The sequence below is a fragment of the Phaseolus vulgaris genome, chromosome 1 (assembly GCF_051622355.1).
Source record: "Phaseolus vulgaris cultivar YP4 chromosome 1, ASM5162235v1, whole genome shotgun sequence".
Lineage (NCBI taxonomy): Eukaryota > Viridiplantae > Streptophyta > Magnoliopsida > Fabales > Fabaceae > Phaseolus > Phaseolus vulgaris.
The window spans coordinates 5,115,001-5,228,360 of NC_143498.1; the positions used below are offsets into that span (position 1 = coordinate 5,115,001).

The window sequence follows — 113,360 nt, forward strand, 5'->3', positions numbered from 1 at the left end:
GACCACGATTTGGCACGTGAACGACTTTGACACGTGCCGTTTAGAAGATGCATGGCCCCTCTAATGCTAGATAACTCCATCAAATTTAATACTTTCGGACAAATCATATTTCCCTTTCCTTTACCTTATCAAATCTAATTATCAAAAACAAGTTTTGATTCTATAAAATTATCTATAATTGATTATAGTCTATGCAAAAAAAATCTTTCATTTTTCTATTTATTAACGTGTCATATTTTTTAATATTTTATTTCTTCAATAATAAAAGTTAAAGTGGTCATTTCCTATAATATTTTTCAATATAATATTTCCAATTTCAAAAACTCTAAAATAAATATTATTTATCTACCTAAAAGAAATTTGAAAAGGATAGTGACTTTGGATTATTTTAGAAAAATATAAATTATAAAAATTAAAAAAAAAACTAAAATAAATTAATTTGGCAAATTCTTCCTGCACCATATCAATTTTAACCTCCACCATATCAATTTTTTAAATTTCCAAAACTACCCTCCTGCACCATATCAATTTTAACCTCCACCAAATCAATTTTTTAAATTTCCAAAACTACCCTTATTTCAAATTAAAAAATCCAAAATAATAATTATAATTGAGAAATAAAAAAATACATGTTGAAAAAAAAATTCTGAACACAAAACTAAAAATACATTCTGGATTAAAAAAATTCAAAATTCAAAAATATGTTCCAAAAATTGAAATCCAAAATATTTCAGATAAAAGTTTCAAAAATATGTTCCAAAAATTGAAATCCAAAATATTTCAGATAAAAGTTTCAAAAATAATTTTTCCATTTTTGTGTAAGGTTATTTTCGTCATTTAAAAGAGTTATTTTTGTCATTTTCTAGAACTGATTGAGTACATATTGAAATTGATATGGTGGAGAGAGAAATTGCCTAGAAATTTGAATTATATTTAAGCTTTAACAATATTGCAATAGTTCTTGTAATATGAGGAAATGTCAATATCGTCAGTATATGTTTTATGGTCTTTAATTATAGTATAGTTTCATATGATATATCATTGTCACCTAAAAATAATATTATATTTATGATTTGTTAATCAACGTGTGTATATTTTTAGAAAAATATCTTAAAATGAGATTATTTAAAAAAAAATTTAAATATATTTAAAGATGTAATTTACTAATCTATTATTTCTAACAATAAAGTGAGTGATATTAGATTCACATGTAACGAGAATTAGAGAAGAATGGACAGAAAATAATTTTCTTTTATCAGTAACTCTAAATAATTGTTGATAAATAAAACCAAGAAATATGATGATATAACTATTCATGGTAGTTTATAATTTCTTTAAATATTTTTTATATCTTTACAAAATGTATCACTGGAAATCCACTATGCATAAGTAAATGTGTGTTTGAAATTGAAAAAATATTTTAGAATATATTATGAGGAGTGGTGTAGTCTATTATGAGTACCTACAAACATAGTTATCATTTTCATTTGTCTAGCTAGTGTCTGGACCAAAAAAATGTGGCAGTGTTTCATTTTGCCACATGTTTAGATAGATTGAATTTCAAAGAAGCAACAAGTAGTAGTAGTCTATTCTTTCTGGTCTTTAGATTTTATAAACATAAATTCCTTAAATTGAAAAGAGTTTCTTATATATAAAAACTCTATTTAATTTTAAAAAATCGTAGAATACTATTGACAAAATAAATTCTGATAAAAATAATTATTATTGAATATAATATTTAAAATTTTCTATGAATTCAAAATTTTCCTGACAATTAATATTTTTTTATATGTAATAATAAAAACTTCGTTCTAATTTATTTATCTTCTAAGTCACATAAACTTAACAAAGAAGTCAGTTTGTGATAGATTTGCACTAAATAATATTCAATGGCCTATAAAATTGTTAATCGTTAAAGAAATTGCGTTGATAAGATAATACTCCTCTTGCATAAAAGGATTCCTTTTCATATAATTTTTTTTTCTACTATGGAGTTTAAGATTATGGAGCATTGTTTTTGCTTGAGATTATTGCTCTTATTCTTTGTTTTCATGGTAGAAAATGGAGTGAGATTCAACACCATTGTGTTTAAAATGTTGTTTGATATCAATGAAGTGATATAATTATTTCAAAATAGTAATAAAGAATTAAGAGTGATGGTAGTCCTTGGTTAAATTGATTAAGCTTGTTGTAACAACCTTTTCTATATGGATGATATGGCGTATGAGGAATTATGCTAGATTTAAGGATAAGATTGAGGTTTCTAAAGCTATTTCGGTAATTAAAGATTTAACTTGTCTAGTGGGAAACTCGTCTAAAGCTTCAATGAAGAATGATATGTTGGATTTCAATGTGATTAAGTTTTTTGGTATTAAGACTCGTAGTGGGAAAGTTCTTCGTCCTCTTCCAGTTAGATGGGAATTTCCTTCACCAGGCTGGGTTAAAATTAACATTGATGGGGCTGCTAGGGGTATCCTGGTCTTGCTACTTGTGGAGGTATTTTTCGTAGGAGTATGGGAGAATTTATTGGTGCTTTTTCAGGGTTTCTTGAAGTTCAGACTGTTTTGGTTGCTGAGTTTTATGGAGTTATACATGCTATGGAGGAAGCTCAAAAGATAGGACTTACTAATGTTTGGCTTGAATGTGATTCTGTCTTGGTTTGTGTTGTGTTTACTGCTAGGACTAATGTTCCGTGGATGCTTCGTAATCGATGTAATACTTGTCTTAATTTCTGTAGGACAATCAGGTTTAGGGTTACTCATATTTTTCGTGAGGGAAATACACGTGCTGATAAGTTGGCTAATTTAGGGTTCATTCATAGAGAATCATTTCATTGGTATAATAGACTTCCATCTAGTTTGTTCTTAGAATTATTTATGAATAAGTATAGTCTACCTATGTATCGTTTTTGTTAACATGTGGGTTTTGGTCTAGTCCCCCCATATGTGGGTTTTGGTCTAGTCCCCCCATATTTTTGTATTTTCTTTCTTTTTCCTTTTTTTTAATAATACTTTTTTCATGTGATGGCAGATGATTGTTGTTACTTGAGGTGTCAGCCTAGCTGAGATGTCAAGTTGCATAGTGATGCCTAACATGAAAACTTTCATAAAAAAAAATAAGAATTAAGTGGGGCATTCCAAAATTTGTAGTTTTAAATATATAAATTATTTGTAATTTTTTTCGTTCACTATAATATAAATATATAAATCAAAATAAAATAACATAAATATATAAATATTAAAGAATAATCATACACTTTCTTCCCCTTCAAAATTTGTAGAATCGCATATTAAAAGGTGATGATAACATTATCACAACTACAAACAAAAATTAAATAATAAACTAAGTCTTCATTTCAACATATAAACAATTTATATGAGTATTTAATCACACATTAAACTTTTCCGAAAGCTACACATTTTGTCCATACAAAACATATAATGATTAACTATTTTCAAAACATTGATATTTAGTTTGAACTCAGAAACTAACCTATAACACAATACCTTACTTGTCTATCAATCTACTTCTTATGTCAAGGTGATTCCCTAAATTTCTTATTAAGTATAACTTTTCATTTCCAACTTAATATAAAAAACTTTCAGCATATACAACATGATACATTGATCTATCTAACTTAGTATATATTAGAATTTAGATATTTCATAAAATTATTTAATTTAATATTTACACCACACATCAACATCTCATGGTACCTCTTCACTTACTACCTACACATATTCATAATAGTAATGTCATTTTGGTAATTACATACAACCTTATTCATAGATTATTCAATTTGTCAATCACACTTTGTGATTACACCATTTCATTTTCAACATCTTACATCATAAATATGAATACTAAATCAAAAAAATTCAATTTGAAGTAATAGAACATAATTAATAATTTCTTTAGTTGTATACCAACAAGACAATGTCGCTTGAGCAATGGTTACATCACTCAGAGAAAGCAGACATAGATTGAATGATAACATTCTCATTTGAGTGATGCAACATATCATCATTTGAACACCAACCCAATGCTTGAGTAATATTTGAAATGGAGGAGAGAGAATTGAGTTGGAATCTCCTTCACTTAATTATCCAAGCTCCTAGTGAGAGAGAGAGTCAACATTGACTCTCTATTGTTGAAGCGTTATTCCATCACTTAAGTGTCCTAATTTTGACATCACACTCCAAAGTTTCATAATCTCCTTACAATTCACATCTCTTTGTTGTCTGAGCACTAAAAAGTACAAAGAGATAATTTTTTTTGCATAAAGTCATAGCTCGATCAAGAAGCTTTATAACTTTAGCAAAAAGATAAACTCATAAATGATATGTTCTATACATGTAATAAATATTATTGCTCGAATAACCAACTCCATGCTCAAGCAACATATGTAAATCAACAAAAACATGCATAATTTACCAATAGCCTTTTGAAACTAAATCAATCAATTTCACCCATTCCAACTCAATCACAACCTCTTAATACAACCAAAATCACAATTTTATCAACTAATCGAAATATTGTCTCTAAACTTCCAATTATCTAAAATCAACATGGTTAAAAAAATATAAATCAATACAAAGTCAACCATTATTGATTCAATGTACAAGTTCAATTTATTCTAACTAAGTCCCAAGAATGTTTAAATATAATTTTGTTTACCTTACTTCGAAGTAACAACAACTCTATATTGAAAACTTTCAAAAAAATCAGTAGAAATTGTAAGTTACACCACCTAATCAATAAAGTAATGATAAAAAAACTAGACCACCTAGTCAATCATTATTGATTCAATGTACAAGTTCAATTTATTTTAACTAAGTCCCAATAGTGTTTAAATATAGTTTTGTTTTCCTTACTTTGAAGTAACAACAAATCTAAATTGGAAACTTTCAAAAAAAATAGTAGAAATCGTAAGTTACACCACCTAATCAACAAAATAATGATTAAGAACTAGACCGGCAAAAAAAAAATCAACTAGTTGAACTTTAAAAACCTAATGATATTAATAGATAAAATTAAACAACAAAAAAAAGTATATAGAAGATTTAGAGAACTTCAAAACCTCATCTTAAGCAAATTATGATTGGATGTTTTTTTCATCAACAATTATGATAGGATATGGTTGGTATAGTTGAAATTACCCACTAAGAGAAATATGTAAAGAAATAATAATAACTTCAAAAAAATAGAAAAATACATAAATAATATTAAAAAAATAGTTTAGAAATTATGAATTTTAAAAATAGTTACTATTATAATTTATACACTTAAATCTAACTTTTAAAATTTTAGCATTTTATATTTACACACAATTTAATTAATAGATGCACTTGTCACTAGCACTACAAGAACATCATTCAACAGAAACCAATATTAAAGACAAAAAAATTAATTACTATATTTACTAAATTAGATATTATTTTAAAATAAAAAAATATTAATATCTAAATTAGTTTCACTTCCTGAAAATAATGTTTCATGATATATGATACCTTCATTTAACTTACACTTGCATGCATATATATTTACACTAATTCAATATAATTAATATCTAATTAAGATTATTGGAAATTGACAGTCATTGCATACAATTGAACCTTATTGCATTCCAGAAAAGATAATTTGAAAGTCCCATTTTATTTTCCGTTAAATAGTTAACTTAATAATTATAATACACTTAAAAATTATAGGGTTTCCATGAAATGGTTATTTTTAAAATTATGAATGCAGTTAAAATTACGGGGGGTTACAGGAAAAAAAAGTCAAAATTAGTTTACAAATTGGGCTAAAGCCTAGAAGAATAAAATGAGGAATGTTTCTTCTTGCACCTCAATATCTTCTTCTACCATCTTCATACACAACAGGAAAATACATTTTTATTCTTTTTGTGTCACCCCCATAGAATAGTTTCCAGATTATATAATCCAGAAACTCATTTAAAAAAAAAACTTCCGGATTACATAATCTGAAAGTGTTAACTTCCGGATTATGTAATTCGAAAAGTAATTACAAATTTGAAAAATGATTTCTGGATAACGTAATCCGAAATATTATAGAAGGGTATTTTTGCAAATTCGAAAATTTATGGAGGTGATAGAAGAAAGTATGGAGGTACAGGAAGAAACAGTCTAAAAAGAGGAGCAGCAAAAGATTATTGAAACAGCAAAACATGATCGGGCTAGGCCCATTATTGTGGACTGAAAATTGGCTGTTTCTTTCTGCACCCTAACTAATGTCTTCCTACAGCTCATTATTTTTTAGAAAGACTGTTTTACCCCTTTTATAAAATGACTTCCAAATTACTCTTTCTATAATATTTCCATAACATATTTTTTGGAACACATTTTATTAATTCTGGATTTACTAATCCGAAAATTAAAAAAATATATTTCAAAAATGATATTCCGAAATGATTATTTCTCTTCCAGATTTCCTATTTCAAAAACACCTTTTGTTTATGGAACCTTTATTCCAAAAAAACACTTTTTATTTACAGAACCCATATTCCGAAATCATCCAAAACTGTAAAAGAAAAATTTCGGTATTTCAAAAAAATTGGGGTACAGGAAGAAAAATATAGGGTTCAGGAAGATAGCTCCCTGAAAATTTGATGATTAAAAACGCATGTGGGCCATAAAGCAATATTAGTTTCAGGCTTGTTAATTAAATTATGACATGAAATAAGCAATTGTTTCGTGCATCCAATCCAATGATTTTAAACGGAATCCAATCAACTTTTGTTTTTTATTTCAGAATTAAAATTTTGAAATTAAAAAATAAATTTCGGATAAAAAACTCTGAAATAGATTTGTGTTTTGGAAATGGAATTTCAGAATGATTAGAAAACCAAAATCTCATTCAGAATTAGAAAAATACATTCCAAAGAGTCAAATCCAGAAATATATTCTCAAAAAAATATTTCATAATTTAAAAAAAAATTGTTATGAAAACGCATCTAGAAATTTATTCCAAAATAATAAATTCAGAATACATTTTCATCTACACTCCACTTTTATTTAAATACTTTAAACACTATAGAAGGTATTAGTGATAGGATACAGGAATCAATTGCCCAAAAAATATCATAAGCTCAAATATCCATAAAAGATAAAAATAAAATAAAAAACTAAAATTGAGGGTAAAAATTAAGGGGATTGAAGGTGTTCAACTTTTTTGAAAACCCTAAAGCCCCTCCTTCACATAAAGGTGCTTCTTCTCTAGTTTTATCTATGCTCAATTTTATTTTTAATCCTAGTATTTTATATAATTTAGATCCAATTTGTAATTGTATAATTCTAGCTTCTGAAAATTTTAAAACGTGTAAATCCATCTTATAAATGGTGGTGATATGTTAACATTATAAACAGTGTAAAACATAAACTTCACAAATTAATAAAATAATATTTTAATTTATTTTTAATTTTAAATATTATTATATTATTATAATGTGGTGTTAAGCATATGTTTTTACTTTATGTGATATCAAAGAAATCTTTTTCATTTATCAGTGTCAATTTTTCAAATAGATTTTATGTTAAAAATATGGAGACTTAAATATTAAACACCTCATCGACGTTAAGACTAAAAATGACACCATTGTAATATTTTAATTTTGTCTCAATTTGTCATTTGTTATACTTATTTTATCTTTTGTTTCAGTCATAAAATACTATTAAATAGTTTTAGAAACAGTATTCGTAAATAAATAAATAAAAATCAAATGAAGGGATTAGTAAGAGAAACATTAATCATTAAATAACCGTTTAAAATTTAATTTTATAAAAAAATTACTTATAAAATCAAAGTTGTTTATATTTCTAAAATTGCAGTACAACTTATTTGAATTTGTTTCTTAGAAAAATTAAATTTTTTTGCAATAATATTTTGTTTTACAATTTTATTTGAATTATATTTTAAGATCAAAATTTTATTTGAGTTTATATTTTAAATAATCTTATCTAATATTTCAAAAGAATCTACCTGTATTAATGGATAGTTATGAATATAAAAAAAAACTCATTGATATTTTTTATACAGGTAATAAAAAGTAATGAGGCATATTTTTTATTTTATAGGACAGGTAGAGGAATATTATTGTCTCTTTTCGTCCCTCATTATTATTCTTATTTAAAAACCCTAAACGAGATTAAGCTAAAAAGAAAATATGGAGAAAATAATCATAATTTTAAAGAAGACGAAGGACAGTGGAATGTAGTCGGCTAGTTATTTTTTTAGTTAATAATTTTACTTATTTTGACATATTCAGGAATAGATAATTTTTTTGAAAAATTTATTTATTAGAAATTCTATGTTTTATATGATAATTATAGTAGTGATGTGTTGAAGTTATTGTTAGTGGGTGATTCTATTTTGCATTTTACATAAATGTTATAATTTTGTGAATTTTTTTTTAAGGACTTTTTGTACAAAACCTTGAAAACGGGTTAGGTTATCTTATGCAATCTTTTATTTATATATATTTTTTGCTGATTAAAAAAATATTCTTATTTTTTAAATATAATTTGAAATAATTTAATTTAATTAATAAAATTATTTTAATGATTCTTCAAATTTTAATTTCTTTTAAACATTTTAATCCAAACAACATATTTTTTCATAAAAATAAATTACATTCTTAAAATTTCTTATCCAAATAAAAAACAGTGACTTTTTTATGTCAAACTTTCAAAGTTTTATAAGTTATGTTCCTAATTTTTTTTCTCACACATTTTATCCCAATTTTACTATCTAAGCTAAAGTATATATTTAAAACATTTTTAAATGGTAAATTTATTAAAAATAGATTTGGATTTCTTCACCTCTTTTTTTTTCTTACTCTAACTTCCTAAATATATTTAAAGATGTGCATGCATTTGTATAAAATGCTATATTATAGCTATTCAATTAATCTAATAATCTCATTTGAGCGAAAATGGATCAAAAAGTATCTCAGAATTTAATTCATTTTCGCTTGAACAATATCTCATCTTGTTTGAGCAAAAATAGACCCGAGAGCACTTAATATTTTCATTCAAATTGTTATTTTATCAAATATACTAAACCAAAGTAACAAAGTTCCTGTTAGAGTTGAATAATTACTCTAAATCAAAATCAAACAACTAATACTCAACAACATTATCTTTTGAGTGACTCATCAAATTATTGAAATACATTCATTTACTTATTCAAATAAAAAATAATATAATTTTATAACATCTACCATATATAAAATTTCACATTAAAATCTCAATCAACTTTTAATATACTTAAAAAAAATCATGCAATAAAGTTTGAAACTGGTGACCACTTCACCCCCACATCCAAATCTTCTAGTTTAAGGTTCTACTGGAAATTAAGGCTAGCTTCCCTTACCTGAACTTGAGTAGATGCTCACTAAGAGGTCCAAACCTACCAAAAGTTCAAGGATAACTTAACATGCACCAAAGAGTCCTGATAAAAAATCTAATTATATCACTGGGACTCTGAGCTAATAAAGATTAACCCTGAAGCTAAAAGTGTCACATGCAAAGCCTATGCAGAGACAAACTTAACAAATTCAAAATTTGACTAAAAGAGAAGAACAAAAATGAACTTACTCTATTAAAGATTTTGATGGACAATCTTGTAGTATTCACTGTATCTGAGGGCGAACTCCAATTGTCAAACTGATGAGCGAGGATATTAGAATCTTAGAGAGAAGGCACAGGAAATGAAAAATATTTTTTAAAGAGACAATTCTGAACCTGAATAACTGAATTTCTATTTATATATTATTTTTATTTTAATAATAAAATATTCATATATCATTTTAATTGTACCACTTCTACTCTAAGACTATTTTTCTTGATCACACTTTCTGTTTAACAATATTAATGAAATTAAAATATATTAAAAGTTTTTCTTAATTAGTATGACATTAATTATATTTATTTATGAGTCTACATTAAATATACATTTAATAAATATGTCATATTAAATACGAATAAATGGTGTATCATTAAGGATGATAAAATATAACTTTAAATATCAAATACATTATAACACTATTTAATAATGAGATAATATATATTTAAATGTTATACTTAAAATATATACCTATATATAAAGGGGATTCTCCATTATAATCACTTTTTTGTGTACACAAATTTCTTTTGATTCTACCCTTATTTAATATATCTCATTTTATTTGTACAATGAAGTATTTTGTCATTTTATATGAATTACTTAAAAAATAAAACTATTTTTTAATTTAATATTAATGTACAGTTCTTATAGACAAACTGATTCCCTCACTCTTTCCTTAATTCCTTATTTTAAGGCAACAACAGGAAGAAAGAGATATCATACTTTCACACATTTCTATATCAAATCTCACATATCAAATAAAATAACTTTCATTTCCAATCTCTCTCTTCACTCCATTTCAAGCAACTATATTATTTGGAAAAACCTTATTCTTTTGTATCTACCATCAAGTCAATCTTAACTTTAAATCCATTCTAATATTTTTATTTTACATTTTTTTTTGTTTTTTTACTCATTCTAAACTCTAAATCCAAATTATTTTTATATGTATGTTAAATTTGTAACTATCATAAAAGTTGAATAAAAGAAGAAAATACACTGCCCACCAGTGTATCGCTAATACCAATAAATGTTCTAACTATTAATATTAATAACAGAGTATACATTTAAATATGAATAGATGGCAAACTAAAATATCCGATAAATTTAAATACACATTTTATTTAATTTAATTTTAATTAATTATATTATTCCTAAAACATTTTTTCATTTAATGATAAATTTATTTTATCAACTCATTCTTTTCACGATATCAGGTCCTAAGGAAAGTTATTTAAAAAAATATTTTCAAATTAAGAATAATGTAGTTGAATAATTTTAATTAGTATAGAATGAATTATTTTTGCTCATATAGAAAAAAGACATCTAAGTGTGATATTTAAGGATCAATAAATATTGGATAAGTTCAATAATTAAATTTAAATACAATACGCGTATAAATAAATATATGACATTCAAACTTAATGCATGTAAAATGAACATTACTTAATTTAATAAAAATAATGAATGCTATAAATGCCAATATTAATAATGATATAAATATATATACTGAAAAACCTAACATTTAATAAAACAATAAATACTATATAACTTCTTTTAAGATTAATTAATACTAAAATTAATTTAACCGCCTCACCCGAACCAGTTTTGTTCCAGTGCCCCACGTAAGACACACTCAAGTTTTTGTTTTTTTTTTAAAGCTGAAAAAAATGCAAAAAAAAATGGTATCAGGTGTAAGTGTGAAACGGATTCGATGGGCTTGTATCAAATCCAGTTAATTCAATCCAATTGTTTCCGATTCAAATCCGAGTTATAAAAAGCCTGTGTTGTGTTTCTCTGTTCCACTATTACTACACTACTATTTTTATGTGTGTTGTGTTGTGTTGTTTTGCACACACTCCACACAGAAACATAGAGAGAGTGAAAAGGGTCAAATAGTTTACTTGTTTTTCTTTCCCTCCATTCTTTTCAACTCTGCAACAACACTGCCTTCAAACATGGACGCAGGTTACAATCCTCGTACGGTTGAAGAGGTCTTTAGGGATTTCAAAGGTCGCAGAGCTGCGCTGATTAAAGCTCTCACCACTGGTTCCTACCTCTTATCCTTTTCCATTCCATTCCAATTCTTTCTTTTTCTTTGCTTTTAAAGAATCAAATGAAAAAAAAAAAAAAATTCTTTTTCTTTTCACTAATGTTTTGCTGTCTTTTCTACTTCTATGTGGGTATTCCAGATGTTGAAGAGTTCTACCAGCAGTGTGATCCCGGTAACGTTTTGTTCCTTAAAAAAACCGTTTTTTTTTGTTTTGTTTGGTCTGTGTTTATGGTGTTTCTTTTCCTTTCTGGACCATTGAATTGGGTTGAATTCTGAAGTTGAAAGTGGAGATTATTTTGATTTTGGGTTTTGTTGGTTTCAGTCTGAAGAGAAATTTGAATTTAGGTGGGTACGAAACTGTTTTTGGACTAAATTCTGGGAATTACTTTTGCGAATTGAAATGCACAATAACGAATTCCAGTGCAGCACACGACTAAGGGGAAAAATGTTGCTTTCGGAGTAAAAGTATTTTTGGGTTGTCCCAGCTTCAATCCTAACATGCACTGGGGATGGGATTTTCGAACTTAAATTTTGAAAAATATGGAAAAGCGTTTATATTTTCTTATCTAATGAACATGGTGCTCTATTTTGTGTTCAATGGGGTCATTAGAGGATTTCTAGTTCTGTTTCTTTCTAGTTGTTATGTAGCTTTAATGTGGTATGGACTGAAGTAGCCATATGCTACCATTAATGGGAAGAAACTCAATTGCTAAATTTTCAGTTGGTAGCTTTCAATTTTGGCGTGCATCATTATGTTTCATTGTACATGGGCCCATAAATTTTGTTTGGCTGACAGGGCTATACTTGTACCAGTTAAAATATGGTGAAATGGGTTCATTTTGACATCCTTCTTTTCATATGAATTATATTTGGTGGGTAACAGAATGAAAATAAATTTTATTTGCATTTTTTATTCTTTCCGAACCATTTGTCCTAATCCTTACCCTTTTGAGAAGTATGAATATGACATGACTTTGAATGAGTACGTTTGTGTTTGGTATTGCTTGATATATATTTTGTTTAATGTTAATGTACTTCAGTCTCACCTTTCGTAAACTATGATTTTTGGGTTAAAGGGGTGCTCTTTAATGGAGTCAAGGCATATTATGCAGATCTCTTGGGTATATTTGAGTGTTGGAAGAGTAGGTAATTGAAAACAAAATGATGAGGTATACGAGAATTTTTGGATGTTTAATACAAAATAATGGAAGACTTTGGGCTTGTGAATTATGTGAGATTGTCTTATTTCCCTCACTATAAAGGACAAATCTAAAAAATATTTCAAAATTGGAATAAATTCAGTAATTAAAACTTAAGCTATATGAAGAACTTCCCATAGGTACATTTTCATTCATGATAGCGCTTTTAGTGTTTAAGGTTACCTATTTTTCTTGGAAAGTTTCACACATCTGTTAAATTTCATTTTTCTGTCTATCCAATGTAATTAATGCCTAATATGAATATTTTCTTTTGGGGTATTTGATCTAATGCGTGATTGATATAAGCTGTTTCAACAGGCTACCATAATGCCATAACTCAATTGTTGATTATAGTGTTGTTCTAATTGCATTTAAAAGTTCTTAGTATTGTTGAAACGGAGACTTTAAATGTGAACTTATATGAGGCTGTGATACAGAGAAGGAAAATCTTTGCCTTTATGGATTTCCTAGTGAGCAGTGGGAAGTCAATCTGCCAGCTGAGGAGGTGCCTCCAGAGCTTCCAGAGCCAGCATTAGGCATTAACTTTGCCAGAGATGGGATGCAAGATAAGGATTGGCTGTCTTTGGTTGCTGTACACAGTGATGCTTGGTTACTTGCTGTGGCTTTTTATTTTGGTGCTAGGTTTGGATTTGACAAGGCTGATAGGTACGTACTTTTCTTTCTCTTCAAAATATATGGGTTTAGCCAATTTGTTTTTGATCATTGGATGTTATTTTCACATTATTCTAAATTTTGAACTCAAGGATACTTGAACCTATTCTTTATGTGATTCTTTTTCTGTTTTGTTTGCATGTAAGTTAACAAGAGTATTAAAGTAAAGAAAGAAATGATTAGACACAAAAGAGGTGCATACTTAAGCAATAGAGATAAGTGTAGTAAGAAGTATAAGATTTTCTAGTACTGAATGTCCTTAATTTCCTCTTGTAATGTTGTCTACCTCGACAGTCACTACTATTTGTCAGTATGGTGTTCTTTGGTTCATTTGAGGAAAAAAATAACTGAGTTGAAATAAAGTAGGGATGTGTCGAATTGTTAATGGATTTTGGTTGGTGTCTTTATTACTCTAGTTTGGAATCCATGTTATTCCCAAGTTATTTTTGGTTGTTATTTGTGAAACTTTGAAATATTTTGAGAAATGTTTATTACATTTTAATAGTCTCTATGGTTTTTCACCATCTGATTCTAACAAAAATCAGATGGAAGGATACTGGAGAGGGTATAAATATCATACACCCTCACCACCCACGTGGGAAGTTCAAGTTTTTTGTGTTATTTGTGCTAATAACTGCTAGATTGTAACATTTGAATATGATAGTCTAGAAAGTTGAGGGGTAGAACATGAGAGTGTTTTAAGCCCCCATTCAGTCTGTTGAATTGTTTTCTGTTTCTGAATAATTTTTTCCTTTTAGTGGAAAAACTTTTTCCCATGACCTAGATACTCATCTAATGATGCACATTTCAAATTTGAAGATGAATTAATTAGAGAATCTTTTGCTTTTAAGAAGAGCAATCTTTTCTATACCTGGCTTGAATTCTTTCGTTAGCAGTTCTAATTATATGATGTTGATGGTCGTTTGTATCACCCCTAGTTTGTCAACAGTGTTTTAGTTTGCATTCTTTTGTGGCTTGTTGATCATTTTACCTATCTAAGTAGTAATTAACTTGAGAAGTTGACATCTTTCAGTAATATTATTCTTTCATCTTCATGCAGGAAGCGACTATTTAACATGATTAATGATCTTCCAACTATATTTGAGGTTGTTACTGGGATGTCCAAGAAACAAGGAAAGGAAAAGTCATCAGTTTCAAATCATAGCAGTAACAAATCAAAATCAAACTCTAAGGTATGAGTTTGAAAATCAAGCTGCTTTTACTTGCGAAGTATCATGTACCTTTTGTACGTGTCTGATACCGATTATTACTTAGAAATACTCTTCTATCAAAATTTCTCTTGGAAAACTATAAGGGTAAATCAATTTCCCCCCTCAAAATAGGCTAATAGCCTTATTTTGGTTTTTTACTACATTTAATGTTTTAAACCTCATCTATGTTGGCAAGGGTTCTCAATTCAGGGAAAGGGGTGTGAACTATTTGAATAATTGTCCTTTAATAAGTAGTGTGGTATGTTGTCTTTTACATGCTATCATTAGAACTAGGAGTGAAAAAGTAATCTGGGAGCCAGATAAGTCTTCTACTATTTGTAATGTGATCTGGTTTCTGATTGGTATTTGACTTATATTCTTTCTCTCATCTTTTGGGTTTACAAATGCAGCGAGGTTCTGAATCAAAGAACACAAAAGCAATGCAATCAAAGGACGAGGATGATGAGGGTGTGGCTTTGGAAGCTGAAGATGAAGAGGAACATGAAGAGACTTTCTGTGGGGCATGTGGAGAGAGCTATACTGCTGATGAGTTCTGGATTTGCTGTGACATCTGTGAGAAATGGTTCCATGGCAAGTGTGTGAAGATTACCCCTGCAAGAGCTGAGCACATCAAGCAGTACAAATGTCCATCCTGCAGCAACAAGAGAGCTAGACCTTGACCATGTGGCTAGGATGGTTGACTATAATCTTGGCAATTTTATGACTACTAATTGGTTTAGTAGGTCAAGTTTATTAGTCTTTCTGTGAATTTCAGGTATATTGTTCCAGATGGTTACATTAGGTATATGAGCTGCTGTTGATTTATCTACCATTAGGATAGTTATTTCATTAGCAGACTTTATATTTTGTTAAGTACTTTATTAAATTTAATGTAGTTGTAACTGTTTTATGTCCATAGCTTGCTGAAGTTCATACTCATATTCCTTGTCATGGAAATCTCTTTTCATTTTTTTTAACATAATTTTTTTCAAATTTAAGTTCATTTATTGAATGGGTTCCTCCCATCTTTGTTAAATAGAGCATGTTAAAATTTGGAACACTTGAAGCAAGTTTTTATAAATATGCATATTTTATAGTGATTACAATGCATTGTGTTTTAATTTTCAATCTGGAGCAATAACAAAATAAACATTATATTTGGAAAACATTGGATTTACTTAACTTTGATTTTTAAATAAAATACCTTTTTTTTTCTAACAAAACCTTTATATTTTTTTTGTCACACTTCATGCATACAAGCATTAAAATAAAACTTATTCATTTCAATATCATAGATTTGACTTATGAATGTAAAATTTTAACTTAAGGTGTTTGAATTCATGTTATCCTTGTATAATTGAATGCTTTTATGAGGTGGGCACATAATCCTTAGACTAAGTTCTTAACAATAATGTCATCATTGGCTAATGCATATCTTTAGCAATTTTTAGCCTATATTGTTTAACATCATTATGAATGATGTTTGCTCCTCATCATTGTAAAAAACATTGCCATTTTCTTTGGTGAAAAAAAAGAGTATTTTTAAAGCACCCATTCATACTTATTTTCAGTTTTTTTTTTATCGATTCTCATTGATTTCGAAAACCATTGTCCACACGCATTTTCCACTTATTAGTGGACTTTTTTTTTTTACCAAAACAACATTCTATATAGGCTTAGCAAACCTCCTGAATGGAACCTATATTAACCTCTTATTCTTCACAAGATCATGAAAAAGTCTTGTTATAGCCTTTCATCATTACATTATGAAAGCTTATACTGTCGGGTGTTTGCCTCATCCTCTTTTCAAACTCATGCTAAAGTTTGAGATTTTTGTTAAAGCACTTTTGGCTATTTGATGATCTCCATGTACAGTGAGAACTTTGTTCCATGGGGAGTTTTCAAAACTGAATCTCTAATGATTTACTTTTGAAAATACTAAGATAAGAAGAATGTTCACTTACTAAAAGTTTGGCATTGATTGTCTTATTTAAAGTCATTTTCAAGGGTTGACTTGACCATTTTAGAAAAGATGTTATATTTGGTGAACACACTCATCTTGATATCATGGAGACCAAGTTGTCAATATAAAAGATTTTACCAATGTTAACTTGTAATATTAAGTGTTGAATTCGTGATAATAACTAGTAAAAAAAATACAAAAGAAAATTGAAAGAGAATACTTTTATTAACCCTGAAAGATTCTATACATATACCGTCTATGTCTATAATAATTTCTAAAAGAATAATGAGAAATCGTTTAAGAAAACAAAATATCATGAGGACACTTGTAACAAAAAAATACACTAGACGGTATAATTAGTTTTAAGACGGTCTTTAATAAACGGTCTAACTGTCATATTGAAATACTTTAATAAATGATCTATAGTAATTTTTTAGAGTAAAGAATGATTCATGTAATTATGTGATTTTCAAGTATTGGGTATTATAGAACCATGATTTTAAACTGAAAGTGTATTGGATCTTAACAAATTTCCTTTTTAAGTTTCTTACATTAATATTGTCCATTGCAACTTTGTAGATGAACTAATTCACCACCTTCATTTTTGCCTTTTTTCTTTGCTATAAACCATATAAGCTATTTAAAGGTTGCTTGAAGTAGTTTGGAATCTTAAAGGAAGTTAAAAAACCAATTTTGTACCCATATGTGCAAGCCTACACATTCTCTCTAAATTTGATGACACTCATAACCAACCTATTGTAAACATTCTCTCTACCTTTCTCACATAGAAACTTGCATGACCCACTTTGAAAAACAATGGGTCTTAAATAAATCCTCAACTCAATAAAAAGTTTGAAAATGACAAATCATAGTTATGTTAAAGGAATTGGTAGTTCCAACAACATTTTTATTTTATATCATTTTGAAATATTCTCAATAAACAAATTGAATTGGATTATTATTTTATTCGGAAATAAGTTGTATTTGTCCTTATTTTCACTCTACAATCCTTCCAATGAAGAAGTTGATGGATTTCACTAAATCCATGTTGGAGACTCATGTATTAAAATAGATTATTTTTTTAATATATCAAAATCAACGTATTTTGAAAACAGTAAAAGAATAACATAAATAACTGTCTTCTCGTGGTTTTTTTAGTTGATAGAAATTTCGTTATTTAGTATTTAAATTCTCAGTTTAAATACAATATAACTGGCTTTAAGGTCAACCTCTCTAATGTTATATATGGGTTTGACATCATTTGCCTTTTTTTTAATAAAAGATTAAACAGGTTTTATTCATATATTATAATTATTTTTTGTTTTTTTTTAAACTTTATATTAGTAAAGTGTTTGTACTATGAAAATAATTGGAATAAATTATTTAATGTGTAAAAATAATTTGAAATCAAAACAACAACGAATTTTGAAAAAAACTAACAATCTTTAAATAAAACTAACAATACTAACAATCATTTCATACAGAGAATCACTTATTTAAATCATTTTTATACTACAAATAATTAAATGATTTAAAAGTTGGACCATGAACAAAAATCAATTTCATGTTATATAAATGAACAAAAACATATTTAATCATTTAATAAATTATTTCTTAAATTTATACTAATTGGATATTTATAAACTTGATGCCACATGTTTAACCATCCTTAGGATTATGTGAGAAATGGATTCAGTGGATCAAAGTTTGTTTAGAATCTGCTACTATCTCAATTATGGTAAACGACAATCCAACAAAAGAATTCAAACCTTCTAGAGGCCTAAGACAGGGGAATCCGATTGCACAGTTCTTGTTTTTAATCATGGCTCAAGGTATATCTGGGTTGGTAACCAAGCGACCAGAAAAAACCTGTTTTCGGGAATTAAAGTAGGAAACAAGAAGATTGAGGTGAATCTACTCCAATTTGTTGATGACACCTTATTTGTTTGCGAATCAAGTATGCAAAATATTATGGCTATTAAGGCTATGCTAAGATGATTTGAATTAGATTCTAGCCTCAAAGTACACTACAAGAAAAAATCAATTTATCTACGGAAGAATTCCGTAGGTAACAACCAAAATTCATAGGTAAATCAACATTACCTACGAAACAAAATCCGTATGTAATTTACCTACGTACAGTGTGTCTGTGGGTAACGAAAACATTATTATATATGTTATAACAATTATAATTAAAGTTAAAACTAAACTCCAACAACAGGTGAGACTCAGAGCCAAGTCTCTTGAACAATGACAAAAAAAGTTTTAACCATTACATCAGTCAAGTTTTGTTAATTATTATTATACTTATTAGTATGATTATCAATATTAATATAATTAATAATATAAAAATTATTAACATTATTCATATATTTAATATCATTAATATTATTAATTTTATTTAATATTATTATTATTCAAATTAATAACATTATTAATTATTATAATAATGTTATTAATATTATTATTAATAATATTATTAATGTCATTAAATATTATTAAATATTATTAATGTCATTAAATATTATTAAATATTATTAATGTCATTAAATATTATTAAATATTATTAATGTCATTAAATATTATTAAATATTATTAATGTCATTAAATATTATTAAATATTATTAATGTCATTAAATATTATTAAATATTATTAATGTCATTAAATATTATTAAATATTATTAATGTCATTAAATATTATTAAATATTATTAATGTCATTAAATATTATTAAATATTATTAACATTATTAAATATGATTAGTATTATTAAATATTTTTAATATTATTAAATATTATTAATTTTATAATATTAATAATATGTATATTTATTAGTTATTATTATTATTTATGAATATTAGTTATAATTTTATAATTATTCATATTATAATAATATTTTTAATATTATGTATATAATTATTATGATAATAGTTGATAGGTAATAGAGATCCGTGAGTAATAATTGGTAGGTAATAAAGATTTGTGGCTAAAAGTTGGTAGGTAATGAGATCCGTGGGTAATAGTTGGTAGGTAATGCTGAATTTACCTACGAATTCAGAGGATAATATTCATAGGTAATGTTGTCTGTGAGTAATATCGTAGGTAATGCTGAATTTACATACAAATTCAGATTCGTGGGTAAAAATCCGTAGATAATACTGATTTTATTTTGTAGTGGTAAACTTTCATAAGAGTACAATATGAGCAGTTGGTGTCAACATAAACTTGGGAAAGATGTACTCTGAAATCCTTCACTACAGCCTAATGGATTTATCCTTTACCTACTTAGGCCTGCTTGTAGGTGGTAACCCTTCTAGGTGTTCTTTTTGGGAGCCAGTGCTATCGAAGATAAGAAAGAAACTTTCGGTGTGGAAAGGTAAGAACTTATCCTTAGCGGGAAGACTTTTCCTCATAAAACCGGTTATCAATGCTATACCATTAGTCTTCTTATCTTTTTTTAAAGCTCCGAGTGGTGAGTGCAAGGAAATCGTAATGATTCAGAGAAAATTCTTGTGGGGATGGGGCACAAAAGGGAGGAAAATTGCGTGGTGTAGTTGGGAGAACATATGCAAAGCAAAATAGGAAGGTGACCTTGGTATTAGACGCATTGACCTATTTAATAAGGCCTTATTGGCAAAATGGTTATGGAGAATGAGATCCCTTGAGGTTGGTTTGTGGAAGGACATCTTAGAATTGAAGTATGGATCTTGGAGGATGTTAAACTTAAACACACCGAGTCAAAATAAGTATAAATGTATATGGTGGAATGATTTATCCAAAGCAAGCTTCTCAGATCAGGGAAGTAGATGGTTCGATTCAAATGTGGTTTGGCAAGTGGGAGACGACTCAAAGTTTAAATTCTAGGAAGATGAGTGGTTAGACAATAACCAACTCAAAGAGAGATATCCTAGAATATACAAAAACTCCATGGAGGAAGATAAACCAATTATTAGTTTTGGAAGATGGTATACAGAGGCTTGGGAATGGGTTTTTAGCTGGAGAAGGGCTTGGTTCGAGTGGAAAAAAATCTATGGCAGAAGACTTCATGGCAAATATATCACATTTATGACTATGAAATGACCCCCCCCCCCCCCCCCCCCCCCTCTTATAGTTTCTTAGTAAAATGAGCATACTCAAAGCTAGCATGTCACGATTATGGGAGTATATCTGGGCCGTTTGTCCATCTCTGGAATCTAAAGGTAATGCCCTCAACCTGGTTTTATGTTTGGAGGGCCTTGTTGGACAAGATAGCAACTAAGCTGAACCTTCACAAAAGGGAAATTATTTTGGGAGATACATTATGCCCTCTATGTGGGAGGGAGGAAGAATCAACTTCACACATTCTCATTACGTGTGTTGTTTCAAGTTCTGTATGGAATATGTGCAATAGTTGGCTTGGGATTAGTACGGTGCATCACAATGTTGGTTAATCATTTTGATGAGTTTTTATGCTTGTGCTTTAATAAAGAGGGTAACAAGTTGTTGAAAAGTTTGTGAATTTCGGTGATTTGGTGTATCTGGAAGCATAAAAACAAAGTTATTTTTAATTAAGCAAAAATTGATGCTGAGAAAATATTTACCTTGACCCAAGTCCAATGGGTCAAGTCCAATCTTGGATAAGAATGAAACATAAAATAAGGAATGTAAACTTATCTCATTGGATTCTATCATTATTAATTTGCATTAACATGATAACTAAATAACATGTTTGGTTTAAAAAGCTCGTTTTACTCTATCTTGCTTTGCTCTCTACCGTTTAGTATTGGTGGTCTTCATTATATGGGTTTATTATAGTATAAAGGTGTTGTGATGTTCTTGTGTGAGATGGTTACAAGGTAAGGGAAGTATGATTATTTCTGGTGCTGACTGGATTAAACATGGAACTTCTTTGGTACGTTTAGGGTTTAGGCAGGAATGTCAAGACGACTGACACATGCAAGCTTATTTTGAGAACTGTCTCTTGCTCAATCAAGTTGTGTGTAAGTGGTAGGGGTGCATTTTGTATTGTTTGCAGGAGTTTTGACGGAGTGTCCATCGTCGTGTGTATAGGATGCTGGTTCAAGGTCTTGCAGAGTGCAGGCACGAGGGGTAAGAACAGGAAATGGATAGCTAAAGTGAAGACAATATCTTTGGGAGATTTTGGTGCAGTCTAGATGCTGATAAGTTTTGCTCTGGGAGCAGTAGAACTGTTCAGTTTCTCTATGTTTCTTTGAGGGCCTATGCAGAATTGGAGGTGCAGCTTTTGTGCTTCTACAGATAGCTCTCATTGGAATTATGCAGATAGAGGTCGACATGTGTGAATATTGACTCATCTCAACCAACTTGCATTACATAATTAGTTTAAGACAAAACTTTGAAAATAAGAAATATTAATATAATAAAAATGAGTAAAAGGTGACACTCTATCTTGGAAGATATATTTATAAAAATATTAAATTTTCTTGTAATTATAATATTTTTAAATGAATATTATATAGAGAGAAAAAATGATAGTAAATATGACATAAATTTAAAACTAAATTATTTCACTTTTTATAATCTTTTACAAAAGAAAGAAACCATCATAACATTTATTATTTAAGATTAAAATAATTAAGATTACTTTCCTATAAAAATCATTGTAAGAAATATTTAAAATATAAAATATATATATAGAAATTTCAACCAAGAAAGTTTGGTTTTTTATTTTTCTTAGAAAAACAGAAAATAAAAATAAAATTTATGATTTTTTTTCTTATTTGGTTTTATAAAAAGTAAAAAAAAGACATATAGAAAATGACACAAGTATTTTAAATAAGAAAAGGAAACGACATCAATAAAATTAAGTTTAATTAAAGAAATTAGTCTTTTATAAGATGAGAAATCAATGTTTGAATATATATTATATTTAATATATATTTTTATCGGTAATAAAAGTTAATAAATCACTACAAGAAAGTCATCAAATAGAAATCAATTTTTAAATACCAAAATAATTAGTTGCAATAACAACTAAATTAGAAACCATTTTAGAAACTAAAAAAAAAATTGGTTTATATTATTGCTAAATAGTTTCTAAATTGGTATCTAATTAACAACAAGTTTTTAACTACTAATTATTTATATTCTAAATTTGGTAGCAAAAACCTTAGTTGTTAATTAGATACCAATTTAGAAACCATTTCACAATAATAGAAACTAGTTTTGAAACCAAAAATTTATTTAGTCCCTAAAATTGTCTCTAATTTAGAACCTATAACAACTAATTATTTTTTATCTATAAAATTAATTTCTATTTCATGATTTTCTTGTAGTAAATATGGACCATTTCAAGAGTGGTCTAACACTTTTACGGTATAAATTTTTGGGATTCAATCAACCTCCCTCTTAATCAATGAGGCCAAAATAAAAAATCATCTTGTGAACATCTTTCTATAGCTTAATATGCATCCCAATATTATAACAATCTCAACCAACAACCAAAAGTCTACTAAAAATCAAGAAAACATCTATTTTCAGCCCTTGCTTTCTCAAAAACTTGGGCAACATAACAACACATATACCTACTTAACACATCTTTCATACAATTAAACTAAACAACAACCAAGCACTAGTGAAAAGCATAACAGATTTTTTTTTAACAAAATTTATCAATTCTCTCATTGATCCATCATCATCACCTTCCGGTTCATTTCGATTAAGTTAATTGCTTTTTTATATTTGTGCTCTCGAGTTTTTTTACCTAATTGGATTGTCACCATTTTTTAAAATTAGACATCATGTATTCTAAGAGTACCAACAAAACACACTTAGCAACACCCTTGTCTTTAACTAGACAAGGGATTAAGGCTCCTTGTAATATAATTAGCTCTTGTAATATCTCAAGCATGACAAATGGTTAATACATCATTATGAGTATGAGAAATCTGTTAAATGTTCCTTTACAGTCATCTATGACCATACCTTTAGTTGTGCCACCGTAAATATCTCTACATGATCCACCTCTCCATTCTTAAAAAGGAAGTTGTTCCTATATTTCCATAACTCACCGATTATTTGCTACCCACTTGCATTCCCAAACTCTATTACCAAACTCATTCAAAAAAGGTAAGTAGAATTGCATAAAATGTTCTTTTTGCATCAAAATGGTTAACCCATAATATACCAACCAAGCATTACACATTTCCCATACATGTCAAACAATTTTACAATTAAAGAATAAATGGTTGATCGTCTCGTCTTTTTCTCCACATGTAACACATAAGTTACTTTATAAAATAACACCTCTTATTATCTATTGTTGCTATATTTAATATTAATAAACATAAAAAAATACATAGAAAAAAAGAAAAAAGAGATATGATATGAATTAATGTTTTTTTCTTTGTTTATTTTAATTTTTTTTGTCTTTTAATTAACACAATGATTCTATCATATTTTTCTCTTATGAGAGATCACATTTCTTTTTACAAACCTCCAAGTATTACATGTATTAGTTCTTGACTTGTTTTCCTTCCACTTTCATCCTTTCGTTTTCAATAAAAAAAAATACAAGAAGTTAAATAAAATGGAATTAGGACTTGTTTTCCTTCCACTTTCATCCTTTCGTTTTCAATAAAAAAAAAACATACAAGAAGTTAAATAAAATGGAATTAGGTGAGGTAAAGCAAATCAAATTCCATTAGTATTAATTCAAAAAAAAATTTATCTTATCTAAATAATAAAATTGAAATAACTCAAGAAGAAATAAAAAAAATATAAATTTATATTATGTATAATTCTAAAAAGATTATTAAAATAAAAAAATCAAAAATTATATTTTCAATTGCATCTTTCTAGAATAGGATTCTATGTTCATCACACATGAACAATGCCAAATTGTCCCAAACAAACAAATGGACTTTAAGTTTAGGTGGTATTTGGGGACTGAAGAGCCTTTGAAATGTTATATGTATTATGTCCTTTGAAAACCCTAAAAGCCACGTACCCTTCCCAACTTCTTCAAGAGGTGAGTAAATTCTATTACGACTTCTTCACCACAATAACTTTAATCATTATTAGAATCATAAATCAATTATTCATCTCTTAAACTTCATTAATTATAAGTTTATTATTAACTAACAAATCACATCATTAGTTTGTTATACTATGTTAAGAAGTGTGGTTTTGGAGGAAAAGAAAAGATAAATATTGTTTGAATGGAATAATATATTTTATATCATTAATTAGAACCCAATTTGAAATTTTGAATAGTAAAACGTTAGTTATTTTTTGCTTTCTTAATTACATTTTTTAATATTTTTTTTCTTTTCCTAATGTATATTATTATTGTAACTAGTAAAAATAATTTGAAATATGATACACATACAAGATCATGTTTATCCCTCTATTTACATTATTTATTATATTTCAAATTTCGCTGTTGATTGTAAAATTTATTGTACAGCTATCATTTATCAACAAATTTATCTTTTGTCATAAAGAGAAGATGATTAAAAAAAAAAATGAAACTGAATTTTTTTTTATAACGTAATTACTTGATAAAACTTAATGACACATTATAGATACTTTATGCTATTAATTCTTTATCTCTTCTATTTTTTTTCAGAATTTCAATAGTTTTCTTAAGAGAATTTACAAAATGAATAAAATAATATTATATTATATTTAAATTATTTACACTAAATATATAATATAATTTAGAGTTTAAATTTTATACATGATGGAAAATACGTTTGCATTATTAATCAAAACAAAATTGTTTTAAATTTGACTTCAAAATATAACACCAAAAAATATAGTTTTAAATTAAATAAAACATACCAATTGTTTGTATATAAAAACTTTTATATTAAACAATGCAACTTTACCTATGATAACAATTCAAACAATAACATATGATGTTATGACATGAAAAAATATTATATATTAAAATATATATATATATATATATATAAATTATTTATATACCAACTATATAATTATTATAATCATATGTTTATATTTTATACCCATATATATACAACTAAAATAGTAATTAGATACAAACCAAATTAAATAATGAAATATATGTTTTCTAATCATTTATTTTAAAAGTTATCAAACTAGATAATAGGCCATATATTATTGAATAAATGTAACAAAAATTAATAATTAATTAACATAATCAATAAAGACTCCATACCAATACCATAATATAAAAAAATAACATACCATAAAAAATATTTTTTTTAGCCTTTCTCTCCTTTTTCTTTCAAAATATCCTACTCTTAAACATACAAAATTGTTTCTTTCATTTAACTAACCGAAGAAACGACCTATTACTTTTTTTTTTGGTTTTGATGATTTGTATTTCAGATGTAGAAAGTGACTAGGGAAGAATCCTGGAAATTTGAATTGCAAAAGTGGATGTTTTCACCATTCTAACAATGGCAATTTAACAGTGACTCAATAGATAGATAATTATAATATTATATATATAGTAGGTGAGCACTACTTTGTCTTTAAGTAAAATATTATATAATATTAAAGATAAATTTATATTATCATTGTATTGAAAAAATGAAAGATGACAAATTGATAACTTTTCACAGAATTTTTAATCAATGAAAAAAAAAAATAACGTGAGGGTCATTTTCATTTTATAAAAATGACGGTTTTGTATATCTTTCCAAAATTAATATGAATCCAGATCTATTAAAGATAAAAAATAGTATATAAAAAGGTTGTTTAGGGTTTCAAGTTATTTGTATTTTTTTTAAAAGAGTTTTTTCATATACTAATATGTCAAAAAACTGATTACTTTCTATTGTTGTTTAATCTTAAAAAATTAAAATAATATGAAATTATAATTCAATATTGGACTAACGAAATTAATTTTTTGTAAACAACTAATAACCTATAATAATTAACAATTAGATTATCTTTTAACTATCTTATCTCATATATACATTTTTAACCTCTTTTAACCCATTTTTTCTAATTCACATGAAACTACTATTATAAATAGTGATGAAGAAAAATTAAAAGTGATTTTATTAAATAGTTTTAATAATTAACAAAAAAGTACGGTATTTTATAATTATTTTTATGTATATATTTTATTACAATTTTAATGTTTTGATAATTATCCTTTTATTCTGATAGTTATATCAATTTTATTAATTATATTTATCCTTTTTTAATATCTTAAAAAATTAAAGATAAATATATGTTGTTACACTTGTGTTTCCACTGATAATACACTAATAATAGTAATAATAATCTGTTGATTCCTACTAAAAAATATAAAAAAAAATAGCTTAATATATATAATGTTTTTACCACATACATTATAAAAGTCAATAAATTTCCTATGCATCATAATTTGTAATGATTAGATAATAATATTATAGAATATACCATCTTTTACCTGTAATACCATTCACCAGTCTCTTGTTATTTCATAAAAAATCTCCAGTAATAAAAAGAAGAAAGCTTTAAGAAAAAACATCTTTTGAATGTAGCATTTGGAGTTCATTTTTCTTAGTAAATAATCATTGAGAGCATTTTCAATAGAAAATCAATATTATTAGTTCTAGCCTGAGTACAGTGTTAATCTATCAACATTCTTAGCCGACACACGTTTCAAGAACTCATAGGTAGTAATCATGGCGGCTGCAGACATTGACATGGACACGAACCTTGGTCCCAACCCTCTGTAACAGGCCAAAATCCCTCCCTCCCTCACCAAATTTCTTACCACCTCCAAAACACTCACTTCCTCTGCGTCCAACACCTGCAACCTCGTCTTTATCGTATCCATTGGCATCGTCACTATTGCACAAACCCCACTTGCCATGACTGCACTTAACCCTTGCACTCCCACCACCACCCTCGAATCGCATCCCAAGCTCAAACCCTCGTTCTTTGAACCCAACGTGGCCCAGATGAGCTTGTGCACCATCGAATACGAAGCCCACCAAACCGCGTTGGAGGGAGCGTAGGTGACGATGGAAACCCCGAACCCCCTGTAGAACCCTCTTGGACCGTCCACACCCAGAATCTTTCTGAATGCGTCAAAACCATTCCTGTAACACACTACAAAAGAAAAGTTCAAGAATCAGTAGTAGCAATGTTCAATGGCCATTTCTTAGAAGCTTATTCTTCTCCCTGGGAGCTGCTATCCAATACAAGATGACAGAATTCATTTATATGTTAACTAACAAAACATCAATCATATTTTAAAAAACTAAACTTCTTTTCCCAATGATCATTCACTAAGTTAAATATCATAAATGAAAGGAAATTTAATAAATTTGTACTGTTTTAAATTAGTGTTCTTAGCTTGTAGAGATGAAAGAGAGTGTACATAATTTATTTTTGTGATTACTTTTTTATAATGAACACTTGCAGTATTAAGGTTCGAGTAAAACTGTTATTTAGTTGTTTTTATTTTTATTTCAAGCAAGCTCTCTTATTTAGTTCTTTTAGATAATAAAAAAGTGATTTTTTTTTGTTAGAAATGGTCAAGTAAAATAAATATTATATACCAAGTGAAAAATGAAAGAAGAAAATTGTATTTTTTAATTTTCGTGCATTTAAACAAATTTTATTCTTGTAATGTTTATTAAAATAAAATCAACCCATTAACTTTTTAAAATATGTAATTTTATTACTATTTTTACAAATTTTATTAGCGAAATTTTTTAATATTAAAGTAGATAGAAATGCTTTATATTTTAAAGTTTTCTTTTTTAAAAAATACACTGAAATAAAATAAAATTTTACAAAAATAGAGTGACCATAAACACTGCATAAAAATACTTAGAATTAATGAGACGATGGATTAAATTTAAATTACTTTTTTTTACCTCCTTGTACCATGAGTCTCTGGCTAACAACATCAACTGGGGTCCATACCAACTGTGCTGCCATGGCAGAAGCCACTCCTCCGGCGGCATTAGCGATTGCAGTGGCAGAGGCATCGGAGAACCCCAACCGAACGGTGGCGGTGGCGACGTTGCTCTTGGTGACTTCGAGCGCCGACATGTAAAGCGCACGTGCGGGGATTGTTCCCATTAAGGATGTACCGAAACCTCGGTAGAAACCTCGGAGACCCTCGTACCGCATGATGGAGCGCAACATGTGGCGGCACGAGATTTCGGCGGCGGACACTTGCTGACGTGTCTTCAAAACGACGGCTGGGTAGAGGGCGGCGGAGACGGCGGAGAAGAGGGGTGTTCCTAGGCAGAAGAACTTGGACTTGTCGAGCATGTGCCAATCTATTTCTTGCGGCGCGTGGGGTTGTGAGTCGTCGTGCGTTGTTGGACTCGAACTCATGCTGTTGCAAGTTTCAATAGGAATGGTCGCGAGTCGGAGAAAATTAAGGTTGATATGGGTGATACAATAGGACACGAGAAGAACAAGATTGGGTTGGAAGATGTGAAGAAAGAAATAAAGGAAACTGGGTAGCGTATTTTGGGTTGTGTGAGGGATGGTTAAATGAGAGGAATGAGAACGAGAGAAACAAAAGACGCATGTGGACAAGAAAGCGATGTCGAAAATAGTTTTTTTTTTTTAAATTGATGATGCATAGCTAACTAGATTTTTATTATCAGAAAAAAAAAAATTGGAGCAGTATGTTTTAATTTATATATAAAAAATTTAAGATAATCTGAGAAACAATCCCCAACACTTTTTCCGGCAAGATAACACTATAAGGGGATGCACTCTTTCTAATACAACTTACATATCATATGCTACAAACTGTGTTTGATCTTTGTGCTTCAATAAGTTTCAAGTGGATTGCAATTTTGTTTGTACATAATGATTTAAAACTCACTTTAACTCACTTTGAGAGTTTTCATCTGATCCAGTTAGTAATAATTAAAATTTGATTTGGAAAGGTTATGGGTAGCTATAGTCAGGTGTATCTGGGAGCATAGAAACTAGGTTGTGTTCAAGCAAAGGGTAATAGATGCGGAAGAGGTGTTTCAAAAGGCTCAATTCAAATTGTGATTATGGATGAAGCATTAGGTGCACACTTTTAATTAGAAGCTATAACTAAGTAGGTATCAGTTAGAGTCAAGCTGCTACGGAGGAGGAATGAAGGTGTTCCAGGTGTGTCTGAAGTGAGCTGGAGTATTTAATAAGACCATTCTGGTCTACTGCTTGAATTGGTCTGTCTAGGCTGGTTTGAATCCTTTGCTAAAGTAGTACCAGAGGTTAAGCAGGACATATAACATTAGGAAGCAATGTAGTATAGAAGTGCAGAACATAGAGCACGCATGAAGGAGTACTACTGGTGAAGGTAATCACTTGATGCAGGGATTTGGACCAGTTGTGCAGGTTGCATCAAAAGGAAGCAAGGAAGTCTGAGTAGTGTGGTGTGCACTACTCGTGGTGATCACTATGCACATCACACAACGAAGTTGTTCTGGAACAGCTAAAAGCATATTCGTGGGATGCAAAGACATTGTTGGTTCAAGCCGGTTTTGCCCTGCAATACGTCAAATTATTGTACCATCTGCTAATCAAACAATACCAACACTATCTTTGAAAGCCTTAACTATCTTTGTTGTTAGTCCAATGACAATTTATTGTGTTTAGATTGTACCAACATATATACTCTATCGAGACATTATACCACAATATGTACTTAATAATCAATGTTACAATTCCTTTGAGCACTAGATTATGGTTAGACATAAGCACCTCGTACCCTTCAGAATATAAGAAAGTGACCCCATAGTGCTTGTGTTTCAGCCAGGACCATGCATTGAATTGTGTCAAAGACCTTATTTTCTCAACATCTACTTTCCTTTGTCTAAATATGATCATGTTATCTACTTTCATTTTGTTTAAATATGATCATGTTCTACTTCATCCTTCAAACTTCACTCATGACGCTCAAGCTTGAGTCTTCACCTGCAAAACGTTCTCCAACACTCAAATAAGTACTTAATATGTTGATGCAATAAATACAGTAATAATAATGTACCTTTGTCTTGGTTGTTGTGCCTATTTATATTGTCTTGATGTGTCCTTTTACTGTTAGGTCGCGATTAGTGTACGTATTATGATTAAAAGCGTATTATCTAATTTTCTGTATGGTTTATTCCGAGTTAATCGTTTACATACCTTAATGCATTTTCATATGGTGGTTGGCCGGTACCGGGTACCGAGGTATCTTGGAGCCATTCAATCCCTAGTTGAACATGTTCCTTTATTTCCAAATCCCCTACGATTGCTACCCATATTTCTTGTCATATAGAGTTTTGTTTAGTAGAAAGATCCATTATGAGGAAATGTATAAAGCTATGCTTTATTTGATTATAATGCACTGAACTCAATCCACCCAAGTATCATATTTCTCCCACGTACTTTTAACTACTTTTACAGGTTAGCAGGAGGTGAGAAATTATTTCCTCTTATTGTTCACAAAGAGCACATAGTGTGTTGGACATTTGTATGCCCCCGTAAACTAAAGTTGGTTTTGTTTGAATTTTCTCCAGCATCACTCTCCACAAAAAAAAACACAACGTACTTGTATAGATATTATATAACATACATTTTTTTAACATAGCTACGTAAATTTTTTATTAAGTGTTTGAACCAATAAGGTATGTAACTACATTCGGTAAAACAAAGATAAAATGATATGAGTATATCGTCTCTCTGATGATAATAAGAGCACATGTTGATCAACTACAAAATCTATGATAACTGAATATTGAAGATAGAATGATAAATACAATCGAAGATCATGATATGACAAGATCAAAATATATTTCTAAAGTTTAATGATAAATTTTTTCAAATTTATTGTTAACAAATTAATGTTCTATTATCTATATAACATAAAATAAAAAAAATTATGTGCTATCTTTATTAGTAATATGTTATGTTAAATTTTTTCAAGAGAGATACTTACCTGATTTTAAGTAAATTATGTGTATGCATTTAAATCAAGAAAATATAATATAGAAATAAAAAAAAAACGAAAAACGATACTAATGAGAGGTGATTTTATTAAAAGATAAATAATGATAAAAGGCTAAAACAAAGAATAAACAAAAAAAGTGCATATATATATATATATATATATATATATATATTCTAGATATACTTACATGTGTGTATATGTATGTATAATATTGTTAGATAGAAATTATCTTTTTAAAAATTATAATACTTTTAATTTATTTAGAAAAGAAAGATATTTTCGATTTGGTATAGTCTATACAGATTTAAATTTAAATCAGACTAAAAAGTTAAGAAATCATATAGAAAAGAAGTTAAGAAATCAATTGATGTCATTTGAGTTAATAAAGTTGATAATGGTTCCCAAAATATTAATCAAATAGTATAAATACTATACACTAAAAGTAATTGGTCTTTTTTTTTCCTTGGCATTAGTTTCTAGAAAGTACTTACAGAATGTGTCAAAAATGGTATTTCTTAAAGGATTTTTTTTGGATGGAATTGAAATTTTAATACTCCCCCTATTTCTAGAATGTGTTCAATTTTTAACACTTCTAGAAACTAATTTTAGAATGGATAAGATTTGTAATAATTTAAAAAATAATTTGGAAAATATGTTAAGAAATTAAATTTAGAAAATGACTTTCCACAGAGAGTTAAAATATTAACTTATATAAGTTTAACAATGTAAAAAGTATATTAATATGAGTTTGGAAAGTCAACAACAATTGTCAAGTTGAAAACATATATCCTTTTCTGTGGCAAGCCCAAATTTTGCAAGCCCAAATACTGACAGATCCAAAGAACAAAATGGGTCGGAGTTTCCGATCCATAAATTAACCATTATTTTAATATTACAATCAAGGAATAACATGTAATTTTTAACTTATAAAAAAATATTTTAATATTATAAAAATTGATTTTTCCATAACTTTGGACAAATTTTACAACCAAATAGTCTTATCCTTATTAACAAAATTGAATTTACATATTAAAAAGAGGTTGATTCTTAAAAAAACAAATTAAAGAAAGACAATAATATAATAATTGATTTAATTTAAATCACAAAATAGAAATAATTACAATGTTTCAAACCCTAAAAATTTTTAAATGCCAAAAGTTTAAAGAAAAAACAAGAGAAGATTCAGTCTTGGTTACACGACAAGGACAAAAATTCTAGAACATTGTAGACGGAGAAGAACCTCTGAAGAAGTTGTACATAACCGAAGGTACTAGAATTTAGAGAAAGATTGCACAGCACAATTTTATTTTCTTCAGAAACTTCGATCTCTTTCTCGAATAATCTCTGTCCCTTATAAATACCCATTTCCATATCCTCTCTGCACAGAAACATAAGCAGAACAAAATCTGAGAGAACAAACGAATATTTGAGAAATCTTCATATTTTCAAATTCAGAAAGTGATGGATTTCAGAGTGATGGGTTTGGAGTCTCCCTTGTTCCACACGCTGCACCGCATGATGGACACGTCGGAGGAAGGTGCAGGGGACAAGACACACAATGCTCCGACACAGACATACGTTCGAGACGCGAAAGCGATGGCTGCTACACCTGCGGATGTGAAGGAATATCCAAATTCCTACGTGTTCCAGATCGACATGCCGGGTTTGAAATCTGGTGACATAAAGGTTCAAATTGAAGATGATAACGTGCTTTTGATTAGCGGGGAGAGAAAGAGAGAAGAAGAAAAAGAAGGGGTGAATTTTCTGAGAATGGAACGAAGGGTTGGGAAGTTCATGCGGAAGTTTGTGTTACCTGAAAATGCAAACACTGATGCAATCTCTGCTGTGTGTCAAGATGGGGTGCTCAGCGTTACCGTGCAGAAATTGCCTCCTCCTGAACCTAAGAAGCCAAGGACTATTCAGGTCAAAGTTGCTTGAGATTGAAGAACTAAACAAATTGTGTCTGTTAGAGCCCAAAAGTTGTTTAAGTTTCACTTGTTTCAAGATGTTTTTGCTTGATTTGGTTACAAGTTCTTATTAATGTCATTTCTTGCTTTGTAGTTTTGTGATAATATCAGCAGTGATTTTGGTTTGATCATCTTTTCAGTTGCTGTCCAATTTCTATTTTTTTCATCCTTTTTTGACAAATCCCTCACTTGTCATGTGTTATACTCAGGGAATAGCAGAATTTAATTTAGAACAATATATATATTGATCTTTTAAATATCATGAATGTTACAAACGGATCTTTGTAATATCCCAAGTTCGGTTTCAAGAACTTAAACAATAGCCAAGTTTCATCTTAAATATTTTCTAATGATTCAAAAGCTTTTATCATGAAATTTCAGGTAGTAGAGGCTTATGAAACAGAGTCGTGAATGTTTATAATATTAACATAAAATAAAAGATAAAACACTTTAAAAAGAAGAATAAAGTTTAGGAAAATACCCTTTTGACATCACTGTTAAAAAAAATATCCACCTTACAATTATTTTTTGAAATAATATATTATATTGTAATAAAGTAATAATTTATTTAAGTATAAGGTGAATGTAATTTACATTCATAGTCATAGGTGTTACAGTATCTTTAAGATTTATGGTAAGGAATCCTACATATAAGTTTCTTTGTTAGGTCACATTCTTGTTAAAAGCTACAATTGGACCACTCCATTTCCTTCTTATATTTGTTAAAAGGTTAAAAAAAGTTTTTATATATTTTAAAATTATATGTAATATCTCTGTTTTTTAATTTATAACTATAACTCTTATAAAAACCATGTTATAATGTTTCTAAGTAAATATGATTAAACAATCAGAGAATGTTCTGTATGTTAAGAAAATAATTGTTAAAGTCTATAAAGAAAAGGAAATTGTCAGATTTTTTAACCATAAAGTTACGAGATATAACAAATTTTAATTCAGGAATTAAACAAATGAATCAATCAATCAACTTTCACACAATACTCCACCTTCCTCCGTTCCTATTTAATTATTATTTTTATTCAAATTTGCTTTTATTTATCTATCATGCATGAAGTTTAAAACTATATTGATTACATTAATTATCATTGTTTATTAATTATATTTTGCTTCACATTCTCTTATTTGGAGAAGAGAAAATTTGATATTTTATAAAAATAATTATTTTTTAGTAATTGTTTATCGAAAAAGAATATAAGTATTATTTAAAAAAATTAAGAATGTATTAGAACTTATAAAAGTGAATATTTTTATTAGTTTATTCCATTGAACTTAAACGTATTAAGGAGAAAAGGGGATAATAATAATAATCACTTCAATATTCTGGAAGTCATTGGAAGGATCGAGAAAGTCAAAGACCACTAACATAACTTAAGCGACTCTACTTTTCAGAAACTTCTATTTCCGACATACCTGCTATCTTGTTCTTCCAGAAACTTCTATTTGCAATTAGCGCTATTAGTTTTCATCAGAAACTTCCATTTCTTTCTGGAACAATGTACATTCCCCATTTAAAAAGCCACCTACCTTCTTCCCTGTCAAGAAACATTCACAGAACAAAATCTCAAACAAAAGTCTTGGCTTTCTAAGCAGTGTTTTTTCGTATCAAAGTGATGGATTTGAGGGTCATGGGTTTGGAATCTCCTCTGTTCCACACGCTGCATCACATCATGGACATGTCGGAGGAGGGTGCAGGGGACAAGGCACACAATGCTCCGACACGGTCATACGTGCGGGACGCGAAAGCTGTGGCTGCAACACCTGCGGATGTGAAGGAATATCCGAATTCCTATGTGTTCCAGATCGACATGCCGGGTTTGAAATGTGGGGACATAAAGGTTCAGGTTGAAGATGATAACATGCTTTTGATTAGCGGAGAGAGAAAGAGGGAAGAAGAGAAAGAAGGGGCAAAGTATCTCAGAATGGAAAGAAGGGTTGGAAAGTTCATGCGCAAGTTTGTGTTACCTGAAAATGCAAACACTGATGAAATCTCTGCAGTGTGTGAAGATGGTGTGCTAAGTGTCACTGTGCAGAAATTGCCTCCTCCTGAGCCTAAGAAGCCACGGACTATTGAAGTTAAGGTTGCTTGAGCTTGCTGGACTTTTTAAGAACTAGATAAATAAAGATATGAAGAGAGAAGAGAAGTGATGTTGTGTGAAGGGCAAGAGGGTTGCCTCTGTTTGAGTTTTTATCAGAGTTTTTTGGTTGGTTGTATCGTGTTCTTATTGAAGTGATCTGTGGCTTTGTGATGATTTGATGAATCAGTTAATGATGTTACCTTAATTTATCTTCTTTAGCTATCTGATTCCTTATACAACTGTAACAACTATGTTATTGGTGTTATGTTTTTACTAGATAAACTAGTAGTATTCTTGCAGAATTTATAGGTGGAAAGAAAGAACAGTGTCATTTGTAGGTCAAATGCTGTTGAATAACACAATTTGTCAGAAAAAAATACCTGAAGACATTATAAAAAAATGAGATAATTGTCCTTTTAATTTTCAGACAAATCAGATCAATTGTTTCCTCCTCTATATGAATGAAACAATTTGATGTTCTGATGCTTAACCAATTAGTTTTGTGATCATACGCAGACTATTATAACATTGAGGATAAATTTTGATATTGTGTTGTATCAGTCTAGTATCCTCCATAAAGTGCAAATAGCAAGTCACCAATATGAGCACAACATTCCAAGTAACATCAAGGTACAAGGTTACAATTTCAGCAGGCAAGATACTGAAAATCTCAACACTTCCAAAATAATCCTTTACAAAAGCACTAGAATGGTTTTTAAGCCAAGTTTTACTTGAACTGAAGAGGGTACTACTATCATCATTTATCTCTAATACATTCAAATCTAATCATTTCATTAAAATCTACCATTGACACCAGTGGTCGTGGATAAGAAAACATTCAGTGAAGAATACTTATATATTCAAGTGAATGATTGGGCTGAATCTATCTTAGTTAGAATGACTATGTAACATGTTCTTATCACAAGAAAAATGGAATATTTGTAGGTATCTTTGAAATTCCACAATGCAGTTTCAGTTGTCTGAATATGAATTTCATAACCAATAACAGAAACTGAACAATAGAAAAGGAGGATAGAACATGGAAATATCTTTAATGAACAAGAACAGCCAAATCTTTGAAAGCCCATTTACCACAAATAGTTTGGTCTATTTGTTTCTAGTCCTAAACTGAGTCTGATACTCAAATAGTTTTTGGTCTATTTGTTTCTGGTCCTAAAAGTTAAGATCAGGTAGATGGTGTTAATAAATAAATTCTTAAAACCATTTCAGGTAACTAAGTTATTTAAGAAAAACAAATAATTACTTGAGTGAATAAAAATAACTAAAAAAATACATTTTGTTTATTTGATTCAACCATTTTTTATGTTTGAAGTGAATTTAAAAGAATCAAACTAAAAAATGAATATATTATATTGACTTTTTTTTTATTCTTTTTAAAAATATTTAGCACTATAATATTAATAATTTATTAAAATATTTAAGACTATAATAATAATAATTTAATAAATTTAATCATACAATAATAAATTTAAAAATTAATTATATAATAATAAATTTTAAAAAATAATCATATACTTTACTGCTACTTATTTATTTATTTATGTATTGAAATAATATTTTCTTAATTTTTTAATTTTTATTAGATAATTTATAATTTAGTTACAATATATTTTTTTATGATATTTTTATAAAAAGTGCTTTAGTTTTTATATTTTAGAGTTTTAAATTTTCATAACTTTTTATTTAAATTCAAGTTATAATATTTTTAAATAAAACAACAAAAAGAAGAGTGTTATTTTATTAAGATACAAGGATGATGATCTCATTTATTAAAAAAAAGGAAAATAAATATTTATATGAAAACGAGAGAGTCTTTTACGAAAATTTATTAGGAATGTGAGTATTTGTTCTAAAACTAGAAAGAAATGTGAATGTTATTTAACATCCCATACGAAATGCAAGTACAATTTTACTATAAAAAATATTTATATTTCTTATTTAGAAATTATCATGAATTAATCAGATTTAATATGCATTAAAAAACAAGTACTTGAAATAAAATTTAAAATTAATTTTGTTTGAATAATATTTTGTTTGATTTATTAGTTATATCATATATCACAATTAATTTATTATTATAGACTTTAGATTACTTAAATATTTTATTTTTATGCTTTACAATTAAGATAGAAAATAATTTTTATTTAATTAAATGAATATAAAAATTGAGGTGACTATGACTATGAGAGAGGCAGTAAGAAGGTTTAGAAGAGTGAGTGGACCAAAGGAATTTCAGTATTTGAAGGAACTGTGAATTCATAATCTTAATCGTCTTCTTCCAATCATCACCATCTTTTGCGTTTCCTAGGTTACAAGTCAACGTGCATCCTCTCTCCTCATCAATTTTTGGCTTCTATAGATAAGATTAGTGTTAGATCCATTTTTTTCAACTTTTTTTTTAAAATCCACTTTTCATCCTAGTGATTTCATTAACGTATTATTTTGATAAAAAAATTAATAATATTCTGTTATTGAACTTTTCAAAAAATTAAACAAATAGCATATTATCTAATTACTAACATAATTCTAGAGTGCTATAACTAATTTGGATCTAAACCTCGTCAAGAATACAAGACTCTCACAAACAAACTCTCTCAAATTATTCAACCTTCTTATCTGTTTTTCATGGTTTTATGTTAAGAATGCTTGTAAATTGTTCACACACCAAGCTTTTGTCAAGGAAAAGGAAAGTTGTGCACTTCTTCAAAAATTTCATGGCTCTCGGAGACACTATGCCCACGTGCATGTAAAACCAAAAAAAACACAGGCAAAATGAGAAAAACAACTATGATGAGCTGATTTTCTGTGATCTTCTCTTCATTTAAGAAGAATATATATGTTATTTACTTTTCACAGGTATACTATCCTCTCCTCTTTTGCATAAATCACTCGATATAAATGAGTGATATACCCTAATCCTTGTTCATAAACAATAAATTACTAGAAACAAACATACTCTTAAACTTAATATTTAGTTCTTTTATTAATATCTTGTGTGAATAAGTGTGGATACATAAATATTTTATATTAAAAATTAAATAGCGTATTACCAATATATTATAATTGTTTATTTTTAAAAATATAATATATATAAATAAATTTTTATTAAAAGAAAAATTACATATGAAATATAAATGTTGGAGATCGCTTACGATTAGAAATAAAATCAGGTTATATATATAAATAAGTAAAAAATAAACATAATCTTAGAAACTGATGTAGTTGAATTAAATATAAATCTACATTTTTTTTATGTTGGATACGTCAAAAAAAAATAAATTATATTAGTGGAATATAAACTTTATATCACAAATTGATTTTGAATGATTGAATTAGATATAAATGTATTTATTAAGAACTGAAATAAGAATTAATTTAAGTATTATTTTAAAATATTTTCAACTTATTAAAGTTATTAAAAATTATAATTTTGGCAGGTTTATATTTGTCATAATGGACGAAGAGTAGAAGAAATGGTGAGTTTGATTGGATAAAATAACAAAAAGTATTATGAAGTGACTTGTGGTATCCATTGAAATGTACACAGAAAAGGGAGAATAGTATGCATGACGAACATTTTTGGGAAGGTTTGTAATTTTTTTAATTGCTCCAAATTGATTAGTCTGACAGTTTTTATAAATAGAGAAATTTTTTTGACACTTAATCACGATTAACAGTTATAAAATAGCTTAATTACTTTATCTAATTATAGTCTTAGCATATTATATGTTATGTAGATTCAAATATTTTATATAAAACATCAATTTAGTAATAAATTTTTTAGTTATGGAAATATAATTTAAATGGTTGAATAGGATATGCAAGTTGTCGTAAACTCTGTGTTTAATTTGTATAAAAAATAAAAAAAGTAACTTTGTTTTTAGGTCTTACAATTAATCCATATTATAAACAATGTCACTTTCTATACTCCAATAATAATTTTTTTTAAGGATCATTGTTAACTCTGAAATAATTTTCATAAATAACTACAGTAGAGATGATCTAAAGAGAATATTAGAGATATAGTTTATAAATATTTTTTTTTTCTCAATTTATCAAACACAATATAGAGTGGACCCTTCTATAAAAAATATGTGGAACCTAAAAAGAGAACTTAGACTACTTTTTTGGATTATTATAAATGTCATGTCCATGATTTAACTGATTACATAAATTGATGAATAAATTTGTTGAGTCAATCAAGTTGAACTTCAACAGTCAAGAAACTGGTTGCTCAAGACGAAAGCAATAATTATTTTTTGGGAAACTATGATTTTTTTTATTATATTAAAAAAAAAAGTCAATTTTAAAAAATAATAATTAATTATTATATTAATTGAATTATATATTATTTTAGATATTTAAAAAATTATTAATATCTAAATTATTTTTTATTATTAATAAATATTTTTTTAATTAATATTTAGTTATTAATATATTATATATTAACTATAAAATCTAAATAATTAATAGTTAAAATTTAATTAATTAATTAAATATTAATTTTAAATTATATTTTAATAATAAAAATTAATTTTTGATACTAATATTTTTTAGTTTATAAAATAATTTTTAATTTAATTAATAAAGTATAATTTTTTTTTCTGTAATTAATTTTTATTTAATAAATTTGTATAGTGTTTTTATCACTAATTTTTTTAACATATTATATTTATACAATTTTTTTTTTTTACAAATTAACCCTTTTTCTTATTAACAATATTAAGACATGAGCAACTCCTTAGTTTAAGTGTCTCCCCTATACACTTTTTCTCTTCATTGAAATGTCTTATCATTTAAATCACACTATTTTAGAGATAACAATAAAATAATTATGTATTTTCTATCATAAGTTTAAACACATAGTTTATAAGTTGTGTGTGAAATGTTTATTTGTTATAAATGTTAGTCATATTATAATTTGTGAATTTTAATTACACCGCTATTTTATATATTTAAAATTATTTATTTATTATAAATTTTATTTTTTAAAATAATTTTTTTATGTAATTTTTTTTATCTTTTCACACTATACTCTAAACTTTTAGTAATTATGATTTATTGTTTTAAAATCAATTAATTATTAAAATTTGAATTACAGGGCATTAATTTTATGTGATCAGTTGTCAACTTTTATATTCATGCAAAAATAATTTTAAGTTTTCTAAAAGTGCCAAATTGACATAAATAGAATAAAAAAAATTATTTTACTATAAACTAATTTGTTATTTGTGAAAATCTTTCCAAAAGGATGAATTAAAAATGGATTAAATGAATTTGAAAAAATAAAATAAAAATGGTTTCACTGAGTATAACTATGAGAATGAATAAGAATGATTTGGTAAATATATTTAGAATATATATTAGTTTATGTGAAGATAAAAATAATAGGATTAAGAAGTGAACTTTAAATCTAACTCAATCTTATAAAAAAAAACTTATAAGGTGAGTTTTCCACCCCACTTATATACTATTAAATGTTCTGATATCTAATTGATGTGAGATCTACAACATAACCTCTCACGTCGAGGCTACTAACTAACTCGTACGTGAGACTATATATTTATGGGTGATCCAATATCGGGTGACACGATAGGTCCATCAAACTCTCGCTAGGATAAACTCGAAATGACTTTAATACCATATTAAGAAGTGAATTTAAGCGTAACTCAACCACATAAAAATGGATTTATAAAGTAAGATTTACACCCACTTATATATTATGAAATGTTTTAATATTTAATCGATGTGAGATCTCCAACAAAATGAAAATAGTTTTTTAAGTTAGTTTTTTTATTAATTAAAATAAATGTTATGGGTAGGTGTAGGAGTAATAAATTGAGAAGGAAATTATTTTCCAAACTAAATCTCTCGTTGAGAGATTAATTGTTAAATGGATGAAGATATTACACTATAAGAAAATCATCAAATAGAAATAATTTTTAGAAACTAAAATAATTAGTTGTAATAGTAACTAAATTATAAAACATTTTAGAAACTTTTAGAAACTTGTTTGTAATTTTTATCCAAACGGTAATGCTTAGATTCTACATTCCATATATAATTATATAACCCAATTTATATAACTATATAAATTTATCAGCACAGCTTTACAGACAAAGTAATAATATATAGGATGCTTCCCAGAAATAAGGTGGGAGTGATGTTTTGATAAGATGAACTGACAATCACAGTTACTTTCTTTAGGTTCTGTTCTCACCGAGGAAAGACAAAATAAATAGGTATTTAAATTGACGATAAAAATATGACTTTTATAAGTTAATTAATTTTGTATGGATTCTTTTTTTCTATAATACTTTTAATTACTTGATTTTGGGTATATATATTAAAATAAAAAAAATAATCATTATAATTTCCTCAATTAATTTAATCCATATTTAAAAAAATATATAATTTTAGTTATTTTATAATCAATTTTTAAATAATTTAATTATGCAATTATCTAATCAGTTAATTTGTTTTAAGTAGGACAAATGACTTTTCACAATTTTATTTTAATTTTTTTACTATTTCATAATTTACTAAATATAAATTATTTTATATTAAATAATTGACTCTAAAAAGTTAAATATTTAATATCATATATATTTTCTATATATAAAGCTTTTATGTATATGTTCAACATCACGATATAATTTGACAATTTGACATTTTAGTTATGGTAACATTAACAACAAGTCATAAAAAAAATTACTATTAAAAAAATGTCACATATGATTGTATTATCACACCTGTTAAAGATTGAATTAAAAATTCACGATAAAATAAAAAATATATTTTTAAACGTAGAATAAAATCAAGCAATTAAAAACGATCAAAACTAAATTTATCATGAATCGAAATTGAACCACATAAATCACGGAAACCAAAACTACTCACAAACTATATTATTAAAGTATTACACATATATAATCAAGTCTTGTATATCAAAAAATTTCTTTAATTAAGTAAATATATTTTTGTCTTTACTTTTCCCTCATCTAAATAAACCTTTTAAGTTTTATCCTCATGTGGGTCATATGAATTAACATGTTGAATGTTGAGGCCATTGGTGACGAATAACATGATGCCAAACACTTTTATTGGCTATATTTCGAACAAAAGAAGATGGAGATCACCACTTGTTTCTTCAAACATGAAAGGTCGTGGAAGATACCTACGAACTTCCTAGAAGTGTGTTTTTAAGATTCCTATTACCACAATTTTGGTATAAATTCACCTCTCTTCCTTCTCATAAATTAATGCACATCTCTCTGTAAAGCAAACTCAAGTCAACGCAACTGATTCTATACTAACTTAGGGACACATGAATGTGAAAGCACTTGCTAGAAGATAAGCTTCCTAGAAATTAAATAAAACCTTTCTATTTTCTTAAGCTAAATGAAATCTAACGTATCAAAAGTATATTATTTCTGTAATATACTATGTGTGCTGAATGTAATAATTATAAAAAAAAACACTTGCAAGTAGTTGATCCAAATAACCTTGAATTTTGTTCTTTTAAATAAGATTTTGGATTCAAGTTTTGTGGGTGAAAATTATTGTGATGGCAAAAAAAACAGAAGCATCGTTTCCTCAGTATAAGAACTGTTTACACTGTTTTCAAAGATTTGTCTATCAAATATACAAAGGAAGGATACAAACATTATCATGTTCTTATAATTTATATAAAGATGTGAACGTTTCCTATGAAGCTGATTCAATCTTCTTCGTATCTTTTAATTTTTTTTCCATACTTGAAAAATATTCCGATACAAATCAGTCGATATATTGTTTATTTGCATGTTTAAGATCAAAAACAAACATTAACAAGTAACCTTTTATTTATATTTCTCTAAATCCTACACCCTAAACCTAATACTTCTTAATCATGTTTTAGTGTTTAATTAAATTTTATCTCTTATTCCTTACCTAATCTTAATCAAAAAGCTGAACCGTCATCATCCGATTATTCTACTTATCAGTTTGTCGATTCCTGGTAGAAGAGATCGTATTAGAAATATTGAGACAAATAAAAGTAAAACACACAAACTTATAATACAAGAGAGTGAAAATATATATCGTGTGTGTGCCTTGAGATTATTTAATTGAAAATAATACATGCACAGGCACCCACACTATCAGCAGAGCAAAGAGTTTTCGTTCAAGTAACTATTTGTCTGATAATTTGAAACTTTTATGAAAAGAAAAACTATTTTAACAGCGATTTCCTAACCTGATTTCTGTGTAAGAAAAGACTTTATATGTTACATTGAAATTAAACTCTTGTTTAATAATTTTGCTACCACGATAGAGAGAAAGAGGAATCAGACTTTCACTTTCACTCTATATTTTTCTTTGTTTTCCACTTTTTTGGAGAAAGCACTTAACCCATTAAAGTGTTGAATGGCACACTAAAGATAATCTAGAAGGTAGCTTGATTCCTCCACTTAGAGAGGTAAAACAACGTAAAATAATAATATTTCGACAACCCTATTTACTTAACAATTTTATTATAACATAAATATATATATAAGTTTTTTAATGGGTTGAGTATGCAAGTACTTCCATATTTATTTATGTATTTTCCCATAAATTTTTTATAATATTATACATATATATGTGAACGTAATATAAGAGAATAATCAATTGGTTATATAAGAAAGGAATGGTCAAAACATGAAGAACGTACGTAACACTGATGAAGTCACTTTTCTGGTGGCTCATATGAAAGTAGCGTCTTGTGGTTCGAAGAAACTTTCACTAGACCATAAGAAAACACAATCACTTTTGACTTGGACTTGTACTGTGAAGGGTTAATTGGTCTAAGTTGCTCAATCAACATTAGCATCTCTTGAAAGTCTTCCCCAAGTCATCTCTAACTGTACCCCACTCATGCTTTGTCCTCTATTGATCACCATTCTTAGATATTTCATCGACATCAATTGGTTTGTGGCATTCTTTTTTCTACTACTTCTCATTACCTTTGAAACTTCCTAAATCTTGTTGCTCATAGGAAGGTACCATGAAACAGCCTTTCAAATAGAACTATCACTGTGGCGGGTGTTTATATATTGTCTGCGCCGTGATCCTTTCTTTTCATATCATTCAGTGTTGTGGCAAAATGACAGACAACAATCCAAGACCACCACCTGATACACCTGACAGTGATGATTTCTGCAACCAGTGGCCTTTTGAGCTCTCTGAGTACTTGCAATTGGATGATTTTGAGTCTTTTTCTCCTGAGAATAATGTCTCAAACCAGGTTCATCTAAGTGGGTCTGGCGGAAGTGGAAGCTACTTTGAGGGGTCTTCTAACAGTAAGTATATATAAATATATGTTGTAGTTTCTCATTGAAAAGTCTCAGTAGTACAGAAAAACTCTTAGACAAAGATTTTAAAACTCTTAAACAACAGTGTTGTAACCACAGTCTATATCAGCACATAAAAATATAACCTATGTATGTTGTAGTTCCTCATGAGATAAAAGTGTCACTAGAGTCACATGTTTTGTTTTGTAGCTTGAGATATGTTTATTTAGCCATTTTCAATGACTAATTCAACTGATTACTAGAGCAACTGATGTGAACATTTTAAAATAATTGTATCCCTTTTGCTTATAGTTGTTGACTGATGTAAACATGTGTGTAATATTTGGAGATCCTAGTGGACGTGAGAATAGGCAAGTTGTTAGAGATAGAGTTGCATTCAAAACAATTTCAGAGATTGAAGTACTAGACGATGGATACAGATGGAGGAAGTACGGAAAGAAAATGGTGAAGAACAACCCCAATCCAAGGTATGTAGATGCTAATGATAGAATATGTTAACCTTAAAGATTTTTCAACTTGTGTTCATAATATAAATAAATGGTTAATTTTCATGCTGCTAATTAAAGATGAAATAGATTAACAAAACCAAATTACACGATGAGAGTAAAGGTAAGCACATAAAATCACATTCTTGCATCTCAGACCTAATTAGCATATGTTTGGTTATGCTTCTATACCAAGTGTGATATCCACTTCTATCTTGAGGCTACAGCTTCTGCATATCATTGTAAGATTTTGACGTGAAAATTGAGGGGTAGGTGCATCAAAAAGGCCTACCACAAACACGCACTCGCACAACCTAATGAACATAGTGCAACACTACACAAAACAATAAGAAAGATGAAGATAACATTTCTTAGGAAATATTTTGTTATATTTTTTTCTGTTTTAATGATTAAATTAAATGTAGCATACTCATCATTAAAAGTTTTTTTTATCACAGGAATTACTATAGATGTTCAGTGGATGGATGCTCTGTGAAGAAGAGAGTGGAGAGAGATAAGGATGATCCTAGGTGTGTAATAACAACCTACGAAGGCAGCCACACTCATCCAAGTTCTTCCTAGGTCGAATATGAAGAAGTTTTGGCACTGTATATAAGTTTTGTTGGCCACAGAAACTTTTAGTACTTTCTTATTAATGTGCAACTGCTCTTGCCTAGTTTTATCAGTGCATACATGTTTGATTTCACCTTATATTCTACATATGGTTATGTTAAAATATTGGTTAACATGATTTTAAATATACGCTTACATGTTTGATTTCACGTTATAGAATTAACTATGAATGGAAAATTGATTTTGACTTTAAGCCATTTTTAAGTAGCTTTTGTGTTGAATAAAAAATTTACACTTTTTTTTTTATGAAAACATCAAAACACAAATCTAGACACTTTCAAATTAATTCATTTAAAATCTAAGTTTTTCATATGATCGTTCAAAAACATTAAGTCATCAACAACAATGTTGGTAATAGCTCAATCTTATAGATTAACTGACCTTATAAGGATATGAAATACGTTTTTGTTGTTATATATACACAAATTTATCAAAAATAGCATGTTGTCTCATCAAGGTTAGTTCATAGATCAATATCTTAGAACCACAAATGCAAAACATGTCTCTATCTTAGAACCACAAGTGCAAAACATGTCTCTCGCTTGTATATTGGGATTCTCTTGAGACATTTCATTGAATGTTTTACTTTTATTTATGTTTGGAATGGTTTCAACAATATGATGCATAGAGGGTAGTGGATGGTTATTGTGTACCCAATGTAAGATTTTATATATATTTCTTATGTGAGACTTGGTTTTATGACTAATTGTAGTATTTTTTTTCTAGTTTATAAGAAGATTATGACTAGGGTCTAGATAGTTTAACTATCTTTTTGTACAAGAGATTCTTTGACGATTAGAAAAAAGATTAATTACACTATAACAAAATTTAAAAAAAAAGAATAAGATGGATCAATATCTTTAGTTAAACACTAGAAATGAACGTGAAATGATTAACAATACGAGTGTAACGAGTTTTCAACGGTAGAAAGACTCATTTGACTCAACTATTGTCCTTTATTCAGAAGTTCCTCTAACAATGTTTTTATTCCATCAATGCGCAGTAAAAATTCACGATACACTGTGGACAAATCTCTTAATTTATTGTATTTTTTGGTACCAAAATTGGCTTGTAAAGGTTACTTTTTGTTTAAGGAAATGTATAGCGATGGTTGCATTTGGATGAAGGTTGGTGTGTTGAGAAAAAGTAGGTTCATTATGTTGGTTTGAAGTCGCAAGTGAGGTTGAATGAGGGGTTTGTAGAAGAGCAAAATGATGGAGTATTGACAAACATATGTGAGGATGAGTTGTGGTAGAAAAAGACATATAAGTGTGTTGTGTGGAAATAATTTGTAGTAATGTTGTAGTTTGTAGGTAAAATTTAGATGAGTGTCCTATATATAGTAGTGGGGTGGGTTATTACAAGTACATATAAGAAGGAAACTAACATTGTGAAGTGTTATAATATGAAGTGATTGTGTTATGTTATTTTGATTTATGTTGTTATTTGTTGTTGTGTAGATGTGGTTGAAAAATTGAATAGTAGCACAAAAGGACCCAAATTGGTCAACGTTGTTTAAGTATTTAATGGCTATAAGTGAAAAGATGAAAATTAATGGTCCACGTCTATTTGAATTATGTAGTATGTGAGATGATGAACGAAAAATAAAAAAATATGGTTGTACCTTATTGAGATTACTTGTAGTAAATGAAAATGTGGTATATGAAGAAGATGATAAATGTCACACAACAAAGTTTTTTTCGTGTAAAAAAGTTGAGTTATGGGACATTGTTGATGAAGTACATGACCTTGCGATTGAAGATAATGTCAATGACTATTGTCGATTGTATATTGTAATTGGATTGACCAAAATCTATTTTCCAAATACAAACCCTAATGAGTTTCTGAGACTTTTTAAGATCTTAGACGATCTTAAGTATGTTGAGAAATATAATTAGGGATATTTATGATTTGTTGGTTGATGAACTTTTTTAGACATATAATTTTTTGTCCATGGAGAAAAATGCAACATAGATGCATATTGTTGGGTGTGCATTAGTATTTGAGGTATATATGTCATACATGCTTACATAACAATTGAAATATGAAATGATTGCATGATTAAGAACGATAATTATGTTTTAATTCTTAATGTTGTAGGTTTGGGAGTTTCAGCATGTTTTGAAGCATCCTACCAAAAATTGTGAAGTTTTGAATATGTTTCCTAGGTGTTTGAAGTGGGAAGATGTTGGTGTTGGAGAAAAACAATTTCAGCTTTATTTAAGGGTAACTTGCCAAGTGAATGAAGTTTGTAGTCTGCATTATTAAGTTCAAGTTTTTGCATTTGTTTTTATTTCCCACATGAATGAAGTTCACAATGCATGCATGCTTTAAGAACGTGGCACTACTAAGTGCATTTTATATAGTTTTTTTTATTATGAACATGTGAGGTAGATGTGAGAGATGCATTTTGTTGGATCATTATATATTTTTATACATGTGGTGGTCACTTTCTTCTTGCTTTTGAAAATTCTAATGTGGGGCATCATTTGGTGGACTGATTCTTCCTGCACCTCCATAGGTTCTTCTGCCACCCCATACACAACATGAAAATACATTTTTAACCTTCTTGTGTCACCCCTATAAAGTAGCTTTCGAATTATGTAATCTAGACACGTATTTCAAAAAAGACTTCCGGATTATGTAATCCATAAGCTAAAAAAGACTTCCGGATTACATAATCCAAAAATTAATCATGCATCTGAAAAAAGGCTTCTGGATTATGTAATCTGGAAGCTAATTACGAATTTGAAAAAAGACTTCCAGATTACATAATCCGAAATATTACAAAGAGGTATTTTTGGAAATATGAAATTTATGGAGGTGGGAGAAGAATATATGGAGGTGCAGGAAGAAACAGCCCATTTGGTGCCAATCTTAAATAAAAAGAGTGCCCCACTGTTGTTTCTTGTATAGGCTTTGTTATTTTGGGCCCCTTTTGTTTTGGACACCTCGTTTTAGTATTCCCACTCCCAGTATTTTTATTATTTGCAACACTCCTTATTTACATATGCACCTCAATGTTTTTTAAAAGCCTGGGTCCATTCGGCTGGTCCAATAGTTTTGCTACTTGCCACTACTGATTTCTATATATGCACATGTTCTTTTGAAAAGTCTGGTCCATTCAGCCTGCCCAACATTATTATTATTTAAAACTCCCTTTCTCAATTTAAGTTAAAATGTTTTGAACATCTAAAATGTGTAATACAAAATTTTAATTGTGTATTTTTTTTTATAAAACCACTATGCAACTTGACATCTTAGTCAGTCTGACACCTCAAGTAAGAACAATCGTCTGCCATCACATAAAAAAAATATTATTAAAAAAATAAAAAGGAAAGAAAATACAAAAAAAATGGGATTAGACCAAAATCCATATGTTAGCAAAAATGGTACATAGGTAGATTATACTTATTCATAAAGAATTCTAACAACATAGTAGTTGGAAGTCTATTATATCACTGAAATGGTTCTCTTCGAATAAATCCTAAATTAGTCAATTTATCGACACACACATTTCCTTCACGAAAAATATAAGTAAAGCTAAATTTGATTTTTCGACAATAATTAAGATAAGTATTCTATCAATTACGAAGCATCCACGGAACATTAGTCCTAGCAGTAAATGCAACACAAATCAAGGCAAAATCACATTTAAGTCATACATTAGTAAGCTCCATCTTTTGAGCTTCCTCCATAGCATGTATAACTTCATAAAACTCAACAACCATAGCAGTCTGAACTTCAAGAAACGCAGAAAAAACACCAATAAACCCCCAATTCTCCAATGGAAAATACCTCCACAAGTAGCAAGACCAGAATATTCCCTAACAACCCCATCAGTGTTAATTTTAACCCAACCTGATGAAGGAAACTCTCATCTAACAAAAAGAGGACAAATAACTTTTCCAGTACAAGTATAAATATAAAAAAAAACTTAATCACGTTGAAATCTAACCTATCATTCTTCATTGAAACGTTGTGCGAATTTTCTACTAAACAAGTTAAAACTTTAGAATAGTTTAAATATATTTGAATAGTAACTTAAAAATGATGTTAATTTCACTTTAAGTAAGACACTTAAGTGAAAACATTTTTATTTAAACACACTTTGAATAATCTAATAATTTCTTTAAGCGATTACACTCCAACAAACTTGAATTTACTTTATTTTTTCTTCAAACAAAGTCATTTAAGCAAACATTTTTTAACAATTAAATGAACAATGTAAGTGTTCCTAATTTTTCTTAACTAAGTCTCTTAAAGTGACCATTTAGTTATGTTAAGTGAAAATGTTTAAGAATCTATTAATTTACTTAAGTGAAGTAGTTCAAAACAACTAATTACAAACACTTAAATAATAACATTTTTTTATTGAAAAAAAAATCAGTTCCACGTATAGTGATCTAATTTGAAACATTTATGAATCTTGGTTAATTTTATTTTATACTAAATATTTTAAAAGCATTATCAAATTTAGATTATTGATTTGATATGATTTGTTTAAGCTAAATTATTATTTTTTAAATAAACTGTGTTTTATTTTAAATTATGCAAGCATAGTTCTTTTGTGTATTTTTTTATTTCATTTAAATTATATATATATATATATATATTAAGTTGTATAGAAAATTTAATTAAAATATTTTTACATTTTTGTAATATTTAATGATTAATTTGTGCAACATATTGCTAATATTAGTGAGCATGAAGTAAGAATTAGGTCTTATTGTATGAAATCTTTGAAAGGTATTAAATGTTATATATACTGGGGAGAATCTTCTATTTGATGACTTTTCTTTTAGAAATTATAAAATATGTATATGATAAATGATGAATTTTTAGATTTGTCAAAGTGATGAAATTATTGATTTAACTATAGAAAATTGATTGGAAGATGTGATTTGAAGTGTTGAATCAAAACTTGTACTTATCTAATGATACAAAAGACTCCATTGTATATTCATTCAACTAACTTCAAAATTGTTAATAAGATTGATAAATTTAAAAACAATCAACATATATCGATTGATAAAAACCTCACATGAATTATAAAATATTTCTTTATATATACACATCATATTTTTTAATTGACGTGTCTCATGAGCAATATAGGTAAATGATTTAAAACATTGTTAAAAATTATTTGAGAAAACTTGGACAGAAGAATGTATTTCTCCATTTTCAAATAAAAAATCATTTTTTATTAATTTGTTAATCAATGCGTAAGATTTTAGTTCTCATTTGTTGCTATCATAATCATTGTTTACTTTTATTTATTTTTTTCATATAAAAAGTCATCACATCCTAATTATACCAGGATTTCAAATATGAAGTTAAGTTCTACATTGACTAAGATGAATACCGTATAAATAAAAATAAATAAAAAGACTTACAAATATATGTGTCTTGCTGTTACAAATGATTACTTTTTTTTATATAAATTTATTCATAATTTATTGATATTGAATCTTGTTGATGAATTTCATGAAGTGGCCCAACAATGTATTTAGACTTAAATAAGTTTCAAGTATTATTTGATCAATTTTTTTATTTTAAACACTCAATAATTTCTTCTTCAAATTAAATGCCTAATATAATAAAACTTTTGGTAAGCGTAAGACATTAATTATCTTAGTTTTACTTCATATATGTTTATAAAATTGAAATACATGCAAAAAATAATATGTATTAAATATCGTATGATTTGAACACTGAAATCATACACAATCATTTAATAAAAAAAGTGTAGGTTAATATGAGGGAAAATAAGTTGAAAAATAAAGAAATATAAAACATTTCAATATCACTTTAAAAAAATAATGCAATATTTGGAATAAAGTAATTTTTTTTTTTTAAGAACTTGAATTTTTTTTTTTTTTAATATTCAATTTGAAAAAATTATTAAATACTTATAAAGATTTCTATATCTTAAAAATAAAAAATAATTTATTTGTTATCATTAAACTAAGTCTTCACGCAGGAGAGAACCAGTAGAATAGTCAAAGATGACACTTTATTTTAGAATTTTTAAAATATAGCCAAAAACTAAAATCATAGAAGTCAATGTAATTATCTCTACTAAAAATATTTTTTGTAGCTGGAAGTATCTTATTGGTTCCTTGATCGTGGAAGTCTTCCTCAACATTAAAATTAATTGGGGCCTTGGGCCCAATTAGCACTTTTGGTAAGTGGGTCTATGATATGAATGAAGACTTTTCGTTCGATTATAATAAATAAATAACATGTGAATTCTTTATATATATATATATTATAAAGTGGCACGTCCTTGATATTCTAATTATTTCCATGTCTACATCATTTGAATCATGTAAAAATATTATTAAAGATAAAAAATAACATTACAAACCAAAACTCATGACCATAAAAATAAAGAAAAACATATATATTTAGATAAGCCATTCCCACTTCTAGAAACTTAACCAAAGAAAATTTGGTATAAGATAACCATATGTGGCCAAACCATAAGCACTCAATTTTCTTTAAGATTAAATCACCAAAAAATCAAAATCTCAAAACAATAGATTTATTACTTTTTCTTCTAAATTATCTGCTCATCATTTTTCCCATTCAGACCTTGAACTTTTAACTAAATTAACCTTATAATACACCTAAACCTTTAAGTAAATTAATCTTATACTACACCCAACATTAAAAATACTTAGTTTACATTAAAAAATCATTAAATAATAATTAAATTTAAAAACAAAAAATAATTAATCTGACTAAATTATATATTATTTTAAAAAATAAAAAATTATTGATATCTAAAAGGATTTTTACTATAAATAAAAATTTATAAAATAATTTCTAAATTGACTATTTAGGTCTTAACTACTAATATTTTAGATTCTAAATTAATCACTATTTAGAGACTAATTTAGAATATAAAGGAATAAATAGTTAAAACTTAATGGTTAGATACCAATTTAGAAACTATTTTATAAATTTTTATTAGTAATAGAAAATAATTTAGATACCAATAATTTTTTTTAATTTATAAAATAATTTTTAATTTAGTTAAATAATAACTAATTATTTTGATCTTTAAAATTAGTTTTTATGTAATGATTTTCATGTAGTGGAAATAATGGAATTAGACTGATTTAAAAGAATAGATTTATTAGCTATATAGTTCAAAAAATTTGCAATAAAACATAAATATTAATATATTATATAACAACAAACTAATTCTAAACACCTTTATATTTGTTAAGGAATATATGTTGACAACATAATAGTGAATTACTTTAGATAGTTTAGAAGGAGAAATAATCTTGTAGTGAAATGTGGACTTTATATGAAGAGAAGGAGAAATTTTGAAAAGTTATAAAATTTCAGTTTTCAATTTAACATTTTGAATAATGATACTTTGAAAAATAACATGTTTTATACAACTACATTATAACTTTTAATATTATTACTTTAATATTTTTTTTATATCTTTATTATTTATATTTACATAAAGAATTATAACTCTAAAAATTGTCAAGGTATTTTTTTCATATTCAAAACCTTTTCACATCACAGAAAAAGATATTCTGAAGTTTCCAATGCATTCCCACATAAACTACAAACCAAAACGACAACACATACGTAGATTCTCATCAGTAGGCATACGTTGAAGCAGAACATGCCATAAAATAAATTATATAGATGGAGGGATTGAAGACCAAAACCTCTTAAACCAAACCAATGCCAAAACATTTCTTTCTACCAGGATTTTTTAGATGACTGATCTTTTCAATTAAACTAATTATCTTTTTTTAATTCTCCAACTTGTCTAAGTAGAAAAATCAGACAAATTTTATATTTAAAACAATATATTCGATGCTATTCAATTGACATTCCAAGCTAAATGACAGAAAGAAAAATTAGTAGCATTTAACGTTTAAAATGAAAAAAGAACGAGAAAGTGATTACAACATGTAATTCATATACTACATACACTGATCTCATTGAGTTTGGATATATTATTTAAGTAAGGTCGAGTTTGAATGTTATGAATGCAAAAGAATGTTGATGGAAGAGGAGAAATTATTAATCATATAGTACTTGTATCTATATATATATCTAAACATCAAGCTCCATTCATATCAATTCTAGCTCCCACTGTTCTTCCCCCTGTCTCAGGCCTTACTGAGAATGAGGTTGCTAGAGAAGGTGACAGCTTTTGTTCTTCTACTGGCTTTTCATCCTCCTTTCCTTAAAACTGTAGAATCACTAAATTTCAACATAACAAACTTCAACGACCCTGAGAGTGAAAAAACCATGGCATACGTTGGTGATGGCCAAGCCACCAACGGCACCATACAACTCAACATTGTGGACTATCTTTTCCGCGTTGGCAGAGCCTTGTACGCAAAACCTCTGCACCTGTGGGACGCATCTTCGAGTGTTCTCACAGACTTCACCACACGCTTCACTTTCACCATTGACAGAGCCACCAACGGCACCTATGCTGACGGTTTCGCCTTCTACATGGCCCCTCATGGCTACCAGATTCCTCCCAACGCAGCTGGTGGCACTTTTGCCCTTTTCAACACCACCTCCAATACCTTTATTCCACATAACCACGTCCTCGCGGTTGAGTTTGACACACTTAATGGAACCATTGACCCACCCATGCAGCACGTTGGCATAGACGATAACTCGCTCAAATCCGTGGCTTTTGCCAAGTTTGACATTGACAAAAACCTGGGAAAGAAATGTAACGTTTTGATAACCTACACTGCTTCCAACAAGACCCTCTTTGTGGCTTGGTCCTTCAACGGAACGGCAAATTCACACTCCAATTCTTCACTTTCGTACAAGATTGACCTCATGGAAATTCTACCCGAGTGGGTGGATGTTGGGTTCTCTGCTTCAACAGGCGAATTAACTGAGCACAACATTATTCACTCGTGGGAGTTTAGTTCAACGTTGAATTCCGATGCTACGGATAATTCCTCCGGTGAGGGGAACGGTGGGAACGGGAAACGAAACGTTTTGGTGATTGCTTTGGCGACTTCTTCAGCGGTCTTGCTGGTCGTGGTTGCGAGTATTGCAGTTTGGGCCATGATTAGGAGGAAAAGAAGGGATACGGTTGATAAGACTAATGATGGTGAAGGTGGAGCGAACTCAGTTAAGTTTGACTTGGATAGAGCAACTATACCAAGAAGGTTTGATTACAAAGAACTAGTTGCAGCCACCAACGGATTTGCAGATGATAGAAAGCTTGGTCGAGGAGCCTCCGGACAGGTTTACAAAGGGCTTCTGAGTGATTTAGGAAGGGTTGTTGCTGTGAAAAGGATTTTCGCCAAATTCGCAAATTCAGAGAGAGTTTTCATCAATGAGGTTAGGGTTATAAGCCGTCTAATACACAGAAACTTGGTCCAGTTCGTAGGGTGGTGCCACGAGCAAGGTGAGTTTTTGTTGCTTTTTGAGTACATGCCTAATGGAAGCCTCGACACTCATCTCTTTGGGGACAAAAAACCTTTGACCTGGGATGTTAGGTAAGTTACATACATTTTATGTTCTTGAATATATTTTATTATCTGTTTGGAACATAATATATTTCAAGAACAGACTGTTCCCCATCACTTAATAATATAGTAATTACCATGTCTTTGGCAACACATCTGACACCAGTGGACGGATTCACCCCAAGCTAAAAGAATAACTTCTCCATCTTTTGTTGCTTTGAACGTGAAAATAAGGAAATACATCATTAAAAATACATACGCAAACATGTATTGTATACATATTTACTTCCTACTTTCTTTGTAATAGAGTAATTGTCTTATTCAACTGAAACCTTTTACTAGTATATGCTTCTGAATTCTCTCGTTTCATCTCAATTCTCCCCACAGGTACAAGGTAGCATTGGGAGTGGCTGCAGCAGTTCGTTATCTTCATGAAGATGCGGAGCAGTGTGTTCTTCACAGGGATATTAAGTCAGCAAATGTGTTGTTGGACACAGATTTTAGCACAAAGCTTGGAGATTTTGGAATGGCAAAGTTTGTGGATCCAAGATTGAGGACTCAAATGACAGGAGTGGTGGGGACTTTCGGGTACCTTGCCCCAGAATACATCAACGGAGGTAGGGCTAGTAAGGAATCAGACATCTATAGTTTTGGTGTTGTGGCTCTTGAAATTGCATGTGGAAGGAGGACTTATCTTGATGGGGAGTTTCATATGCCTCTCATGAACTGGGTGTGGAAAAAATACGTGGAAGGGAATGTCATGGATGTTGTTGATGAGAAATTGAACAAGGAGTTTGATGTGGATGAAATGAGAAGCCTGATCATTGTGGGGTTGTGGTGTACTAACCCTAACGACAAGGAAAGGCCAAAGGCAGCACAAGTGATAAAGGTTCTTGAGCTAGAAGCTCCATTGCCAGAGCTTCCACTTGATATGCACGACCATCTTCCTCCTTCTCTAGTTTCATATTCACAAGAACCTAATTATCAGTCCGTGCAGACACTACCTTTCACTGACAGCTTTATATCTGTTGGACGTTAGTTTTCTAAGCCAACCTTTGAACCCATCTATTTCGGGAGGAATGAAGTTGTGGACTTTTCATACAGATTTTCATTTCGTTTTGTGATTTTTGTTACTTTTGGGATAAGTTGTTTAATGACATGTCAAATGTATGTAAATACCTGTGTAACATATAGTAAAGTTTGTTCATGTTTAATTACTTCTTAGATTTGTGTAATTGTTTTATCTCAACAAGTAATAAAATCAATTAATTAGGATATTTAAAGGACGGTAATATTCAAGGGATGTATTGAATTTTTCTCTTATTCAAACCTCTCCATTATCATATTTGGATTCTAGTATGTGTTTCCATAATCACACTCTCTCTATTCCAAGTCTCTATTTCCACTTGGCTAATAATACTATATTAAAATTCCTTATTTGTAACCCCTCCATCTTCCTTTGTTTTATAGATATTTTCTCATTTAACCCAAACAATCTTCCTACCCTAAGCTTTATAACCCCACAAAAAATATTGTTGTCCTTGTAATCTCATGGGAAATAGTTATTGGTGTTTTAAAGAAGGAGAAGTGGTATAGGGGTAAGACTGTAATAATATATTTTATTAAGCAAACTTGATCCGGTGATAAAAACCTACATTTTGACCTCGATATTTCCTCTTGATTTTGGCCACAATAGGTTGCGAGAAGGGTTTCTTCCTAGGATTTCCCTCACATGCATTCCTAAGTAGGTGAATGAGATCTTCATTAGACTACAATTTAGTATTTTTGAAAATATTTGCAATTTAACAATCTATTCCCAAACCTCCAATCTTACAGTTATGAAAATTGACTCTAAGAATACATGATACAATTTCAAAACATTTTAGTACTTTTTTTTTTTATAACCAATAATTTTTTTATAGGATAATAATATTTTAACACCTTACACTCACAACAAAATATTAATATTTGTAATAAAAAAATTTTAAAAAAAATCTCATTAAAAAAAATATAAGCAAAATGAGTGTCAAAATATTAATAATTTTTAAAACAATTAAAAAATAATTTTTAAAATTAAGAAAATTAAAAATAATGAAAATATTAATATTTATTGGGTGTATGGTGGAGCACGAGTGTCAAAAAAACATTCTCCTTTTTTATAGGATAATGATATTTTGACACCCTACTCTACCTTACACCCACAACAAAATATTAATATTTATAATAAAAAAAATAAAAATAAATAAAAATATCCTTAATAAAAATATAAGGAAAATGCAAAATGTTAAAATAATGTCACACACAAACAAAGTACCATCCACAAATTCCGCAAATTGTAATATATTTATCTCTATCTCTTTTTTTCCTACCTTCACTCCTAGTATATTATTATTTACAATTTGTCTTATTATTCCAGCTAGACTTTTCGTAATCATCAAAAATAGAAAAATGGTCAAAGGGTCCCATTGTCTCAAACCCTTAATTGGTTTCAATCCTTAGTTGGATTGTCGTTCACCAATATTGATATTGAGGATGATTCCAAGCATCCATGCATCCATGTAATCCACTTTCTAACCGTTGTGCATTACCAAACTTGTGTCATATGATGAATTGTGGTACAGTCTTGGGAAACATGAAAGATAACAATCTTTGGAGAATGAAGAATGATACATTAACAACTGCTTTAGTATACAACTTCTAATTGATGATATAAAAAATGGTATTTTTGTCATTTCATATAATAGTTGAAATTTTAGATAAAAAAAGATGATTGTATAGTAGAGCAAGGTTGTCAATGTATCCTTTTTCTTGGAGAATACCTTGTTATATGGATTGACTAAAGTGCTCCCATAAAGCCGATGGATCTTACTTTAACTAGTTTGTGTGGATGTCTTTCACGGTGGTTGTAAGTTTATGTGTGGAAAAGCTTTGATTAGGAAGGGAACTCAATTATCTTTTGTAAGTAGCTTTTATTAGACTATTTGAGTTTTTTTTCTTCTGATAACTCACTAGCCATAATCTCTTTTGTACAAAGGTTGTTGGAGTATTTCTTAAATACTTCCTTTAATTTTATTCATTTTTCGCTGACAAAAAAAGCCCTCCTTATTCCATTATGCAAGGTCCTATTTCAACCATTTGAATTTTTCTTAGTTTCTGTCATTTCCTATACCCACTATACAGTTGTTCCATGATCTTTTCACTAATTCATTAAATCGCTTTACAATCTGCCAAGCATCCACGTCCTAAAAGGTTTGGGACCTCAATTATAGATTGTCATTTTTAATACCAAAGTACAGTGATCTATATTCTTTCTAGCACATATTACTTGCATCCTCACCATTTTTCAACCATTCTGTTGCTTCCTACTTAAACCTCTCCTCGAGATATGTAACAGCATTAAAATCTTCCAAATTACACCACATTTTACATCTGCTTTTCTTATTCCAATCATGTCCTCCCAGAGTTGACATTTATCATTAATTTCATAGAAAGAGTATACATTGATCACTACACTTGAGATGTTTTTCTGTCCTGCACTTAGAATTCCCCTGTCCCACTCATTTTCTACACCCTTATGAGTCTAATCAATTGCGTTATCCCCCACATAGCAAAGCATTTGTCTTTATGTATCAATCCCAGTTTTGTTTATTGTATACATATCATTCCAACCCCTTCTTTATTAATTAGTTTTTAAGATACTTCCACTTATAACGTCTCCTATAGGACCTTGTATGTTTAGGCTTTATCTTCATTATATATTACTTTGTTGTCCCCCAAAGTCGCTATTAGTGAACGCCAAGACAAGCCATGTGCACTGAGAAATCCAATATTTAAAACAACCAACGATGAGCATGACATTTGGCATCAACTGATACGCAACTCCTGAAGGAAAATAATGTCAACTCCATATCAGTTACGCCAACAGATACACACTTCATTTTCTTTGTTTTCCTTCATCTACATTTCACTGTCAAAAACATAATGATGTATAGTTCAACATAAAAAATTCTTGAATCGTGAAGAGCTCAAAGCATCCAAGTATCCCATCTAGCCTTTTTTTTTTATCTTTACCTTATTGCTTTCTTTTTTTAACAAACTATAAATCTGTGACTGCCCTGCATATATTGTTAAGAAAAAGTTCCATGAGTAGGATATATTTTTCTTGATCAACACCTGCAGTTTTTTCTGAACTTCAAGCAACGCCAATAATTAAATTTTTAATCCATTCACATCAAGAAGATAAAAAAATGTTTGTTTAGGGGTCCATAAATCGTGCTATTATAATTTATGGTAGGAGCTTATAAACTATCCAATGTTATGTCAAGCCATTATCTCAAGATTAGACTCAGTGGCAATAAACGATGTTGGCAACCTTTGAAAATTTCCACTACTTGAAAACTTTTCTTCTTTTGTTCATCCTCTTTCTCCTTCCAATAAACTTTGTTCAACCATTTTCCTTCAGCATAACTAACTTTAACGACACTGAAAGTGCAAGCATCGTTGGATACGCAGGCGTGGCCAAGATTGAGGACGGGTCTGTAGTGCTCAACCCACTCATCGGCAACGGAGTTGGAAGAGCCATCTATGGCCAACCTCTACGCCTCAAAAACTCTTCTAACGGACATGTCTCTGATTTTTCAACTCGCTTCTCATTCACTATCGACGTACCATCAGGAGTCAAGTACGGTGATGGCTTTGCCTTCTACTTGGCCCCTATTGCTTACCAGATTCCGACCACTACTGATGATGGCTCCCTTCTCGGCCTATACGATGACACCCAAAATAACATCCTTGCTGTCGAATTTGACACTTATGTAAACGACTTAGACCCACCAATGCAACACGTAGGGATCAACAATAACTCTGTGGCATCTCTCAACTATACCAAGTTTGATATTGAGACCAACACAGGGAAGATGGGGCATGCCTTGATAACTTATAATGCTTCTGCCAAACTCCTCGCTGTTTCGTGGTTATTTGATGGAACTAGTTCTGCTTCTTCTCCCAGCAATTATCTTTCGTACAACATTGACCTGTGGGCAATTTTACCGGAGTGGGTCAATGTTGGGTTTTCGGGCTCAACTGGGTCGTCCACTGAGAAAAATGTGATCCATTCCTGGGAGTTCAGTTCAAGCCTAGATATAAATTCTACGCATGCAGAGGAAAACAGAGAAAATGGCATCGCAACCAAATGCAAGGTTCAGGTCAAAGTAGTAGTTCTTACAGTGGTTTGTTCTATTGTTTTTGTGATCGTGGTTATTTGTATTTCTTGGGTGACCATCAAAAGGAGAAGAACGGAAGATGGTGTTGGTTTCGACAGAGAAGTTATGCCTAGAAGGTTTGGTTATGGCGAAATAGTTTCAGCCACCAACGGGTTTGCAGATGATAGAAGGCTGGGAGAAGGAGGGTCTGGAGAAGTTTACAAAGGGTTTCTGAATGATGGAGGGCGCGTGGTTGCGGTGAAAAGGATATTTTCTGATGTGGAAGATTCTGAGAGAATATTTAGAAACGAGGTGAAGATTATAAGTCGTCTTATACATAGAAACCTTGTGCAGTTCATGGGGTGGTGCCAGGAGGATGGGGAGCTGTTACTGGTTTTTGAGTACATGAGTAATGGAAGCCTTGACAATCATCTTTTTGGGAACAGAAGAAGGTTGACATGGAATGTGAGATACAAGATAGCATTAGGTGTGGCTAGAGCACTTCGTTATCTTCATGAAGACGCAGAGCAGTGTGTTGTTCATAGGGATATAAAGTCAGGTAATGTTTTGTTAGACACAGATTTCAATACAAAGATTAGTGACTTTGGGATAGCAAAGTTGGTGGATCCAAGATTGAGGACTCAGAAGACAAAGGTGGTGGGAACATATGGGTACCTAGCTCCAGAATATATAAACGAAGGGAGGGTTAGCAAAGAATCAGACATGTACGGTTTTGGGGTTTTGGCTTTGGAGATAGCATGTGGAAGGAGGACTCACCAGGATGGGGAAAGTAATCACTTGCCTTTGAGGAAATGGGTATGGAAAAATTATGTGGATGGGGAGATTTTGAATGCTGCTGATGAGGAATTGAAGATGGATTTTGATGTAAATGAAATGAGATGTTTACTGAGTGTGGGAATATGGTGTACCCATCAAGACCACAAGGAAAGGCCAACCTCAGAACAGGTTATAAATGTTCTAAAACAAGAAGTGCCATTGCCAATGTTTTCTGCAAAACTCACTGATAATGGACAACCAGATTCCCTTGGATCGTCATCCAGAAAAGCATAAATCCTCCCATTTCAAATCTTAGGTTATTTCAATAAAGAGGATGTCACCAATAAGAGGTAGTTCAGAGGAGCAAGTTTCTTGAATTTCTGCAAAATAAATTGTCACTTTGTTGATAGAGTCAATATATTATCGAGATGTCTAGTAGTATGTCAAACGAAATTCAATTTGTTTTATTCTATTATATTCAATTTGTTTCCTTCTATTATTTCTATCTCTGTATATATATGATTAAATAATTGGTCTGGATAGAAATATCTTTAGATTTTTTTAATCATTTGTACATCAAACATTTAATATTTAATATTTGGTTATGTTAATTGTGTTTATTTTAAACTTATTTGTTGGACATTTAACATATTATTTCATTTTATATTTATCATTGATTATTAATTAGTTGTAATAAATATTTTTAAACCACTGTCATTATTAAATATAACTTAATTTTAGAGAAAAAAAATAATAATTAGTCACTTGATTAACTAAATTAAAAAATATATATATTTTAAAGTTGATACTTAAAATTTTGATAATTAAAAATTATTTATTAATAATAGAAATTATTTTATATATTAATATTTTTTTTATTTTCTAAAATAATATTTAATTTAATTAATATTGTAATTAATTATTTTTTGTCTTTAAAATAATTTTTATTTAGTAAGTTTCTTATAATAAACTAATAAACTAAATTATCATATAATAATTAACTTATAAATTAATTGTTTTAAATATATTATATATTAATGCTCAACCTCTTGCGATATTATCTATTTGTCACAAGTTTTTATTATACAGAAATTTATAAAAGATTTTTATAGGAAAATTAATGTGATGCTAAATGATTAGATTCTATTCTTATATATTCTTTTTTCAACTATGGAACCAATTTAGCCTTTTAAGAATATGAAAATCATGGACACTTGTGAATGGACGGCTACTACAGACAAACACAAAAACTTCAACCCAGGTTAGAAAGATGATTCACAGCAAGACAAGTTTAATTAATTAATTTTATTCTAATATATATATATATATATATATATATATATATATATGATCATTCACACGTTATTCATTATTACTTATAAAAAGACCATACCTTTTTTATTTATTAATTTAACCAAGTCTTCACAATAAAGAGGCAATAGAATAAGTCAAGGAAGAGAGATTATTACTTCACTGCATTCAGGAGTATGCAGCAAACATATGCTTGATCAGCCACTTTTTATTTTAAAAGTTTAGGAAGCACAATTCCAAAAAGAAAATGATAAAATTAAATGAAATCTACTTTTTATATTAATTGAAAGATAAAACTCTTCAGATTTATTTTCTTGAATTTTGTTTGGATTAAGGATAGAGTGAAAAAGGAAAAAAATAAATAAAAGAAGTGAATGAAAATTGCAATTATTTAAATTCAGGAAAAATAAATGAAGTGTGAAGAAAGTTTGTAATTGCTTTTAGAAACTTGCTGAGTTGATCTAACTAATATCGGGAGTTACTTCACGTATTGTTTGAAGTAAGTAAAACAGATAATGGAATTGTTTCTGTTTTTTTGTATTGCTCAATGTAATAGAATAAATTTGGTCCTATATTAATATATTTAAAAATAATTTAATGTAAAATAATTTTTAAAAATTAAAATGAAATTAAAATTAAAATAAAAAATCATTATAAAATTTTAATAAATAAAATAAATTATAGTTCATAATAAAAATATATTAAAACAAATTAGAAGTTACATTTTCTTAATTGCAAACAGTTTTAGCAGTTCAATAGTTCAACCAAAACAGCCAAACTTTGTACAGTGTTTAAATTTGAGTATACATCACCAAGGGTGACTGGAAGAAGAAAGGGTCCCAAGAAGGCCACAAATTTTAACATATTTTAAAAAATTTGTGCATGTTGACTCGTATAACTTCCTTGACAATGTACTGTAGTAACTATCTACATTGAGAAATTTAAAAAATAGACTTAAAAAATTGCACGTAGGGAAAAAATGATCTGACAGTTCAACTTGGGAAGATGATATCAGGGTTCCGAATGTGTACATTTTCAACAGGACGCAATTTACTGTTAGTCCCCATGATACTATTAACACAAGAAATGCTCCAGAGTGTGTCCTCATTAAGCAACTTCTTCGTAAACAGTGGAGATGACAAAACAATTGCCTTTGATGTTGAAGTTGAATGTTTGACAGTACTAGTCATGCCACTGGCAAGCAACCACCGGATCCCAGATTGTTGCTGAGTTGCAGTACCCCAATGTTGCCTCCTTCCGGATTTGGTAAGCACACCTGAAAGATGAATCTCTCTGATTTTAAATCCAAATCCAGGTGATTCATTTTCGGTATTCATGTCTTCCAAAAACTCGCCACTTGTTTCATTTAGTAAGGTCTCCTTTCCCTTTTCCTTTTTATCCTGAAAATTTCTGTCATCTTGCTGCATTACATGCATGTGAACTCTTTCCACCTGAGTCAAAACCAGCATTGGAGCACCAACTTGTTCATAATTTCGTAGAGGATTCCTAAGCTGGATCATAAAAGCCACCGTAAGTTGGTTCCCCAAGAGTCCATGCTTTCTGCCAAATGTTTTTACCTGGTCCTCCATGGCATTTTTCAACCCTCCATCATGTAGCTCTGTGATTTTAGAATGGTGTACTTGTAAGATCTTCAAAACTTGCTCTGAATTCTGATCTCCTTCAATAATGCCAGAATCCAATCTCAACCACTGATCTAATGTTATTGACAGCCCCATCAATCCATGATCATCATGGCCAATTTCTCCACCATCTTCTAGTTGCACTTTAGCAACTCTTTCTGATTTGGGAAACCAGTTCCAGTTGGCTCTTCTGCTACCAACGGAAGGCATCTTTGCATGTTGGAGACGGATATAAGATGGTGCCTCCTCGTACAACATGCCAGACTGTACTCTCAACCCTTCTATCAGAAGTGATTCAATCTTATTAACAGCCATAGGACCTATTGCTTCTAGAGATACAGTGTCCAAGCTCATGCCTTCATCTGTCAAATAGTTACAATTAAATTCATCAAACGAATCATGCTGCCATGCCCTCTGCCTGAAACAGAATTAAGAAAGGAGATCTTTAAAAAAATTCAAATAATTCAAATTAAAGAGTTTTTCACAAGTAATGCCACAAACACAGTTGCTTACCTTCCAGGAGTCCATTTGTTGGTTGTGGCTTCCAACGCAATATGCTCAATGGATTTTCCAGTGATATCTTGCAAAGGCAATAATTTGTAGATATGATCACACAGCTCTTCAACTCCATCAGATGCCACATGCTGCAGTATATCCAGTATATCATTACCCATTTCTGCAGGTAGAACAACAGGATTAGAAGCCTGAGTGATGAGGTTACCACAATTCTTAGCATTTCTGAAAAGGGAAGGACTCATGGACCTTAAAAAGCCTCCACCCATAATTTGAACAAATGAACCAAGTCCTTGTCCAATTGAAGGTAATATGCATGTTTCTTCACTGGGTAGTTCAATTGGACTTCCAAACCCACCAGAAAAAGTTCCCGGAGAATTTTCAAAGTCCCTCTCATTTAAACCCCACAGTTGCATCAATGAATCAGTCTCCAGGTCTTCAAGAATTTTGGCCTTTCTTCTCTGCATTAACAACTGATTCTCCCTAGCATGCTCCTCTTCAGCAGCTTGAATAAATAAAGACAAATCAGAATCCACAGTAGAATCCCCATCGCTATGTCCAAGCGTCTCTGTCTCCAATTCCTCTTCATTTGCTTTGAAACCAAAAGTGAAGTTACCTGAAGCTTGAGCCTCTTTTTCAAACTGTCTTAAAAGCTTCTCTCTGGGAGAATGTGGATCCCCATCACAACTTGAGCCAAATGAACCACTCTCTGTGGCCAGCATGTTTAAGAAATCATTTGCAATAGATTCAGTGATAAAATCCAAGCTACTTGATTTTTTTACCATTCTATGTGATTTATAATTTGATTTAACATTAGGGTAGTGTTCTTGGTCAAGAAACTCTGATGTCTCAGGAAGTATATCTACATCCTTTATAAAAGTTAAACTGACACATGAACTACTGCATTTATGTTTGCTGTCACCTGCCATAGTCCCATTTACACAACTACTGCATGTGTCATCCATTGAATCAAAACTTATGTTCTTGTCAACAAATATGTCATCATCCTTAATAATATCATCCACATTAATGATTTCAACTGTTGACAAATCTACTGTTTGATTTCCTGCCTGATCAATTTTCAAGGGGTCCCCTTCCAATGTTTCTATTTGTTCTATAATGGAAAATTCAGTGTCATCAGCTTCATGATTTGATGTGACATGAGATTTAAGTGGTTCAAAATGTTCCGAGTCTGCCTGTGCTGGATTATGGATGTTCCCCTCATCAAGTTTTTGATATAGCAAACTGATTGATTTGGAAAGACTTGAACCAGAATTCATCAATGCTTCCCCGGATAAAATCCGATCATCAGAATGAAAAGGGACAGGACCAAAATCCATAACACTGCTTGTGCTGCTTGGCCTGCCTGGCTTCAGATTAATAAGGTTGAGAACATTCAAATTATCACCACCAAATTGCATTAACTCATCCTTCATTATTTGATAGCTGAAACTAACATTTAGGCTAGCTCCTACAGCTTTCCCTGTCAAACTAAAACTTGTGCTCCATTTCCCTGAACTTCTATCACCCCCTAACTCTGCTAAAGTCGGAGGTAAAAGTCTTGTGAGATCCACCTGATGGCTCCCTATGTCATGTTCAGGTGCCCCCACAATAAAGGCATAAATCAGGAACCGCTTAGACTCATACTTGACAGAGTGACCAGACATAGCGCGGCTAACATAAACAGAACATCCATGACTCAAAGTTTCATTGAACTCCGCAACACCCTGGATAACCCTTGAAGGGCGCGTCTGCAAAATGTTGCTTTTCCTCTTCCAAAGCACACACAGCCTAATGCCATCAAAACTCAAAGGCAGACCCTCAATTGAGTGAACATGAAGGTTAAAGCAACATTTGATCTTTTGATCACCTATATGGGTCAAAGCTTTCAAGGGTTTCTTCCAATTCCATGCCGAAGACATCTTCTTGTCCTTAGGCAACAGATCATCCTTTAGAAATCCGGGTGTTAAGGCAACTTGAGATTTCGACAACCGGGCTTTTCCCGCAGATTTGGATCGATTATGAACAGTGGAAAAGGAAGGCCTAGAAGGAGCATAAAGAGCTTTGCTTATTTCTTGAATGTCTTGCAGTAGGAGCTGACCACTATTCCAATTAGTTTCTCCATCATCAACATTAGCATCTTGGTTTCCACACTCAAACATAGATTTCATCATCATGTTGGCACTAAAATTGAACAGTGGTAAAATCAAGCAATTCTGAACACTTCAGCATATCTCTAATCTCCAACAAAGCAGATAAAATAAAAAACATAAGCTCATTATCCAAAAAGGAAAGAAAACAACATCAAAGATAAAAAGGGGAAACAGAAAACATCATCCTATTCATCTTCGTCTAGCTCCTTCAAAAACTTAAGCTTTTTCTACAAGTAGATCAAAATACAGAAAGCAAGAATTTTGAAGAAACCCCAATTGTTATTCCGTAAAAAAACTTACAAAAATCACATGATTGGAAGATGGGGCGTCCAAGCAAAGAAGAAAAACACATGAAAAAAAGCACTTGGAAAAGAAAAGACTCACTTGGAGGAGTTGCAGTGAAGAAGGTTGTGTTTATTCGAATGCGGGCTTTGTCTGTGATTAGAGGAAAAGGAAGGAGAAAATATAGTTAATGAAAGGAGAAGTATGATTTGACTTGTCGTTAGTTTAGTTTCATATAATACCAGCTCAGGCGGTGGGGTAGGTAATACTTTCATCCTCTGTTCTAAAATAACTGCTATATTTTAAAAAAACAATATTTTAGAATAGAGATAATAAAAAGGAAATTTTATTGATTTTTACAAAAATTAAATATGTTTTTAATTAGTTGATTGTGTACAATTATTTTACTTTATAAAACTATTTTTCAATTAATAGTCATTAAATTCCAATTGTTTTTGTATTGAATTATTTGTCCTTACCTTTTTTAACATGTTCTTCATCTGTCTCATTTATCACGTTATTGACTTTTTATCACCAGGTCTTGCATATTTTATTGTTCATATTCTTTTACAAAGTGTTCATTTGGCTTTTTATATATCTATTTTTATCTTTCAATAATTTGATATGAGGTTATGAAAAAATAGTAAATAATTTAAACATCAGTTTAAAGATTAAATAATGTAATACAATATGTACAACACAGAGTACTTTTTTTTTTGTTAATAGACTTTTTGCTATACATTTTATAGATTTATAAATATTTTATAATTATCTGTATCTTAAAAACAAAGAAAAAATTATTTGCAGTCAACTTGTCAAATTTTTAAAAGTTAATTTTATATTTAATAATTATATACTATAAAATTAAGTATGTTATATAAGAATTTTGAATAATAAGTAAATTAAATAAGCATTAATAATATACTTTAGTGGTTGATGTGTTCTCCACCTTTCTTTTTGAATTAAAACAACGCAAATCAAAATAAATTTTATTGTGAGAATTTAGTTAATTCTTTAAAAATAAAAGTGGTATAACTTATATGAAATATAAATCACTAATGGAAATAATGTATATTATACCGGTTTTAAGAGATATATTATATCGGTAGATCTCAACGATGTAAAATGTCAATCTCATATTACACCGATTATAAGGTCCAACTGATATAGTATGTGTCTTATCTTTTGTCTTGTTAGCATTGGTCTTCTCTTCCTCTAGGTCTGTGAAAGCTACCCAATGGGGGAGCTAAGATTTACAGAAGCAACACCTCCTCCGCAACCACCACCACCAATCTCCCTCTCCCAAAAGAAGCACCTAAAACCCCAAGTCATCTGCGTCTTCCGCTTTGTCTTCTGCTCCCTACCAATCATAACCTCGTCCTGCAAGTTCCCCTCCTCCCCCGTCAAGTGCGAGAAGCATTCCTCATTTTAGGGAAGTGGGAAAAACCCGACATAAGATCGCATCATCAGTGGTATACAAAGTCTGTGAGTGGTATACGCATCCATGTGCTCATCTGGATCGGTCGTTCCATTGTAGCGATCCCTGTTGAACCCTTTCCACTTGTCCGGCAGTGGAGTTTCCATGACAAAGTCAGTGAAAGGGTGGCGACAACCGGTGGTTGCGGTTCCGGTCGTGTTCAACGACTTGTTGGGAAAAACCCGACATAAGATCGCATCATCAGTGGTATACAAAGTCTGTGAGTGGTATACGCATCCATGTGCTCATCTGGATCGGTCGTCCCATTGTAGCGATCCCTGTTGAACCCTTTCCACTTGTCCGGCAGTGGAGTTTCCATGACAAAGTCAGTGAAAGGGTGGCGACAACCGATGGTTGTGGTTCCGGTCGTGTTCAACGACTTGTTGGGGTGAGACTCACCATCCATTTCCAAGGTAAGGATCTTGTTCCTCAGTTCTCCATTGGTTTTGGGGCCGGTAGCGGTGGCGAAAGACCTTTCGACCTAGTTGGTCGGATCAACAGACGATCCTCCCTCCACAAGCTTCTTCATCTCCTGATTTTCCCTCATGAGGTTCCTCATCTCGTCCTCGTTCTTTTTGGTGGTTTCCTCGTGCGTCGTCTTCATTTCAGCCAACTCCTTATGCAAAGTCATCAACATTGTCGTCTGGTCTGCCTTTGGCATCTTCTCGCTTGTCATGCTTTGGGTTGATACCATCTACTAACGTTTCTTCACACCAGTTCTCTCGGTCCCACGGTGGGTGCCAATTGTTCTCGAACGGGTGTTGGGTCCCAGAGAACGATTGTCGGCTCCTCCTCTCGATCGATCGTTTCCACACTCAGCTTCCTACTCCTCAAGTTCCTTCCTCCTCCTCTCGGTCGGTTGTTTCCACACTCAGCTTCCTACTCCTTAAGTTCCTTCCTCTTCCTCTCGGTCGTCCGGTGACACAAGCTCAGATGGTACTTGCAGAAGGCATTCCGACAATCAAATCAAAAAGGTGTCAGCACTTGGTTGTTAGAGTACTGTAGATAATGACGCGTACCTGATTCTTGGAATCTGTGCTATTTATATTACCTTAATGGGCCTTCGTTGATGGGCTGGATTAGGAGATTGATTCGTGTTTAGGGTTGTGCTAAATAACCTTTAATTATGGATTACCCTACTGACTTAGTCAACCCATGATTCATCGTCATGAGTTGGTCAACCACGTGTTATCACACGACATTTTTTATCGTGGGGTGAACGTTCAAATGGTTTAGGGTTTCTGACCGACTCACGGTGTCGTCTAGCTATACTAGTACAGTTACTATAATAATTATTTTATATTTTTAAAATTAATTTTTATTTAATAATTTTCTAATACTAAGATACATATAATAAAGAAATTCACAATATATTTATCCACACAAATTATTGAGCTTATTCATTTTATTGATTACGTTTTTTTGTCTCTTTAAAATAATTTTCTGTCATAAAAACATGTGTGTCACTTGATTTGTTATATGATATTTATAAGACCAATTTGTATAACAAAAGTGCACAGAAACAAAATTATCTTTTATTTTAGTTAATTTATTGTTTTCCTTTCTCACTCTAGTTACATTTCATGATTGGCCCCTTCTTCATTTTCTAATTTCGTATCCGTTAACCCTGGACGCACCATTCACGCGCCAAGCTACACTCACGCTACCAAGCAACGCTTCAGCCTCTGCAGACGGCGCCACGAGTCTCCGACGACGCTGCGGTACCAGTCTCCAAAGGTGTTGCGCTGCAACTCTCTAGAACACTCACGCGCCACTACAGCGTTCGTGAATACTTTATTTATTTAGTGATTGATTGTATCTTCCTTGTTTTTGTCTCGCCGGTTCTGAAGCTGTCTGGGCATTTTGATGAGCTAGCGGAAGACTGCACCTGTTGCGTGGGTGTCTCCGGTGACACGTTTGGTGCACGTGTTTATCCGCTGGTTGTTCGTCTTCAAGCTCGAGCTCGAGTTTGGAGTTGTTTGCGCTGTTATAACCATCAACTTCTGGTGGTGCGTGCTCATGTTGGGGCTTTTCCGGTACATTCTTAACTTGTGGGATGTTTGAACTTTGGTATGGTTGTTATGATTAACTTATGCATGCCTTAATCTTTTGTGTGTTTATGGTAAGGTATTTGTTCTGAATCCTTGATTATAGATTTTATCTAGTAAGAATAGGTTTATTGTTGATTAGGTCACACAAGTGTGACATTACTACCAATATCAGTTTCCTCATATGTTGATTAGATTTAATTTGTGATTCGCACGGAGGGGTTTACCCTTCACTTCCTATCATAAGCTTGCGTTCTTGCAATTCATTTTTGTCTTTTAGGCTTTTTTTAATCATTAGTTTTTATTATTGGAACCAGTGTTCTTTCTCTAGTCTATGAATTGGTGTATTTATACTGTATTGAAAATGGATCACTAAGTTTCAAGCTGATGGAAAGTTATGTAGAGAAGAAAAACGAGTAAAGTTTGCAAAACAATACGTTAAATTATGAAAAACAAGTAAAGATTTTTTCTCAGACTTTCCATCCTCAAAGGTAAAGAAACTTTGATCTATTACATTTAAATAAAATGTAACTATTTTTTTATTTTAAAGTAATAAATAATTAAGTTTATAATAAAATAAAAATATTAAAATAATTAATAAAATAAAAATAAATTTAATATTTTTTTAATATATAATTTATGTTAAATAAATAAAATAAAATAAATTTTGATGATTTATTTTAATATATTTTTATTTTAAAATATTTTTTTTATAAAAGTTTTCATGTTAGACATCACTATGAAACTTGACATCTCAATTAGGCTCAATTAGGCTGAAACCTTAAGTAATTGCGCAACTACAATCTTCTACCATCACATGAAAAAAATATTATTAAAAAAGAAAGAAAGAAAAGAAATAAGGAAATTCAAGCAGGATTAGACCAAGACCTATATATAAAAAATCTGACAAAAACGATACTTAGGTAATTTATACCTATTAACAAAGAAGTCTAAGAAAAGACTAGATGAAAACCTATTATACCAATGAAATTATTCTCTATGAATAAACCCTACTTTAGCAAGCTTGTCAACACATGCATTCTTTTCACGACAGATGTGAAAAATCCTAAACCTGACAGTAAGTAAGACAAATGTTCCACCTATTATGAAGAATTCAAGAAACGTTAGTTCTAGTATTAAATGCAGCACAAACCAAGACAAAATCACATTTAAACCATAAACTAGTAAGACTCATCTTTTGAGCTTATTTAATGACATGTATAACTCCATAAATTCAGCAACCAAAACAGTCTGAATATCAAGGAAAGCAGAGAAACCACCAATAAACTCCCCCGTATTCTCATGGAAAATACCACCACAAGCCGCAAGATCAGGAGAACCCCTTGCAACACCATCAGTGTTAATTTTAACTCAACCTGGTGAAGGGAACTCCCATCTAACAAAATATTATTTATTTATTAAGGTTTTACCATAAAGATTATAGTAAGATGTGATTTTGCTAGTTTTATTAGTCCTCTGCTTTCTTCTTGCATTCAGGTATGGAGGTTGTATACTTTGTCATGGAATGTGTATTTGTATTTATATGCATGTCTTAGGAAATTCTACACTGTTAGGATCAGTATCATAGGTGGAATTAAGTGCTGCGCTTGGTCGTACTTAATTTATGCACTAACTTAGGTGCTGTATCTATTCCTTTCTAACTTTCCTTTTGCACATTGAAATTACATACACTGCGAACAGAGTGTGTTCAAAAGTGTGTAAAAGAGCACGTTCCCAGCACTCTAGTTATTGTTTAGGTAATAACTATATCTGTTATAGCATATTGAGTTATCTTTAGATAAACTCCAACATTAAACATGACCAGTTAGAATCTTGGTTCTATTACTTCTGTGATGTGAACACTTTTGCTTTGTTTGTACACAGACTTCATATGTAGGATCAAATTAACGCACATGTTACTCTAGACTTTCTTTCCCATAGAGAGATTACTAAGATGTCATGTGAAGCAACACTGTCTTGTTTTTTATATTATTATAACCTGTTCTGAGGTGGGCCTTTCCTCTTGTACTCCCAACTCCTTTATTTTAGTTTTAAGGAAGTTGATTAAGTCCTAAGACTAGTTAGAAGCATCTTAGAATGTTTTTCAAGACTAGAACACTTTGCATGCTAGATTCTGAAATAAATAGGGTACCATTTGCAAACCGCAGCATATAAACTATTTCCTCCTCCCTTTCTTCATCCCTCAAACATTTCTTTCTTAGTAGCCTTAATATTTCAGACAATCTTTCTCCTAGTACTAAAAACAGAAACAAAAGCAGAGGATCTCTTTCTCTTTAAGTTTTATGGTTTAAACTATTGAGTTAGGCTTCCATTTAGCAATACTAAAATTGAGGATGATTTCAAAGTTTTCCTTCTAACTAAATCATATCCACCTTTAACATTATACAACTCTTTTTTTTCCTTTTTAACCTCGTCTACTACCTCATTGGGGACTACCACACTAATATTAAGTCCCTTTGATGAGATAGATTATTTATGGTGACTCGCAAGAATATTAAATTTGTCACTTTAAAGGTATGAGAAAAAGAAGAAGAGATAATTCTAATTGAGTTAATCATGGTTAGTGTAAGACTTAAGTATGTGAAACAAACTTGATTCAAAATGAAATTATCTTCCGCCCAATTACACAGATAACAGGTCATTAAACATGAACAAACTTTATTCTAAGGAAATTATCTTCCACAGCCATTTACACAGCAGGTCATTAAACAACTTCTCACAAAAGTAACAGAAATCACAAACCGAAATGAAAATCTACATGAAAAGTACACAACTTCATTCCTCCCGAAATAGATGAATTCAAAGGCTGGGATAGCAAACTAACGTCCAACAGTTGTAAAGCTGTCAGTGAAAGGTAGCGTCTGCATGCACTGAGAATTAATTTGTGGTGAATATTTAACTAGAGGAAGATGATCATGCATATCAAGTGGAAGCTCTGGCAATGGCGCTTCTAGCTCAAGAACTTTTATTACTTGTGCAGCCTTTGGCCTTTCCTTGTCATTAGGGTTAGTACACCACAACCCCACAATGATCAAGCTTCTCATTTCATCCACATCAAACTCCTTGTTCAATCTCTCATCAACAACATCCATCACATTCCCTTCCACATACTGTTGCCACACCCAGTTCGTGAGAGGCACATGAAACTCTCCATCTTTGTAAGTCCTCCTTCCACATGCAATCTCAAGAGCCACAACCCCAAAACTATAAATGTCTGATTCCTTACTAGGCCTACCTCCGTTGAGATATTCTGGGGCAAGGTACCCGTAAGTCCCCACCACCCCTGTCATTTGAGTCCTCAACCTTGGATCCACAAACTTTGCCATTCCAAAATCTCCAAGCTTTGTGCTAAAATCTGTGTCCAACAACACATTTGCTGACTTAATATCCCTGTGAAGAACACACTGCTCCGCATCTTCATGAAGATAACGAACTGCTGCAGCCACTCCTAATGCTACCTTGTACCTGTGTGGAGAATTGAGATGAAACGAGAGAATTCAGAAGCATATACTAGTAAAAGGTTTCAGTTGAATAAGACAATTACTCTATTACAAGAAAGTAGGAAGTAAATATGTGTACAACGCAAGAAATTAAATGCATGTTTGCGTATATGTTTTAATGATGTATTTTCTTATTTTCACGTTCAAAGCAACCAAAGATGGAGAAGTTATTCTTTTAGCATGGGGTGGATTCGTCCACTGGTGTCAGATGAGTTGCCAAACACATGGTAATTACTATATTATTAAGTGAAGGAGAACAGTCTGTCCTTGAAATATATTATGTTCCAAACAGATAATAAAACATATTCAAGAACATAAAATGTATGTAACTTACCTAACATCCCAGGTCAAAGGTTTTTTGTCCCCAAAGAGATGAGTGTCGAGGCTTCCATTAGGCATGTACTCAAAAAGCAACAAAAACTCACCTTCCTCGTGGCACCACCCTACGAACTGCACCAAGTTTCTGTGTATAAGACGGCTTATAACCCTCACCTCATTGATGAAAACTCTCTCTGAATTTCCGAAGTTGGCGAAAATCCTTTTCACAGCAACAACCCTTCCTAAATCACTCAGAAGCCCTTTGTAAACCTGTCCCGAGCCTCCTCGTCCAAGCTTTCTATCATCTGCAAATTCGTTGGTGGCTGCGACTAGTTCTTTGTAATCAAACCTTCTTGGTATAGTTGCCCTATCCAAGTCAAACTTAACCGAGTTGGCTCCACCTTCACCATCATTACTCTCATCAACCGTATCCCTTCTTTTCCTCCTGATCATGGCCCAAACTGCAATACTCGCAACCACGACCACCAAGACCGTTGAAGTAGTCGCCACAGCAATCACCAAAACGTTTCGTTTTCCGTTCCCACCGTTCCCCTCACCGGAGGAATTATCCGTAGCATCGGAATTCAACGTTGAACTAAACTGCCACGAGTGAATAATGTTGTGCTCAGTTAATTCGCCTGTTGAAGCAGAGAACCCAACATCCACCCACTCGGGTAGAATTTCCATGAGGTCAATCTTGTAAGAAAGTGAAGAATTGGAGTGTGAATTTGCTGTTCCGTTGAAGGACCAAGCCACAAAGAGGGTCTTGTTGGAAGCAGTGTAGGTTATCAAAACGTTACATTTCTTTCCCAGGTTTTTGTCAATGTCTAACTTGGCAAAAGCCACGGATTTGAGCGAGTTATCGTCTATGCCAACGTGCTGCATGGGAGGGTCAATGGTGCCATTAAGTGTGTCAAACTCAACGGCGAGGACGTGGTTATGGGGAATAAAGGTATTAGAGGTGGTGTTGAAAAGGGCAAAAGTGCCACCAGCTGCGTTGGGAGGAATCTGGTAGCCATGAGGGGCCATGTAGAAGGCGAAACCGTCAGCATAGGTGCCGTTGGTGGCTCTGTCAATGGTGAAAGTGAAGCGTGTGGTGAAGTCTGTGAGAACACTCGAAGAGGCGTCCCACAGGTGCAGAGGTTTTGCGTACAAGGCTCTTCCAACGCGGAAAAGATAGTCCACAATGTTGAGTTGTATGGTGCCGTTGGTGGCTTGGCCATCACCCACGTATGCCATGGTTTTTTCACTCTCAGGGTCGTTGAAGTTTGTTATGTTGAAATTTAATGATTCTACAGTTTTAAGGAAAGGAGGATGAAGAGCGAGTAGAAGAACAAAAGTTGTAACCTTCTCTAGCAACCTCATTCTCAGTGGCTACTTTTTTTCTTCCCTTGTTGTTTAGATATATATATATAGATACAAGTACTGTATGATTAATAATTTCTCCCCTTCCATAACTTTCTTTTGCATTCGTAACATTCAAACTCACCTTACTTAAAAAATATTCCAAACTCAATCCTGTGTCAGAGCAGTGTAGTATATGGATCAGTTGTGCTACTATTTTTTTTTTCTGTGATTTAGCTTGAAATGTCAATTGAATAGTATTAAAATATTATCAAATATATTGTTTTAAATATAATATTTGTGTAATTTTTGTACTTAGATAAGTTAGGCAATGAAAAACAGCTAATTAGTTTAACTATCTGGTGTAGAAAACAGCAATGAAAGATTGTATCAGTCATCTAAACAACTCTGGTGTAGAAAGAAATATTTTGGAATTGGTTTCGTAGGTATTAGTATTTCTTTTTCTAGAAGTGGGATCTAAATATAGGTTTTTCTTTATTTTTATGGTCATGAGTTTTGTATAATGTTCTTATGTTATTTTTTTTATCTTTAATAATATTTTTAACATGATGCAAATGATGTAGACATGAAAATATCTTAACTTAGAATATCATAATCCATAATGACGTGTCAATTATAAAAAATATATAAATAGTTCACAGGTTACTTATTTATTATAGAATAAAGTTGGTTTGACATTTTCATTTTACAACTCTATTCAATAATAAAATATTATGTTTACTTAATAAAATAAAAATAAATTAAATTTTAAAATACAATAATAACATTTCTAAGTGGAAAAAAATGTCATGCTATTATTATTATGAATCAAAAGTCTTCATAAACATCACATCATAGACCCACTAAATAATACCAAAAGTGATATTCCGGATAGAAAAGTATTTGTAGTGGAGGTAATTACGTTGACTTATAAGACTGCAAATTCTCCCTTCAAATCTAATTTTTTCCTCTACACCTCCATATACTTTTTAAATATTAAATATACCTTTTTTTTCTTTGAATGAATATTGGGTTTTTCTTTTCTTAAAATGATGTAATTTTCTTTTGATTTTTTCAAAATAAACATTTTTTTCGAAAATAGATAAATCACCAACAAAAGGCACAACTTTACCATAAAAAAATCGCAATTATTGGAGATTTAAAAATAAAATAAAATCGTATATACGTATACGATTTCAATTAAAAATATTAAAATATATAATTATATGAAACTAAAATATATAATTATATAAAACTAAAATAAATAAAACCTAAATTCGTTTATAATATTTAACATATAATAATTTTAATATACGTTTTTTTAATATATGAAATTAAAAAAAAATAAAACCTAAATTCGTTTATAATATTTAACATATAATATTTTTAATATACGTTTTTTTAATATATAAAATTAAAAAAATAAGAGAAGAAATTAAATAAATTTATTTTATTATTTATAACCTTTTTATATATAATTAAAAAAAAATTATAAAATATTTTTTAACTAAGTAAGTTTTTATAAAATATTCTTTTAATATATATAATTAAAAAATGGTTGAATTTTAATAATAATTTTTTATTATATACAATTAAAAATTAAATACATTAAAATTATTTTTTAATTCTTAATAAAATGAATGATGTAATACTTGAATAATGTAAAATAATATAAATTAATTATTTTAAAAAATAATTAAAGTAAATTTAATCCATAATAAAACATTAAGTTGATAAAATCCTAAACTCAAATTGTTAAAAATAAATCAAAAACTTTAATCAGAAAGCTAAAATGAAGAATGTTAATCGGAAACTTTAATTATAATAGAAAACAAAAAATATAGTATAAGAGTCTACATTCTACTATTGTCGATCAATAATTTTGATTTTGAACTGAATGAAATTGAACTTCGTAAGCCTTCTAAATATAGAGAGCTGGAAACTCCCCACCATCACACCACCAATCATTAAGTCTTACCATGTATACATAGGTAGAAGTTGTAGTTGAACAGTGGGTAACTCTTGAATATCAAACTCTGAATTTTGTCTATTGTACCTTTGAACATGACACACATAACAAATTATTGTTCATTTGTCTGTATCTTCTAGATATTGATAAATTACTTTAATTTTTTTCTAAAATAATTAACATATTATTTTATATTATTAAAGTATTACATCATTAATTTTTTTTTTGGTAGAATATGTTTTATTATTATTAAATACGAGTTTAGAACTCAATTCTCATGTGTTATTTTTGTAAATAAAAAATAACATGTTTTGTGGACAATCTTTGTTTACATATGTAAAAGTTGGAAAAAAAAAATAATTCTAGATAAGATAACACCCTCCAAGCTTTTCTCACTTTTAAGACCCCATTGTGAGCACCCAATACAGAAGATGCTAAATGGAAACACTATAGCTAATGGGGCACATTCCAAAAAATACAAAACCACATTATCATGATTGTGCAATATCATGTAACTTATGTATTCATGGGTTTCAGGAATGGTAAGAAAAAGGAAAAAGAATTTCATGATAATTTTAATCACATAATTTCAAATTTTATTTAAAATGTAAGAATTTAAATTCTTTTATATTTTAAGTTTATATTTCTTTTTCATAAGCAAAATTTTGGTTGGAGTGTCAAAATAACTTGATTAGGAGGACCATATTTTTATCCAAATAACATGACTGCTTTTGTCTAAAATTTTAGATGATAAAACTCAGTAATACTTCAAAAGATAAAATACTTAATAACTAAAATATTTTAATAAATAAATCTTTTAGTACACGAAATTGTTATTTTTTAAATATTTATTTTATCTATCATAATTAAGGTTTTTTTATTTTTCAGGTTGAGTATGAGTGATTAGGAGTGAGTTTGATTGATCTTATTGTCCCTAGGTCACATTTTGAACATTTCAAAATTTTGGATGTGTATAGTTCAGTTAATCTTATTATGGATAATGTTTGGATAAAGTTGGTTAGTGAGATTTGGAAACACAGGAATAATTGTTTATTTAAAGGTGAAGTGGTTGATCATACTAAAGTTTTTTCTCTGGCATATGTTAAAGTTTGGTCTTGGATCTCTTCAAAGATACTATCAGTGAGTTTCTTGTTCTTTGACTAGTGCCTAAAACCCTTGGTATATACGTATTCGATTTAATGTCACTATAAGGGTTGAACCTGTTGAACCTTGATCTTTTTGTTTTTTCTTTAGTTGGTAGTGTTGGGGTAGACAATAAGAGGTTTCATTTTGATTTTTGTTGTATACGTAGAAAGATACTATTTGACCTCTTTTACTCTATATGAGGATTGGACCAAACATTATTTAATTGCTGATAAAAAAAATATTATTTTGATATATTTAAATAAAATGTAAATAATCATATATCAAGAATTTTATTAAATGTGAATCAATTTGGATATTTTTGACACAATAAATGAGATAGATAGAGAACTTATAAAAGAAATGAGAAGAATCACAAAACACTCACTATATACTAAGGATTTTTAATAGACTTTTTGTAATATACTAAAAAATCAAAGGATTTTTAATAGACTTTTTGTAACTTGGTAGTTGAGGATGTAACTTGAACCTAACTTTTCTTTCAAAATATCAATAAGTAGAAAATGGTGATCATGAAATAGAAAATGGTGATCATGAAAATGATTTTTATTCCAAGTGGAATATGAGACCATAATGCTATAAACTACCTTAATTATGTAGTCTACATAAAGGCCCATATGGACCCTCTCCCATTCTTGATATGATACTATGGTGTTCTCCTCACATAACATAGACCATGCATGAAGTGAATTTGATGAAGATATATTTATCTTACAAATTTGAAAATATGTAACAAATTTAATGGTTTAAAATAACCAATATGAAGCATTTTACAGGAGAAATGAAACATTTTTTAAGATACAAATGTATTTATATAATTTTTGTTATCACATCCATCAAATTTAGTAATATCTCATCCCGAATAACATCATCGTATAGTGTCACTTATTCTCTGTCCACTCGTGAATCCAATGATGGCGTAAAAGAAAAGGTTTACACGGAAGTGGTAAGAAGACGAGCTTAGAGAAAATGATAATGGTGATGTATGCAGTCTCACTCAATCTAGAAACCTTGGTAAACGAAAAGAAAGACCAAGACTTTGCTGAGAAGAACCCTCCAAAGAATATCCTCCACTACCTAGAATCCACATGTGCTTACACTTACTATGCTACTAAGAGACTTTATCTATATATCAACCAATTGCATTCATCAACCATACTAATAATTCTGCATAAGAAAAAGACATTTTGCATAGGGGTACCAATGTGGATCCACTTACTTTTCAGCCATGAGAAATAAGTATCCAACCGAATATCATAAAAAAAAATAAAAAAAATATGATGTTTTCTTTCAACAATGTTAGGATTTAGGGTTTAGAGTTTAGGGTTTAGGATTTAGGGTTGTTTTTATGCATGTATGATGCCTTTAGAAGAAAAATAGTTTTTTATTTGAAATTTATTTTCATTATTAGTTTATATGACTTTTACATGAAGTTAAAATTGACTTTTAATTTGATTAATGAAATCAATTATAATTTTTTTGAGTTTTTGATTTTTTGTTTATCGAAAAAACCCATGTGTAACGTGTGTGATAATCAACGATAGTGGGAAAAAATTTGTGATCATGCATGGAAGTGATAGAGCAGGGTCCTCGAATATCAATGTGAAGTAAATCAAATGTGTTAAATGCATGTGAGTTACTAAGAAGAAAAGATAATTTTCTCTATTTGGCTTGATTACAAGTATGGAAAACAAAAATTTTATGAGTGTTAACACATGGATAATATGTATGCATAACATGAAGTCTTTCAAATAGAAGGATGTCCCATTTGAATGTAGCACGAGTCAATGTGCTTTGTATTACAATTAGGTTCAATAATAACAAAATTAATAAAAGTACTAGCAACATTATTTTTATTGAGAACATAAAGTCCAACAAACACGTTAATTGTACCAATTCTCTCTTTGATTTTTGATGACTTTTTATGGCAAGTGCACCGCGTTTGTCAAAAGTAATAATTGTCCCTAAGGACGGATATCGAGTCCACAAGGAGAGTTTTGAATTAATTGTGTTGGCACTGATCAATAAGAAAACAAACAACAAAGAATTAGTTGTTTCAATTGGAAAAATAAGGATTAGTTTCATCTCTCTCACTCTCAAGTATTTTGATTAGCATGTCAATATTAAGTTCTTTGATTGAAATTGATGCCCGTATAAAAATCATTTATATCGATTCCTCGCATATAAAATCCTTAAGAATGTCCTCTAACTATCGATTCCTCGCATAATTATAAGAACAACTTAGAACGAAGCTCAGACGTTTAATAGCAATTAACATTTCAAGTCTATTCCTATTAAGTATTGTTGTTTAGGTCCGAACCCTAAAAATACCTCTCGGTCAGGTTTAAGATTCTCAATTTGTCACGGAAAATTAAAAGTAAAACAACAATACCAATAATCAATCAAGAACTGAATATTAATATTTAAAATATCACCCTCCATACTTCTATCACCCTCCATTCTCCCAATTGGTTACAACTCACTCTATGGTGTTTTCCTCTGAATCTGGCACACTAAGGTTGAGCCTCTAGCCCTCTATTTATCCTAGTTTTCTAGGGTTAGGTTGTTTATTGTGTCGCGCTAATGGGCTAAATGATAAAACATAAAAAAAGGCCTAATCTTCCTTTACATCTTTTTACATTCTGGGACCTTCTATCTTTATCTTTTTAGCTCAAATCATTCATCTTTAATCCAAATCTACAATCTTCCTTAGAAATCTGCAATTAACACCAAATTTGGGAATAAAATACTCTTATTCAAATAAAGATCATAAAAAATGTAAAAAGGTATAAATTCATAAATTAGGGATTATTTTATATGTAAATTAGCAATAAATCCTCATAAGTGCCTATATTTTAATATGAAATATTAGTGAAATTAGACACTTATCAATTTTCTAATCCGGTATGACACAACAATAACCAGAGAAAATTAACTCACATTCTAGAGATGATGTTATCAAGAATACAAAAATAACATTGAATGAAAAAATAGGAATATATAGAACATTATGATGATAAAGTTTGTCATTAAATTTTACAATTATAGAATGTGTGGTAGAAACAAGTTGTCCGGTAAGGAGTTTGACCAGGATTGCTGTAATAGCATGATATGTGATAAATTATTTATAAAAACACAAACATGATCATTTGCACTAGAATCAATAATCCAATCATGTTTATGAGAGTTAATATTGATATTACCTTGTTGTATAAAGTGGATGGATCCAATTTGATTAATATGAGGGTTGGTATGCATTATTCTTGTTATCGGTCTATTGGAGAAGATCCATAAAGTGATAGATATTGTTTCATTGTTAAGCACATGTAGTTTCTATTTTCTCCATTTTCTTATTCTTTGCTTTGTGACTTGTTGTCCAACATTGTGAATATGGACGTTCTTGTTATAGAATTTGTGGCTAGGAGGATAACTATGTTTGTTATAGTAAACATCGACGGTATGACCAATTTTTCCACAAAGTTTCTTATTAGAATTATATCCGTTCTTGTTTGGAATATTTTGTGAGAATCCATGTTTATGGTAATTAACATATAAAATTAATGTGACCATTGTGGCCACAAAACGAATAACTTTTGGTACCTTAACCAATTTGTGTTGTATTTGTGTGACCAAGGCACTACAAAAAAAATCATTGAATAGAAACATATTTTTAGAGACAAAAATAATTATTTGCTACATTAATTAAATTAGAGACCGTTTTAGATATTAAAAAAATTGTTGGTTTCTAAATTAGTTTATATTATTGATAAATAGTTTCTAAATTGGTATTTAATTAGCTACTAGAGTTTTAACTACCGATTTTTTAGATTCTAAATTTGGTAGCAAAAACCTTGATAACTAATTAGATACCAATTTAGAAACTATTTATTAATAATAAAAACTAATTTAGAAACCAATAATTTTTTAGTCTCTAAAATGGTATCTAATTTTATCAATACAATAACTAATTACTTTTGGTTTTTAAAATTAATTTTTATTTAATGATTTTGTTGTAACGAAAGTGTTAACAAACGTTAGGTATTGACACCTTGATGTTGGCAGTGAAAGAATTATTGGAAAATTGTTTTTCTTGATAAAAAAAAAAAAGAGAAAGAAAGAGATTTGTTTATAGGAGATATATGATCTATAAGGAGAGCGTGACATTTGATGTTGTTGTATTTATCATTGAGGCCGCCAAGAAATTGCATCGCTCAATCCTCATCCTCGTGCATGAGGTAAAATAGTAAAACAAAATTAATTTCTTAATGTTTTAATTTTGCATTTAGATTTTTGTACACTTTTTAATTTTACAACAAAAACAATATAATATGACCATTTGAATAAATTAGTAGGCCTACTCTCAAAATTAACAAATCAATATTGTTAATAACACAACCACATCAATTTACAACATTTTTATTAAATGTTGGATATGAAAAGTTTAAAAAAAAAATCTAAAGATATAAATTTCTATACAAGCCAATTATTTAATTATATATATAGAATTTATAGAAGCAAACAAATTGAATTTCGTTTAACATTTCTTGTTTATGTATACTAGACATCTCGATAACATAATCATCTTATAACTAAGTAAAAATTTAGTATATTACGAATTTAACTTTAAGTTTAATTCAATCCATAAATCAGTTTATAAAAATTTAGTATATTACAAAATAAATTTTAAGTTTAACTCAACCAAAAATAATCCACTTATATACCATAAACATCTCCAACATAACATAGTAAGAAGAAATTCATGTGAACTACCTCTTATTGGTACATCCTCTTTAGGTGGAGTGATTCTTTAAATAACAAAAGATTTGAAATGGGAGGATTTATGCTTTTGTGGATGACGATTCAAGCGAATCAGGTTGCCCATTATCAGAGAGTTTTGCAGAAAACATTGGCAATGGCACTTCTTGTTTTAGAACATTTATAACCTGTTCTGAGTTTGGCCTTTCCTTGTGGTCTTGAAGGGTACACCATATTCCCACACTCAGCAAGCATCTCATTTCATTTACATTAAAATCCATCTTCAATTCCTTATCCGCAGCATTCAAAATCTCTCCATCCACATGATTTTTCCATACCCATTTCGCCAAAGGCACATGATTACTTTCCCCATCCTGGTGAGTCCTCCTTCCACATGCTATCTCCAAAGCCAAAACCCCAAAACCGTACATGTCTGATTCTTTGCTAACCCTTCCTTCGTTTATATATTCTGGAGCTAGGTACCCATATGTCCCCACCACCCTTGTCTTCTGAGTCCTCAATCTTGGATCCACCAACTTTGCTATCCCAAAGTCACTAATCTTAGTATTGAAATCTGTGTCTAACAAAACATTACCTGACTTTATATCCCTATGAACAACACACTGTTCTGCGTCTTCATGAAGATAACGAAGTGCTCTAGCCACACCTAATGCTATCTTGTATCTAACATCCCATGTCAACCTTCTTCTGTTGCCAAAAAGATGATTGTCAAGGCTTCCATTACTCATGTACTCAAAAACCAGTAACAGCTCCCCTTGTTCCTGGCACCACCCCATGAATTGCACAAGGTTTCTATGTATAAGACGACTTATAATCTTCACCTCGTTTCTAAATATTCTCTCAGAATCTTCCACATCAGAAAATATCCTTTTCACAGCAACCACGCGCCCTCCGTCATTCAGAAACCCTTTGTAAACTTCTCCAGACCCTCCTTCTCCCAGCCTTCTATCATCTGCAAACCCGTTGGTGGCTGAAACTATTTCGCCATAACCAAACCTTCTAGGCATAACTTCTCTATCGAAACCAACACCATCCTCCGTTCTTCTCCTTTTGATGGTCACCCAAGAAATACTAATAACCACGATCACGAAAACAATAGAACAAACCACTGTAACAACTACTACTTTGACCTGAACCTTGCATTTGGTTGCGATGCCATTTTCTCTGTTTTCCTCTGCATGCGTAGAATTTATATCTAGGCTTGAACTGAACTCCCAGGAATGGATCACATTTTTCTCAGTGGACGACCCAGTTGAACCCGAAAACCCAACATTGACCCACTCCGGTAAAATTGCCCACAGGTCAATATTGTACGAAAGATAATCGCTGGGAGAAGAAGCAGAACTAGTTCCATCAAATAACCACGAAACAGCGAGGAGTTTGGCAGAAGCGTTATAAGTGATCAACGCATGCCCCATCTTCCCTGTGTTGCTCTCAATATCAAACTTGGTAGAGTTGAGAGATGCCACAGAGTTATTGTTGATCCCTACGTGTTGCATTGGTGGGTCTAAGTCGTTTACATAAGTGTCAAATTCGACAGCAAGGATGTTATTTTGGGTGTCATCGTATAGGCCGAGAAGGGAGCCATCATCAGTAGTGGTCGGAATCTGGTAAGCAATAGGGGCCAAGTAGAAGGCAAAGCCATCACCGTACTTGACTCCTGAAGGTACGTCGATAGTGAATGAGAAGCGAGTTGAAAAATCAGAGACATGTCCGTTAGAAGAGTTTTTGAGGCGTAGAGGTTGGCCATAGATGGCTCTTCCAACTCCGTTGCCGATGAGTGGGTTGAGGACTACAGATCCGTTCTCAATCTTGGCCACGCCTGCGTATCCAACGATGCTTGCACTTTCAGTGTCGTTAAAGTTAGTTATGCTGAAGGAAAATGGTTGAACTAAGTTTATTGGAAGGATAAAGAGGATGAACAAAAGAAGAAAAGTTTTCAAGTAGTGGAAATTTTCAAAGGTTGCCAACATCGTTTATTGCCACTGAGTCCAATCTTAACGAATTAATTAATTAAGGATGGAGTTGGAATAATATATACAATGAACAAAACTCAGATTGATACATAGAGACAAATAGTTTGCTATATTGGGGATTTGATGAATTAGTGAAAAGATGATGGAAGAAATATATAGTGAGTGAGAAGGGAATGATGAAACTAAGACAAATTCACATGGCTGAAACAGGACCTTAAATTGTGGAATAAGGAAGTATTTGGGCATGCTGCTAACATAACTAGGAAAAATATTATTAGAAGAATAAGTGAACTTGAAAGATGGATGATGAAAGCACTTTAGATTATGAGGAAAAAAAGAGAGAGAAAAGACCTGTTTAGTGAGCTTAGGATGATCAATTTGAAGAGGAATCAGAAACAGAAATTTAGGATGAAATTAAAGATGTGGAAGTCCAAGAGGCTTTTTCCCCAAGTGGAACGATTTTGGGATTTAATTTCCTGATAATACCAATTTGAGATTTAATTATCTAGATAACATCATTTATTTATTTTTTATTCTTGTAAAAAAAATTCCTAGAATTTGGCTTTTGAAAGTTGAATTCTAGGGTATTTTTTTTTATAACGAACAAGAGTGGAAAAATGTCATTTGGTGGGTCATTGAAATCATATGATTTCTGAAAAATATAATTTTTACTTTCAGTTTTCAACTTTGACAACTTCGATGTATGATTTTTAGAACATGAAAATGGTTCTGGAAATTGGTTCCTGATGGATCGGAGGTGATTTTCAATTTGTATTTCTTATTTCTAGTGTTGAAGTGTAAGAGATGTTTCATTGTTGGGTAACTAGTAGGAACTTTATTTGTTTTGTTTTCAGCATTGGAGTAGTGTGGGTGTGTTCTAGTAAGTAATCGTAATTTGAGTTTATTCTCCACAATTCAAATTTATTATAAAAATATATTTATTAAAATTTATTCTCCACAATTTAATTTTATTATAAAAATACAAAAAATATTTATTTACTTTTCCCATAATACCTATAAAATATTTTATTTCATTATCTTTGTATTAATATTATCTTTATAAATTTTAATATTTGTAATTTTCAAATTTTATATTTCCTTCTATTTTAATTTTATAAATATTTAAATTCACTACTAAACAAAATTTAATAATTTAATGTTACATAATTTAATAATTTTCTTCCCTTACTTAAAATTTATACTCTTCATTTTTAATTAAAATTTTCAAACATTTCTTACTTACAAAATTATTTTAAAATGATTTTATTTTATTTTTTCTTAGATTTATTTAATTTTATTTTGTATTTTGTATCTTCTTTCCCATTTACTCCTGAAAAGCAAAAATAAAATTTTAAAACATCACCCTAAAATTCAGTTACTTACATTAATTTTGAATAAACATTCATATACTAAAATTGAAAACCAAAAGTCAAAATTATATTTTTCACAAATTTTGATGACTGACCTTTTTCCGTTTTTATTCATTATCGAAAACAAAATACTCTCAAAATTCGATTTCTTAAAAACCAAATTCTGAGAAGTTTTATTACGAGAATAAGAAACAAATGTGAGAACCTGAAAACCAAATTCTTACCGTTAACATAAATGATATTATGGAGAGAATTAAATCTTAAATAATATTACCCAAAAAATTAATTCCTACAAGCGTTTCATTTGAGAAAAAGTTCATGAAGAGTTGTGTGAGGAACTAATAAAGGTTAAAGGTGTTGAGAATGAGTTTTTTTTAAAGAAAATTAAATGAATCACTATGTTTGTTAAACTTGGAAATATCGAATTCCCATCTAAATAACTTTATATTTTGGTTTCATTAAAAATTCGGAGAGGTAATAAAAGAGGAAGCAATACAATTTATTAATCAATTTCAAAAGATTATATAGATAATCAGAAATTACTTACATATTACTAACGATCATTGTTAATTATTATTATTGTTATTAATATTATCATTAAATTTATCATAAATCTCGTTCCATATTTGTTTGTCCAACATAAATCACTGTGGAGTGTGACTTCTCTCATTTCCAATGGTGACGTAAAAGAAATACATCAAGATGACATATGCAATTACCTCTGTGGAACCTTCAAAGTCATATGGTCAAAGAAAGATTAGTGGTTTTTTTTTTTTTAAATTAGGAAGAGAATCTGAGAGAGTAAATTTAAATTTATTTAAAAATAAAGTATAAAGAAAATAAGGTTATTTAAATTTATTAAAATTTGTGAAGGTTGTGGTATTATTTTGGAAGAATTTTTTATTTTTTCAAAAAGTATATAATGTAGGTTAACAAATTTATCTTTATATTTAAAAGTATTTGAATAATAAAGAAATTAATTATTTATATATTATTTTTTATAATTAATAATGTTATTATCATATAAATTTATTTCTTAATATAAATAATATTTTTTTTATTAATTATTTTTTTTATTAATAATATTAATGGTATTTTATCATGAATTGGATTAGCTTAAAGACTACAAAATTTAAAATTTACAAGTTATTTTGATATTTCTGTGAATATTCAAAAGTAACAAACATCAATATAAAATATAAAGATAATCCATTTTGTATGTGAAACAATATATTATTTCATTTAAATTTGTATCAAAATCGATTATACATTTCTTTAACTTCAATTCTTCAGAGAATCAATTCTCCTTCATGAATGAATATTCTGATTAAAAAACAATTTCGTAAAAGTGTTGACCATGTGCAAATGTGCAAAGACTTGACCATGCTACAACACATTTTTTCTATACATTAACCAATTGCATTCATCAACCATACTAATCAATTTCGCATAAAAAACGACATTTTCCAACAACTTTCACCTTCATTTCTGCCAAAAAAATTTCCCATCATCACCTTCAATTCCTTGTTGCTATGAAATATTGCATTAACTACACTTCCCTATTTATCTTTATTCTTTATATTTTCTTCCATAACTATGAAATAAACACAATTATCACTATCAAACAACACTAAAATATCAGAAAGAGAGAGATAGAACAAATAAAAAAGAAAATAAAACATCTTTTATTAAGTTATAATCAAAACATAATAAGAATTATCTCTTTAAACATATGTATTTCACCTAAATTTGAAAGAATAATACTTGTAATTTTTAAGTTTTGGAAATAATAAGAGTAAATAGGTTTTTTTTTTTTTTCAATAGTGAATATGTACGATTTAGTCCAACTAAAATCATCGAATTTGCTAATTAGATACCAATTTAGATTTTACCAATTGGTTTCTAAATTGATGTCTAATTAGCAATCAAGGTTGGTGTCCAAATTTAGAATCTAAATAATTGATAGCAAAAACCTTGGTGGTTAATTAGACATCAATTTAGAAACCATCTAATAATAATACAAACTAATTTAGAAACCAACATTATTTTAGTCTCTAATTTAGTAACTATAGCAACTAATTATTTTTTGTCTCTAAAAATTGGTTTCTATTTCATGATTTTCTTGTACTGAAAATAACAAAATTAAAATACTTTATTGCTGCTCATTAAAAAGGAAAATGATACTTTGACAATCCTTGAATTGTATACAACTCTTGATGTGATGAATTTAAAAATAAATATATATAATAAAAGATAAATTTAGAATTAAATGATATGAAAAATATTAAAATAATAATATTGAAAGTTGTAATGTAATTGTATAAAATTTGTAAGTTATCGATGTATCATTACCCAATAAAAAAAATTATTCCCATTAAAAAATTGTGTTCATACTTACTGCGGTTTGAAAAACCTCTTCTATGTGTCTCACTCTCTAGTAGACTAGATTAATAAATCCCTTCTAAAATTATAGTGTCACTTTTTTGCTTATTTATATACTCAAGTGTGGTTCTCATGCATTTTTTTAATTGGTAAACATTAGTTTAATAAAAATATCTTTTAAATTATGAGAGAGTACCTTATTACAGTAAATGAAGATGAATATTCCTTGTCTAATGTGATACTTTAATGTAGCGTACGTAATCACACGTAATCGTAATGAAGAAAGAGAGGTTTTGATGAACCCTAATTGTAGAGAAAAATAAATATAAAAGAAACTTGTATTCACTTGTATATTAGAGAGTAAAATACATGGTGTATATATAAGAAAAAGATTAAGACCTAGCTGAAACAGAAAAGAAAAGTTGGGCCAAACAAACAAAGCCCAATAATTTAAAATAGAAAATTAAATATATTAACACCCCCTCAAGCTGGGGAGTAGATATTTATCAGGCCCAACTTGGATTTGAGAGTAGAGAATTGTGCGGAAGTAAGGGCTTGGTGAATATGTCAGCAACTTGCATTGCAGAAGTAATGGGCAGTAGTTTGAGGAGACCAAAGTTAAGTTTTTCACGAACTAGGTGGCAATCAATGTCTATGTGTTTGGTTCGTTCATGAAAAACTTGATTGGAAGCTATTTGTAGGGCATATTTGTTGTCACAATACAGGGTTGCAGGTTGGAGAGAGGAAGATGTAAATCCTGAAGGAGGTAAGACAACTATTGTAACTCACATGTGGTGGTGGCAAGGGCTCTATACTCGGCTTCAGAGGAGCTGCAGGAGATAGTTGACTGCTTCTTTGATTTCCATGATATTAGGGAGTCTCCTAAGTAGATGGAATATCCAGTGACAGATTTGCGTGTGGTAGGACATGTTGCCCAGTCAGAGTCACTAAAACCACAGAGGTGAAGTGAACTAGTGTGAGAAAAATATAGTCCTTTACCAGGGGTGCCCTTGAGGTAATGCAAAAGACGTGAGACAGCTTGCTGATGATGAGTTGTGGGTGCAGATATGAATTGGCTTAAATTGTGGACAGCGAAGGCTATGTCTGGTCGCGTGTTGGTTAAGTAAATTAGACGTCCAAGGAGTCTTCTGTATTGGGAAGTGGCATCAGCATCGAGAGGTGAGCCTTGGTCGGGAGAGAGACGGGAGGTGTGAGTCATAGGAGTGGCCACAGGTGCAGAGTCAAGCATGCCAGTTTCTTGAAGGAGATCAAAAGTATACTTGCATTGACTTAAATGAAGACCAGTACTGTTGCGAGCAATTTCCAGTCCCAAAAAGTAAGTGAGATTACCTAAATTTTTTATCTTGAAGTGATGGTGAAGGGATGCACTAATTGTATTGATTTCCTCCGTGTCATCACCAGTTAAGACCAAGTCATCAACATAAACAAGAATAACAGTGAGTTTATCATTATTATATTTAAGAAAAAGAGAGTGATCAGCAACAGAAATAGAGTAATTATTTGATAAAAGAAAAGTAGAAAGTTTGGTGTACCATTGGCGACCAGCTTGACGAAGGCCATACAAAGACCGTTGAAGCTTGCAAACATGCTGGGGAGAAGGAAGAGAGAGGCCAGGTGGGGGGGTCATGTATACCTCTTCATGGAGATCACCATGAAGAAATGCATTATTGACATCAAGTTGTTTTAAATCCAATTTTTGGTAGTGGCAATAGCAAGGAGAAGGCGGAGGGTAGTGAGTTTAGCAACAGGTGCAAAAGTGTCTAAGAAATCAAGTCCTTCAAGTTGGGTAAACCCTTTGGCAACAACTCTAGCTTTGTGGCGCTCAATAGTGCCATCAGAATGGTATTTGATTTTATATACCCATTTACAACCAATAGTTTTCTTTTCTAGAGGGAGAGGGGTAAGTTGCCAAGTATTGTTAGCAGTAAGAGCTTGAAGCTCATCTTGCATGGCAGATTGCCAAGAAGCATGTTTGGAGGCTTCGTTATATGTCCGAGGTTCAGGATTAGAATTGATAGAGGAAATAACATTTCTAAAATTGGAAGATAAGGAATTGTAAGACAAGTAATTATGAATAGGATATCTACTACTTACAGTGTTGGTTGCAGTGTGGAAATCTGCAAGATAGGCAGGTTGTCGGTGAGGACGAGCTGATCTTCTTGGAAATTGGGGTGAGATGCTTCCTGGAGATGCAGGCGGTGATAATTCTGATGGAGGTGCAATGTTGGATGCAGAAGCAGAGGCACTATTTGTTGGAAGATCATAGGATAATGAGGCTGGTGGAGGGACAGTATTGGGTGCAGAAGTAGAGGCACATGGCTCGACAGGAGGTGCAGTATAAGAAAAAAAATTAAAAGCATAATTATATGCATTAGAAATAGGGAGAGATAAAGTGTTAGGGTCCTTAGGCAAGCCACTGTCCACTTTATATGGAAAGTGGTTTTCATGAAAGATTACATGTCTTGATATCTCTATGCTATGAAACTTTAAATTTAAGATAATATAACTTTTTGTATTTTGCGGGAAGCCAAGAAAAATACCTTTGATAGATCTATCATCTAGTTTTTTCCTATGTGCAGTAATGGTACTAACATAACATAGACAACCAAACACTTTTAGAAAGGAAATGTCATATGTTTTCCAAACAACTTTTCATGAGGAGTGATGTTATTAAGTAATGGAGTAGGAATAGCCTTTATTAAGAAAACAACATGATTTACAGCAAATTCCCAAAAAATAGGAGGAAGATTTGCTTGAAAAAGTAAAGCCCGAGTTACATTTAGTATGTGTTGATGTTTACGTTCTACAATGCCATTTTGTTGTGGTGTTTCAACACAAGATTTTTGATGTATAATTCCCTTTGAAACATAAAAATTTGACATAGCAAATTCAACACCATTGTCAGTACGAATCGTTTTGATATTAGTTTTGAAATGATTTTGAACGAAAACAGTGAAGTTAATGATGTGTTGACGCACTTCAGATTTGTTATGCAGCAGAATAACCCAAGTATAACGTGAGTAATCATCAACAATAGTCAAGAAATAACGAAAACCTTGCATAGAAATTATGGAACATGGTCCCCAAATATCAAAGTGTACAAGATCAAAAATAGCAGAGGTAACAGTATTACTTAAAGTGAAAGGAAGTTTTCTTTGTTTTGCACGACTACAAGTGTCACATACATGATGAGTATCAACATTAATAAAAGAGTATTGTTTGCTTAAGACATGTAATCTTTCATGTGAAGGGTGTCCTAGTCTATAATGACATAGTGTTTTGTCTGTGATATTACAATTAATAAAAGGAGCAAAACAATGCGGTTTAGAACAACTAGAAGCAGGCAAGGTAGTGACAAGGTACAAGCCAGCGGTGGCTTTAACTGTACCAATCCTCTCTTGGGTGAGATTGTCTTGTATAATGCAGTGGGTTGAAGTGAAAGTTAAAGTGCATTTAAGTTGGTGTGTGAGTTTAGAAACAGATATTATGTTTAATTGAAAATGAGGCACGTATAACACATCAGACAAATAAAACTTATCAGAAAAACGTACTAAACCAAAATATGTGGCATAAACAGTTTAGCCATTTGGAAGACTAATTAAGACAGATTTAATTTTAGTATAAGTACTAAAAACGTTCAAATTGTGACAAACATGATCAGTGGCACCAGAATCAATAATCCAAGATTCTTTTATAGAAGATAGTGAAGAGAGAAACTTACTTGTTGAAGAATGATCAGTATTGGAGATTTTAAATCCGTAGAGATAGTGCCGACTTGATTAATTTGAGTGTGAGGGGCAAGATCCCCAAGGTTTTGCTGACGCAAAATGTTGGTAAGGAATTGGCACTGTTGTGATGTAAGTTGAATCCCCTTTACATCCTGTTCTTTAGGAAAAAGCTCAGAAAAAGTGTCAGTAGTAATCATATTATTGGCTTGGAATGTCCAATTGGTGAATTTGTAGCCAGGAGGAAACCCATGCTTTTTATAACAGGTGTCGACAGTGTAGCCAAGACGACTACAAAAAGTGCAGACTTTTCTAGTAAAAGAAAACTTTGAGGTTTTAACATTACCAGAAGGAAAACCCACTTTGCGAAAACAAACAGCCTCAGTATGACCATATTTGCCACAAAAATTGCATGTAATAGTATGACTACTATTAAGACTATGAAGACTAGGGTTTTCATTAAACATTGCCTAAAATATTTTTAAAACCAATAAAGATTTTGAAAGAGAACAGAAAAAAAAAAACCAAGAACAGCAAAGAGGGAAATAAAAATCAGAGAGAAGCGCAGCAGAACTCTTCTTTCGAAGAGCTCTGATACCATATTACAGTAAATGAAGATGAATATTCCTTGTCTGATGTGATACTTTAATGTAGCGTACGTAATCACACGTAATCGTAATGAAGAAAAAGAGGTTTTTGATGAACCCTAATTGTAGAGAAAAATAAATATAAAAAAAACTTTTATTCACTTGTATATTAGAGAGTAAAATACATGGTGTATATATAAGAAAAAGATTAAGATCTAGTTGAAACAGAAAATGAAAGTTGGTATGAGAAACAAAAAGAGATAATTCTAATTGAGTTAATCATGGTTAGTTTAGACTTAAGCATGTGAACAAACTTTATTCATAGGAAATTATCTTCCACAGCCATTTACACTTTGATACAGGGCATTAAACAACTTCTCACAAAAGTAACAGAAATCACAAAACGAAAATGAAAATCTAGATGAAAATTACACAATTCATTCCTCCCGAAATAGATGAATTCAAAGGCTGGGTAGCAAACTAACGTCCAACAGTTATAAAGCTGTGAGTGAAAGGTAGCGACTGCATGGACTGAGAATTAATTTGTTGTGAATCTGTAACTAGAGGAAGATGGTCATGCATATCAAGTGGAAGCTCTGGCAATGGCGCTTCTAGCTCAAGAACTTTTATTACTTGTGCAGCCTTTGGCCTTTCCTTGTCATTAGGGTTAGTACACCACAACCCCACAATGATCAAGCTTCTCATTTCATCCACATCAAACTCCTTGTTCAATCTCTCATCAACAACATCCATCACATTCCCTTCCACATAATGCTGCCACACCCAGTTCGTGAGAGGCACATGAAACTCTCCATCTTTGTAAGTCCTCCTTCCACATGCAATCTCAAGAGCCACTACCCCAAAACTATAAATGTCTGATTGCTTACTAGCCCTACCTCCGTTCATATATTCCGGGGCAAGGTAACCGTATGTCCCCACCACTCCTGTCATTTGAGTCCTCAACCTTGGATCCACAAACTTTGCCATTCCAAAATCTCCAAGCTTTGTGCTAAAATCAGTGTCCAACAACACATTTGCTGACTTAATATCCCTGTGAAGAACACACTGCTCCGCATCTTCATGAAGATAACGAACTGCTGCAGCCACTCCTAATGCTACCTTGTACCTGTGGAGAGAATTGTGATGAAACGAGAGAATTCAGAAGAGTAAAAGGTTTCAGTTGAATAAGACAATTACTCTATTACAAGAAAGTAGGATGTAATTAATATGTATATGATGCAAGAAAATTAAATGCACGCTTGCTTATGTGTTTTTATGATGTATTTTCTTATTTTCACGTTCAAAGCAACAAAAGATGGAGAAGTTATTCTTTTAGCTTGGGGTGGATAGTCCACTGGTTTCAGATGTGTTGTCAAACACATGATAATTACTATATTATTAAGTGATGGGGAACAGTCTGTTCTTGAAATATATTATGTTTCCAACAGATAATAAAATATATTCAAGAACATGAATTGTATGTAACTTACCTAACATCCCAGGTCAAAGGTTTTTTGTCCCCAAAGAGATGAGTGTCGAGGCTTCCATTAGGCATGTACTCAAAAAGCAACAAAAACTCACCTTCCTCGTGGCACCACCCTACGAACTGGACCAAGTTTCTGTGTATAAGACGGCTTATAACCCTAACCTCATTGATGAAAACTCTCTCTGAATTTCCGAAGTTAGCAAAAATCCTTTTCACAGCAACAAGCCTTCCTAAATAACTCAGAAGCCCTTTGTAAACCTGTCCCGAGGCTCCTCGTCCAAGCTTTCTGTCATCTGCGAATTCGTTGGTGGCTGCAACTAGTTCTTTGTAATCAAACCTTCGTGGTATAGTTGCCCTATCCAAGTCAAACTTAACCGAGTTGGCTCCACCTTCACCCTCATTACTCGTATCAACCTTATCCCTTCTTTTCCTCCTGATCATGATCCAAACTGCAATACTCGCAACCACGACCACCAAGACCGTTGAAGAAGTCGCCACAGCAACTACCAAAACGTTTTGTTTTCGGTTCCCCTCACCGGAGGAATTGTCCATAGCATCGGAATTCAACGTTGAACTAAACTCCCACGAGTAAATAACGTTGTGCTCAGTTAAGTCGCCTGTTGAAGCAGAGAACCCAACATCCACCCACTCGGGTAGAATTTCCATGAGGTCAATCTTGTAAGAAAGTGAAGAATTGGAGTGTGAATTTGCCGTTCCGTTGAAGGACCAAGCCACAAAGAGGGTCTTGTCGGAAGCAGTGTAGGTTATCAAAACGTTACATTTCTTTCCCAGGTTTTTGTCAATGTCTAACTTGGCAAAAGCCACGGATTTGAGCGAGTTATCGTCTATGCCAACGTGCTGCATGGGTGGGTCAATGGTGCCATTAAGTGTGTCAAACTCAACCGCGAGGACGTGGTTATGGGGAATAAAGGTGTTGGAGGTGGTGTTGAATAGGGCAAAAGTGCCACCAGCTGCGTTGGGAGGAATCTGGTAGCCATGAGGGGCCATGTAGAAGGCGAAACCGTCAGCATAGGTACCGTTGGTGGCTCTGTCAATGGTGAAAGTGAAGCGTGTGGTGAAGTCTGTGAGAACACTCGAAGATGCGTCCCACAGGTGCAGAGGTTTTGCGTACAAAGCTCTTCCAACGCGGTAAAGATAGTCCACAATGTTGAGTTGTATGGTGCCGTTGGTGGCTTGGCCATCACCCACGTATGCCATGGTTTTTTCACTCTCAGGGTCGTTGAAGTTTGTTATGTTGAAATTTAGTGATTCTACAGTTTTAAGGAAAGGAGGATGAAAAGCCAGTAGAAGAACAAAAGCTGTAACCTTCTCTAGCAACCTCATTCTGAGTAAGGCTTGAGACAAGGGGAAGAACAGTTGTAGCTAGAATTGATATGAATGGAGCTTGATGTTTAGATATATATATACCTCGACCTTTACTTAAATACTATATCAAAACTCAATCAAAGGAGTGTAGTATATGAATTACATGTTGTAATCACTTTCTCGTTCTTTTTTCATTTTAAACGTTAAATACTACTATTTTTTCTCTGTCATTTAGCTTGGAATGTCAATTGAATAGTATCGAATATATTGATTTGTCTCATTTTTCTACTTTGACAAGTTAGACAACGAAAAAAAGCTAATTAGTTTAATTAAAAAGATTGTATAAATCATGTAAACATTTCTGGTAGAAAGAAATGTTTTGGAATTGGTTCGTTTAAAGAGGTTTCTGTCTCATTGTATCCCTTCTTCTATATTGGCATGTTCTGCATCAACGTATACCTACTGCTATATGTATGTGTTGTTTTGGTTTGTGGTTTATTTGGGAATGCATTGTAAACTTCATAATATCTTCTTTTACGTTGTGAGAAGGTTTTGAATATTTGGAGTTGTTTATAATGTTATATAAATTGGATGGAAAGTGACAGTTGATATCCGTTTCATTTTGGCAATTGTGAAGGTGTTCAGAATTATCTTATTCTTACGTGATATTAGTATTTATGCTTTAGTGCATATTTTTTTGGCTATATGGCTATCCGTAATAGTTTAATATGGTGTAATAAGAAATCTATTCTTTGGAATCAGCTTAATGCCATTAGTAAATAGAGTATTTCAATCTTTGGGTACTATAAGGTTAATTTAGTTAAGGGTTTAGGTGTAGTATAAGGTTAATTTAGTTAAAAATTCAAGTTGTAAATTGGAAATGAGAAGATAAATAAGAAGAAAAGGTGATAAATTTATTGTTGTGAGATTTTGAATTTTTAGTGATTTCTTAAAGAAAAACATCTTTGCTCATGGTTTGGCCAATTAGACTTTTATATGGTTTGGTGTTAACTTATGGCAAAATTTCTTTGGTTAAGTATTTCTAAAAGGGAAAATACAAGTTTGACATATTTAGTTTATAAAAATAAACATAAATACAATTTTAAAGTAGAATAATAATATTAGAGGTTATTAAGTGGAAGTGTGAAAAAACTAGTGCAAAAGTATCATTGTCCTTCTAAAAGAATGGTTTATTCAAGTATAGGCATTTCTTGATTTCTATGATTGAGTTTTGGTTTAATGTTCTTATGCAATGATATTCTTTTACCTTTAATATTTATTTACAAAAATAATACTTTTAACAATCCTAAAAAAAATACAACCATCTTGCAACCAACTTTAATAATATAACAATATATATTAAATTTTAAATTAAAAATAAAATAAATATAAGTAAAATATTATTATTTTAAATTTTCAAATGAGTATTTTTTATTTGATGGATATTAAAATATCATTATTTATTTATTTATTTATTTATTATAATTGAACTAAAAGTCTTCATTCACATCTTAGATCCACTAAACAAATTCCCATGACAAAAAGTGATAATTGGGCCCGCGGCGGCAACATTTAACTAGTCCGAGATATCTGCATACCCACGAGCCATTATTTTTTTTTTATCTGTTTGGAGTTTTTTTATTAGATTACAAATCTTATTTTGATTTATCATTAAAATTTAATACTAAAAAAATGTGTAATAATAAAATTTGATGTAGGAAGAAAATTGTAATTTGCATAAAAAAGATTTTATATTAAAGTTATTATAGTTACATAATCATAAAATGATATTTATTTACATGTAAAATTAGTACTTTTCACATTTTTAAATATGAGTATAAAATATTTTTAGATTTAAATTGCAAGTATGTTTATTATATTAATAGATTATATATTTAATTTTAGTAGTTTAAATCCATTATATAAAATTTTAAAGGTATAATACTTAAATAATAAATTTGGTAATGCGTAAGAAATAGTTATATAAATGATGTTATATAAATTAGTCAAAATAGTAATTAATTATTTTTATTTTTAAAATTAATTTTTATTTAATATTTTTTTAGTAGTAAACTTGTATATTTAAAATATGTAATTATAGTTAAACTTACTAAAAGTAAAAATTATATATGATTTGATGTTATTATCTTATAAAAAAATTTCTTTGGTTAATTTTTTCTAGAAGTGGGATCTAAATATAGGTTTTTCTTTATTCTTATGTTATGAGTTTTGGTTTATGTAATGTTATTTATTTATCTTTAATAATATTTTTAACAGGATGCAAATGATGTACACATGGAAATATCTTAAATTAGAATATCATAATCCATAATGACGTGACACTTTATATAAATAATTCACATGTTATTTTTTTATTATAATGAAATCAAAAGTCTTCACTCACATCATATGAACTACTAAATAAATTCCCTTGAGCTAAAGTGTTAATTGGGCCCACGGCGGCAATTAATTTTAATGTTTAAAAAGATACTTCCAGATAGAAAAATATTTGTAGTAGAGATAATTACATTGACTTCTATAATTTTATTTTTAAGCTATATTTTTTTAAGTTGTGAAATAAAGTATGTCATTCGTTGACTATTCTACTGGGTTTCTCTTAAGTAAAGACTTAGTTTAATGATAATAAAAAAAAAGATTTAAATTTTTAAGAACAATAAACTTTTATATGTACTTATTAATTTTTAAAATTAAATATTTAATAAACTATAAAATTTTGGTTTTCAAGTTCTTAAAAAAAACTTTATTTTTATTTTATTCCAAATATTATATTATTTTTTTAAAGTGATGTTGAAATATTTTATTTTTCAATTACTTTTATGTCATATCAACCCATAATTTTTTTATTAAATGATTATGTATCATTTTAGTATTTAAATCATAAGATATTTAATACACATAACACTTCAAATTGTGTGACTTTGTGTTTAAATTTTATAAATATATAGGAAGTAAAACTAAGATAATTAATGTAATATATTTATCAGAAATTTTAATATATTAGGTACTTAATTTGAAGAAAAAATTATTGACTATTTAAAATAAAAATAGATCATATTTTATATATTTTTGAAACTTATTTAAGTATAAATAAATTCTTTTGTTTGAGGGGATTCTTCAAATAGATTAAACCATGAACTATAAGAAGACTTATATAAAAGATTATATCATTATCTCTAATCCAAAATCTTTAGATAATATATTTATGCGTATTCTTTTTTATATATTATTCATCTTAGTATTTTAACTTAAATTCACTTTTTACGAAAGTAAATTGGGAGGGATTGGGGTGGAAGAGAACTAATTGGATCAATTTGTTGTTATTCTGAATTATATTAACTCAGTTCCATTCACATATTTAAGGATTCCAATATGAAAAAAAGAAAAGATTAGGAAAGATGTGGGATAACATGCCACAAAAGATTAGGAAGAGGTTGACACCTTGGAAGGATAAACAATTAACCTTTGCTGGAAGAGTTTGTTTGATTAGATTAGTAATCTCAAGTCTTTAACTATTCTTTCTCTCTTTTAAAGCTTCAAGATTGGTAAGAAATAAAATAAGAAAAATATAAAGACAATTCTTGTGAGGGTGGGTGGGTACCGAACAAAATAAAATAGCATAGCTAAAATGGTTTACAATTTGTAAACCCAAAGAATTAGAGTTAGATATTAGACATCTACAAAGCTTTAAAGAAGTTTTAATTGAAAAATGGAAATGGAGTTTTGCAATATTACAGTCTAAATGTGGGAGATGGAGGGAGTTAAACGAGGCACATCAATTCGAATAGTATGATGGAAGGATATAAAGAAAGTATATGGAACAAAACATGAGCAAACATGGTTCGATAACAATATCACTTGGAGGCTAAGAAGGAGACCAAGTGCCAAATTTGGGCAGATAGATGGAATAATAAAATAACATTGGATGAAAATATCATAGGATGTATCGTAATTCAAACATTAAGATGACAATTGCACTAGAAATGGAAAAATGTAACGATAACAAATGGGTGTGAAGCTTCATATGAAGGAGGGATTAGTTTGAGTGGGAGTAATCTCAAGTTGAGTGTCATTCATGCAGGATTTAACAAATGTCTCACCACAATTAAATGGTCAAGATGGCTGGAAGTGGAGGAAGATGAATTAGAAAAGTGTAATCTCAAACATATATATGGATGTTAAGTCCAAGTAGGATAACTTGAAGTTTATGGGTTCAATCCTTTGTAAGTTATGTGTCTTATGTAAAGAATATGAGGAAATTATATTTCTGGATTGCAAGATATTTAGTAGGGCATGGTCTCTATACTATATGGCTAAGTCTGAATAGGATAATTTGAAACGTATGGATTCCAATCCCTTGTAAGTTATGTGTTTTTATGTAAAGAATATGAGAAAATTATATTTCTAGATTGTAAGATATTTAATAAGACATGATCTCTATGTTATAAATGGATGTCTTAAAATAATCATACATAACAAAATTTTGAACACAAATAAAAATATAATATTAAAAACAATGTGGACGGCATTAATAAGAGATGTATAAGATCATAAAAATATGTAATATTTAAGAATTTCATAATATTGACTATAAAATTGACTAGGAGGAAATTCTAGAAAACTACACCATTGAAAATCTAGGTTTAGATTAAAAATAGATCTCAAAAGATAATACTTTGATTGGGACAATACTTTCAAGAGTAGCCACTACACAAAAGATCTTTCAAGAACCACACAATCAACAACAAAAATCAGTACAAAATATGACAAGTGCAAGGCAATTGTGATGATGAAGAACAACAATTCGTCTGCTGTTATTAGTTTATTAAAAAACTTTGTTAGATTACTCAAATCAGATTTTTATTCATTGGATGCTTCTCTATAATGGTTTAAATGTACTGTGTTTGGATATTTCGTTGTTATTTATTTATTTATTATTATTAATAAATAATTTGTTGTAGATCAAACACATGTCCGATTAAATTTATCATAAATATTTGAGTGAGTTTGGTTCCATATTTTTGTTTGTCCAACTTAAATCAGTGTGGAGTGTGACTTCTCTGTCCACTCTGAATACAATGATGGCGTAAAAGAAAAGGTTGAGACGGAAATGATGAAGATGACATAATGCAGTCTCAATTATGGAACCTTCCAAGTCATATGGTAAACGAAAACAAAGACCAAGACTTTGTTGTGAAGATGTATAACCCTCCAAATAATCTCCTCCACTGCCCATGTGCAAAGACTTCACTATTACACAACACACTTTTTTTCTATGCATTAACCAATTGCATTCACCAACTATACTAATCAATTCTGCATAAAAAAGGACATTTTCCAATAACTTTTCACCTTCATTTCTGCCAAATTTTCCATCATCGCCTTCAATTCATTGCTGTTAAATGTTGCATGCTCAATAATTTTTAAACTTCCCTTTAACTACACTTCCCTTTAACTACACTTCCCTATTTATCTTTATTCTTTATATTTTCTTCCAACACATTCTATAAACACAATTCTCACTATCAAACACCACCAAAATATCAGAGAGAGAGAACAAATAAAAAAGAAAAATAAAACGTCTTATATTAAGTTATAATCAAAATATAATAAAAAGTATCTCTTCAAATATCTATATTTCACCTAATTTCGAAAGACAAAATTTTAAGTTTTTGATAAATATCTATATTTCCTTAACAATAGTCTTCTCCTCAATGGTGGATAAAATTGCATATATTATTGTTAAGTGCAAACTTACGATAATATTATAATTATCTAGACTTTGATAACAATCGAATACCTTTGAAGGCTCAATCATGATGGTGGAGAGACTTGTTTAAAGTATGTAGCGAGGGAGGAGGTGAATGATTGTTTCAAAAAACAATAGGTTGGAAAGTAGGAGCTAGAGATAAGGTTAGGTTCTGGGAGGATGTGTGGATTGACAACCTTAACCTAAAAACAGCGTTTCCTAGAATGTATTCTTAAATCAGGGACAAAAGGTGGGACAAGTAGGTTCATGGGAAGGATCACAATGACAGTGGAGGTTAGGTTGGAGGCGTGGTAGGTTCAAATAGCTAGAGATAAGGCTAGGTTCTGGGAGGATGTGTGGATTGACAACCTTAACCTAAAAACAACGTTTCCTAAAATGTATTCTTAAATCAGGGACAAAAGGTGGGACAAGTAGGTTCATGGGAAGGATCACAATGGCAATGGAGGTTAGGTTGGAGGCATGGTAGGTTCAAATGGAAATCTACGATGGAGGAAGAACTTTTAAGGCACATATCATCAATCAATAGGAATAAGGAGGTGATGGATATCCAGGTGTTGGGGGTGAAGATTCAGGGGTGTTCTCTGTGAAATGAGCGTATTATTGCTTAGCTAATCACGTCAGGTGTCCTCATAACGACATATTATGTTTGTGGATGGCTTAACACTACAAAAAATCATTTATAAAGTGGCGGTTTTAATATGGCGGTTATTAATAACCGCCACAAATTTCCGTATAATATGGCATTTGACTAACTGCCACAATTATCCTTCAAAATATGTCAGTTTAAACTGTCACAATTATCCTTCAGATTTCCTCCATACACCATTCTTTATTATTTCCAATTATTTTTGAAAACATGGTTTGACTAGTCACTCATTCGTGACTCTTCCCTCTCTCCTCCTTTCTCTCTGCTAAACACTGAAACCCTATTGCGAAACCTAGCACTCACTATCCGCCATCGCCGCCTCTGCGCAACCCTCGTCGCGAAACGCTTCGTGCTTCACTCACTCTTCCCTTTCACTCACTCGTGCATCCTATTCGCCATTCACTATCGCGAAACCTAGCGCTCACTATTGCGCCATTGCTGCCATCGGCGCCTCCGTGCAAGCATTTGAAACTTTTGTCCAGGTTTGTGCAAGGAATTAGTGTTGTTGTTCTAGTTTGTCACGGTCTCACTATTGATTTTTAATTTATTGTTGCCTTTTGGAGTGCGTCGGGTTGCTTATTCGAGTCGATCCATATCAAATAGCCATTCACTGCCTTTTCCAAAGGATTCTCGCATCCCCGGTCACATGATGCAATGGTAATCATTCTATACAAACTCTGTTTTGGATCTGCACCTTTGTCTTGGTAGATTCACCAATGGTTAGTGTTTCTCTATTTTAGATGCTGATGCATTTCTCTGCTTTTAGCACTAGTGTGGGGATATATCTGTTCTAATTATTTTTATGGTTTGGATGACTTAATAGTTTATTTTGATAATGTTTTGAAGAATATATGTGTATAAATATAGAAGTGGTTAATAAGTTGGAGAATAGTAAATTAGATAAGGAGAGTAAATTGAGTCAATTGAAATAAGTGATGTGAAGAGTAAATTAAAATATGAGCAAATAGTCAGGTTGGTAGATTGAGTCAAATTGAAATAAGTGTATGAAGGTTCAACACCATTGTTGTTGTCAAACTCAAGTCTCGCCTCCTCCATCGAATTTGCAACAGGTTTGTATCTGTTCATCGTTCATTGTTAGTTACCGTTATATGAATCCTATTAACTTCCCTCCCTCGCAGACAAAATATGATCCTCCTAACATTATAGTTCCGAGGACTTATATTGGGAAAAACGTATCCAGAAAATATAAGACCAAATATCTTTACTTTACAGTAAGTATAGTGATGATAATAGTGTGTGGCTTGGTCCATAAATATATATTAGTGTTTTGAAGGATTAAACCTGGTGAGTGACACTGAATTTGTTTTTTTTAATAATAATAATAATAATGCAGCTTCTTGAACTCAACGACATATTTCAAAAGAAATTTTTAACCTATAAGTTATACCATTATTTGTACTTTTTACATTCCACACAAAATCTATGAAATGGGGTGAACACGAATTTTTGTCTCACATCTCAGATCATGTATTTGGGACAAAACCATAGTAATGATGCCTAAGTTCACCCCTCACATATAAGTAAGCAATAAGAGGGAGCCTACAATTTGTTTATGTACTCTTTCTCTCTTTTCTCCTCACTAGCAGACAAAAGACATGGTTTTAAGTTAACAACTTATGGATATTACTATCACCCAATGTGCTCATTACGACATGGAGGGTTTTGCTGGATAGAATTCCAACAAGAGTATGCTTGAGTAGGCGAGGAGTACATATGTTTCTAGAATGAAATGTGTCAGGCTTTGGATGAAATAAACCAACATCTGTTTCTAGAATGCAAAGTTGCACAAAGTGTATGAATTTTGTGCTTCAGGTGGATTGGCATAACGTTTGTTCAACACAATGACTTGAAGTGCCACTTTCAGAATATTTCCATCTGGTACAGATTAGTAACAAACAAAACTTGGTATGGAAGGTATGTGGGCAGCTATAGTAAGGAGTATTTGAGATCAAAGAAATTGTGTTGTATTTAAGGAAGGGGTAGTAGATGCTTAAGAAATTTTCCAGATGGCACAACTCAAATTGTGGTTATGGATGAAACACAGGGTCATTTCATTTCACTACTCGATTGGGTTTTGAACCCTCTTCTTTGCATTAGAATTTAGAGATAAGCTTTAAGGGATTCTATAGCAGATCAAGGCCATGTTGGATGGTCTAATGGTTTATAGGTACAAGGTGTTATGATCAAGAGAAGGGGAATTGAGGTATAAGGGAGTTAAGAGGCAGGAGTTAAGAATTAAATGCAACAACAAGCTATAATGGGACGATTCTTTATGAGTTTGGTGGTGATTGTCCAGTAAGTATAGTTGCCATGCCAAGGAACAATTGCTATTCATTGATTTTGCTATCTAGTTCTGCTAAGGGAAGTGTCCCTGATTCAAAGTAGCAACTATTCTAATCCAATTCTATGGAGAGGTTCATTGGTCTCCTTAATTAGGTGTGGTACGTTAATCCCAACAAAGTATGTGTTATAAATGCTTGGATTACTAAGGATTTATGCAGCAAGAAATGGAATTGGTTAGGGATGGCAAAACAGGTCGGCCCACCCTACACCTGGCCCGCTCCACGTAATGAATGTGGGTTGGATTCTCTGCCCCGCCCCGCATAAGGGCTAGCCCGCAAGTTTGTGGGCTAACTCACATTTAGGTTTTTTTTTTTTAGAAATTCAATGAAAATGGCTTTTACTTTTTGCTCTTGAAAAATTATAAATATTTTTTCTTCCATTTCAAACATAGTCAAACATCAATAATTAATTAAGATAAAAATCAAATATCAATGATCTTCCATCTCAAAAAAATAAAAATAGCTAATTCAAAAACATTAAACATAAACACCACTACAATAAACTTAGTTAATTCAAAAACATTAATATTCTTCCATTTCAATAACATTGGATGCAGCCTTAGAAGAACTTTTATCCAATTTTTCATAATTATAATATTTCTTATCATCTACATACATTAAAACAATGACAATGAATTAATTAATTTTTCATAAAAATAATACAATAAAAATAAGATCAATTAAAAGGAAACCTAATAAAGTGTGCAGCGTTGGAATGAATGAATATGAATGGAAAAGGAAAACATATTTTTTTAGTCCAACTTGCCACTGTCAAGTCAACACACAAACTTTTTTTTTCTTGTGGGACAGCGGACCAGCCTGTCCCGTGTCGTTGTTGGCCTATGCGGGCTGCAGGTTATGCGGGACGGGTTAAAGCGGGTCAGTGGGTTGAAAAACTAAGTTTGCCCCGCGTTTTTTACTAGCGAGCTGCGGGCCGGCCTCCATGGTCCGTCCTGCTTTGTCATCCCTAGAAATGGTGTGTTGGAGAAGGGTGTGTACACAACACTTTGGACCGAGGTGATGGTAGGGATTTGTTGGGATGGATGCTACTGTGGTCTTGAGATAATGATCTATAGCACAATACCCATATTTACTAAGTTCAAAATCAGAACAAACTAGTCACTTTATATGCTACAGCTCTAAAGTTTGAGCACTTGATTCCACCTCTATATCAGTCTTCAATTGGTCTCTCACTACAATCAATACCTTCATGAACTTCTACATAATTAAACGTTGTTGAAGAACATGCACGGAGATGAAGACTTGGAAATAGCTTTTGGGCCCTGCAGGTGTAGCAGTTGTGTGCATGCATCCTATAAGGACCCATCTCATTATGTAGTTTTCAGCAGCCAGGTTTGAACCATTTCTGTTTTTATCAATTTTGGTTTATGTAATTGGTTTGTGGTGTGGTGGGAAAGCTAAACCTATGGGTGGTGAGGGTATTTGTTATTTTTATACGGGTTGGAACACAAATTGTTCCCTTTTCTTTAATTCATTTTATTATTTGTAGATAAAAAAAATCATTAGTTTTTTTTCACTTTTGACTTGTGATGTTCATGAGTCTTTTTTTAATTGCATCTGCATAATTGTCCTTACCCAAAATTGTCTCCTTCTTCAATTTTCACCAAGACAAATTATTTTCATCGAACTTTTCTATCACATGTTTTGCTAAAATGACTTTAAAATTTACTTATGCATTTCTCATTATAAATAGGATTGTTTAATGAAACAATGACCATAGACCGTGAACCAATACATTGGGTAAGTTTCTAGGAAAGAGAGGTGATTCGTCAATAGACACCCTTAAATACTAAGTTTTTTTTGTCAGACTTTTTCTAGACATACACTTTCAGATTACCATACTATATATCGAGTAACAATAATAATTTCTTTTTGATGAGAAATATCATACTAGTTGTAATCACACAACATACTCAATCTTTCTATAACACTATATAGTGACAATAGTAACGAAATATAATCAAGAACCATGTTCTCATACCACTATTGAATATTAGAGTAACATCATATAAACTCATAACTAAAATAAAAGATATAAAAAAAACAACAAAACAGATATAAACTCATAACTAAAATAAAAGATATAAAAAAACAACAACAAAACAGATAATAGAGAATAATATAATTTGCTAAGTGAAATAAAATTACAATAGTATTTTCTCTATCTCAAAGGAGAAAACAATAATAAGTTTTTAAAATAGGAAAAACAAGTAGAAGGAGAATAGGTTTATCAGTGAAGGCTGTGAGTTAAGTAGACTTGGTAGAGAAGTCGTAGCAGGAGAAGCAAGTTACATGGTGGAGCGTTGAAATCACATGTGGCATAATAAGAAATTTTAAAATTCTCAGATGCCACTACACACAGGGGAGCGAGGGAGAAGATCGGGGTCGGGTCAAAGAGAGGAGCCATGGAAACGGTCGAGATACCAGAGCAATCTATTCACGTTCTTCTTCTCAAACTTTCCTTCTACACACAGGGAGCAGGATATGTTTAAAATATTTCAGAGGTGGGCAAGGGTGAATGAGGTCTTCATATCTCATAGACTCAATAGATGGGGGAGAAGATTTGGTTTCGTGAGATTTTTTGAAGTGGGGAATATGGCTAGAATGGAAAAGGATTTGGATGGTATTTATATAGGAAACTTAAATCTCCATGTTAACATCCCAAAATACAGGAGAGCCGAAGAACTTAAGAGAGATGGGGTGCACAGGGTAGTCACGGAGGTAAGGAAAAAGCAAGATGTTCTCCCGGAGAGGATGAAGAGTAAGGAGGTGTGGAGGGAAAAAAGAGGAAAGGAAAACGGCAGGCACTCAAATGTGAAGAGGTCGTATGCAGATGCAGTAAGATCTACTTCACAAAGTACGTGGAATGGACCTATAGTCAAAACTAAACCACATATCTACCCGTGGATGATGAAGAGTGTGGTGGGTCGTTTGTCTGCTGATCTCAACTTCGACGAGCTGAATGAAGAAATTATCAAGGGGGGAATGAGCATGTTGAAAGTCAGGAATATGGGGGACAACCTGGTCTTGTTAACGTCAAAGAGTGGAGAACGGATGGAAGAATTAATGGAACCAAACTCTGCATGGTTCAATAGTGTGTTCGAGGGAGTAGAACCATGGTCTGAAGATTTCGTAGCTGGCCACAAAATTGTGTGGATAAGATGCCATGGGCTACCTTTATCACTCTGGACTAAGGACTGTTTCACGAAGGTGGTCGGCGAAGTTGCTTCTCTGGTTGCCATTGATGAAGCAACATTAGCATGGGAAAACGTGGAGTACGCGCGTATTCAGGTTCGTTTGCTCAAATCGAGTAATGCGAGTTTGTCCAAGGCTTTTTGTATAAATGGACGACTATATAACATAAGTATTGAAGAGGAAGTGCCTAGCCGGGGGGGGGGGGGGGGGGGAGTTTGCAAGTGCAGTTCCAATCACTACACATCCTCAGATAGTGTGTCATCGACAGAGTCCTTCGTAGAAGAAACAATTTTTACGACGAAAAGCAACGACGCCGGAGATGGGAGCAACGATGGGGTTTGCCGACGGGCTGAGGGAGTAGATAGAGGAGGGGAGGAACAGGTAGTGCTACAGACAAAGAAGGTACAAATGCAGGAGTGTTCACTGCATGAAAGCGGCGATCAACAAAGTTTTCCGACACCTTACTCCAAATTGGAAAGACGTGTGCAGGTGGATTCTGAGGGAGGGGCAGTGCTGTCAGGAACACAAAAAGTCAATGTAGAATGCTCATATTACCAAAAAGCCCTCGCTAACCTAACTGAAGCTCTAGTGTCTTTTTGTGATAATTATACAAGGCCCAATCTTGGTATGGCCCAAGGTGAGGTACACGAAGCCCAGACACCTTTGGGGGGCAGTCGGGGTGAGGGTGCAAAATCAAAATCAGTAGGTGGAGTATGGGTCACGGCCACGGAGGATGAAATAGGGGAATCCCCACTCTCCTTAGAAACACCGGAGATGAGTGGCGTGAAGGAGAAACCACATATCGACGACAATAATCAAAGAATTCCAGATCTGAAGGCATTACGTGATGGAAGTGAATCTAGCTACGACTATGATGGGAACAAGGGGGAGATCGAGGGAATTCAGGATGCGGGTGAAAAGCGCTTAAGCATGCGGGGGGGACAATCGAGATTAACCTTGCTCAAGAATATGCGATGGAGGATAGAGGGGCGAAGGAGGCAGCGTGCGATGACGGCGTGCGGGCAGGGGACAACGAAGGGATGGTTCTTTGTGAAGGCCTTCAATTCAACTCTGTCGGAAGCAGTGACGAGAGAGAGGAAGAAGGTTGCAGGAGCATCGACGGAGAGGGAAGATATTCTAATAATTCTGGAGAAGAGGGGCGAGTTGCAGAGAAAATATGCAAAACACCAATGAAACCCCGCAAGAATAAAGCAATTAGGGAGAAAAGGGATATATGCTTGATCCCGAAGTGGAGGTCTAATGGGGGACAAGGAATCTTCACTATGGTAATAGCTCTCCATCTACTACTGATATCATTAATTGTAATATCCGGTTGAGAAACGAAGTAGATGTTAGTGAATCAGTCAGAATCTGGGAGGTGGGAAAACAGCTGGGGATGGAATGCTCAAGGGACGAAGTGGAGGTCAGATCAGATGGAAAGTATGGAGGTTAGGGATACAGAAAAAATGAAAGAGTATGAGGAGGGTACTAATAAAGTTGTTTAATGATTATTGCTAATCTAAACATTAGAGGTCTGGGAGGGGGAATTAAAGCCAGCTATATCAAACATACTTTGGCTAAGGAAGGTGTGGAGTTTCTGTGTTTACAAGAGACGAAGACGAATACGGTTTCAGATGCAAGATGCTTCTCCTTATGGGGGGATAGCAACATTGGATGGATTCACAACGAAGGGGTCAATGGTGCAGGGAGCTTACTATCATTATGGCACAAAGACGCATTCCGTTATGATAGCCATGTGGCAGGAACAGGTTTTATAGCAATCATAGGAATGTATATTAAGACGAATTGCAGATGTGCTGTGGTTAATGTTTATGCAACTTGCAATCTAAGTAACAAGCTGGTCCTATGGGAAGATTTATCGGGTGTTAAGGGAGCTCATCAAAATTTGGCATGGTGTTTTTGTGGGGATTTTAATGCAGTCAGAAATGAAGAAGAGAGGAAAGGCGTAAGGGGTAGTGCCAGTTCGAAAAAGGAAATTGATGGCTTTAATAACTTTATCCATAGTAACTTCTTGGTAGATTTACCATTGGTAGGAAAGAAGTTTACATGGTATAAAGCAAATGGCTCGGCAAAAAGCAGACTTGACAGAGTTCTTGTATCTGAGGAGTGGCTCCAAATGTGGCCTATGTGTAAACAATATGTACAACCAAGGGTGGTCTCAGATCATTGTGCTTTGATTGTGAAATCGTGGGTCAAAGATTGGGGTCCGAAATCGTTTCGGTCACTTGATGCGTGGAACATGGAGCATGGGTTCAAGGAGTTGGTAAAGGACAAATGGAATTCCTATTGCGGGCAAGGCTATGGTATTTCCAGGTTTAAAGACAAGCTGGAGAACTTGAAGCTTAGTCTTAAGGATTGGAATAGAAATGTGTTTGGGAATATGGACTTGGAAAAAAGGAGGATTCTAAAAGAAATAGAGGTCTTAGATGTTAAAGATAATCTTAATGATTTGGATGACAATGACAAGTTGAGAAGGCTGATGTTGAGCAGTCAGTTGAAAGTGATAGATAAGAAGATCGAGTCGCTTTGCAAGCAAAAAGCGAGAACCAATTGGATCAAACACGGTGATTCCAATACTAAGTTCTTTCACTTTGTCATTAGGTGGAGAAGACGTCGGAACGAAGTCAAAGGGGTTGAAATTGACAATCAATGGTGCGAGGAACCAGATGTAGTTCGCAGGGAAGCTAAGAAATTTTTTGAAGAAAGGTTTAGGGCTACACATGATTTTGGTGTTAGTCTTGGGTCCGTGGAGTTCAAATCTATTGCAAGGGAAGACAACTTAGGATTGATTTCAGTTTTCACAGAGGAAGAGGTAAAGGAAGCAGTATCGCAATGTGAAGGTTCGAAGAGTCCAGGACCGGATGGGTTTAACTTTAACTTTATCAAGCATAATTGGGATACGTTGAAACATGATGTTATGGAAGCGGTGCGACATTTTCAGGAAACGGGTTGTATCCCAAAAGGTTGTAACGCGTCCTTTATAGCTCTCATCCCGAAAGTGAGTGACCCAACAAACCTTGATCAATTCCGACCCATATCACTAGTAGGAGCTTTCTACAAGATCATAACTAAGGTTTTGTCAGGCCGAATAAAGGAAGTACTTCCTTTGGTTATTGATGAAAGACAATCAGCGTTCTTAAAGGCCAGAGGCATGCTTGATAGCGTTCTCTTAGCCAATGAGGTGGTGGAGGAGTTAAGGAGAAAGAAGAGACCTGGGATTTGCATGAAGGTGGATTACGAGAAGGCGTACGACTCAGTTAGATGGAGCTTTTTGTTTGATATGCTCCAAAGACTGGGGTTTCATCCTACTTGGATAAAGTGGGTGAAGGGTTGTTTGGAATCCGCAACGGTGTCGGTGTTGGTCAATGGCAGTCCAACGGAAGAATTTCAGCCTTCTAGGGGTCTGAGACAGGGAGACCCATTGGCCCCGTTCCTATTCCTGATTGTAGTTGAGGGTTTGTCAGGACTGGTGAGGCAGGCAGTAAAGGCGAAGATGCTCTCAGGTGTAAAAGTGGGGAGAAATGAAGTTGAAATATGTATGCTGCAATTTGCTGATGACACACTTTTCTTGTGTGAAAACTCTTACACCAACATTTTCACAATCAAGGCAATCTTAAGGTGCTACGAGATTCTTTCAGGTTTGAAGGTTAACTTCCACAAATCAAAGTTGGCAGGTATCAATGTTGATAACAACTCCATTGAAGTCTATGCTAGAACCCTACACTGCCACTCTATGAAGATTCCTTTTACATATCTTGGGTTACAAATAGGAGGCAACCCAAGAAATAAGCAGTTCTGGGAGCCAGTTGTAAGCAAGATAAGTGCTAGACTAAGCAAGTGGAAAGGTCGATATCTCTCCTTGGCAGGAAGAATTTGTCTGATCAAATCGGTGTTTACTGTTATTCCTCTCTTCTACTTGTCTTTTTACAAAGCTCCAGCAGCGGTGTGTGATAGGATTATTAGTATTCAAAGGAGGTTCCTGTGGGGTTGGGGAAGAGACCTAAACCTATTTCCTGGGTATGTTGGGAGAAGGTGTGTAAACCTTTGGAAGAAGGAGGATTGGGGGTTAAAGATGTTAGGAAGTTTAACTGTGCTTTGTTGGCCAAATGGGAATGGAGGTTGCAGAGTGATGAGAAAGGGAAATGGAAGGACACCCTTGTATCCAAATATGGACCGGTTAATGGGAATACATAAAGCCGGAGGAAACTACAATCATGGTGGTGGAGGGATTTGAAGAAGGTGTGTGGTGAGGGAGAAGAAGGAGGATGGTTCCAACAAGCTTTATTCTGGAAAATTGGA

The 113,360-nt window shown here is 31.1% G+C and overlaps 11 protein-coding genes and 1 long non-coding RNA gene across 18 annotated transcripts; 7 read left to right on the forward strand and 5 right to left on the reverse strand.

Moving 5' to 3' along the window:
* Nucleotides 1-11,442: 11,442 nt before the first annotated feature.
* LOC137816728 (PHD finger protein ALFIN-LIKE 4) lies at nt 11,443-15,691 on the forward strand. The gene is made up of 5 exons (XM_068620001.2): nt 11,443-11,691; nt 11,835-11,867; nt 13,332-13,560; nt 14,627-14,759; nt 15,188-15,691. The coding sequence occupies exons 1-5, from the start codon at nt 11,601-11,603 to the stop codon at nt 15,455-15,457; spliced, it is 756 nt and encodes a 251-aa protein (XP_068476102.1). The 5' UTR covers nt 11,443-11,600; the 3' UTR covers nt 15,458-15,691.
* Nucleotides 15,692-27,195: 11,504 nt separating this feature from the next.
* LOC137816727 (uncharacterized) lies at nt 27,196-29,252 on the reverse strand. The gene is made up of 2 exons (XM_068620000.2): nt 28,571-29,252; nt 27,196-27,797 (listed from the first exon to the last, which is right to left on the reverse strand). Exons 1-2 carry the CDS (start codon nt 29,037-29,039, stop codon nt 27,295-27,297), a joined length of 972 nt encoding a protein of 323 aa, XP_068476101.1. The 5' UTR covers nt 29,040-29,252; the 3' UTR covers nt 27,196-27,294.
* A 3,683-nt stretch (nt 29,253-32,935) lies between these two features.
* On the forward strand, nt 32,936-33,750 carry LOC137816726 (17.9 kDa class II heat shock protein). The gene has a single exon (XM_068619999.2). The coding sequence runs from the start codon at nt 33,106-33,108 to the stop codon at nt 33,580-33,582; it is 477 nt and encodes a 158-aa protein (XP_068476100.1). The 5' UTR covers nt 32,936-33,105; the 3' UTR covers nt 33,583-33,750.
* Nucleotides 33,751-35,121: 1,371 nt separating this feature from the next.
* On the forward strand, nt 35,122-36,006 carry LOC137816725 (17.9 kDa class II heat shock protein). The gene has a single exon (XM_068619998.2). It carries the CDS (start codon nt 35,240-35,242, stop codon nt 35,714-35,716), a length of 477 nt encoding a protein of 158 aa, XP_068476099.1. The 5' UTR covers nt 35,122-35,239; the 3' UTR covers nt 35,717-36,006.
* Nucleotides 36,007-44,733: 8,727 nt separating this feature from the next.
* LOC137816724 (putative WRKY transcription factor 51) lies at nt 44,734-46,248 on the forward strand. The gene is made up of 3 exons (XM_068619997.2): nt 44,734-45,045; nt 45,386-45,524; nt 46,001-46,248. Exons 1-3 carry the CDS (start codon nt 44,850-44,852, stop codon nt 46,122-46,124), a joined length of 459 nt encoding a protein of 152 aa, XP_068476098.1. The 5' UTR covers nt 44,734-44,849; the 3' UTR covers nt 46,125-46,248.
* Nucleotides 46,249-54,221: 7,973 nt separating this feature from the next.
* Nucleotides 54,222-56,877, forward strand: LOC137816723 (L-type lectin-domain containing receptor kinase IX.1). Its single transcript, XM_068619996.2, has 2 exons — nt 54,222-55,690; nt 56,048-56,877. The coding sequence occupies exons 1-2, from the start codon at nt 54,342-54,344 to the stop codon at nt 56,697-56,699; spliced, it is 2,001 nt and encodes a 666-aa protein (XP_068476097.1). The 5' UTR covers nt 54,222-54,341; the 3' UTR covers nt 56,700-56,877.
* A 2,878-nt stretch (nt 56,878-59,755) lies between these two features.
* On the forward strand, nt 59,756-62,120 carry LOC137816722 (L-type lectin-domain containing receptor kinase IX.1). Its single transcript, XM_068619995.2, has one exon. The coding sequence runs from the start codon at nt 60,022-60,024 to the stop codon at nt 61,930-61,932; it is 1,911 nt and encodes a 636-aa protein (XP_068476096.1). The 5' UTR covers nt 59,756-60,021; the 3' UTR covers nt 61,933-62,120.
* A 1,692-nt stretch (nt 62,121-63,812) lies between these two features.
* On the reverse strand, nt 63,813-67,768 carry LOC137816721 (protein PLASTID MOVEMENT IMPAIRED 1-RELATED 2). 7 transcript variants are annotated; one of them, XR_016518684.1, is made up of 4 exons: nt 67,640-67,768; nt 65,352-67,338; nt 65,103-65,265; nt 63,813-65,007 (listed from the first exon to the last, which is right to left on the reverse strand). XR_016518684.1 is itself a non-coding variant. In XM_068619991.2 (3 exons), exons 2-3 carry the CDS (start codon nt 67,277-67,279, stop codon nt 63,942-63,944), a joined length of 3,243 nt encoding a protein of 1,080 aa, XP_068476092.1. In that variant the 5' UTR covers nt 67,280-67,338; nt 67,640-67,768; the 3' UTR covers nt 63,813-63,941. The 7 variants fall into 7 exon arrangements, 4 of the variants coding, with proteins under 4 accessions (XP_068476092.1, XP_090154829.1, XP_068476094.1 ...); XR_016518687.1 differs by having other exon boundaries at nt 65,352-67,343; nt 67,640-67,743; XR_016518688.1 differs by having other exon boundaries at nt 65,352-67,286; nt 67,640-67,714.
* A 2,785-nt stretch (nt 67,769-70,553) lies between these two features.
* LOC137816719 (uncharacterized) lies at nt 70,554-71,448 on the forward strand. The gene is made up of 2 exons (XR_011081859.2): nt 70,554-70,751; nt 70,865-71,448. It is a non-coding gene; the product is annotated as an uncharacterized LOC137816719 (long non-coding RNA).
* Nucleotides 71,449-73,724: 2,276 nt separating this feature from the next.
* Nucleotides 73,725-76,415, reverse strand: LOC137816718 (L-type lectin-domain containing receptor kinase IX.1). Its single transcript, XM_068619990.2, has 2 exons — nt 74,918-76,415; nt 73,725-74,548 (listed from the first exon to the last, which is right to left on the reverse strand). The coding sequence occupies exons 1-2, from the start codon at nt 76,264-76,266 to the stop codon at nt 73,903-73,905; spliced, it is 1,995 nt and encodes a 664-aa protein (XP_068476091.1). The 5' UTR covers nt 76,267-76,415; the 3' UTR covers nt 73,725-73,902.
* A 7,708-nt stretch (nt 76,416-84,123) lies between these two features.
* On the reverse strand, nt 84,124-86,269 carry LOC137816716 (L-type lectin-domain containing receptor kinase IX.1). The gene has a single exon (XM_068619988.2). The coding sequence runs from the start codon at nt 86,125-86,127 to the stop codon at nt 84,217-84,219; it is 1,911 nt and encodes a 636-aa protein (XP_068476089.2). The 5' UTR covers nt 86,128-86,269; the 3' UTR covers nt 84,124-84,216.
* An 8,251-nt stretch (nt 86,270-94,520) lies between these two features.
* Nucleotides 94,521-97,095, reverse strand: LOC137816715 (L-type lectin-domain containing receptor kinase IX.1). Its single transcript, XM_068619987.2, has 2 exons — nt 95,706-97,095; nt 94,521-95,341 (listed from the first exon to the last, which is right to left on the reverse strand). The coding sequence occupies exons 1-2, from the start codon at nt 97,043-97,045 to the stop codon at nt 94,696-94,698; spliced, it is 1,986 nt and encodes a 661-aa protein (XP_068476088.2). The 5' UTR covers nt 97,046-97,095; the 3' UTR covers nt 94,521-94,695.
* Nucleotides 97,096-113,360: the final 16,265 nt, after the last annotated feature.

Coding starts and splice junctions, on each gene's coding strand:
- LOC137816724 (XM_068619997.2), top strand. CDS start 44,850: ATGACAGACAACAATCCAAGACCACCACCTGATACACCTGACAGTGAT. Junction 45,046..45,385: donor CTTTGAGGGGTCTTCTAACA/GTAAGTATATAT, acceptor TAATATTTGGAG/ATCCTAGTGGACGTGAGAAT. Junction 45,525..46,000: donor AAGAACAACCCCAATCCAAG/GTATGTAGATGC, acceptor TTTTTATCACAG/GAATTACTATAGATGTTCAG.
- LOC137816726 (XM_068619999.2), top strand. CDS start 33,106: ATGGATTTCAGAGTGATGGGTTTGGAGTCTCCCTTGTTCCACACGCTG.
- LOC137816725 (XM_068619998.2), top strand. CDS start 35,240: ATGGATTTGAGGGTCATGGGTTTGGAATCTCCTCTGTTCCACACGCTG.
- LOC137816716 (XM_068619988.2), bottom strand. CDS start 86,127: ATGTTGGCAACCTTTGAAAATTTCCACTACTTGAAAACTTTTCTTCTT.
- LOC137816715 (XM_068619987.2), bottom strand. CDS start 97,045: ATGAGGTTGCTAGAGAAGGTTACAGCTTTTGTTCTTCTACTGGCTTTT. Junction 95,342..95,705: donor CCTTTGACCTGGGATGTTAG/GTAAGTTACATA, acceptor TTCTCTCCACAG/GTACAAGGTAGCATTAGGAG.
- LOC137816718 (XM_068619990.2), bottom strand. CDS start 76,266: ATGAGGTTGCTAGAGAAGGTTACAACTTTTGTTCTTCTACTCGCTCTT. Junction 74,549..74,917: donor CCTTTGACCTGGGATGTTAG/GTAAGTTACATA, acceptor TTCTCCACACAG/GTACAAGGTAGCATTAGGAG.
- LOC137816728 (XM_068620001.2), top strand. CDS start 11,601: ATGGACGCAGGTTACAATCCTCGTACGGTTGAAGAGGTCTTTAGGGAT. Junction 11,692..11,834: donor GATTAAAGCTCTCACCACTG/GTTCCTACCTCT, acceptor TGGGTATTCCAG/ATGTTGAAGAGTTCTACCAG. Junction 14,760..15,187: donor AATCAAAATCAAACTCTAAG/GTATGAGTTTGA, acceptor TTACAAATGCAG/CGAGGTTCTGAATCAAAGAA.
- LOC137816722 (XM_068619995.2), top strand. CDS start 60,022: ATGTTGGCAACCTTTGAAAATTTCCACTACTTGAAAACTTTTCTTCTT.
- LOC137816723 (XM_068619996.2), top strand. CDS start 54,342: ATGAGGTTGCTAGAGAAGGTGACAGCTTTTGTTCTTCTACTGGCTTTT. Junction 55,691..56,047: donor CCTTTGACCTGGGATGTTAG/GTAAGTTACATA, acceptor TTCTCCCCACAG/GTACAAGGTAGCATTGGGAG.
- LOC137816721 (XM_068619991.2), bottom strand. CDS start 67,279: ATGATGATGAAATCTATGTTTGAGTGTGGAAACCAAGATGCTAATGTT. Junction 65,008..65,102: donor AACAAATGGACTCCTGGAAG/GTAAGCAACTGT, acceptor ATTCTGTTTCAG/GCAGAGGGCATGGCAGCATG.
- LOC137816727 (XM_068620000.2), bottom strand. CDS start 29,039: ATGAGTTCGAGTCCAACAACGCACGACGACTCACAACCCCACGCGCCG. Junction 27,798..28,570: donor GAGACTCATGGTACAAGGAG/GTAAAAAAAAGT, acceptor TTTCTTTTGTAG/TGTGTTACAGGAATGGTTTT.